General features: G+C 44.2%; 31 protein-coding genes across 31 annotated transcripts; 16 read left to right on the top strand and 15 right to left on the bottom strand.

Annotated features, from left to right (window-relative positions):
• Positions 1–1,793: 1,793 nt before the first annotated feature.
• On the bottom strand, positions 1,794–3,981 carry J4E88_010941 (uncharacterized protein; the record flags this gene model as incomplete). Its single annotated transcript, XM_049404531.1, has 3 exons — positions 1,794–3,581; positions 3,632–3,742; positions 3,976–3,981. 3 exons carry the CDS (start codon positions 3,979–3,981, stop codon positions 1,794–1,796), a joined length of 1,905 nt encoding a protein of 634 aa, XP_049249738.1.
• A 1,582-nt stretch (positions 3,982–5,563) lies between these two features.
• On the bottom strand, positions 5,564–7,442 carry J4E88_010940 (uncharacterized protein; the record flags this gene model as incomplete). The annotated part of the gene is made up of 4 exons (XM_049404530.1): positions 5,564–5,724; positions 5,780–5,917; positions 5,979–7,036; positions 7,090–7,442. The coding sequence occupies 4 exons, from the start codon at positions 7,440–7,442 to the stop codon at positions 5,564–5,566; spliced, it is 1,710 nt and encodes a 569-aa protein (XP_049249737.1).
• Positions 7,443–8,040: 598 nt separating this feature from the next.
• J4E88_010939 (uncharacterized protein) lies at positions 8,041–10,471 on the bottom strand (the record flags this gene model as incomplete). The annotated part of the gene is made up of 6 exons (XM_049404529.1): positions 8,041–8,241; positions 8,295–8,411; positions 8,466–8,684; positions 8,733–8,861; positions 8,914–10,359; positions 10,445–10,471. 6 exons carry the CDS (start codon positions 10,469–10,471, stop codon positions 8,041–8,043), a joined length of 2,139 nt encoding a protein of 712 aa, XP_049249736.1.
• A 237-nt stretch (positions 10,472–10,708) lies between these two features.
• J4E88_010938 (uncharacterized protein) lies at positions 10,709–13,912 on the bottom strand (the record flags this gene model as incomplete). Its single annotated transcript, XM_049404528.1, has 3 exons — positions 10,709–12,208; positions 12,256–13,237; positions 13,284–13,912. The coding sequence occupies 3 exons, from the start codon at positions 13,910–13,912 to the stop codon at positions 10,709–10,711; spliced, it is 3,111 nt and encodes a 1,036-aa protein (XP_049249735.1).
• A 1,128-nt stretch (positions 13,913–15,040) lies between these two features.
• On the top strand, positions 15,041–16,760 carry J4E88_010937 (uncharacterized protein; the record flags this gene model as incomplete). The annotated part of the gene is made up of 3 exons (XM_049404527.1): positions 15,041–15,155; positions 15,209–16,126; positions 16,177–16,760. The coding sequence occupies 3 exons, from the start codon at positions 15,041–15,043 to the stop codon at positions 16,758–16,760; spliced, it is 1,617 nt and encodes a 538-aa protein (XP_049249734.1).
• A 1,262-nt stretch (positions 16,761–18,022) lies between these two features.
• On the bottom strand, positions 18,023–18,799 carry J4E88_010936 (uncharacterized protein; the record flags this gene model as incomplete). Its single annotated transcript, XM_049404526.1, has 3 exons — positions 18,023–18,282; positions 18,342–18,410; positions 18,511–18,799. The coding sequence occupies 3 exons, from the start codon at positions 18,797–18,799 to the stop codon at positions 18,023–18,025; spliced, it is 618 nt and encodes a 205-aa protein (XP_049249733.1).
• Positions 18,800–19,266: 467 nt separating this feature from the next.
• J4E88_010935 (uncharacterized protein) lies at positions 19,267–20,076 on the bottom strand (the record flags this gene model as incomplete). The annotated part of the gene is made up of 1 exon (XM_049404525.1): positions 19,267–20,076. The coding sequence occupies one exon, from the start codon at positions 20,074–20,076 to the stop codon at positions 19,267–19,269; it is 810 nt and encodes a 269-aa protein (XP_049249732.1).
• A 2,182-nt stretch (positions 20,077–22,258) lies between these two features.
• On the top strand, positions 22,259–23,116 carry J4E88_010934 (uncharacterized protein; the record flags this gene model as incomplete). The annotated part of the gene is made up of 1 exon (XM_049404524.1): positions 22,259–23,116. The coding sequence occupies one exon, from the start codon at positions 22,259–22,261 to the stop codon at positions 23,114–23,116; it is 858 nt and encodes a 285-aa protein (XP_049249731.1).
• Positions 23,117–25,355: 2,239 nt separating this feature from the next.
• On the bottom strand, positions 25,356–27,045 carry J4E88_010933 (uncharacterized protein; the record flags this gene model as incomplete). The annotated part of the gene is made up of 3 exons (XM_049404523.1): positions 25,356–26,581; positions 26,636–26,747; positions 26,797–27,045. The coding sequence occupies 3 exons, from the start codon at positions 27,043–27,045 to the stop codon at positions 25,356–25,358; spliced, it is 1,587 nt and encodes a 528-aa protein (XP_049249730.1).
• Positions 27,046–28,543: 1,498 nt separating this feature from the next.
• Positions 28,544–29,152, bottom strand: J4E88_010932 (uncharacterized protein; the record flags this gene model as incomplete). The annotated part of the gene is made up of 1 exon (XM_049404522.1): positions 28,544–29,152. The coding sequence occupies one exon, from the start codon at positions 29,150–29,152 to the stop codon at positions 28,544–28,546; it is 609 nt and encodes a 202-aa protein (XP_049249729.1).
• A 749-nt stretch (positions 29,153–29,901) lies between these two features.
• J4E88_010931 (uncharacterized protein) lies at positions 29,902–34,901 on the top strand (the record flags this gene model as incomplete). Its single annotated transcript, XM_049404521.1, has 4 exons — positions 29,902–30,156; positions 30,207–32,719; positions 32,801–34,470; positions 34,537–34,901. The coding sequence occupies 4 exons, from the start codon at positions 29,902–29,904 to the stop codon at positions 34,899–34,901; spliced, it is 4,803 nt and encodes a 1,600-aa protein (XP_049249728.1).
• Positions 34,902–35,585: 684 nt separating this feature from the next.
• J4E88_010930 (uncharacterized protein) lies at positions 35,586–37,606 on the top strand (the record flags this gene model as incomplete). Its single annotated transcript, XM_049404520.1, has 4 exons — positions 35,586–35,834; positions 35,884–36,018; positions 36,069–36,988; positions 37,036–37,606. The coding sequence occupies 4 exons, from the start codon at positions 35,586–35,588 to the stop codon at positions 37,604–37,606; spliced, it is 1,875 nt and encodes a 624-aa protein (XP_049249727.1).
• Positions 37,607–38,277: 671 nt separating this feature from the next.
• On the top strand, positions 38,278–41,925 carry J4E88_010929 (uncharacterized protein; the record flags this gene model as incomplete). The annotated part of the gene is made up of 6 exons (XM_049404519.1): positions 38,278–38,613; positions 38,666–40,034; positions 40,086–40,470; positions 40,656–41,254; positions 41,305–41,743; positions 41,799–41,925. The coding sequence occupies 6 exons, from the start codon at positions 38,278–38,280 to the stop codon at positions 41,923–41,925; spliced, it is 3,255 nt and encodes a 1,084-aa protein (XP_049249726.1).
• A 649-nt stretch (positions 41,926–42,574) lies between these two features.
• Positions 42,575–44,263, top strand: J4E88_010928 (uncharacterized protein; the record flags this gene model as incomplete). Its single annotated transcript, XM_049404518.1, has 1 exon — positions 42,575–44,263. One exon carries the CDS (start codon positions 42,575–42,577, stop codon positions 44,261–44,263), a length of 1,689 nt encoding a protein of 562 aa, XP_049249725.1.
• Positions 44,264–44,617: 354 nt separating this feature from the next.
• Positions 44,618–45,202, bottom strand: J4E88_010927 (uncharacterized protein; the record flags this gene model as incomplete). The annotated part of the gene is made up of 3 exons (XM_049404517.1): positions 44,618–44,775; positions 44,835–45,036; positions 45,128–45,202. The coding sequence occupies 3 exons, from the start codon at positions 45,200–45,202 to the stop codon at positions 44,618–44,620; spliced, it is 435 nt and encodes a 144-aa protein (XP_049249724.1).
• Positions 45,203–45,857: 655 nt separating this feature from the next.
• Positions 45,858–47,342, bottom strand: J4E88_010926 (uncharacterized protein; the record flags this gene model as incomplete). Its single annotated transcript, XM_049404516.1, has 1 exon — positions 45,858–47,342. One exon carries the CDS (start codon positions 47,340–47,342, stop codon positions 45,858–45,860), a length of 1,485 nt encoding a protein of 494 aa, XP_049249723.1.
• A 336-nt stretch (positions 47,343–47,678) lies between these two features.
• Positions 47,679–52,154, top strand: J4E88_010925 (uncharacterized protein; the record flags this gene model as incomplete). The annotated part of the gene is made up of 8 exons (XM_049404515.1): positions 47,679–47,700; positions 47,751–47,795; positions 47,846–47,945; positions 47,996–49,014; positions 49,063–49,621; positions 50,902–51,067; positions 51,118–51,602; positions 51,665–52,154. 8 exons carry the CDS (start codon positions 47,679–47,681, stop codon positions 52,152–52,154), a joined length of 2,886 nt encoding a protein of 961 aa, XP_049249722.1.
• A 242-nt stretch (positions 52,155–52,396) lies between these two features.
• J4E88_010924 (uncharacterized protein) lies at positions 52,397–54,430 on the top strand (the record flags this gene model as incomplete). Its single annotated transcript, XM_049404514.1, is given in 4 exon segments — positions 52,397–52,478; positions 52,668–52,847; positions 52,897–53,190; positions 53,202–54,430. The coding sequence occupies 4 exon segments, from the start codon at positions 52,397–52,399 to the stop codon at positions 54,428–54,430; spliced, it is 1,785 nt and encodes a 594-aa protein (XP_049249721.1).
• A 1,056-nt stretch (positions 54,431–55,486) lies between these two features.
• Positions 55,487–55,898, bottom strand: J4E88_010923 (uncharacterized protein; the record flags this gene model as incomplete). Its single annotated transcript, XM_049404513.1, has 2 exons — positions 55,487–55,508; positions 55,555–55,898. The coding sequence occupies 2 exons, from the start codon at positions 55,896–55,898 to the stop codon at positions 55,487–55,489; spliced, it is 366 nt and encodes a 121-aa protein (XP_049249720.1).
• Positions 55,899–56,951: 1,053 nt separating this feature from the next.
• On the top strand, positions 56,952–58,106 carry J4E88_010922 (uncharacterized protein; the record flags this gene model as incomplete). The annotated part of the gene is made up of 1 exon (XM_049404512.1): positions 56,952–58,106. The coding sequence occupies one exon, from the start codon at positions 56,952–56,954 to the stop codon at positions 58,104–58,106; it is 1,155 nt and encodes a 384-aa protein (XP_049249719.1).
• A 159-nt stretch (positions 58,107–58,265) lies between these two features.
• Positions 58,266–60,076, bottom strand: J4E88_010921 (uncharacterized protein; the record flags this gene model as incomplete). Its single annotated transcript, XM_049404511.1, has 4 exons — positions 58,266–58,517; positions 58,578–58,682; positions 58,734–59,950; positions 60,004–60,076. The coding sequence occupies 4 exons, from the start codon at positions 60,074–60,076 to the stop codon at positions 58,266–58,268; spliced, it is 1,647 nt and encodes a 548-aa protein (XP_049249718.1).
• A 559-nt stretch (positions 60,077–60,635) lies between these two features.
• On the top strand, positions 60,636–62,571 carry J4E88_010920 (uncharacterized protein; the record flags this gene model as incomplete). The annotated part of the gene is made up of 7 exons (XM_049404510.1): positions 60,636–60,643; positions 60,672–60,927; positions 60,982–61,254; positions 61,311–61,452; positions 61,505–62,241; positions 62,301–62,391; positions 62,453–62,571. 7 exons carry the CDS (start codon positions 60,636–60,638, stop codon positions 62,569–62,571), a joined length of 1,626 nt encoding a protein of 541 aa, XP_049249717.1.
• A 420-nt stretch (positions 62,572–62,991) lies between these two features.
• J4E88_010919 (uncharacterized protein) lies at positions 62,992–63,984 on the bottom strand (the record flags this gene model as incomplete). Its single annotated transcript, XM_049404509.1, has 1 exon — positions 62,992–63,984. One exon carries the CDS (start codon positions 63,982–63,984, stop codon positions 62,992–62,994), a length of 993 nt encoding a protein of 330 aa, XP_049249716.1.
• A 509-nt stretch (positions 63,985–64,493) lies between these two features.
• Positions 64,494–65,361, bottom strand: J4E88_010918 (uncharacterized protein; the record flags this gene model as incomplete). The annotated part of the gene is made up of 3 exons (XM_049404508.1): positions 64,494–64,678; positions 64,727–65,108; positions 65,161–65,361. 3 exons carry the CDS (start codon positions 65,359–65,361, stop codon positions 64,494–64,496), a joined length of 768 nt encoding a protein of 255 aa, XP_049249715.1.
• Positions 65,362–65,918: 557 nt separating this feature from the next.
• On the top strand, positions 65,919–66,466 carry HH3V (histone H3-like centromeric protein hH3v; the record flags this gene model as incomplete). The annotated part of the gene is made up of 3 exons (XM_049404507.1): positions 65,919–66,012; positions 66,067–66,197; positions 66,251–66,466. The coding sequence occupies 3 exons, from the start codon at positions 65,919–65,921 to the stop codon at positions 66,464–66,466; spliced, it is 441 nt and encodes a 146-aa protein (XP_049249714.1).
• A 949-nt stretch (positions 66,467–67,415) lies between these two features.
• Positions 67,416–69,630, top strand: J4E88_010916 (uncharacterized protein; the record flags this gene model as incomplete). Its single annotated transcript, XM_049404506.1, has 5 exons — positions 67,416–67,556; positions 67,605–67,782; positions 67,831–67,941; positions 68,000–68,959; positions 69,020–69,630. The coding sequence occupies 5 exons, from the start codon at positions 67,416–67,418 to the stop codon at positions 69,628–69,630; spliced, it is 2,001 nt and encodes a 666-aa protein (XP_049249713.1).
• A 1,604-nt stretch (positions 69,631–71,234) lies between these two features.
• On the top strand, positions 71,235–72,967 carry J4E88_010915 (uncharacterized protein; the record flags this gene model as incomplete). The annotated part of the gene is made up of 3 exons (XM_049404505.1): positions 71,235–71,865; positions 71,913–72,341; positions 72,396–72,967. The coding sequence occupies 3 exons, from the start codon at positions 71,235–71,237 to the stop codon at positions 72,965–72,967; spliced, it is 1,632 nt and encodes a 543-aa protein (XP_049249712.1).
• Positions 72,968–73,400: 433 nt separating this feature from the next.
• On the top strand, positions 73,401–75,068 carry J4E88_010914 (uncharacterized protein; the record flags this gene model as incomplete). The annotated part of the gene is made up of 2 exons (XM_049404504.1): positions 73,401–74,269; positions 74,324–75,068. 2 exons carry the CDS (start codon positions 73,401–73,403, stop codon positions 75,066–75,068), a joined length of 1,614 nt encoding a protein of 537 aa, XP_049249711.1.
• An 853-nt stretch (positions 75,069–75,921) lies between these two features.
• On the top strand, positions 75,922–77,984 carry J4E88_010913 (uncharacterized protein; the record flags this gene model as incomplete). The annotated part of the gene is made up of 3 exons (XM_049404503.1): positions 75,922–76,991; positions 77,043–77,237; positions 77,294–77,984. The coding sequence occupies 3 exons, from the start codon at positions 75,922–75,924 to the stop codon at positions 77,982–77,984; spliced, it is 1,956 nt and encodes a 651-aa protein (XP_049249710.1).
• A 420-nt stretch (positions 77,985–78,404) lies between these two features.
• Positions 78,405–80,562, bottom strand: J4E88_010912 (uncharacterized protein; the record flags this gene model as incomplete). Its single annotated transcript, XM_049404502.1, has 4 exons — positions 78,405–78,457; positions 78,514–79,015; positions 79,078–79,954; positions 80,093–80,562. 4 exons carry the CDS (start codon positions 80,560–80,562, stop codon positions 78,405–78,407), a joined length of 1,902 nt encoding a protein of 633 aa, XP_049249709.1.
• A 1,489-nt stretch (positions 80,563–82,051) lies between these two features.
• Positions 82,052–87,466, top strand: J4E88_010911 (Type I Iterative PKS; the record flags this gene model as incomplete). The annotated part of the gene is made up of 2 exons (XM_049404501.1): positions 82,052–82,457; positions 82,584–87,466. The coding sequence occupies 2 exons, from the start codon at positions 82,052–82,054 to the stop codon at positions 87,464–87,466; spliced, it is 5,289 nt and encodes a 1,762-aa protein (XP_049249708.1).
• Between the last annotated feature and the right edge of the window lie 35,115 nt (positions 87,467–122,581).

Raw genomic sequence — 122,581 nt, 5'->3', positions numbered from 1 at the left:
CTATATATCTTTTTATACTAAATTAATTCTAAACTATTCTAGAAACAATTTACTTAGAAATAGCACCTAACTACCTACTAGAACTACTACTCTTAGAGAGAGTAGGTAAACGCTTAGAAGAAAAGTATAAGAAGAACTAGCAAGATTTGCACTTATTCTCTTTATTCTAGAAGAAGGTATAATCTAAATCTATTAGAAATAATTCTAAATTGTTCTAGAAATAATCTAAATAAAACTTACCTTAAATATAGTCTATGTCTAGGCTATTAATGTTATACGCCTAGTAGAGGAGCTTATCTTTAGGCTAATTATTATAGTAGTTTCTAACTATATTAGTTATAGTAGTAAAGTTAAGCTATAAAAGTTAGAAACAATTTAGAAACATTTAAGAAATAATTTACCTATTCTCTCTCTAAATTATTAACCTAGATAATATTCTAGAAAGAGTGTTTCTAGTTTTTCTACTCTTTCTTCTCTTTCTTATTATCTAGTGTAGTAGTAGAGTTCTTAAAATTGTTATAGTCTAAATTATTTACTAATTAATCTAACTTATAGTCTAAATTGTTTAACAAATAATCTAACTTAGACTTATTATTAGATTCTAGCTAGGCGGGAGCCTATACAGGCGCAGAGTTAGCAGAAGAGGTAAGAGAGTTAGTAGAGAAGTTAGCGATAGCGTTGTAAGTAGCTATAATCTAAACATAGAAACCTAGGTAGAATTAATTAAGAATTAATTAAGAAATAATTTAAATAAACTTACGTATCTTAGCTTAGATCTAGGCGTTAGTAGAATTTCTAACTTACTTAGCAAACGCTATTCTTAGCTAGTAAGCTTAGCGTAGATAGTTTCTAAGTATAGCGCAACTTATATATTTCTGCTAGAAGAAATATTAGAAATAATTAAGAAATAATCTAGAAATAATTTATACTCTATAAAGAATTCTACTTTAGATTCTAATATAGTAGTACAGCTAACTTATATAGATAATAAGTTTACTTTACGCGTTAGTAGAAAAAGGTAGGCACCTAAATAGGTATTAGTTAAGCTAGAGAAATTACTTATAAGTAGGCTAAATTTATTAGAATTATTTATAGATTAATCTAGAAATAGTTTATATATTTTCTTAGAGTATACTCTAGATTTAGTAGGCTATTATAGGTAGCGTAGTTTAGTAGAGAGGTTTAGTAGAGTTGTATTATTATTGTTTAGGTAGAATTATTTTTAGAATAATCTATAATTAATCTACTAAAGTGCTACTTTAGCGTGCGCATTAACTGCGTATAGATGCCTTAGCATGCTATGTCTTAGCGCGCTCTTAGTTAGATAGCCTGCGTTCTGGCTACATTGGCTTCACGTTTGCACGTGAAAAAGCAAACCTGAAACCATGTGCTTGGGAATGCTTGCAGATCGTGCGACATACACGGATGCATCACAGGAATTTAAGCTTTTTGTCTACTTTGTCACAATTCGAGATAAGCAGAAGTATCGGACGAAGAAAGATTAACATATCTTGCCTACCAATTGTGGTAGTCAGACGAGCTCAGCCTTCAATCTTTAGGTACATAGAATGGAATAATAATTAGTGTTAAGCCGATGCAGCGCACGTCCTAGCTAGGTATCATACAACAAACCTCGATCAACCCCTCCCACAATCTCAGCTCTCCAATGCCTCCAAGCCAGCTCTTCAATCATATCCAATAGCACACTCCCTCCAGATCAAAAGTATCAACAACGAAAAGGATCACCTCCTCGGGCTCCGCAAAAGGAAGAGGCGATACAATGCCAATCATGTCTACCGCCTGAAACTCGAACTTAGGCCGGCGAATGCGTCAGGAGAATGCCGTCCACTCATTAATCCAGAAAAGTCCACGCTCTCGTTGCTGACATGTCTCAGGCCGGGCGTTTGTGCGGCGGATAGTGGTTGTCCTTGTGGTGCGCCGGTCATGTTGCCAAATGGGTTCGCACGTCCAGGTACTTGTGCAGCGGGCGTTGAAGCTTGCACAGCTGTTGGTTGAGCTTGTTGCTGCGGCGCTTGTTGAGGAGCCTGATGAGGCTGGTTGTATAGCGAAAGGATCGAGGCGTTCTTGTCGAAGGGATTGGAGCTTTGCTGTTGGTATAGTGCCTGTTGATTCTGGAAACTCTGCTGCTGGGTCTGATAGTTTTGTTGTGGATCCTGGTTTTGGAAGCCCGATTGTTGGGTCTGCCACGGGTTCGCCGATTGGGGAGTTGAGACCTGGTTATACTGCGGCTGTTGCTGTTGTTGTAGCTGTTGCTGTGGCTGTTGCTGCTGCTGCTGCTGCTGCTGCTGTTGTTGTTGTTGTTGCATTTGCTGCGACCAAGGGTTCGGCATCTGCTGCTGCGGCGGAGCAGACATCGGCTGAGACATCTGTTGCTGTTGCATCGTTGGCTGCCCAAATGGATTTGAACTTGCCAGATTGGTCGGAGTAAACATCTGGCTTTTCGAAGATCTCAAGAACGGATTTCCTGGGCTTGAGGGATTGGACATGGACTGATACTGTGGCTGTGGCTGTTGCGGTGCGAAGAAGGCGCTGTATTGTTCGGGTATTTGCGGCATCGGTGGCGGAGTAAACGACTGGTTGTACGGGTTCGTTTGGGCGAAAGACGAGGGTGTTGAGTCAGCGTAGCCTCCAGTTCGGTTCGGGAATAAGGGTTGTTGAGGTTGCTGTTGCGATATCTGCATGCCTTGAAACGTCTGTTCGAGGCTTTGCTGCTGTTGATCCCATGGGTTTTGTTGATAGCCGAAGTTTTGCTGCTGCTGCTGTTGCTGGGGCACCTGTTGCTGGACGTATCCTTGAGGCGCCTGTTGCTGAGCATATCCCTGGGGCGCTTGTTGGAGGAATGGATTGTAGGACGTTTGCTGGGTCTGAAGAGGAGCGAGTTGGGTTTGCTGTTGAGGAGCCTGCGCGGGAGCGTCCAAGGCATCGAAAGGGTTCGTAGACGACGCGGTGGGGGGTGCGGTGCTGATTGTGTCGAACGAAATGCCATTGGACGCAGGCTGCGAAGCCGGTGTCGGTGTGCTTCCTCTCGATCGGCCGGGATCCTGCTCTCCAAGTCGAATCAGAGCCTCCACTGCCCGGTCCAGATTCCCATTCAGCCCCTTCAACACCGTGGCGTTGCGCTTGTCGTCTGGGAAGCCCATATCCCGAAGAGTTGTAAGCTTCGAATCCAAGCCATCGCCCGAAGTGTGTATGTTGGAGCCAAATACTCTGGAAGGCTTGTTGATGCGTGGCGGCGACTGGTCGTGTTGACTGAACCCTCCCAGACCTGGCGACAGCGGAGGAGTGAGATCCCGTGTGGTGGAGGCTTTTCGCAGTCCAAATCCAAAGCGGCCGGTGGGCTTCGGCGGTAATGGCGGTGGCCGGTCCTCAGAGCTCGTGCTGCCTGTGTTCTGTCGCGTGCCCGGTCGCGAAGCATCCAAGTATATTCTCTGCTCGTATTTTGCCCGTATATATCTCTCCATGGCGCTGTCTACTTCGTCGATGTCGATGGGTATGGAGGGCTTGACGTTGCGCGGGTTATACGTCTTGTTCGACTCGAGATTGCCAATGCGCTTCATGTTCTACACGGGTGTCAGCAATCCGGTATGAACCGCGGCTTAACAAGTCTTACGTCTACTTGCGCATTGTCCCACTTGTCCATACTCAAGGACTTGACCTTGGAGATGTGTGTTCCCAGTTTCCGGTGTAGGGCCGCGCATCGCATGCACAGGAAGATGCCCAGCTACAGCAGACGTCAGTTTGGGCTTACGGTCGAAGGAGGATCGGTTCGTAGAGGGGTGCGGTTTCGCTTCGTGGTATGGGTAGACTTACACTCCAGCTTGCCCATCCTGCATGACCTGGTTAGCATCTGAGAGCCCAACGGGATGCGCCTGCACTACGTACCTGGATTCCGCGCGCCACAGTCGGCGCATGTCCCGTTTCCAGGGACCGTCTTGATGAGATCCTGCAGCGCACGCTCATTACGCGCCTGCTGGCGTTTGTTCAGAGCCGACGCCATGTCGTCCAGTCTGGAAGGAGGAAGCGGTTCGGGCGGAGGTTGAAGATCGGGGAGCGGCAGAACGTGCACGAGAGCAATACGCGCGGGGAAAGGGGGCAGGACGGACGGCAAGAGGGCGCGTAGCTAAGATTACCAGAGAATGAACAAGTCCATCGCAAAGCAAAACATGAGCACAGAAAGGGGAGCTCGTAGGGCCCTTAGTTGACACGCGCGATGACGAGTAATGCATCCGTTCCACTTCACACATGGCATCCGCACAAGCTCCAGAACCCTGCGTTTTTGGTCTATATACGGCATCACGCCCCTGTCTGAGCTTGCTGCCCTCCGCCCAAAAGTACATCATCGACCTCCCAACCCGATGGGCGTGGAACAGCTTACGACAGCGCATGAACGACGTGCAGGCTTGGTGGCGCGACTCGTAGACGCTGCCGATCTGGTTTTGGTAAGGCCGAGGCCGCCGTCTTCGTTGCCGCAGATACGATCCAAGGCTGACAGACATTGCCGTCCTCAGCTCTCCGGTACTCTAGAGAAGGAATCTTCCCACCTAGTCAAAAGCACACGAGCATACGCAAAGCACACACAAAAGAGCACATTCAACACTCTCAGCACTGTTCATAGGAATGTATGGTCACGCAGGTGGCTTCAAGCAACATAGAAATCGTAGCAAAAAGCCTAAAAGTGCCAGGTATTGTTCTAGTGACGCAAATATGACAACTATAGAGATGAAGAGCTCAGTATAGCCGTTGATTAATCGTCCATTGTGATTTTGTGAATATGGAAGGAAAGCTGAGGCCGAGCTGCGACGAGCTTTTCAGGCGCGCGGGCAGCGCCAAGCGATGCTGACAAAGACGGAGGGTCCGAGCGGGCTAATTCTTCAACACGTAAAACCAAGCTCTGGCTCGTTCTTCTGCTCATCAACAACCTCGCGGTGCACAGCTTGCGGCACGTGCTCGACACCGAATGATTCAATGTTTTTCGTTCTGGGAGTCGTCGCTGCTGTGCGCGTTGTATGCTACTACCCCACTCTTGCCTGCTCCCTGGCTCGTCTTCATGGCCAGGAAGCAACTTTTCTCTCTGTGGGAGATTAATATTGGTTTTTAGCAGAGCCGTGTCTTCTCCACCCTACCCATATTCTTCTGTGGATGTGTAGGACTATAATTGGACATACATCTTTCTTCAGTTCATACTCTGTGCTGGTTGTTGTGACGATCCGAGCTTCGATGTGCAGTGGACGCTGTGCCTTGACGATTTCCTAAGGCAGCTCCCATTGATCGGGCTTCGAGCCTAAACACGCATTCGGCTGCTATGGTCTTGCCCTCGTCTATGTTTCGTTGTCGACCCCATCTCGCTGAATCAGCTGAATGATGAGCGCAATTCCAGGGCAACACCACGACGTGTCATAATGACACGTTGAATACTGGACCAAGCTGGCCAGCTGAGACGCCTGCACTCATGCATTTGGAGGCTTCTATCTTCAAGTCCAAGCAATAATGTACATATCCATTTCTGCGCTTCCTCCTTCGACATCCACACCAATACTGCGCCTCATAGATGCGCCTTTGATACCTCATCCCCTCGGAACCGTTTTGGCCAGATACCCTGCTTACCAGGCGACAGTATACCATTAGGATCGACAGCGTCTTTGATCGTCTCGACGAATCTTCGATACGCATGATCGTTGAAGTCGTACAATGACGCGACACGATCTGGGCAAGAAGTTAGCGGCTGACAGGTAATCTCGAGGCTGAAGATAAGACATACCCATGGTGTTGACATGGCTGCGATACTTGCTGTATCCCCTCTTCTTACCCGCCTCGAACAGGCCATCAAAGATGTTCTGCACCGCTTTCCGATGCGTCGCGTTTGTCTTGTCAAACGTGAACATGTTGACGAAGATGACTAGATAGAGGCACTAAAATCAGTATATGTCATCATCCACCGCTTAAGAGTCCGATCTTACCATGACGCTCATGCATAAAGAAGTCACAGAACAGATCAAAGTTATCTTTCTCGCAGATCTTCTTCGCCGTCCTGACCCAGTCCAGAATCTCTTTCCCTTTGGAAGGTATGATAGGGCTGTAGTCGTAGTGCGCACCAATGCCACCTCCGGACTTTGGCAGGCGGAACTTCACCATAGGAAGCGACCAGAGCGTCGGTATACCAACGAAGAACCCACCATCCATCTCAGGAACAGACGTAGGATCCAACGTCTCTCCATCCGGTGCAGAAAAGATCTTCCCAACCAACCGACCCTTCGGCGCTTTCTTCCCAATAATCTTCTTCAGCTCGTCGAAATGCGCTTGAATCACATCCTTCGCGCCATACAGGCCGAACTTGGCGTTCCAATAACCCAGATCAAACTGCTTCTGCAACTCCTTGATCCTCCAATCCGGTATCGAAGTATCGTGTGGCCAGAAGTCTTCTCTCGGGCCCATCATGCCCAGCCACTCCGTCACATTGGACACATAGACAGTGTTGGGAAGCAGCCCGTCGCGTCGCAACGGCCCGAAGATATCGACAATCGTCTCCACGTCTTCGAAATCCGGCATGTCGAATGAGCAGGACATGAAGGCTTGGGGTGCGGGTGTGAGCCAGATACCTAGTTTAGTCACGATACCGAGGTTGGACTGCAGGAACAGGCCTTCGATACTGGGTCCGAATGAGAACTTGGAGAGGTGTGCGGATGGCGAGTTGGACATGGCGAATTGGCCTGTGCGGACGAGCTCGCCGTTTGCCAGCATGGCTTCCACGCCAGCGATGTGTTGGTGGTGCGTCCCTGTGGGTGTGAAGCCTGTGCCGCGATCAATTGTGTTTCCGATGACTGAGCCCCATCCGAGAGAGGGCACGGAAGGCCAGACGTTGAGCTTGTTCTTGACGCAGTAGTCGTAGAGATCGGTGAATGTGACGCCTGGCTCGACGACGGCGTAGGCGTATTCGGAGTTTACTTCTATGATCTTGTCCATGCGGTGGAGATCGAGGGCTACGCAGCCGGTTACGCGAGGGGCTGGTCCGCCGTATCTGTTCGGTGGTTAGATGGCTTGTAGCTGGTTTGTACGTGGGAATGTACTGACCCGAGATTCTTTCCTCGTGAGAACGTCCATACTGGAATGCCAAAGTCGTTCGAAATCTTCAACACGTCTCGTAGTTCCTCGATGTTCTTTGGTCGTACGGCTGCACTCGGCATCTTTCGAGTTCCTTCCGCCTCGTGCAGCTCGTACGGATCGATGTACTCGGTCAATGCATCACCTGAATACACCTGCGCATCACCAACAGCACCCTTGTATTTCGCGATTGCCTTGTCAAATGCATCTCGATCAACACCAGGCGGCAGTACCGACTTCAGCGGAACAGTAATAGAGTCTTTAAAGAGGTTGAAATGTGTGGACTGATATTCCGGATCGATGTACATTGGTGAAGGCGTCATTGTGAAGGTGTTGGAAGTGTTTTGCGAGGAGGTGATCTAGATCCCTATCACATTTCTCTATTAATGTATCCTGCAGGAACAAGCCTTCTCGGCTGGGTGAAGACATGGGTGCCGATGCGCTAGTGGGCGTATGTGAAGGTGTCGTTCCCCACATTGCGGAGAACCTTGGAAGACCCCACATCTACCCTTCTCCAACGCTTTCGGGCCTTATCGTGCCGTCACTTCTCTGGACTAAATTTTGGCGTTTCTAAGACGAGTGCATCTACGACGTTTACAATGTAAGCAATTTGAGAGGTACCAGAGTGTTGATTTGCCGTGCGTGGTTGGTGTCACACGCACATAGGGCGATGAACGCTCGTAAGGTCTGGTCGCGCTAGCTTGAATGCTCAATTTGGCTGCGATTTCTTTGGATTACATTGTAGGGAAGGCCTTTGGGGTAATCTTTGAATAGTTTTGTCGCAAATTGAAGCGAACTTTGGGCTGGTTTCATGCATCACGTAGGTACGTAACTGACTATCAAGTCTTCAATCTGAGAGTAATGAATCAGTCGCAATGACACCATGCTAGGTGGCTACCTGAGCTCAATACAATACCGCAGCTACCAGCTCAGATTGGTCATCTGTTCCCATGTCTTGACAACCGATGAAGATTTCAGCTCCGGGAATTTCTCTTTGTGTGGGAAGATCACACGACGTAAAATGCGTTCAAGCAGAGACCGCCGTTTTGCAAACGGATATCTGCTAGTGTCGGTGAGACTCTCCAGCTGTAAGAAGTCGACATCGACAGCGCCTATGGATGCCTGGCAGATTGTTAGATGTTGGCTTGGCCGTGGCAGCCGATGGACTGACGTACCTCTGAGATCCCTCTTCGTTGGAGAGCCTGTAATACAGCCTCCCACAACTCGGATGCTTTCAATCGTGATAAGGCATCAAAGGTACCGAAGAGTAGGTTGACGGTAATAGGTAGAGACTATATCAATGATCAGTCGCGATATTTGAAAGAGTGCAATCTTTACGGGCTTACTGGAAGTACATGAGCAAAGACAAACGGCATGCCTTTCAGCTCCGGAAACGCGGATGGCTCTGCAATGACCCAGGGGACTAGGTTGCCTTCAATACCTTTCTTGATCCGCAGAAACCTTACAGGTTCTCCAGGCGCTGGGAAGGCACGCATTATGTGCTCACGCAGTTCGTCTTGCGTGCGAAACTGGCCTATACCACCGAAGCTGCTGACAGCAATGCGCTAGATGTTGTCAGCCGTAGATACCGTATGTATGATCAAGGCTATTACCTTGACAGAGACACGGCGTTCGAGCTGATTCATAATGGTAGATGTGATCTTTGCCCCGTCCTTGACGCATTCCTCAACGGTCAAGTTGTCTGATCCCCACAATAAGGCCAACACAGGCATACCAAAAGACTTGATAGATTAGCATGGAAGTTTGGAACCCATGTGAATTTAGTGGACCTACTCCATCGACATCTCCACGACTCGTAAGGCCTCTACTACTCTGTACCAAAGCTGTCTGTGGTGTGTGCGCAGGTGGGGGGATGTCGCGTCCCTTGGTCAGTGGGTGACGGAGTGCAGCTGTAGCCTCCGCGATATTCTCATCGTTTGGTTCATCTGATATCTCATCTGAGCTGTCAGTAGTTTCGTCCTTGACCACAGTTCTCTCATGAGACTTTTGAACCTTATCCGTGCGTGGTTTCGATGGACCTGGAACATCTAACAGCGTCTTCGTGATTTTCCTAGCCTGTCTCCGTGTATCAATAGGCGCCGGCGTTACGCGACTCAACTGCTGCTTATGACCAGAAGATTGTGACTCTTGTCGCTTTAACATATCGCGATCACCATCGAGTAGCTTTTGCAAACTCTCGACCCACTTCTCAAACTCCTCTTTGGGCATCCCATCGAGGAGCGACTGCATCTCACATCTGATCTCTTTCTTTGATGCACTGGATCCAAGCTTGCGTTGAGAAATCGGTAACGCGTGATACGCAAACAGGTCGCTCGTGCGTGGAAAGGCCTCGGCCACGCCTTCGTCCGCGAGCTCTGCCGTGTCAACATGCCATTGCCACGTAGAAGAGATCTTTCGGTCTTTGTTATTCGATGTGTGTTGCTTAGGCAGTGTCGCCGGTACGTTGTTATCCACTTCAACGTCTTCTAGGATGTCATCCGGTGTCTTCGAGCGCGCGCGTCGTGATTTCCTATCTCGCTTCTTGAGTTTCTTCACCTTTGGCGGTGGCGTAGGCTCTTTGTCAGAGATATCGCTGGTGCTGCTCCCTCCATCACTACTGCCCTCCTCTTCTTCTTCTGTTGCTGCTGCATCACCGGAGGCTAACCATTCTGTCGAGTGTTCAGATGCTTTTGCCTTCAGCTTGAGTAGGCTATCGGTGACATAACCCAAGATGTCCTCTCCAAGTTTATCTCCATGAGCTCTGGCGCTGGCAGACAACACAGTTCTCATAACCGAGTCGATTTTGGCAGCTGTGTCTAGATGCTCAGCAAGCATGGAGGCCATGCGCTGCTCCATCTCGGATTGGAAGATTTCTGACATCCGCTCGATGTTTCGTTCAGGTGCCTTCTCTTCGCGCATATGCTGCTCCAGTACCTGCGGTCCCAGTTGATCGAGGATACCCTCGGGGAAACAGATCCTTACCAGCCCTTGTACTGCGTTCTTGAACAGATCATTCCCCAGGTCGGTCGCGGACGAAATAACTTTCACACGGAACACCCAGTCGTCTCCAGTGGGTAGTGATACTGGCCGGCCCTGCTTCTGCGCCAGGTATGTGTCCTTGACGGATCCGGCGCGCGACGAGTGCGAATCATGTTCGTGGTGTTGGGTGCGATTCGAGGTACCGGATGAAGCCACGCGTGCGCGCTTTGAAGTGGTACCGCGGGCTGGAGACTGCGACTTCTGTCGAATGTTAGCTGGGTCGCGACTGAAGTGCAGCGGTGTCATCGTGACAGGCAAAAGCCGATGCAGTTGCGTTAACACTTACTCGTCGCTTCTTCGTTCCACTGGCCATGATACTAGCCTTGATGAGATTGCACGTCGAGTGGTGCTGAGATTGTGAGGTGGTGGACTGGGCGGAAAAATCTGGCAGTCGCGATAGGTGAAGGTGAGAGCAAGAGCGGAGTGCACGTGGAACGACGTCCGCAAGGTTACCGCGACCCACCACCATAAACGCGCGACATCGGAAAGTCGAACCCGGAATCTGGTGAGTGAACGGTCATAGCATTTACTGCATAACTACCGCACCTATCTACGGTGCCTGCAACACAACCTCAAACTCAAAAGGCTCACACAGCAAACTATACTCATCCAGCGTCCTCGGCCCACAGCTGCCACTACCCAGCCCATGATGTTCCGCATCCAACCTCAGCACAACCTCCTCCCTCTTCTTCCTCCTCAACTCATGCGGATGGTCCGCAGCCGCAACATCCTTCATCCTATAATGGCTAACCTGGAAATCAAACAACTTCCTTTGATCACCCTTCTTATCCGCGAACTGAGCGAGCAATCCCGCGCCGCTACCGTTAGTAACACTAACATAACGGATATCTGTGCGGTTCGCCGATTCTTGGGGTACTTCGTAGTCGACCCAGAGGGCGTCGATGCTGGAGGCTGTGTACTTGCCTACGGGCTGGGAGAGCTTGCTGTCGCGGTAGGTTTCGCCGAAGCCGCGGCCGAACCATTCGACGTGTTGGAATTGCGCGGGGAGTTCCAGGACGAGGCCGATGCGGGGGAAGGTGCGGGGTAGGTTCTCGCCCTTGGGTGTGCCGGTGACGTGGACGGATAGGGTGCCGTTGGCGCTGAATGTGTATGTGAGAACGCAGTCGATCGACCATGAAAGGACGGGAGGTGCGACGCGTTGGTGCACGGTGACCTTGAAAGTGTCCGAGCCTGATTGTGACCACTCGACTTTGCGGGTCAATGGCTTTGCGTGGTGGAGTTGCTTGTCCTTCCAGTCCCAGCCGTCTTGCGGGATGTCGTTGTCGGTAGGAGCGCGGAAGATGTCCATTTCAGGTGCTTTGGAGATGAGCTCAGTCGAGCCTTGCTTCCAGGAGGTGAGACTGCCGTGGAGCGTGTTGAACTCCCAGGTGGCTTGATCCGTCGTAATCTTGAGGGTGTTGCGGGATGGTGTCTCAACAGTGACTTGCTTGCCTGATGACTGAGGCTTCTTCAAGGACGACACCGGAGTCACAGGTACCTGTGCTGTTGCGATCTCGAATCCTGCCTTTAGGTATGGTGTAGTCTCCTTCAGCTGGAACGAGATACTAACCAAGACCTCCTCCTCGCGAGCTTCGATCGTTGGAAGTTGCACCTCGAAGGTTTGGCCAGGCAAGATACCAGAAGGAATTTGCAGATCTCCAGTAACCCCATCAGAGGATGAAGAGGAGACTGATGTGTATTTGCAGACCAAGTGATCGAGCGTAATGAAATCGTAACGGTTGATGAACGTGGCCTTTGAACCATTCACTTCTAGAAGCTGTACAGGCTCGATAGCCTTCTTGTACTCGATTAAACCAGCGTTGGGCGAATGATCGGAGTTGACAAGACCGTCCATGACGAAGGTGGAGTCGTGAACCTCTTCGCCGAAATCACCACCATAAGCGTAGAATTCTTCGCCGGTCTGCTTGTCCTTGGTGAGAAGACCGTGGTTCGCCCATTCCCAAGCGAAACCTCCCTGTAAAGTTGGGTACTTGTAGAAGGCATCGATGTACTCTTTGATGTTACCGGGGCCGTTGCCCATGGCGTGGATCTAATACGGTGAGTCATAGAACTAAGCATCAACATGGTGTAACTTACGTATTCACAAAGCACCAGTGGCTTCTTCTTTTCCTTGTCTTGACCAAACTTGATAATCTCATCAAGCGGGGGATACATCCTGGAGTACATATCCATAGTGTCTGCGTAAATGTCCGCTTCGTAGTGAATAGGCCGGCTGTCGTCGTACTTCTTGATGTGCTCGTACATGGCCACGAAGTTTCGTCCCATGAAGCCCTCGTTGCCAAGAGACCAAATGATGATCGATGGATGCATCTGGTCTCTCTTAACGAGTGCTTCCGCACGGTCCACATACGCCTTCGTCCAGTCTGGGTTGTCGGTCGTCCATTCCGCGGCCTTGTCCCTAGTTATAAGCTGACGCTCACGGAACGGCAAGTTGCGCTCCTCCTTCGAAAGCGCGGCATCGGCGATACTTTCGAACCCATGGCATTCCACATCTGCTTCATCAATGACCCAGAAACCCATCTCGTCTGCGAGATCATACAGTCGTGGGTCGTTGAGCTGATGGGATGTGCGGATGGCGTTGATGTTGTGACGCTTCATGAGAAGAAGATCTTCTTTCATGAACTCATACGGCACAGCACGACCAAGAGTGGGATGATGTTCATGGCGGTTGACGCCGCGGAAAACGACCCTCTTACCATTGACTTTGATCAAGCCATCTTTCATCTCGACTTGTCTGAAGCCAATGCGTTGGGCAATGACTTGATCGCCGGAAGAGACGACAAGATGGTAGAGGTTTGGCGACTCAGCAGTCCACTTGAGCGGGTCCTTGACCTGGATACTGAGTTCAGTCACACCATCACCCTTGATATCCGCCTCAGATGAGGCGACTTCCTGCTTCTTTGCATCCAGCAGCTTTACTGCAACCTTGCCAGAGCCAGTCGCACTGATCTTGACTTTGAGTTCGGCATCAGTGTAGGATGAATCCAGAAGCGTCTGGGCAAAGACGTTCTCGATTCGGGAAGCCTTGGGGAAGCCAACCAGGAAGACGTCACGGAATCTAGGATGATGAGTTTCAGTTCATCTCGACGACAGACCACACTCACATGCCACTCAGCCACCACTGGTCTTGGTCTTCGATGTACGTTCCGTCGCAATGCTGATACACCCTAACAGCCAGGGTGTTCTCAGCATTGAGATCGACGAACGAAGTAATATCAAACTCATCTGGGTTTCTGCTACCCTGAGAATAGCCAACTTCTTTACCATTTACCCAGACGTGGAAGGCGGCGTCAACACCTTCGAAACGGAGTCGAAGCTGACCGCCCTGGATATCTTTCGGGACCTTGAACTTACGAACGTAGGATCCAGTCTCGTTCTCGGTAAAAGGCACGTTGGGAGGATCAACCGGAATGTGATAGATTACGTTGGTATATTGCGGGCCTTTGCCGAAGCCCTGCAGCTGCCACATGCCTGGCACGGCAATGTCGCTCCATGATGATGTGTCGAATGTAGTGGATTCAAATCCTTCCGGAGCCTCAAAAGGCGAGTATGAATGCTGGAACTTCCACGTGCCGGAGAGGCTGTGGGTTGTAGACTTGTTCACATCGGAACTAAGCGCATCAGCCTCCGATGCGTAGTTGTGAAAGTATGCGCGCGCAGGCAGCGTGTTCTTGTGGAGGACATCGAGGTTGTTCCAGTCGGGAACGCTCGCTGGGTGTTGACCTGAAGACATGATGGATGAATTGAAAGTTGATGGTACTTCCACGAACCACTGCTCTACGTCCTCTATCTTTGATACAGTTGTCGACACCCCACAGTAAGGCGGCCGTACTGCGGTAGGCAGCGCGACTTGGACTGATCAGGGAAGCCGTCCGCCCACATGTCGTAGATGCCAAGAGGGCGTTCCATCTGCTTCTCAGGTGGCAGGACTAAGGAACGTGTCGGCAATAAACGGCGCATGTTGCATGTAGGAGCTGGGGAGGGCTCGCATCGGGGGGTTGATGGGGCGACGTCCGGGCGCAAGCGCGAGCGGGGGTTCTTCGCTTGAAACTCCGACTCCGTTGAAAGGAACCTTGGAAATCTTTGGACAGGCGCTTTACAGCTTGTGATGATTTCCGAACGCGTTTCTATAACACATAGAGGCACCTCAGGAGTATTAACTTTCTTACGACTGTATTCGCAGAGGTAGGTGTCTGGTTTCTCTTTCCAAGGGGTCTGATCAACGGGGCGGCTGCCCAACTCGGCTGGCTTTACTCCAGGAATCCATCCCCGCACTCCGCTGCCCAGCCCAGCTACACCACATTAACCCTCGCCTGGTTCATCGCGACTCAATGCCAACCCGACCGGCTCAATTCTTGATTCATCTCCTTCGTAAAGACTTCGCGCGTGGCGCTCCAGAGCTGGTACAATTTGGGAGGTCCGTCCGCTAACCGGCCTGCTTCTGGACCTGGGCCCGCCCCTGCAGAAGGCCCTATTACTTGGCCTTGGTACCATCGTGGTATAGCGAGCTTGGAAGTTGAAAATTTCCCAGTAATCCCGCTAATATTCCGCCCCTAATGCGGTGCTATTGCCGTACAACAAGCATACTTGGCCAACCGGGTGGCGCCTGAGCGCAACAGTTTGCATGCAGAGCAGAAACCATGCATCGGGTCAGGAAGGTAGAGCATTTGCCTCGGTGCCATGGGGTAAGATTACCTGCAGGCGCTACTTATTTTGCGGAGAAGCCTGTATAGTATAAAGAGACCCAGTATTCCGGAAAGCTTGCGCATCGTTGCAAATCGGCCATCAAGTGGAGAGCTTTCCCGTTTTTCTGCTCCACACCTCCAGATCTTCTCCAGTCCTTGCCAGCGACACATTCAAGATGGCGGAGAAGAGTGAAGACATGGGCGCTGTGACGCACCAGCTGAGTGCAGTTGACGACGACATGAACAAGCATGCGAACGTCAAGGAGGCCAACGTAGCTTCAGTAGCTCTTAGTAAGTCAATATCATATCTGAGACAACGGGAAGAATGCGCTGACAGCATACAGCCGCTGCTATCGAGGCAGAGAAGCCGAAGCTATGGTCTCGAGGCATGATTCAGCTGTACATGATCATGGGCGTTGGCTACCTAGTCTCTACGCTCAACGGCTTCGACAGCTCCCTCATGGGATCCATCAACGCGATGAAAGCCTACCAGAACACCTTCGGGTTGACTGGCGAGGGATCCAGCACTGGCATCATCTTCATTATCTACAACCTTGGTCAAATCGCCGCCTTTCCATTCTGTGGATTCCTTGCTGATGGCTACGGTCGCCGCATCTGCATCGCCGTCGGCTGCGCGCTCGTCCTCGTCGGAACCGCCGTTCAAGCTACGGCCCACGAAATGGGCCATTTCATTGCCGGTCGCTTCATCCTCGGATTCGGCGCATCGATCGCCTCTGCTGCTGGTCCCGCCTACACCGTCGAGCTCGCGCATCCTGCCTACCGTGGAACCATGGCTGGTATGTACAACAACTTCTGGTGGGTCGGCAACATTCTGGCTGGATGGACCACGTACGGCACCAATCTGCACATGGGCAACTCTTCATGGGCTTGGAGAATCCCTACTATCGTTCAGTGCATTCTGCCTACTATCGTCATGGGCTTGATCATGTTCTTCCCAGAAACGCCGCGTTGGCTACTAGCCCATGACCGCAGAGAGGAGGCCATCGCCATCATGGCCAAGTATCACGGAAACGGCAACCCCAACTCTCCCATCGTCCAGCTCCAGCTACACGAGATCACCGAGGACTTTGCTGTCACTCGCAACGACAACCCGTGGTGGGACTTCCGTGAGCTAGGCAACACCAAGGCTGCACGCTACCGTCTGGCCATGGTCATCGCCATGGCTTTCTTCGGTCAATGGAGCGGTAACAACGTCGTCAGCTACTTCATGCCCGCCATGGTCAAAAACGCTGGAATCACTGGTAAGTTCTGAATGTACAGATACGTCTGAGACATGCGCTAACTTCGCAAGATCCCAACAAGCAACTTCTCATCAACGCCATCAACCCAATCTTCAGCATGTTAGCCGCCATCTACGGCGCCACCCTCCTCGACAGGCTCGGCCGACGAAAGATGCTCATGGGCGGTCTCTGGGGCGGCCTCTTCGCCTACGTCCTCCTCACAGCCTTCACCGCGACCGCCACGCCCGACAACAACCTCGCCTACGGCACCATCGTCTCCATCTACCTCTTCGGCATCTTCTTCGCCTGGGGCTGGACCCCGCTCCAAACCCTTTACGCCGTCGAATGTCTCGAAAACCGTACTCGCGCCAAGGGCTCCGGCCTCAACTTCCTCTTCCTCAACGTCGCCATGGTCGTCAACACCTACGGTATCTCCGTCGGCATCGAGAAGATTGGCTGGAAGTTGTATCTCGTGTATATTGTGTGGATTTGCATTGAGATTGCGCTTATCTTCTTCTTCTTTGTTGAGACGGCTGGCAAGACGCTTGAGGAGCTCAAGGAGATCTTTGAGGCGCCTAACCCGCGCAATGCTAGTTTGAAGAGGGCGAAAGTGGAGATTGATGAGTCGGGGCATATTCATAATGTGCATGAGTAGGGCTGTGTTATGATTGAACGGAGCTTGAGTTGAATGTAATGACCTTTTACGACTTGGGTCTCATCGCAAGAATCCAGTCGTCTGATTCGTATCCATCTTTCAATTTGATGAAAAGCGCGTGATTTTGCTTATCTCTCGATAATCGCCACCAGTATAGATGCTCGTGGCAAAGGTAAGAGTAAAGGTACTTTCTACTTACGTAGCAAGCTCTACAAGACGCTTTCTAAATGTTTACGAAGATCTGAAACAGTCATGTCGTACACAACAGCATCAATACCCTTCATCAAGAACGCCTACTCTCAGATTGCGTCTATCTTCCGCCACATTACCTAGGTACTCCACCATTTCATCTACTCAGCCCTCCCATCACCACCAATGAATCCCACTTCCCACACCTTCCTATTTGGTCTCCACACTGCCTGCACCATGCTTGCCACATCTCATACAACGCATCTTACCTGCTCAATCCGGGTATCTAAAACCTCCTCATGCAAAACCCCTTTGCTTATTCCATCCCCAAAGGACGCACTAGACCCCCAACCTATCTGACCTTATCTCTTTGCAAGAAAGAGGGTCCGCAACAGCAGGCCCTCACGTGACATCTATCTGCATGCACCCATTACTTTTTGTGACACCATTTCTTCTTCTTCATTGCGCCTCCCTCCACACCCATGACACCCATGACACCTCCCCTCCCCGCGGAGCAAAACCCCAAAACCACAATACCGGCCAGTATCGGCCTAACAAACAGGGTAATCTCCAGATAAATAGGACCAACGTACTATCTGCCAGCCACACTGAACGATTTTTGTTTTGCACATTTGCTTTTCCTCATGAGGTGCGGTGAAGCGTTGCCACGCATTTGGTAACAAGGACGATAGTCGATCCGCATTGTCTAAGTAAGCGAGAGTGACAGGAAACGCTCGCGTAGAAGGAGGGTAGGACCGAAAGAAACGGGCACGTTAGTATTCAGCGTGCGGTTGGGGAACCATAGTTTGCGGTACGAACGCTAAGTTCTGGGATACGAACATGTGATACTTGGCGGAGATGTGAGAGGGTTACGACAGTGGCGTATGGCTTGCATATTCCCTCTCCTCAAGCAGGCGCAAAACAAAAACAGAAAACAAGATCACGTCCGAAAGCGTGCGACATGGGAAAATGTTGTTTGATGCATCGGCTTTTTTGGAATGTCTCGTTCCTTAGCTTCATGCTTTCTCCGCACTTTCATCTCAAGCCACCATGCAGGTCTCTTTCAGCTTCTTCTATCCAATCTCCATTTCGTCTACCGCGGCTGCAGCTCGCTCTTTTCTGATGGCATCTTTCTTTGCTCTGCGTGCGGCTGCTCTTGACATGCCCTTGCCACTGCCGATCTTGCGGTATGCGTCCAGGGACATGCCTATGCGCTCCGCGGCTGCCATTTGGGCTTGTAGTGTCTTGTCTTCCGACATGTCCATCTTGGGGTTAGCTACTTTTCTTTCTTTGCGTGCTTGCATCCTGGCGAGATTCTGGCGGGTGCGTTTGTCTAGACAGGGTTTAGTATGACGGTGAAGTGGACGTTTGAGGGTCCTTTGAGGGACTCACTCATCTTCTTGCCCATAGGGTCGGAATCAATGGCCATAGTTTGGTCGCCGTTGGCTTGCTGGACCGGGCCTGCATCATGTTAGACTCGCTCACCCCGGTCGCACGTGCCAAAAGCAAGTGCGCGTAGGATCAATAGACGTTAGATCGTCATGTCCAACACGTGACATACCACTCTGCAGGTCGGCTTGGGGCGTCGAGAAGGCGTCGCCCAAGACGTCGACTAACTCATCAGCCAATGCGCCCATCTTGCGTCGGTCCTTTTGCTTTTTCTTCTTCGACTTGGTCGCAGGCGCCTGGCCGTTTGCTCGCCTCGGGGAAGCGCTTCGCTGGCTCGTCTGTGATTGGTCGCTGTCGCTTGCATCTGAAAATTGTTCCTCGTCGCCCAACCTGAATCCTGTGTTTGCGACAACGGGCGCGTTCGCAGCGGCAGCGTCTGCTTCGGGCAAGGTGGGCGCCATGTTGCTTTGTGGACTGCCGAATTGAGGATAATGCAGATGCAAAGGTTGGCTGCACATCAGAAAAGGTAAGAGCAAGGGATCGGCAGAAGGTTTATCCGGCGCATGTGATTTGTCCGTCGGTGTGTATTATCGAGTACCAATGCTGTGTCGCTCCATGCGCTCTATCATCTACCTCATCGTCCGCCTTTTGAGGAGTAAACTGTAAACTGCTATGCACAATGCCGCCCAGAACGCAATGGGAAAGAATGTAATGACGCGCAGGATTGACGGCCTAAAGTGTGAGGGAATATGGCCCCGCAGCGGGGATGAGAAGAGGAAGGTACAGTTAAGGAAATTCGTGAGTCGTGAATGCATGTCCAAGCACCCGTTCCGGCGGCCGACCAGGCCAGTCCTTTGCGCCCAACTCCAATGCCAAGCCCTGTCTAGCTCTTGATACCAACTCCAGTCCAAGCAAATGTGATGCGACGCTACTCGTCATCGTCAACAAAGAAACCCCAGAAGAGCACTTCCTCGTTCTCCCGGCCCCGCAGACAGCCGCCGTAGACGTCTGCGCACATCTCGATGGGCACCTCGAGCTTGATGCAGCCGTTGCCGAGGAAGGTGAAGAGCAGCCACGAGTCGTATTCGGGGAAGGTGCCGTCGTCGTCGTACTTCCGGCTGCGTATGCCGCGGTTCTGTAACGAGGGCGTGGTGGGCAGGCGGAACGTGTGGTAGGGCAGCGTCTCCTCCGAGTCGGCGACGAAGAAGGCGTCGTTGAGAGCGAGTTCGACGGTGACGTGGGGCGGCGAGGGGGTCTCGGGCAGGCTCAGCGTGTCTTTGTGGAAGCGCAGGGTGCCGAAGCGCAGCTCCGTGGGCTGGCCGAGGAGGTCGAAGAGCTCGGTGGAGTAGAGGCGGAAGTAGCCATTGTGCAGGCTGCCCAGGTCGCTCTCGTCGTCGGCAGCGCGGCCGCTGAGCGAGAGGCTCTGCAGCTGGTCCTCGACGCGCTTGCCCTCGAGTTCGGCGGCGTCGAGCGACCGGCGGATGTACTTGGGGGTGTACTGGTTGCTGAGGTCCGAGATGGCCAGCCGGCAGGCCTCGCGGCGGATCTCGTCGCGCCGGGCGGTGCTCTTGGGCGTGGTCACGTCGTCGGCGGCGGGGTCCTCGAGCGAGCGCAGCAGCCCCGTCTCGAAGCCCTGGACGAGCTCCTCGAACTCGCGCATCACCCGGGCGAGGGGAGACGAGGCGAGCTGGGCGGGTTTGGCGTCGCGGGCGACTGCAGTGCTCTCCAGTACGGCCATTGGAGGCGTGCGCGGCCAGGACGTGGCTGCGGCGCAGGGTGGTGCGTGTTGGTAGGCGGCAGTTGCTGGACGCGGTGGACGCGGCGGACGAGACTCCTGGGGGCGGAGAGGGGTGTGCAGCTCCGGCTGGCACAGCAGTCGAGGCAATTGCGGTCGGCCGTGTCGTCGTGGGCGTCGGGGAATCGGCCGTTAGTCGTGAGGGAAAGGCGCAAAACAACAACAACAGGACAGTGTCGCAGCAGACGGGCTAGTGCATCAGGAGACAAAGAAGGTCGGGACCTCGAGGGAGGGACCGAAGTTTTGCTCGCGGCTCCAAAGCCGCCAAGAGTGCTGGGTAGATGCTTCCCTCTTCCAGCCCACCGGCTAGCGCGACTGCATCCAATAGGTCAGGCCTGGCCCTCCACGGCGATGCGCTGCGAAGGGGCTTCAGCGTGCGACGGCCCAAGACCAACGCAACCCAGCGGTTAACCGTCGCCTATGCCCCATGGCGAGCGCTAACTCTTGCTTCTGCTCAACAGTCGCTGTGCGCGCGCCGCTTGTAGCAGACTGACCCAGCCCAGTCGCTCACTCGACTTGATGCAACCTGCGAACCGTCAGGTTGGTACCCAATCAGACCAAACTGACCCGGACCTGTTATAAAGACTGGGGCGGCACTGAACGGCCCGAACATTCGAGACAACCGCCAGCGCTCACCAGCATGACCGCCCGCCTCATACAGAGAAAAGACTAGACAGATCGTGCAGCCTACTCTGGATTCCATTAAGGTAAGAACATGCAACGTATCGATCGAACGTCAAAGTAGGCTCTGGGGTAGTCAATTCTCTCATAGCATGCTAGATTGCAGTGAGCCTAGCCTACGACCAGCATAACACGACTACTGTAGGCTTGGCTTCGGCATGCCGATCTCTCACCCCACGCGGCTTCCCTGCCGCTGCCCTCACTCTTACTGTTGATTGTTGATGGTTCCTCATCCGGCCTGGCGCGCCTGCCACAGTCGCATCGCCACTTCCTCGACCACTCCTCGCCCACTCCTCGCCCTCTTCCCAGCCCAGCCCTCTTCGTCAGCAATCTATCCTCTGACCATCTCGTATTGATGACTGGTCATGGGCGCTCGTCGGCCTGCTTTCCTCGCGCGAACCATCACCATGTCTGCTCTCCTCACACCCCGTAATTGCACCAGGGAGCCCAGTCCACGCTCTCGGCTTTACACACGCCTGTCGGCACTTTGTACCTGCCTCGACGTCTTATGCGACCTCAGATGATGTACATGTGCAACCACGCTGCGACCTGGAACCCCCGCAATTCGCCATTTGCCGTCACTACGTCACTGCTGACCGTTCCCAGCGAACCCATACAGACATAGAGCGTAGTCATAGCGGTGAGACATTTGCCTACATCCCGCGCCTGATTACTCCTCCTCGACATACACCTGCTCACCTGCCTGCACATCAATGCTCCATCCTTCGCGGAGCATCGACGCCGATCCAACATCGCCGCTTACCGTCAGATGGGGGCTCCAGACCGAGAAATCAGCCCACCTCCCTGGCTCCAGTCGTTCCTCCCCGCCTCTCCGGGCCTGCCTCGGCTTCTTACGTGATACTCCGGCCTACCAGGGTGCATGCCTAGACCGATGTGTCCGACGATACCAGGCAGGGCTGTCCGTGAGAAGTGCCTGAGGCTGCAGTGAGGCATGCACTCTGGCCTTGTTCAAATCATGAAGTCGATCTTCGTTCCATAGATAACTGTCATGGAGGGCAGGTGAAGTGCTACACCGCTTGCGATGTCTTATTCTGTTTTACCAGGAGAACAGTACGTCTCATATGCTGGTGTTGATGTCAAGATTCTCCTTTCGCACATCGTTCGTTGATCCAATATGGTAAATCGAAGACACTGCCGATCTGGTTGTTGTTTCGCAGAACATGTTGAGCCCTTCGTCACTTCCACACTGCTCGCGACTCCAAGCGGTGAGGGAGGAGTGGAGGAACTTGAGTAAACCAGCGAGCAGGAACCAAGGTGAAGCAAGCCTACCCATCTTCCAACACCATCATCCTTCGTTCTACACACCAACATCACCCACTCAAGCTATCGTTAACGAGCCCCTCTTTATCAAAATCTTAATATGAATTCAGTCTACGGTTTTATCAGGTATACATCTCGCTCACCTGTTCGTCAAACCGCCAGTATGCCTTCAGCCAACGGTTCCGTTGCGCCCACACCGCGTTCACCTCCAATCGTCTCGTCCCCAAGCTTCGCCGACGCGTCAAATTCCTCATCCAGTTATAAAGGCAAAGGAAAGGCCCCCATGACCAACGACACCAGCAATGGCGCCAGCAACGGCAACGGTATTTGCAACAGCAAGATCTACACTGCAAGCCACGGCAACAGCAATGACAACACCAACGGCAGCGGCAACGACAGTAGCAACGCCAACAGCAAAGCCAACAGTAACGGCAACAGCAATGACAACAGCAATGACAACAGCAACGACTACACTCCAAGCTACGGTATCGGAAACCTGACGGAATACCTCATCGATGTCAAGACGCTCACCAAGCTCTGCGACCTCGGCGTATCAGAAGCCGCCCAGCTCGGAGCCCTTCTCACCGAGCGCTACAAATCCCTGAACGAAAAGCAAAACCGCCGCATGGCAGCCGCCACAAAGATCATTGACGAAGTCGAGACCATGAAAGAAGGGCACAAAGTTTTCGACAACAACGTCGTCAACCACTACGACCGCTTCGTCAAAGAACTGGAGGCAGCTGAGACCGCCATGTACGACGGAATGAAGGTAGCCATGTATACAGATGCCGCGAAGAGCGCAAAGCTGGCCCGAGAGAACTCCGAGTTTGCCAGGAATTTGCACAAAAAGATCGAGGTGTTGAATGGTGAGTACAAGGCCAAGAGAGATGAGATCGTGGCTGCGCGGGATGAGATGATTGATATCTTGTATGGTGCTGTTATGCGGTGCATCTTGGTGGGCTCTGGTGCTGTTGAGGGTGAGAATGATAAGGACAAGTTGTTGAATTTATTCAAGCGCTGAAGACACTGGGTTGGGCTGAGTAGTGTTGTTGCGAGGCTTATCTGGTATGGTAGTTTGAATGTACACTGCCAATTGTTTCGCTCTGGATCGTCTCAACATTTTCGCTTCACTAATTAAGGCAGCCTTGCACGACCGCCAGGCTTCGCTAAGCCAATCAGGCCAACCTTGCTGCCTAAGCCACCGTTACACTGCCCCTCGGATAAGCTCCGCCACAATTTAGCGAAAGTAAAACTCGCCATAACCCTCGATTCTACGCACATCCTGGAATCTAACTGCACTTCAATTCCATTCTAGGCCTCAATAAACAACAGTCCGGACAATCGTTACCTAGGGATTTGATTCGCGTGTATGCTTGACCTCGCGATAAAAGATACGACTGCAGGCTCTCATTGCGATATGCATCATACCCAGTAGCTTCGGTTACCTCCCAATGAGCGTCTATAGATCCCCCGGTGTAAGGATTCCTTGTCTGCAGGCGTAAAGGGTTAAAAATGCTAACATCAGAAGCTTTATGTGGACCGCGAAGAAAGCACGGAGCCGTTGGACATGGGGCCGACAAAAATGTATCGATATGAACCTCTGGACACATCAACCCAGCAGATTCGCCTCATAAAGCTACGTCCGGATCAAGACGGTCCGATAGCATGCGATATACAAGTCTTCGAATTGAGTAGCGCGCCACAGTTCTCCGCTCTCTCGTACACGTGGGGTCCGCCGACACCACAGTTCGAAATCCTGGTCAATGAGAAACCTCTCAGCATCAGAGAAAATTTATTTCGGTTCTTCCAATCCTATATGGTGGCTGCAGAGGAAGGTGGGATATGGAAGCCGTGTAGAGACAATTACCTGTGGATAGACCAGATTTGCATCGATCAGTCCAGCATACAGGAGCGAAACCACCAGGTCGGAATGATGGCATCCATTTACTCGGGATGTTTCGACGCCATCATCTGGCTCGGAACTATTCGCAAGTGTCCGCATGCGCCGTGCATAATTAAAACATTGAGACCAACGGATATCGAGAACCCACCGGAAAGTGTTTCGCAGGCTGTAGCATCCATCACGGGGGATTATTATTTCACTCGCCTTTGGATTGTACAGGAGATCATCCTGTCAAAGAGGAAGAGAATACTGTTCAGCCACCTCTCAAGCTATTGGTCCGACGATTGCTTTCTTTTCGAGGGCAGCCAACGCCCGGCCGGTACTGTCTGGCTAGGATGGGCCGAACTGGCCTACATAGTCGGCAAGTTCCCGTATCGTTTCTCTTCGACATCCGCAAGGTATCTGATAAAGTACCACCTTCGAGATATTCGGATGAGTCTTATCCGTGCTGTTCGCTTGTTCAGCCAAAGTCATTGTCAGAATCCTCGCGACAAAGTGTACGGGTTGCTTGGGCTCGTGAAAGAAGAACAGCGAATCGCGATTGACTATAGGAAAGACCTGCGGGACGTCTTCCTGGATACGATGATTGTATTCTATAGAGAATTGTCTCAGGAATGGGCTCATTCCTTTGAAGAGTATCATGAGACATTGTCAGACTTGAGCAGGAGCTGGAATATGAGACAAGCAAGCTTGGTAGCGTTCTTATACGAATGCTGGGTCAAACCGACTCATGATTGGCATCGGAATCATGGCAGCAAACGACCTGATCCTGACGTCTACCCCCAGATTCAAGCGATGGGCTTTTACGACAGATATCAAAACATCAGATTCAAGAGGAAAGAAATCATGTCTTACAGCGAAAGCGCAAATAGGAATTTGGGAGACATTGAGCCGAATGAATGGAGACCAGCAAATCACTGCTGGTGGTATGAAATAGACGGCACCACGTACGAGGTGTATGGCTTAATGAGCAGAAAACTTCCTTACCATGCGTTCATGGAGTCCGGATATTATGGCAGGAAAGTGAGGAGGTCACTCAGAGGGTGGAAAGGTTTGATCCGCCCGCCCGCTTGGCATGTCACCCGTCGCTGGGTGGTTTGAAGCGGGTGTAACTCACTGCGTATAGATATATGCCATCAACCAGAACTAGAAAAGAACGAACTGTTCTGCAATCTGCTCGAATATAAGACCATGTAAATGACCTAAAGTTGATATAGGCTGTTGGGCGTTTAGTTGTGCAACAGCGCCGGGATCGGATCGACATACTGGAACTATATGTAAACACGACTGATACAGCTGTGATCAATTTCGCGAGGGAACTAGCTTCCCAGTGATAGTGAAGATACACCCCATAGACTCAGACATTGTTGCCTGTCGCAACACCCCAGAAGTACGCCGCCCACGATCCGACGACCAAGAACAACAGCGCAACAAATAACGACAAGCTGATCTTCCTGTTTCTTTCACCGGCCGAGCCGCATTCAAACTCCTTCCTCCGCACATTGATGACCTCACCCTTCCTAATGCGCTGGCTCCTAGTCCACTGGAGATGACCGAGATCGCTCGTCCAGAAGCAGCCCACAAACATACTCGCGGCGACAACGACCGAGCAAGCGGAAAGTACAACATACACGATAACGACGTTATCGTAAGAATTGTCGTCGCGGTCCTGGATGACGCCGGTGATGATACGGATGATAATCGACATGGCGTTATTAACGGCGATCTTGACAGCATAGCCAGAGCCGAAGACTTCTTGGTACCACATGGAAGTGCGAATCGAGTCGATGATGACGGTCGGTCCAAACATGGATGCGACACCGTAGATACCGAATGAAGCTGCCGTGCCAGCGTATGTCGGGCCCCACGTGGCTAGGCACATGGACAGGAGCATACCCAGCCCACAAACTAGCATCAGCGTGATGCGGTTGCCTAGGATGTCGACGAAGATGCCGATTATGGGAACGAGGAAGAAGCCTAGGTACTGCGCCAGCGAGGAGTACCAGCCGGCCTTGACAGCATCCATGTCGAAGCGCTGCTCAGCGAACTCGGTCGCGTTCTGGGCGAAGACGGAGGCGGTACTAGTCTGGAACAGCGAGAAAGCGACGATACTCCAGAACGTCCAAGGAAGTCGCAAAACCTTTCCAAACTCGAACTTCTTGTTGTTCTCCGTGAGCTGTTCTCCAGTGGCAGGGTCAGCTGTACCGGTATACTTCTTGCCGCACCAGCGCGTGAAGAACCAGTACAGGAGAGTGGTGACATTGGTGAAAAGGTTCATGAAGACAGCAACCCAGTAGACCCAGCTGAAGTCTCCGGTGTTCTTCGCAATGACGTTCGCCGTAGCCTTGCCGACAAAAGATCCAATCTTGCCAATGCCGAGTTCGAAGCCTAGGGTTGATGCGAAGCCATTGGATGGTGCGAACCAGGAGCTGAAGACTTTGTACTGCGCGACTTGCGTGGCTATGTCGCCGAGTGCCTGGACAATGGATCCGAAGATCATGAATTTGTATGAGCGAACGGTGGTTGCGGCTGCGATGAAGATGGCACCGATGCTGTAGATGGCGTTACCCCAGAGCATGGCACCTGCGAGAGTCTTCTGTCAGCGTCGAAATAATCCAAGGAATGAGAGAGACAGACTGGCACCACCAATCCTATCAGTGACAAGACCGCTTACAAGGATCAAAGCGGTCTTCATGAAGTCCTCGCTGGCTTCGAGAACAGAGTACTGCGCGTTGTTGATATGTAATTCCTTCTCAATGTCAGTTAAGTACCCATAGCAGCAATCATGTAATCCATACCTTCTTGACCGTACTCTTCATCGCACCAGTAACACCACTACTCCAATGCGACCCAAATCCCGTTGCCGTAACCAACAGAATAGCAATAAGCTTCATCTTCAGCGGAATCGCCTCGCTCTTATCGCTGCCATCCCGCCCCTCAGACGACGCATCACTGCAAGCAACCACCTCTCCAACCTTCTTCTCAGACTCAGCCGGCCTCTGGCCCTCATTGTCGACCGACCTCACAGAATCGGGTTGTGTAGCCATCGCCCTTCCTTATCGCAGATGAAAGATGATCTGATAAAATAAGAGATGTGCCAGCGTTAAGACGGCGCCTACGATCCCATTTTAGTACTGCCGAACGGGAAAGGAAAATCTCGACATGGCTCCGCTTCAGGGCGAAGACGGGGCCTCTTTGCGGGCCTTTTTGGCTTGGTAGCATCGAGTTGTAGGTTGGGTCCACTGTGTGAGACTGTGCGTCTTCGTATACGCCGATGGGCTGATACCACCGGGAGATTACCGTGATGGGTGCGATAGCGTGTGCTGTTGGGTGTTGTGTGATCACCTTGCTGTGGTGTTGATGTGTTCACTAAGAACGGTCTTGGCTGCTATTTGAACTACAAGAGCTTTGCCTACGAGCCTTCTTAGTTGTTCTTGTCTGAACTTCCCAGGAGTCGCGGTCGTAGTTCTGTATTCGGGAAGTTCGACGCCCACCGGCTCACCACGCCAATCCCAAGAAGGGAAAGTGCAGAACAGAAATTTATCAGATCATCTTATCAGCCCGAAGATTAGATCCAGCCCCCGAAGAACTAAACGCTACCAAATCATCGTGGGTCACCGGGAGAACGCTTATCATTCTACCTGAAGTCCGCACTGCATCTAGATAGCTGTTCCTACCTAAAGTCCCAAACATGTCCGAGCACAAACAACCTCAAACCCCACGCGCGGCAGCAGCGCAGGAGCCTGGGAACAATCCGGCGTCGCCCTCACTCACATCCAACCACCAAAACAGCATACCCTACGTCCGTTGTGGTGAAATGCCCCCTGATCCCTCTTGAGAAGTTGCTGGCCCTGTGCGACCAGGTAGATTTGCGTTCTACAACGGCCCGTTTGACTCCTGCGGACAAGCAAGTCTGTACTGTAGGTGTGCAGAAGTGCTATGTAGGGTATGTGTATTTGGTGCATGGAATGAGTGAGGTGTCTCTGATCTAGGCTTGTGACGGTGAGGAGAAGCGTGGGATGAGGCTTTTCTGCTGTGTCTGAGCCGGTGAGAGGGGACTGTCCTGATTGCGCGCTCTTGACGTGGTTGAGCGTCGTTCATGGCGAGGCGCAATGTTGTGCAGTCGCTCTCTGGTGATGGTAGTCGGAAGGTGTGAGCGCGACTCATTGTGGGATCACTTTACGAAAAGCTTGGCAGGCGTACCATGGAACGTGACAACTTCGATGGGCTCGGTACACTAGATATCATGCGCACGAAAGAGACAGGCTGATTATTGGAAATTCATTCGAATGGATTCGCTATGAATGCCTCAAAGCCTCATAGGCTCAAGTGTGGTATACGCCTTCCAGCGCCAAACGCCTTGCCAATGCCCATCCTCCCACTGCTCATGCTCGTATCATAGAGACCTACTAGCAATGCCACTAGCACAATGCCATCGTATACCTCTGCCCCAGCTTGCGCCTCCGTCTAGTCCAAATCCTACAAGTGACGAGGCGGAAGTCCTCCATAAGTCATGTGCTCAAACGGATTGCTGGCGAGAACAACCTAAACCTCGCCTCTCAGCTTCCTCTCGATCTCGTCCCTCAGGTTGACGAGATCCTGCTCTGTTGCCTCGAACTCCAATCCTTGCTTGACCCACTGCTCTGCCTCGTCCAGTCTGCCCATCTCGAGCAGACACTTGCCCCGCCTCCACCAGCCCTTGGCGTTGCCCACCTTCTTCATCTCCACACTGGCTTCCGCATCTACTGCGCCCTCCGCCCAGTTCTTGAGTGCCATGTTTGCCTGCGCGCGGTTGCTGAGCAGTCCAGAGACCTCTTCCCTCACGAGACCTGAAGGCTCCCATGCGGGACGTGCGAGCGCCATGTCGATTGCGAGGGTGTAGAGCTTGCCCGCCTCTTCAGGCTTTCCTTTCCTGAACTCGGCGTTGCCCGATTCGCGCAGCTTGTTGATCTGGGCGGAGCGCTTGGGGTTGACGGGGACAGGTGGCGGCGGTGTGCCTGTAGGAGTTTCGACGTGCAGGAGGTTTCTGTGGAGGTTGTTCAGAGCGTCGAGCTCGGTCTGGAGGGCGTTGCTGGTGCTTTGGGATGCGGTGATGGTGCTGGTTTGCGGGTCCATCTCGAGAGGAAGGAGCGTGAACGTGTCTGGTGACTCCATGATTGATGTGTGTTTGATGTATGTTGGGGTGGGACGTTTATGGGGCCGTAGCGATATGTGCGTGGGTAGAGGACAGGTTGGCGCAAGTCGTGGTTTGGTGGAGGGCATGAGGACAGTTGGATAACTCCCCGGCGGCGTTATCGATAAGCCGAATCGCGCGCTAACACGTGTCTTGTCGCTTTCATCCAACTTCACTCTCTCATCACGTCCGACTGCCACCCATCACTCGCATCTTCATTATTCTGAGACCTTATCGATATGCTGCGCAAAGCCATGAAGCCACGACGTCAGCGTAAGGCTGCGTGGCTACACGAGTACAATGCACCGCATTCTTCTTCTTTCAACATCATGAATACGTGGGCCTTGTCTGTCTTACTGATGCTACAAACTTGACAATCCAACTAGGACCGCTTCTGTCGCATATGCATGGATCAACTCAATCTGTCCATGCGTCTCGTTTACACCTTTGCTTTCACACCGGCCGTGCCTGTACCTCACGGTCTGCTACCATACTCCAAGACAACTCACCAGGATTCCATGTCTATCGATCCGTTTGTGTATTCGAGACATGACTTTGAACAAACACCGTCTATTTCATAGCCATTGTCTTTCATCTTTCAGTGGCTTGCTACAAGCGCACATGAGCATACTAACTTATTATAACTAATCCACGTCTGGCCTACCAATTTCCTTCCTTCACCTCACACAGGCTCAAGATCAGCAATCTCGACTACCTGCGTACGCGTAGCATGGCAAGATACACGGTCAACGTCGCAGCTGGAGGGCGTAGAGCGAGCTTACTCGTTGTACTTTCCCCATCTCAGCTCTGCTCAGCCTTACACGACAGCGTTACCTCGCGCCTGCCAGCTCTGGGTCTCTCCGACGCGAACGGAGCTCAGATGACTCTGCACCTGAACACAGAAGATGGACCGATGCTGGATGTCGAGGATCTCTTATCTGATGTCCTACCTAACGCCGAAGAGACTGTCTACGCAGTCGTCGAGGTAAGTCCCCAGAAAATGTATCCGTAAGGCTGTCACTGACTGTAAATAAGGTGCACGAGAAGCAGCCCAGTTCGACACTTCCGTTACGACTAGCTACGTCCGACAGAACAGCAAACACTCTACGCGTTCGCGTCATCACTCCGGAGTTGGCCCAGCCCAATACTGAAGCTATACTCCCAATATCGACGCACGTGCCGATCACCTGCACTCTGCAGCAACTGAAAGGCCTCGTTCAAGAACACTTGGGTTTCCCTACTGAGGATGGCGACTGCCCTGAGCTAGAGTGCAACTGTAGCCTGGCTCGACAAATCGACGACAATGCCATTCTCAACGTCAACGGATCTGGGGACCACGACGCTCTCCATACGGTCATTCTCGTCCACTCAAACAACATTGTGACCGCCATCCCTGTCGGTGACATCACCCTTAATGCCATCCAGCAAGCAACGAAGGAACACATGGAGCATACGCAGAACCGAAGTCTGGCCAACAAGTATGTGAACGTCGTCAACGGCATTGAGGATACTAGCATCCGGACCTCGAGAGACAGGAAATTCCTCAAAGCTCCGGTCATGGCCATCTGCTCGAAGCAATGCCATTCCCATCGTCAAGGTCGAGAGGAAGATTCCGAAGATTCCAAAGATGACGAAGACCCTGCAGCCCATCGAGATCTAGTCGTCGACGTACACACATCAGAGTGTCCAATCGAGATCACCGCACATAACGCCAATATCACGATTGAGGCGGCCGGATTAGAAGATTGCGCCGTCAATGGTGTACTCAACATCTACGCCGTACAACGATGGACGATGGGCCGCAATGAGCGCGTCGATCAAGGCAAAGCTGGCATCTTCAAGGAGTCGGAAGCATGGAAGCATCATGTTGGCCAGACTGACCGTGGAATAGCCAGCATGCTGTCTACATTGCGCGTGTTCACTGAGCTCACCGCAAATGGAAGCATGGAGGACGATCGACGAGACGCCGTGCTTCATATGGTCCATCTCCTGACACAATTCCCCCCCGCTATCCGAGCTGCACATATCCTAATGCGCGGCGAGACTCCTGGACTTCCGGAACGTGCTGCGCTGGCACAATGTCTTTACGAGATCTTGAAGAATGTTGTCCCGCTGCAAACCATCCGCTCCGATCCAAAGCGGTTTTTTGAAGGATCTCGTCTGCTATTCGGTCTGATATTGGAGAAAGCCAAACAAATGAAAATCACTACTGAGGACGCCGGGCTACCGTATATTGGCATGAAGGTTTACGACCTACGAAACTTGACCACGATGCAGCCCGTACTGTCACAGCCGGTGCAGACAACATCCGGTCTTGTCGATGCGGGGTTCCACGAGGCTTTTGTCGAGCAAGGACTTCTGTGTTGGACGGATGGCGACAGCTCGAAGCGAACCTCGACAGTCGACCAAACCTGGGACCGCATTGCTAAAGTCTCTGGTGGTATCAAGACCCAAGTCTTGGTGTTCAATTCCGACGTCGTCAGGTCTAGCTCTCGCTATGCGGACGATGGTGACATCAACAAGATCATTTCGCCTGCGGAGTACGTTGATCTCACATATCTGGCCAATCTCTGCAGCCGAAACCAACTGAGCGTCACACCGCCCGCCAATCTAGCCTCTGCCTCTGCTCCTGTCTTGACTCTAGACAGAAATGGCCTTCTTGCGGTATACGTGGGTCGTGCCGGTTGTGCTGAGGCAGGGAGAGACATTCTCCTGTTTCGACCAGGTTGTGCCGAAGAAGAAGAAGCCGTGGACGTTTCGATCATTACTCAGTTGCTAGAACCGATTCTCATCCAACGGAAGGCTGACGGGACCATGATCTTCGAGGCATATGGCGATAATCATCGCATGATGACGGCACCGGACGAAGTGACTATGATCTGCGTCGACTTGAGCGCAAGCATGAAAGACCGCTGTGGTTTCGACGACGTGCAAACAAGCGAGGATGCCGACATCGTGATCCGGCGAGCGACACCGATCACAGTAGCCGCTTCTCAAATGCCACCAGTGGAGAACGATGCTTTCGAGTTACCCGACGTCGATGCACTGAAAGAGTACATGAAGTCTCACGAATCGTACACGGACTTTCTGGCCATCATTGCCACGGGTAAGGATGACTACCACCGCCGTCAAAACGCTGAGAAGGTGCTCGAGATCCTCAAGCAATTGGACGATCAGCAATTAGAAACGAAACGGACACAACTGGAAACTTTCAGGCAGCAAGCCAGTCAATGGTATTATCGAACCGAATTCGAAATCACCGATCGCGAGATTAACGTTCTCAACAATCGCTCCCTACGCTTGCAAAAGTATAAGAGCCTGCTTTGTGCATGGCTGATTGTCTGCCTTGGTAATGCGTCAGCGTCAGACCCCTTGATGTGGAGGCCGGGCGGAGTCATACCGAAGCTGTACAAGTCTCTTCCTCCAACAGACAGCCCCACATTTGAAGTGCCGCGCGACTTTTCCTGTCCTATCAGCAACGACGTGATGCAAGACCCTGTGACTACCGTGGATGGGTTCACATACGAGAGGAAAGAGATCGAAAGATGGTAAGTGAACATGACGACTTCGGTCGCGATGTGCTCTCCAAAAGTGCATCCGAATGACTACTAACTTGGACTTTTTGACAGGCTTCGGACCAACGAACGATCGCCGTGCACGAATTTGATCCTTCCTAGCAATGACCTACGACCCAACGTGCAGAAAAAAGAGCAAATCGATGCATATCTAAACGGTAAAGACATCTTCGAAAAATATGCACAATCGAGAAACAGAACAAGAGCCTCTTCGCGCACCACCCGCATCGCCTTCAGATCACCAATTGAGACGCGCTCAATGGATGTCCCCCACAACCTGAAGGCGGTAGACCTATGGGAACTTGCCTTCCGTTTGACCAAAGGCCGCTACACGAGCTATGAGCTACAACATCGAAATGCTCGAGTTCAAGCTACCCAAGAACCTATTACGGACATGATCAACACAGCTCATGAGGTGTTCATCACGCCTCTAGAACCGACGGTATCAAACAAGAGCAGCGATATCCAAGAGCTGTGTCTCGTCAAGGTCTACCATCACAGCGACTATAAGAACAGCGTGGTGTCTTACTGGTTACCCAAACAGACAACAAACTCTATAGCATCCACGGTGTTCAAATACTATCGTCAGAGATTCATGAACCGCTCATCATGCCCTGTGGGGCCGCCTTTCTTCTTCTGGACGAACTTACAGAACACTGGAGACGGTCACCACACTGGTAGCACAGAGGATCACTGGGAGCCGATATCACAGTTCTTCAACAACGACAGCTGTACCGGTAGATTGGAGGAAGAGGAAATGATAGACGACTTCCTCAATGACGATAATTCAGACGATACTGGTCATGAAGACACAGCACGGGGTAATCACCCTTTGGTTTTCAAGATAGGTCTGGGACGGCAGCCAGGCAACCGTAAATACAGGTACCGCAACACACTGAGCCGCTTGGACGTTTTGAAACAGATGTTCGATGCATACGTGAATCGTCTGCTCGCATACAACTTCCGGACACATCTCGGTTTGGTTACTTTCAGCACCAAATCCTCTGTTACACAGAAGATCACCCACGCCGTTGAAAACTTCCGTCACAAACTCAACAACACAGCAGCTGCGGGCGATACGGCCATTTGGGACAGCATTGCTCTCGCACAGGATCAGCTGCAGGAGTACGCCAAGCAATACTCAAATGCGAAGCTGAGAATCATATGCATCTCCGACGGGGAGGACAACCGATCCACAAACAAGGCTCATAGCCTACCGACACGACTACTGCGCGATGGCATCGTAGTCGACTCTTTCTGCTTGGGTGCCGGTGTCAACAATGCCGATCTCAAGAGAATTTCGTTCCTGACTGGCGGATACGTCTTCCAACCAAAGACTCTGGAAGAAGCAATGGCGATCTGTGAGATGGAACCCGTACTTTCCTTGTCAGAGCGCCCAGATAGATCACACAAAGGTTCTATCTTCCGTCGCGCTTATCTCGCAGCCCCCGATATTTCCAACTTCCGTGTCGCTGACCTCATGGGTAAGGTTGAGCAAGTCAGCCGTGACGAGTTTCCGGATCGCAAGCAGCATCCACAGCTCGTAGAGTCGTTCGTGGAGCTGGGCCTTTTTAACCGAAGTTCGTCCATTAGTCGCACCGACAGCAATGTGCGTCTCAGCAGGATACATAACGAGATTCGTAACTCAGGCGCCAAGCCGCATCCGCACTACGATGTCTTCATCTGCGAATCGAACATGGGGCTCTGGAAAATTGTCATGCAAGGTAGGTCAACCTTTTCTCTTCTCCCAAGAGAATTCCGATAATCCTCATGTGTACTGACTTGCATAGGTCCACCCGATAGTACTTACTCTGGTGGTACTTTCCTCCTTTACCTGGAGATGGGCGGCAAATACCCGATGTCACCACCCGAAGCACGCTTCATTACGCCCATCTACCATCCAAACATCAACCGTCATGGACGCATCTGCCATTCGATTCTAGACCGCAACTGGACACTGGATACTTCTACCAAAGACGTGATCGATACCATCTACTCACTTCTGCTCGTGCCGGAGTTCAGCGACCCCATCAACACTGTCGTCACTCTCAACTATCACTGGGACGAGGTGCAGTTCAAGGAGGAGGCGCAGCGCCACATCGAGAAGCACGCAAACAAGAGCAGGGCAACTTGGCGTAGCGAAATCGTCGGCTAGGCTAGAAGGTGAGGAGACGTTCGCGGGATGGCAGAGGATATGTATGGGGACGGAGAAGGAAAAATTGTCGAGCGCATGTAGCAACTGAGATTTGTTGCAGTGTAGCTATGAAATCAAGAACGACATAGTTCGTCGTTCACCTCCAAGTTGTCAAGATGTTGATGACTGTGTTCGTGTCACGTTGACGTCGCTGAATGAGCAGCCAGCCCCCAGCCTACATTATGCTTCCAACATTGCATTTACCGACTCACCGTTCAAGCTTGCATGTTTTTTATCGCATGGACACGAAGGCTGACACTCTAGCAATACAATCTCATTGCTTTATTGGGTATGCAGCACGATATGCAGCGTTATAACCGTGCGAATCAGCATTGATCTTCTCGATCAGCCACTGTCGCTAGGACAGCGGAAGCTAGGGAATATATGCACCATATGTTACGCGAATGAATCTTTGTGCACAACCTTGTTCGAAAGAGGAAGCAGACTCTTCCTAGGCCTTCATCGACCCGGGTAAGCTGATCGTCTTGCATTGATTGCGCTGTGTGCCTGCATATCCGGCGATATTGGCAGGTCAACAACCATCGGTCAACGTGAATAGGAAGAGAGCTGATACTTGAGCTCGGCTTCAGCCATCGTTACAGGCTGTATACCTTTTGGCTCAATTCCACTTTCGCATCGTCCATCATGGCTCCCCTTCGCTCAATCATTGCAGCTGTAACTCTCTGTGCGACAGCGGTGGCCGCAACGTCAATCGACAACAAGACCTATGAGTACATCGTCATAGGCTCTGGACCCGGTGGCGGACCGCTTGCATCCAATCTCGCTAGAGCCGGTCACTCCGTGTTACTTCTTGAAGCCGGGGATGACCAGACGGAGAACCTCAATGTTTCGAACTGGGTGAACTTCAATCTAGCTGGCAACGATCCCGCTACAGTAAGTCGAGAGGACATGGTGACAAAAAGATAACTAAGAGTTTGCATAGCGCTGGGACTTCTTCGTGAAACATTCCGATGACGAAGCTAGGGAAGCGAGGTATCTGCATCGAACGTGGCGTAAGCCTGATGGAGGGTTCTACGTAGGTATCGAGCCACCTAAGAACTCTGAAGCTCTTGGAATTGTGAGCATAGGCCCATTCAAGAGACCACACAGACACTGACTATGATCCAGTACTATCCGCGCGCAGGCACTTTGGGTGGCTGTGCGATGCACAATGGCTGCTTGACCATGAACCCCAACGATGCAGACTGGGATGAAATCGCGCAAATGACCGGAGACGACTCATGGTCGCATGCAAACATGAGAAAGTATCTCATCAAGCTCGAGAAGGTGCACTACAACAGCACATACGAGCATGGTCACGACGGCTGGCTCGACATGACCATGCTAGACCCAGGCTACACTACCAGTGCGGATGCCAGACAGCTCAGTGAACTCGCTGCAGAGGCCGCTGGCTACCCGTCCTCTTCCGCTTCGGCTTTGCTGCAGCGCGATATGAATGGCGCGCAGCCAGGTCGAGACCAGCTCGTAGGGCCTTTCGGTGGTGTCAGCCACATCAACCCCAATGGACGCCGGTCGTCTCCGGGGTACTACGCCAGGGATACTGCAGCTTCTGGCAAATATCCGCTGACTATCTCGCTGGAAACACTTGCAACAAAGATCATCTTCGAGAAGGCCTCTCCGGGGCCACCCAGAGCGATCGGTATCGACTTCTTGCAGGGCAAGAGCTTGTACAGTGCTGATCCCCGTTCCAAGGCCAATGACGAGGGCTTCGCTGGGAAAGTCTTCGCATCTAAAGAGGTCATCATTTCTGGTGGCGCATTCAACTCACCGCAACTGCTTATGCTTTCTGGGATTGGCCCGCTCGATCAACTTACGAAGTTCAACATCTCGCCCGTAGTAGAGCTACCGGGTGTGGGTAGGCAGATGGCCGACAACTATGAGGCTGGTATCTTGTCACTCGGTAAGCGTGCCGTTACTGGTATGTCGGAGATCTTCCCCAACTTCTGGAAGACGTCCACTTCGCAACTCGGCATTCGCGACATCTACATGTGGTGTGGTTCTTTCGCGTTTGAAGGCTTCTGGCCAGGGTAAGCATCCACGTCCTCCTCTGAGGATGCACTAACGAATCCGATAGCTTTCCCAATCGACCCCCGTACTTCAACGAGACCTATGGCCCGTCACAATACGAATGCGCAATGGTCCACATGAATCCGCGTTCGCAAGCCGGCACAGTCGAACTCCAATCCGCTAATCCGCGCGACATGCCGGCCATCAATCTGAACTTCTTCAAAGACGGAGCAGACGAGGATCTCCAAGCCATCTACGAAGGTGTTGAGTGGGTACGTTCCTGGCTGTCAAAAGTGGACCCGTCTGCACCTGATTCGCTAGCACCTTTCGAAGAACTCCACCCTTGCGAAGGTACCATTGGGAAGCAAAACTGTACGGTTGAGAGCCAGAAGACGTATATCAAGGAGCAGGCGTACAGCCATCACGCTAGTAGCAGTTGTAGGATTGGTGCCGATGGAGATGAGTACGCGGTACTGGATAGTAAGTTTAGAGTGAGGGGAACGAAGGGCCTGCGAGTCGTAGATGCAAGCGCCTTTCCGAAGGTGCCTGGGGGGTTTCCTATATTGCCTACTATGATGATTAGCGAGAAGGCTACCGAGGATATACTCGCTGAGTTGTATGGTCGCGTACATACTTAACTCGGCTGCGCATTCAAAACAATGAGTAAATTGTTCGCAGACGAGCTCGAATTTACGTGCTTTGCTTTGGGGCTGCTCGTCAGTAGAAGGTCTGCGGCCAGCATAAACAACAATGTTCAGTCTGCTCAACCGCGACCCCATGTAGTGCTCAAGTTTGGAGATCGCGATCTCGGAGTTCGCAGCCCGCACGGTCGGACCTTCTTGTCCGACGTTTGACGAGACCGCCGTACCTGCCCATCCAGCGTCCTGTCGCGTGGACCTACTGCATCGGGATTTTGCGACGACACTCACAGTTTCGATGGATAGACGATGGAAGAATGGTGCAGCGTCCAGAGACGGTAGCTGTCATACACGCGGTGCATCGTGCCCAGAGGACAAGGTGCGTGGAGAAGTGGGGCAGGCTAACCAAGGAAGGCGCGACAGTCCCGCGGCCTCTTCTTATCGTGTTGATAACAACGTTCAAGACTGAGTTGACAGATGGGAATGATACAATGCGTTAATGACTTGACCGATTCGCCAATAGGCCGTGATTCGATTCGAAGGAAGATATCTGAGATCGCGCTGCGATGCCGTTAGACCGTTGATCTGCCTCCAGTATATAAGACCCCGCTGGACCCTGACAGCTTGGAGTGATCAACCTTATCCGACCACCCTCACAACCTATTCATACTATGGCGCTCGACCGATTGAAGCAAGCAGCCTCGCATATTACGGGAATTGGAGAGCCTCCACACCCATTTGATCCTTTGAGCGAATCAGAGATTGAACGCGCAGTCGCTATCATCCGAAAAGAGCACAGCGATGTGTTTTTCAACGCCATCACCTTGTTGGAGCCGCGTAAAGCGGAGATGATGAGCTGGCTGAAAGATCCCGAGCATACACCAAGACCACATCGAGTTGCTGATGTAGTCTGCATTGGCCGAGGCAGCAAAGTGTATGATGGACACGCAGATTTGACCGAAGGCAAGATCATCAGCTGGGCGCTGACTGATGATGTGCAGCCACTTGTACGTTAGAGAGTGTGTGAGTGCGGTTTACCTCCTGCTGACTTGGATCTAGATTACAATGGAAGACCTGCAGATCGTGGAGACAATTGTGCGGAAAGATCCCAAAGTCATCGAACAATGCGGCCTGATCGGCATTCCACCAGAGGACATGCACAAAGTGTACTGCGATCCCTGGACGATTGGTTATGACGAGCGTTTTGGCACCAAAGTTCGTCTTCAGCAAGCGCTCATGTACTATCGCCCACACCCCGACGACTGTCAATACACGTACCCATTGGATTTCTGCCCAATTTACAACTCCGATACTCAAGAGATCATTCACATCGACGTCCCACCGGTTCGGCGACCGCTCAATCAGGCCCCACCAAACAACTATCACGCGGCTGCGATTGAGGCTGAGGGTGGGTTCAAGACAGATCTGAAGCCCATCAACATCACACAGCCAGAAGGCGTCTCATTCAAGTTGGACGGACGATACATCAGCTGGGCGAACTGGAAGTTCCACATTGGCTTCAACTACCGCGAGGGCTTGGTTTTGTCCAACATCACGTTCGACGACAAGGGCACCGTTCGCGATACCTTCTGGCGCCTATCGCTCGCAGAGATGGTTGTACCTTACGGCAACCCAGAACACCCACATCAGCGTAAGCACGCTTTCGATCTGGGAGAATACGGCGGTGGCTACATGACCAACTCACTTAGCCTGGGCTGTGACTGCAAGGGCGCAATCCACTACATGGACGCTGCTTTTGTCAACCGAGCGGGCCAGGCTACAACGATCAAGAATGCTATCTGCATTCACGAGGAAGATGCTGGTATCCTGTTTAAGCACACGGATTTCCGCGATGACAGTGTTACTGTTACTCGTGCTCGCAAACTTATCATCTCGCAAATCTTCACAGCTGCAAACTACGAGTACTGCGTATACTGGATCTTCCATCTTGACGGAACCATCCAGCTGGAGATCAAATTAACCGGTATCTTGAACACCTACGCGATGCTTCCCGGCGAGGATTTGAAGGGCTGGGGCACTGAGGTATACCCTGGAGTGAACGCGCACAACCATCAGCATCTCTTCTGTATGCGCATTGATCCCAATATTGATGGACCGGAGAACACCGTTTTCATGGTCGATGCGATGCGTGGAGAAGGCGAAGTTGGTAGCGCAGAGAACAAATACGGCAACGCTTTCTACGCGAAGAAAACGAAGCTCAGCACCCCTGAGCAGGCGGCAACGGACTACAATGGCGGAACGAGCAGAACATGGGAGATGGCCAATACGAACAAGCTCAACCCATACAGCAAGAAGCCAGCTTCCTACAAGCTGGTCAGCAGGGAAGTGCCCGATCTACTACCCAAGCCTGGAAGTTTGGTATGGAAGCGCGCCGGTTTCGCGAGACATGCGGTACATGTCACAAAATGTGAGTTTCACCAGAGAATTACGTACGAAGCCCTTGACTGACCTACAATAGACGACGACACACAACTCCACCCAGCAGGCCGTCACGTCCCCCAGACATCTGGCGAGCCATCCCAAGGCATACCCGCCTGGATCGAAGCCAACCCCAACGAGAACCTCGACAACACCGATGTGGTACTGTGGCACACATTCGGAGTCACGCATTTCCCATCACCGGAAGACTTTCCGATTATGCCCGCTGAGCCCATGACGCTGTTATTGCGACCACGCAACTTCTTCACACGTAATCCTTGTATGGATATTCCGCCTAGCTATTGCAGTGTTCCGAGTGGTGTTAAGCAGGGAAGTACGCTTGTGGATAAGTTGAGTCGAATGGCGTTTGGTGAGGAGAAGAAACCTGAGAGCGCTGCGTCGGCGACTTGTTGCTCGGATCAGAAGTTTGGTGCGGGCGTGTAGGCTGAATACGCCATGTATGTTTAGTGTGTCCACAATATATCTGTTTCTTGGTGGAGCGATGATCACAGCTGCCTTAGTGAACCGTGAGATGTTGCATTGCTCACAGTGACGGCCACGTGCGGTGACGTAGTCCCACGCGAGCTGTTCGCGGGTAGTAGCTCCGCAGGTGGGCCCAAGCTTCCACCGAGTCCGCATCCGACATCTTCTCCCCTCCACGATCATCGGTGCAGATTCCAGTAACGCACAGCAGCCGCGATGATATAGCACCGATATCGCAACGTTCCCAGCACCATCTTCATCCCACCGAGCCTGAGGATGTTCCTGCCGATTTGGACGGCCCACCATCCGAACCCGCAATGCCCCGCGCATTCCCACCCGTAGAGCAAAATGATAAAACCAAACGAGCAAACGTGCCTCGGAGCGCCTTATCAGCCTCTCTGGTTGAGAGTGTAGCCGGGTTCAGCGCTGGCGTTGTCTCTTGTCTCGCTGCTCACCCACTCGACTTGCTGAAGAACCGCCTTCAACTCAATACCACAAGTCGATCGCGACCTGGCGACTCTTATCGGATCCTACGAAACGTGATTCGAGATGAAGGAGGCGTACGCGCACTATACAGGGGACTATGGCCGAACCTTCTCGGCAACAGTCTGGGCTGGGGTCTATACTTCCTTTTCTATGGAAACCTGAAAGAATTGTTTCAGAGTAGGAGGCAGAAGGGCGAGCATCTGGGAAGTGCCGAGTTCTTTTCTGCGAGCATCATCGCTGGTATGTTTAGAGACACGGAACTCCTATGGTCATCGTTAACCATTTGCTAGGTCTCCTCACCGGTGCTTGCACGAATCCTATCTGGGTAGTGAAAACGCGCATGCTCGAGCGCGGCGCAAACCACCCTGCCGCATACAAATCCATGAAAATTGGCCTCCAACACGTATACGAAACTCGAGGACTTAAGGGGCTTTGGGCAGGCTTCCTGCCTTCGTCGCTGGGTGTGCTGCACGGCGCCGTACAGTTCAGCATATACGAGAATATGAAGAAGAGACGGGGGACGCATATCGGCGGGCAAGACAAGCTGAGCAATTGGGAATATGTGTATATGAGCGGTGGAAGCAAGCTGCTTGCTGGAGCAATCACGTACCCGTACCAACCTATACGCGCGCGGTTGCAGCAATACAACGCTGCACAGCAGTACAACGGTCTGCTAGATGTGCTCAGGAAGACGTATCAGAACGAAGGATTCTTGGCGTTTTACAAAGGGTAAGCAAGCACCTACGCTCTGGGATCTGATGGATAGCAAGGCTAACCTTCACAGTGTCATCCCGAACACACTCCGCGTTATCCCGACCACTGTTGTTACGTTCCTGGTATACGAGAACACGAAACTATATCTGCCGAAGATGTTTGCGGATGACGAGCAACTAAGTCACGACGAAGACTAGACACGAGAATATAAGCACCCAACTACTATACCGACGCGCGCTTTACTACACGATAGTTACCGATATGAAGACAGACGTAGACGAATCAATATCACGCTGTTGACGACTTCCATACGAGATATATGAAGAAGTACCTCGACATACTCCCAAGTGAAGGCAGCCATTGGTCAGACGAATAAATTGCGGCCGATGAAATATCAGTCGTCCGTGCTTCTCCGTTGCGGGAAAGCGAGCTCAGCGTTTCGACTAGTGCTGCTCGGTGCTCAGACTATACTGATATCGGGCAGCTGGTGATTAACATTGCGCAGGAATAGGGTTGCGCCATGATAGCAGTCCCTACTATCAGGTGCCACTCACCTGCAACCTCTGGAGTGAATACGTGTGTTTTCACCACACTGCCCAGTCCACATGGCTTGGTATGAGCGGTTCAATCAGTCTCTTTTAGACTGCATACGATGAACCAATTTTACACGTCAATCACTGCCATTGGAAAAGCTTACCTTAAGGTAGTGAATCTCAAATCACTTAACATCGAGTAATGAGTTGCCGGTGCTTCACCGCGAGCGTCGTAACCATAACTCAACCAGTACGCAGCCGCAACCAGTCTACAGTGTTTCCGTATCGAAGCCCTTCGCAACCACCACTAGCGATGGCCTCATCAGACAAGCTTCAGCGCAAGCCTTCCCTACTCAGGATGGGCAGGAAGTCTCGGCCGGACCGTCTTACACCTTCTGCTAATACTCGGCCTTCGACTCCTACATTATCCGAATCTCCTAGCTCTCAACCCGAGCGTCGTCAGAATGGCTTGCGAAGATTCTTCGGCAGATCTCGCGAGCCAGAAGCACGGAATCGAGTGCTCACGCCACCATCGTCATCTCCAGTACCAGCAGCGTCTCCACTCATTATCTCGAGGTTCGCCAAAGCATTTGTAGACGCCCTAAACGTTACGCAGCTCTCCAATTTCCTCATCTGGATATTATACTACGAGGTCGTTGAGCTACCGGAAACCCCAGAGGCTTGGTATGCACCAATCGACAATATGGACATGCGTGGGTGGGTTGCGCTGGGAGAGTTCCTGGCAAAGACACAAGAGGCGGGTGATGGATATGGCTTCGATCTGATCGTGTTGGACTCCATCTGTGATCGAATTCGATTATCGCGCCCGATAGTCCACACGTTGTTGATTCGCTTCGCCAATCCAGAGAAGATGAAACACAGTATTCTCGCTGCAGCAGGAAGCATATCACCCAAGCATGATGCTACGACGATGGAAGCTCTCGAGGCCGCGCAGTCGAAGTTGGAAGACTTGCACAAGTTGGCCAACCATCTGAAGCCACAAAGAGGGACACAGTACGAATCGTGGCAGACGATCATTCAAGAACGTCTGAATGCGTTTCTGGACATGGTAGTCGGCCCCCGCATTGCTCATCTGCGTACAGGCAAGCCGCTTACGACTGTTGCAACATCAGAGCAACTCCCGAAAGAAGTTACAGAAGGCATCAGGATGAACTATCTCTACGAAGCCATGCAACAGGAGCGCCATGTACCATTGGAGCGTTATGGTATTCGTCAAGGTCACAACAAACACGAACACCAGACTCTGCAATCGTCTTCATCTCCAGTGAACGACAACGAGGTCGAGCGATCGCGTAATCATGCGATTGCGCTCATGGCCGAGAATCGAGAACTGCGTTCTGATATCGCAGTCCTGCTGCAGGACAAGGAGAGACTGATCAAAGCAAACGAGAAGCTAGCACAGAAGGCTTCTAAACTCGGTCGCCTACAACCTGCAGGCTATATCCGTTCGCCGCCCTACGATGACTGTCCTGAAGAAATATCAGGCAAGGAGAAGGTTGACGGCGAACAACCAATGGCTACTCAAGCTCCACTGCGCCCAACCCGCCCCCGTTCCGTTTCCACCGGCGACATCGAAGCCCTCGCTGCAGCCCTCGAACAGGGACTCAACATCAGCACGCATCATCGCCAAAGCTCCGAGATCCTAGCTCAAAAATACGACGATGTGTTTTCCAGCTTGCATTCTTCGCCCTTACCAACCCTCCGGCTCTCGGCTCTCCCAGCACCGTTGACGCCTTCGCCTTCATCAGTAAACGGCAGTGCGACGCGGCCGATGACTCTGGGTGATGCGCCGAGGAGTGGTAGGCGTAGTGGTATGATATTCGATGGAGATAAAATGGGTCATTTGGCTGGAGGTGGGACACCAACGGCGGAGGATAGTGATGGGGATGGGGATGAGGATGAGGATGGGAAGAGGAGTGGTGGGTATGTTCCTGTTACGCCGACGCCGCAGGGGAGGAAGAGGTTTGATTTGTTGGAGTAGGGGTGAGATGTGGAGAGGATATGGGGGATGTGAGTGCGGAAGTGTGTGGATTCACCTGGATTTGGAGGGTGTACAGTATGTATTCAGAAAGAATGCGAAGACTTGGACACTTAGAGGTACACATTGTAGTCATTGCATTGAGTATACTTGCGTAGCGTAGAAGCTAACGCGCGCCCGATGAATTCGATTCAACTTTTCTGACTGCTAGTCTCAGCGCGTACGCGTCGACAGCGAAGCACAGGGCATGCAGACGCGCATATCTGTTCAGATCTTTAGAGAAGCCCACAGAGCGTCCAAAGCGTCGGATCCAGATGTGCTCAATGACCAGCAGAAGCCCTGAAGATACCAAGTCCTCTAGACCTCCTCCTCAATCTCGTCAATGACCTCTTCACCAGCCTCTAGTTCCTCCTCAACAAGACCCTGAATACCCTCCTCGTCCTCAAAGACTGGCTCAGGCTTGATCTTGGGAGCAGCCGGAGCTTTCTTCTTGGTAACGCGACCGGTCTTGACAGCTGTACGTTTAGTCAGTACGTCCATCTTATCTTATCACTCAGTGGCGCAAAACACTTACCACCCTTAACCGGACTAGCACTACCACCCCCCTTCTTCGCGCGCGTCTTGACCGGGCTCTTCGCAGCACCAGCACCGTCACCACCACCAGCAGCCTCGTCCTTGAGCGCAGTAGCCGCTTTCTTGAACTTGCGCATCCGGTTCTCAAGCGCGTCGTAGGTCATTTCGCCGCCGTAGAGAGTGGCGATTTCGCGGATGTTTACCTGGTGGGAGGGGGTGGTTAGTATGGGTGGTTGAGAGGGGTTGTAGTGGAGGATTTGTAGTGTAGGGATTGTAGTGGAGGGATGGACGTACTTTGTTATCGAAGCTTGCGAGTGTTGCGATGAACAGGCGCTCGAGTACCTCTGGGTTGGTCCAGGTGATCGGCATTGTGGTGATGAGACTGGTAGGTGTTAGTACAGCTAGGATTTTGGGATACTGCAGGCGCCGGAGATGATCATGGTAGCAATCACGTCCAGCGATGGTGGGAGGGAAACGCAAAGGGCGAGGCCGTGAGCGGCTGTCTCGAGCTGTCGCGACCACTCTCCAAGGCGCGAGCCCGCTCACTTGGGGAAATGTTGGGCAGCTGGAGAACTTACTTGTTGGAGATGGTTGGTGAAGCTAGTGTGTTAGATCGGAGTCTCGATGACAGACGTTGATGTTGTCACTGTTGTTAGGGTGGAAGAGTGTGTGAGAGCAGAGTCCAGGTGGCAGAAGGTTCAAGATATATGGCGGGAAAAGTGAAGGTGACGGTAAGATACGGAAGGGCGCAGTCTTGCCCGCTACTCTTCTCCGCCTTCACACCGCTCGCGTATCTCCCACGTGCGTGACGTGGTGAAGGCACGCAAATTTGTCGAGATACGACAGGACCGATGCGGAAGGCAGGCTATGGGACTACAGATCAAAGTGACGAGGGGAATGTCATGGGTATATTGGCACGGTACCGTGCTCGAGCAGATAGACTGCATATCCAGTTATTTCATATGTCGCGAGACGGTGACCAATTCTGTCTGGTCGAACGCAAAATCTGGGTATCGAAACTACATCAAGCCTTGACCTTAGTTGCCTTTGCATCCTCGCGCGCTTTTTTGTCCTTTTTCCCTTCGGCTTTATGCCGCTTCGCCTCCTCTCTCGGGTCAATAACCAACAACTCTTCTTCGTTTTTCCGCTTCCACTCCAAGTCTTTCCCTAACCTGTCTTTTGCAAAACTGAGCGAATGCGACATCCACCCTGCGTCGTCATCAGACTCCTCCTCATCCTGCTTGTCCCAGGCTTTACAAGACTGGCATCCTACTATGAAGTGTAAATCACATGCACCTTCTTCTTCTTCGTCGGCTCCGTTCGCGTCTCCATTACCTGGGTTGCTGGGTGTTTCTTCTGGTAATGTTGGAGTGGCCATTTTGGGGGCGGCAGTGGAGTCTGCTGAGTCCAGCTTTGATTTGAACCGGTTGAGAATGTCCAGCGCTGACTGTTCGTCTTTTGCATTGCCGCCTGCTCCGCGTTTCCGTCCCCGTGTTGTAGTTGACGGTACCATTGACTCCAGTAGCGACTTCTTCTTGGCTGGCCCTGTATCTTGGGCAGCTGTGTTCCGCTTCATCGATGCCTTGAGGTCGGCAATCTGCTGGTTGACGCGGTCTAACTTCGATCGCTTCTCGGACTCGGGCGATAGTTCTCGTGGTGGGGTGCGCGCTTTGGGTTTGGGTGGTGATTTGGGAGCGGCTTTTTGGGCGGCTTTGGGCGAGGGAGATCGCGGCGGTGACTTTCGCGACGGTTTGCGTATGGGTATCTCTCTCGTCTCCTCGGGTGCTTTGGATGCAGGCTTCTCCTCTCCTGCGCTGACCAGCTTGGTGTTGAACTTGGGCTTCTTCGCGACCGGCGCTGCATCAGCCTCGGCTTCATCCCCAAAGCTGAGCACGTTCTTGCCAGCCTTCCTCTTCGCCTTCTTGGGCTTCTTGGTCTCGGACTCATTCGTCGTAGCCACCTGCACCCTCTTGACCATGTCCTCGAACGGGTTTATGATGATCTCGGCGCCCGTGACCTTGGTGGGGTACATGGGCTGGTCGTCGCTGCCGTCGCGTATCTCAGCCTCGGCCATCTTCATCAGGTTGTAGATGGTGTCGCCCGCGACCCGGCCGAACATGGTGTTCTTGCCCTGCAGCTCTGGGGTGGCTGCGAGGGTGAAGAAGAACTGGCTGCCATTGTCGTCCTTCTTGCCCGTGTTGGCCATGCCCAGCAGCCCCCGTCGCGTGTACTTCAGCCGGCTGTGGAACTCGTCGGCAAAGGGCTCGCCATCGTAGCTGCTCTCTCCGCCCTGCCCCGTGCCCGTGGGGTCGCCGCCCTGCAGGATGAAGCCCTTGACCAGGCGGTGGAAGACGGTGTTGTCGTAGTAGCCGTCGAGACACAGCTGCAGGAAGTTGCGCGACGTGATGGGCGTCTGCTTGGCGAAGAGCTCGATCTCGAGATCGCCCGTGGTCGTATGCAGGACGACTTTGGCCGTCGGGTTCGGCTCGAGGTTGTACGTCGTGGCCATGTCGGCGACGGAGTTCCGCTATCGAGGTGCGTTATCAGGGCGTTATCGCCGTGGTTGCGCCCGTGGAGGATTCGCGAAGTCGCGTCCCAACTCCATCGCGAATTTGTTGGCCAGTGAGCGCTGAGCTGCCCTGCACGGGCCTCGGCAAACGTGCCCCGACGTCATCTTGGCTTCTCACCCACCATGCACCACAGCCTGCATACTCTCACTTAACTTTCCGCCGCCCGACACAGGACCGATGCCTTACATATAATACCGCTGTTCTCAACTCTCACCGCTTCTGGTTCCCTTCTTGTCTCCCGGGTTTGGACTCAAGTCCACTTGACAGTTGGCACCATGCTGCCCTACATCAACGCACGTACGTGTTAGCTAACTGAGCCACTACGACCAGTACTAACCCTGGTGAAGCTTTTGAATATGTGGCTGGTGCGCTTGGGAATTCGGCTGATGAGCGTAAGATCTCGCATGGCACATGTGGCTGATGTTGTGCTGACTCCACCCAGTCAAGCTCATTTTCTCCTTCTACCTGTCGTATCCTCTAGCTGCCGTGTTGAAAAGGATCCCCGACAAGGACCCATGGAAGAAGAATGTCTTCGTCATTACGTGAGGCTCGTCAGATCTTCTTTCGGATGAATTGATGTTAATGGCTCCAGCGTCTCCATGTTCTACCTTGTTGGCCTTTTTGACTTGTGGACCGGCCTGCGGACCATCTTCATCAGTGCTGGCGGGGCCTACCTCATCTCTTCGAAAATTCATTCGCCGTACATGCCATGGATCGGATTCGTATTTCTTATGGGCCACATGTCGGTGAATCACATCTACCGACAAGCCGTGAATGACCCATCCGTCTTTGACATCACCGGAGCTCAGATGGTCCTCGTCATGAAGCTGACTGCTTTCTGCTGGAATGTCCAGGATGGTCGTCTTCCGGACGCTGAGCTTTCCGAGCAACAGCGCGCCCACGCTATCCGGACAATGCCCAGCATGATCGACTACGTCGGCTATGTCTTTTTCTTTCCTGCCCTTATGGCTGGTCCAGCCTTTGACTACGCCGATTACAGCCAGTACATCACTACCACCATGTTCACCCTCCCACCAGGCACCGATCCATCCAAGGCACCACCAACGCGCAAGAAGCGGAAGATTCCTCGCAGCGGTATGCCTGCCGTAACCAAAGGAGTCTACGGAACTCTCTGGCTGGTCGCGTTCATCAAATTCTCCAGCTGGTACTACCCTGAATTCTACCTCGGGGACGAGTACATGCAATACAACTTTTTCCGCAGGATCTGGCAGCTCTACATGCTTGGTCTTACCACGCGTATGAAGTACTACGCAGTTTGGAGTCTATCTGAGGGATCGTGTATCCTCTCCGGAATCGGCTACAACGGTCTTGACCCCAAGACTGGTCGAGCTAAATGGGACCGTCTCACCAACATCAAGCCACTCGAGATTGAGGCCGCGCAGAATGCTCGTGCTTACCTTGGTTTCTGGAACATCAACACCAACACTTGGCTGAAGAACTACATGTATCTTCGTGTGACACCAAAGGGACAGAAACCTGGCTTCAGGGCTACGCTTGCCACATTTGTGACTAGCGCATTCTGGCATGGATTCTACCCTGGCTATTACATGGCCTTCATTCTGGCAGCTCTTGTACAAACTGCTGCGAAGAGTAGGTCTCTGATGATGCGCTATCTGCTTTCATGCTGACATTCACCAGATGGCCGCCGATTGATCCGTCCGCTGTTCATGACGCCAGACGGGAAATCACCTCTACCTTCGAAGCGATACTACGACCTCTTCTGCGTCGTCCTTACACAGACTGTGTTTGCGTTCGTAGTCGCTCCCTTCATCCTTCTTGGCTTTTCGGATACGATCAAGATCTGGGCACGGGTTTACTTCTACACTCTCATCGGTGTGGCCGGATCATTTGCTGTCTTTTCGCGGTCGTTCCCCATCCGCAAGCAGCTCGTTCAACTTCAGACGGCTCGTGCGCCCCCAGCGGCAGCCACCACATACGATGATCCTGCCATTGAGAAGGCAGCACGGGAGGAGATTCGACGAGAAAGGCTAGCGAGGACCAACTCGTCAGACAGTGTTAAGAGTCACGCCAAGATGCCTCTCCTGGGTATTGCGGATGACCCCGAGGCGGAGATTGACGAGATCGTGGCCGAAGTCAAGGCTGAGATCGAGCAAAGGAAGAGGAGGGGCAGCGTGATGCAAGGGTTTGATCTCAAGCAAGCCGTGCAGGACAAGCTGAAGCAGTTCAACAAAAAGGGGTAGAGTATGATACACTGGCGGCGATGCTCCAGTAGCAGTCGCGGGTACATCTTTGTGGTATAGGGATGGGAAACAGGCCGGCTTGGGGATCAGCCGTCCAATATAGCCTGAATACATACTCAGTAGCAAGAGTCGTTGCGGACTTGATTCCGAACCTTCCCGCCTTTCACCGGATTTATCACAGGCCTTTGTGCACGTTCGTCGCTCCAGCCCAACGTCAAATCTTCGGGCAAATCATCCCGCCCAGTTCAATCGTTCAGCCCAGCGCGAGCTATCGGCGACCACACATATTCTTCGCTCGTGTCTGAGCTAGCGGGTGTCTTGCGTGCTAAATGTGGCGCAAACTCTATTGCCATGTGGTAGCTCGGTAACGCCGGCCTTTTGACACCGACGCCGCGTCACTCCAGCGCTGCCCACAAAGTTTGCGGCATCTTCTAGCTTCGGGCGTCAAGAGGCTTCTGTCACCGAAAGTTACTTTGAACTCCCGAAATCCCATGGAGAATATGATCATCGCATAGTCGCGTGGTCGCACAAGTGCATGCGATTTCGGATGGCGACGCTAATGGCCTAGAACTCGAGATCCAGTGGCTGCATGATCGGACCGACGAATCGTATAATCGATCGCACATCCCGCGGGTCTGAGACTTCCTAGACGCACATCTGCACGGAGCGCCTGTCGCCTCATGTAGACGACTCAACTCCTTCCTTCAGGTCGCAACGCTCCCATGCCGCGTGGTTCATTTCCGGGGCCCAGGTACCTGGAGGGTCCATCCCAGTTCAGCCCGCTAGACGATCGTGTTCTCTCAGGCTTCTCCGTCGCTACATGAACGCTTGGCTGGAATTTGTTGCCGGACGTGCATCTAACGGCGCCGCTTCCTTCTACAGGCTTAACGCTCGAGCAATGCACTTATACCCATTACTAGACATATTGCAGCATCTGTGGTGTTTTCGCCATACTAGCCTGATGCGACTCCACTTCCCGACGACATGCTTCTAGTGTACCGATTCCAAACACGCCATGTCGCGTGTCGAGTAGTCGATCTAGCATCCCATCACTACCACTCTTCGTTTCCGCCCCAGTGTACGGCGAATACCGAGATGATGGACTACAGGCATTGGGTATGATCGGGAACGTGGGCGATGTGCCGGAACTGATCCTTCTTCATGGTTCCCATCCCCACAGCCTTTCTTTGCCTTTTTTCGCTACGATCCTCGCATGCACGCTCAGTACGCATGACTGCATATTCTCTCGGGCTTATACGAATTGGTGGTCCTCCAGACTGATCCGCACCGAGATGGGTGTGCCGGATAATGGCCCTGTAATTGCTGGAGTAACGTGGATGTTGACGATATTGAGTGGTGGGTTTTTGGCTTTGAGATTCTATGCGAAGTTATCGAGGAAGCAAGGGCTTTGGTGGGATGATCATATCCTGACTGTCTCATGGGTAAGTCTTCGTCTTTCCGTTCGTGTGATGTCGCTAATGGGAATGAACAGGTCCTCCTTCTCGCGCAGGCTATCATCACCCAAGTTGGACAACAAATGGGATTTGGAAAACGACTGGAAGATGTCGACCCCAAATACCTCATGACCATCGCGGTCGGAATGTCCGTCGCCGCATCGATATCCTGCTTCGCCTCTACTCTCTCGAAGATATCCTTCGGCGTCACTCTCCTCCGCCTCACGTCTGGTTACCTACGCGGGTTCGTATGGTTCTGCATCGTGACCCTCTTCCTCATAATGCTGCCAAGTGCGCTGGCTACATGGGTCCAGTGCCAGCCGATGGCAAAAGCTTGGAACAAAGACCTCCCTGGAACATGCTGGGACTCTAGCCACTCAATCGACTACGGTATTTTCAACGCTGCGTGGTGTGCTGCGGCAGACTTTGCGCTAGCACTCCTTCCATGGTATCTGATATGGGGATTACAACTGAAGCTCCGCGAGAAGATCGGAGTGGGCATCGCCATGAGCATGGGTGTATTGTAAGTAATCTTTCGCTGAACTTCCCAATGTTGCATCAGTGCTAATACGACTTCCCCTCCAGATCCGGTGTCTGCGCCATCGTAAAAGGCGTCTACGTAATCCAACTCGGCCAAAAAGACTTCTCCTACAACGGCAAAGAACTCACCATCTGGACCGGCGTTGAAACCGCAACCGCCATCATCGCCGCTTCCATCCCCGTCCTCCGCGTTTTCTTCAAAGAAACAATTTCTTCGTACTCGCGCTCGCATACCAAAACCAACCAAAGCGTCCCCTTGTCCCGATTGAACCAAAGTCAACACTCTACCACGACGACGACCGTACATGCGATGGGCAAAGGCAAGGAAGGGCGGTGGACGGTGATTGAGGACCAAGGAGATGATTGGAGCCAAAGGGGCATCTTGGAGGATGAAGAGATGGGACGGAGTCGACGGGGGACGGTGTATGAGGAGGATCAGATTTTGACGACGAATACGGTTACGGTTACGATTGAGAGTGATGCGCGGTCGTTGTCTGATCAGAAGGCGAGGTCGTTTTTGGGGATAGCGCACTAATACGTCTTGTAATGAAATATGTCACATCGACCTTTTGGGAAGTGGATGACTCACGGAACGCATGTGCCAGGTCTGCACTGATCGGATTTAAGTCTACAGTACGCAGGTCTACTAAATTCCGTGTGCGGTTGCTGTATTCGGTTGTTTGGGTGGGGCTTGTTCTTGAGTACGGTAGGCAGGACTGCGAAGGTCAAGACGAAGCTTCCCGCAGACAAGCTCAGCCTCCGAAGATCTTGGGCGCCATGTTCGCTCAAATGCTGTTTCCTAATATCTCGCAAAGCTTGGACGAGAAGGGTCTAGCGTCGTTTGCTCTCACCTCAACAGGTGAGTGGGGCTTCCAGCGTTGATGTCGAGCACCTTTAGGTAGCAAGTGCAACCATCGGAAAGCCACGCACCTTCACTCTAACACCCTTCGCACGACCGGCGCTTCTAACTCTACACACCTACAATGTGGCGCTCACACCACAGTCTGTTGTCATCGCGCCGAGACAACACATACCATACTCACTGCAGCCTATGCTCGCAGTCCTGGAGACACATTACAGCTCCAGCCTAAACGGCAATGCACGCGAGGAGCAAACACTGAAGCTGCACATCGCCGACTCACCCAAAGCAAGCAGGGTTTAGAGGAAGCTGCAGACCGACGAGGAGATGCTGACCGCATTGTGGCGGAGGCTCTGTTGGCCTCACGCAGTACGCACAACCTCCACTCACATTGCAAGCCTTTGCTAACCACTCACAGAATCGGCTATCCAGTACAAGGAACGCCTCAAGACAAACGGCAGTGACTTACTTGGCTCTAAGGGCAAAGTGACTGATCTGACGGTTGCGAACGATATCCTCCAAGCCCGGCTGCGTCAAACCGATATAGACAGAACAAGAACGATTCGAGAGCTTGCAGACGAACGGAGGTATAGCGACCTTTCCGCTCTGCACACGCAGATTCTGACAACCGCATTCAGTCACATGGGAGAAGTCAAGACAGCCAGGATCTGGCTTGACATTTTTACTGTTACCGACAAAAGACTAGTCACAAGTTTTTACTAGTACCGACAAAAGACTTGTCACTTGGAATGTACCTGTACTTACAAGGGATGGTGCAAGAGGCGCTGGTAGAGGGAGTGGAGTTGTCCATCCGTGCGCTCATCTGCCAACAGCGGGTTCGAGCTGCCCTCGAGAAAAAGCTCGCCTGCCTCGAGCGCCTCATACCATTCATGGATGTCATCACCGCCAAGTCCGATGACTCTCCCGCCACTACTAGTCAGGCTCCTCCTGCAAAGAAACAGAAGCCAACTGTGCCTGGAGAAACTGCTAGTGTGATTACCCCACCATCCAGATACCAGGAACCAGCATGGTTGTGGACGCCTCAACCATACCCGTACCAGCCGTCTGTAGATTCACCTGAGGACGAACCGACAACCCCACTACAGCAATCTCCAGCCAGGCTACCAAAGCGACCACAGTCACTGCCGACTACTTCTTCCGCACCCAGTCTTGGGGGTCCAGTTCCACCGCAGCTACCGCATTCACCGCAGCTACCGCATTCACCGCAGCTACCGCAGCTACCGCGGATGACCTTGCCTGCACCTGATATTGAGGGCTCAATTCCGGCTTTGGTACCACCCACAAGAAACGAGATCACCTTCAAAGTACCGGTGCAAACACTTCTCGATCACTTCGATCGACTCACAGAAGAAATGGGCGCAACGCCTGAGCTGCTAAGAGCAGACAGGGCCCGATTCACAGACCCGGCAGGACTCCCCTGGGCGTTCTTTTCCATCTTCGTTCCAAGATTAGCTTCCAGCAACGACCACCGCGGCACGTACTGCTACTCTACAGCGGTATGGCCGTACCTGAAGCGCAACCACATCACGTTCGAAAACCAAGTTGTCAGCCAATTCTATTTTCAGCAGGCGCAGCAGGCATTCGACGAGGAGGAAACCGAGTCGCAGGAAGTATCGGCAGATGACAGAGACGACAAGCATCGAAAGACCTGGGTGAAGCAAGTCCACGCCGCGATGGAACTCGTCAAGGAGCAGGACGCTGATGACCACACGCGAAAAGAGCTTTATTTCAGGCTGATGAATGCGACCGAGCTGTACCTGAAGGTCCACGAGAACGAGGTTCGCTTCAAATTTGCCCTTAGGGATGACGATGTCCTCAAAGAGATGTTGAAGGACACTCCCAATGTGCTTGCTTTGAGGGTTGTCGACGAGGGCGTCGAGGCAGTGGCCCACTGGTGGAATTTATCTAGCACCACCTTCTTTCACGACTGACGAACTCGGATGAGCGTATGCATGATATCACGCGGCCTACAACTCACTTGCATGACACACACGCAGAATGTTGGGGTTAGGGAGACGCAGCGAGGAAGAGCTAGACAGCAGCCTGCGCTCTGAGCGGCAGACGATCGAAAACCTCAGGCATGAGATCAGTCAAGTGCGGTAACACGTTCAGCAGCTGGAAGGTGTCAGCGATGCCGTCATGCAGCAGTGCCGCGAGAATGTGAACACGTTCCAACGGGCAATGCAGGATAAACGCGACATACCGTTTGGCTCGGGACGACGATGGTCGTACTCAATGGAGTGGGAACTTGGACAGATGCCGCGGTGAAGTGCCTTGTGTCATACCCTGGAGAGGACGGCGATGCTTTCTGCATGCGGCGAATCGCGATTGTGTACGTGGATTAAGATATTGTCCCTTGAGAATGCTGGCAATGATTATGTCTAGAATGGGCCTAATTGCGCGATGTGAAGTTGGACCACGCTTGCAACATGCAAGTTGCATACATTGTGATATCTTAGTTGAGTTTGTGTCACCCACTTCGTCCCATGGTATCGCAGTGACGCGGAACAGAAAAGTCACTCACGACGTCCGGAATCCACAACACACCCATTCAGTCAGGCCCGGCTGGACGCAAAGTGTAGCGCTAACATAACCAGGTACCTGGATTCCAGCTTGCTGTCGCCCATTGCAACCTCCGCGTGCCCTGTGTATCGAGTAGTTCAGTAGTCATTGCGCTGGCACTCGCAATTGTTGTCTCTTCTGAAATGCTGTTGTAATCAACGTCACCATGGCGGCTGTTGGGATCATCGCTCCGCGGAATGTGTAGGACCACTGGTAGATCCGTCTCGCCCAGCTGTCGTGGCTCAAGGGCCGGCTTGTTTGGCATCACCAGCCGAGGGCGAGGGGGCCGGGATGCCGTGCCTTCCCCCGACGCCTCGGCTGGCTGCTAGAAGGTTGTGTCGTCGTCGGCTTGCTCGTCCATGACGCCGGGCGCCAGGTCTTCATCTAGTGTGCACATCCAGTCTTCGGGCAAAGGCAGATGCTGCTCAGCGTTCGATCATGAGGCCGCTGTTTACGGTAAGCAGCTGTGTTGTTGTATAACTGCACGACATACTCTTCGTACTCGCCAAATTGTCTTGGACCACCCGCACCCTGCTCGCACACAGCTTCCTCCGGAGACAGAGGCGGAGCGTCGATCATTGCTGTCTCGCTAGTCGTTCTGTCAGGCGCAGAGGCGACTTCATCTGCTGTGCCGCTGCAGTCGTTGAAGTGGAGCGACGATGTGCAAGGGTGCAGGCCATCATCTGCTGTAGACCGACGCGGAGGCGGTGCAAAGCTATCGGGCATCATGTATTCGCTAGCAGGTGATCTGAGCCTTTCTTTCATCGCCATGTTTGCCTTGACTAGTGCAGGCATAACGTTCTCAAGGTATGCGACACCCCGATTGGTGAGGTCCATGGCGGTGTCGAATTTGGTCCGGGTCTGTTCGGTCCTCCGCGAACTCAACGGGAGCTCAAACTCAGTCGGCGTGTTCAGCAGAGTCACCCATTCTGCCAGGGAACCGATGTCGATAGGTACTTCGGTTGGCTTCAGAGTTGCCGGGGCTCGTGCAGTGAAGCTAGTGTATGCAGTCTGAAGCCTTGTCTCCAACGCCGCTGCAGACGGTTTTGGTTTCTTCTGTTGTACCTTCTGTTGCGGGGTATTGATGAGAGATAAGAGAGGAAGAATGAGAATGAGGAATGAGATCAGAGATGAGATGAGGATGAGTGATGGTGGATGAGTGATGAGGGATGGTGGATGAGCAGAACGTCGATATTGGCCTCGCAAACCTTGGAAGTTTTACCCAGTCGCGATGTTGATGACTGTCGTGCTTTCCCTCCATGGCAGCCGCGTCATAGAGACGCGTGCTTTCCGTGAACGCCCATGAAGCTCCAGTCTGCGGGGCGTTCCTTCCATGAAGCTCTCACTAACTTACCGAGACTCGACACGCGGCGAAGACGAGCAACATAAACACTTGCATCATGATCGTATCATCAACTCACAAATGTATATCCCAGTGTATACAACAAGATCCCAGGTCGATGTCTTTCTCGGTTGATCGAAGCCAGCGACGCGGGGATTGCCGGACGGCACGTGTTTCGTTACTCAGCACCCGCCGGTGTTTCAGCTACCTTGCCTGCTCTCCAGACACCACCCTTCACTGAGCATGTATCCACTGCGACCCACCGGAGAGCGTCCGCGATGGCCAGACCGCCAGCAAGACGAGCATGCGACAGGTGCCATGCCGTGAAAGAGAGATGCAGGCGCGTCCCCGGCCAGGATGCCTGCGAGCGATGCCAACGCCTCCGCAACTCATGCCAGACCCTACGACCAGTTGGCACTGCTGGCCGCAAACCTCGGTATCAGCGCACCGAGGGTACGACACGCAGCCCGCTACAGACGGCTCGGAGCGACAGCCTTTCTGTTGCTTCTTCGTCACCCAGATGCCCAGCCTCGGCCGCGAGCCCAGCGATGCCGGATTGGGACATAGTCGCGCTGCCCAGGGCTCCATCCCCGTTCGCGGATCTGAGTGAGCGGGAGATGCACCTCGTCAAGGGCGTATCCCAAGGCCAAACGCGCATCGACCAGTTCCTCATCGCGCCAAGCTTCCGCATCTGCCACCACAAAGCCTTCGCGCGTCAGCTCCACAACGCAACGTCGTGGGTACAAGATTCGTTGATAGCCACCGCGGCCCTCCTAGCTTGCGAGTACGAGCCTGGCCCAAACCATGAGGACCGAGTCATTGGCCACAGGCGGGCTGCCTCTGCCGTTTCCACTTTACGGTCTGTTAAAGCCGTCGACCCTGGAGACGTTCAGACCGTGTTGATGCTTGCAGTGAGCGCCATCACGTTTGCCCTGCACATATCCGGGAGCTCATTAGAGATCTGTCGACACACTCTCGACATCATCAAGCCCATATACGAATCGACAGTGGAGCTCAGTCCGGACTGTCAGGCCTTCGTCATCTGCCTCATTCAGGCGGAGACCGAAGAGTGCATCATACGGGGCGAGGCTCCAACCCTGCGGCTCGAAGTCCAAGAGACCGATGACATGGTTGATCGATATATGGGAATTGCCTGGCCTATGCTACCGTATCTTTACGATGTTTGCAAGATCACCGACTCGCTACGCCAGAATCCGAACCTTGATCTATCTGAGATTACGCAAGCTCTGAACGACATCGAAGTCGCCGTCGAGGCCTGGACGCCAATCCTGCCCGTTGAGCAAATCAGCCGTTTTTTGCAGGAAGAGGTGGCTAGCATCATGTCTCAAGCCAAACTATATCGCTGGTCGGTGCTGCTTATCGTACATCGACTGCGACATCCATATGGCACGTCGTCAGCGAGAGGCACTGTCATTTCAAATGCTATCTTCGAAGAGCTGCGGATGATACTCCAAATCACCAAGCGCTCGGTGCCAGGCGCCATTATCCCATATGTATTTGCTTGCTTCGAGCTGGTCGATTCTGCTCAGCGCGAAATGGCGCTCGACAAGATCGACGTCGTCATCGAGTTTTCGAAAGAATTGCGAACAAAGGTCAAGAAGCAACTCATGGCATTTTGGGTCATCAAAGATAGCACGGCTCAAATACATTGGAGCGAGATCGTTTCGTGGCTTCCACAATGAAGCTCTCGACTATGGAGAGCACACAGCCCAAAAGACAATGCCTTGGTGGAAAGCATCTGGGTGGGATGAAGATACCATAAGAAGTTGTTTGTGCAGGGACACTCCAACCGCTCTGCTTTTCCCAGGAACAGCGTAGCGATGCGATACCCATCATGAACACTACTCAAGTGTTCTATGGGCTGGCTGTCGCATTGCCATGCGCTTGTATTTCGTCGCCGTCGCAACCCTGATCTTCTTGCCCCACAATAGCAAGGGGATGGGGATTAGCAAGATCGCAAAGCATACAGCCGCCGTGATGATGGAGACGTTCTGTATACCCATATTGTTCGTCCACGGCGTGAGTGCGAAGAGGATGACCACGGCGAATAGGTTCCGGACAAAGACGATGCCTATCATAGCATCTCCGAGGATCTGAAGGTTGTCATGTCAGTGGGAACTCCGCTTCGAATAGACTGGGAGCTGTCGACTCACCTCTTGATAGCAATCTGTCACGTATGATAGCGCGACACCACTAGCTAGGACAAATGTGAAACCGAACAGCCCGAATCCTACGGCCAATATCATCCAGTGCAGACCCTGAAGAAGCTATTAGTGAACCATCATTACAGCCAGGTGTTACCAACATACCCTGGCTAAGGCTAGCCCAAACATCAGGATACCGCCCGGGAGCAGGATTGCTGAGATAAGAGTGATCCACAGGCGCATCTCTGGTTCGTAAATGCCTCCATTCCGCCTGGCGAAGTACATGATCGATCTGTCGTTCAGGAAACCACCCGCGAAGAATCCAAAGAACGTGCCAACGAACGGAGCAATGTTCATGAGTCCAACGCCAGAAGCTCCAAAGTTGTATGGTGGTTGCAACAGGTAGACGGCCTGTAATGAGCTCATCAATGCCATGCACGCCAGCAGGGTACCATAAGTGAGTGCAGCAAAGGCCACGGCAGGGAAAGTGAACAAGACAACGATTGGCTGGTAGAAGTGGTGGCCGATGCGTTGATTGGAAGGGGTGACGATGGCCATGCGCTGACGATAAGTCTTTCGTGGTAAGGAGGTGTCAATTCGGGATTGTATGCGCTCCATGGCGGTGTGCTTTGCGTCGCCTTTGCCGTCTGTGGCCTTTTGCAGCCCTGAGTCGGGACGGCCGTCCTCGAGTCCATCCGAGCCAGAAGTGCCAGCCGTATGTGGCACACTCTGACCATTGAGGAAAGGGACGTACTTGGACTCTTCGAAAAAGAACATGACGAGGACGAAGTTTAGACCGAGGAAGATTGTGCACCACCACCAGATCCATCTCCAGCCCTGCGACTCCACAACGAAGCCGGCGGCTACCGGGCCGAGGGAGGCACCCACGGACGTGAAGACGAGGTACCATGCGTTCATCGTTCCATGTTGATGGACGAAGAACAAATCGGCAATGGTGATCTGGATGACGGCCTCGCTGATAGCACCGCCCAGTCCAGCAAGGAAGTTGCTGCCCAAATAGTCACCATAGTTCGCCATCTGGGTCTGCCACAACACTCCACTCAACTGGAGCGCAGAGCTGAGCAGGTACAGAGGTCGTCGTCCGTACTTGTGTACGAACGGCATGAAGAGCATGCAGCCGACTGCAAGCCCAGCACAGCTCATAGCGCCTCCATTGTTCAGCTGATCGTTGCTGAAGCCCAGTTCAGGCGCAATTTGACCCCATGATGTCGTGCCGCTCTGGAGCTGTACAAATGTCCAAAGGACGAAGAAGCCGGTCAAGCCGAAGTTGATGGTCTTGCGCAATTTGCTCCAGTTCAAGGGGTCATCTGGTTCGGTGCTAGGCACTGGGTGGAGGATGACGTCCGTTGCGGGCCCGGTCACTACAGCGGGACAGTCAGTGTGCGGTCTTTACAGCGGCAAATGCGAGTCTTACAATCCTCTAGTCGTAGCGTTCCCGGAGCCCAAAAGGTGCCATCATCCGGTCTGGAGCCATTGCTGTCGGCCATCGCTCTCAGGAGGGTACGAAACAAAAATAATCGCGTTGAAGAGGTTGTCTATCACAGGCATGGAGCTTGTCGCGTGGATATCTTCCCCACTGTTATCCAGAGCTTTCGTGCGTATATATACCACAGCAACCGCTGAGGCAGTGTCAGCTGTGTTCTGTACGTTATCTGCGCATCCCTATCTCGAACCCCGGATTGCGTGTTTCCGCAGGCGAACGGGGCGAATTGGGCGAATTGCGAATTAAATAACCCACCGGCTTGGCGCTGGCGGCTGTGGGGTAGTGTCGCGCTAACGTCTGCCGCTCAGACACGAAACGAAATGTTGCTCCGACACGGCCAGATATCAACACTTTGCCTCGCGATCATGCGGACGAGATCTGGACCCCGCATTATTCAGCCACGGATAGATACTACGGCATCTGAGTATTCCAATGATATACATATCTTAGCATCTCCGGATGCTGGCCATTACCAATATAACGCGTCCGACCCGTATCTCTCCAACTCGAATCTTTCCGAGACTTAGCAATTCCCTTCGTTCATCGAATATGGCTTCCACTTCATGGGAGAGTAAGGTTGCTGCAAAGCAGCAGTCCAGTCGCGAGAAGATACCAAAAGAATGGCTTCTTCCAGCATCAGTCACGGACTTGCTCCAGATGCCGCTTTCAGAACATCCAAATCGCTTGATGAAGATGGGCATTGCACGAAAGTCGGGACTGTTGAGCGAGAGGGAACTGGAGATTACCGAGAAGTATACCGTTGAAGCGCTGTTGAGGCAGCTGAAGGATGGTACTCTATCGTCACTGGAGGTTACCATAGCGTTCTCGAAGAGAGCAGCCATGGCACAGCAGTTGGTACGTCAATTCTTCCTTCAGAATAGAGTACAAGCCACTAACGTAGTGTTATAGCTGTCTTGTCTCACAGAGACATACTTTGCTGAAGCACAAGAGCGAGCACGCTTCCTCGACAGCGAAAGAGCTAGCGGTCGTATCGTAGGCCCTCTGCACGGTCTACCCATCAGTCTCAAAGATGCTTTTCAAGTCGCTGGATCAGCGGCCACGATTGGATTCGTTTCGTTTCTGGACCATGCGGCGTCGAAGGAAAACTCACCGCTCGTGGATATCCTGCTCGAGCTAGGCGCAGTCGTATATGTCAAGACCAATATCCCTCAGACCATGATGGTAAGTTAATCATCCCGTCTTAACATCAAGAAGGCTCATGGACTAATGTAACGTAGACGGCCGACTCACAGAACAACATCTTCGGGCGTACTTTGAACCCTCACAACACTGCCCTCACTGCGGGAGGGTCGAGCGGAGGCGAAGGTGCCCTTGTTGGATTTCGAGGATCTCCACTCGGTGTTGGAACAGACATTGCAGGTCAGTACATGTCGTCGAAGTTGTAGTGATCAGACTTGCTGATCTACACTAGGATCAATCCGCATACCCGCCCTCTGCTGTGGCACCTACGGCTTCAAGCCCTCTACAGCGCGCATTCCAGATGGCGGACAAATATCGCCCGTATCCGCTGGCAACAACTTCTTCAACCCGTCCGCTGGTCCCCTCGCAAACGACATACAAGCTCTAGGCATTCTGTGTCGGTCACTCCTATCAGTGAGACCGGCCTTGTACGACGCCTCTGCTCTCGACGTTCCTTGGAGAGACCTAGAAGCACCGCCGAGCGCGCCGAAGCTAAGACTGGGTCTTTTGGCCGAGGACTCCGCCTTCCCCTTGCATCCGCCGGTTAAAAGAGCGCTAGCACAAGCTGTCAGCGCGCTCGAAGCAAAGGGCCACGAGGTGGTTCCCATCGCGCCGGCGCGCGCTCAGGTCGCCAATGCGCTAGCCCTCGCGTTTGCCTTCTTTATGCTCGACGACACTCCCCCGACGCATGTAGCCGCTAGTGGTGAGCCTGTTGTTCCTTCGGTTATTCAGTCCATGGAGGTTTTCCATTCTTTCAAGTCTGACTTCTTGGACGACTGCAAGGGCTTGGAGGGCATCAAGAAATTAGCTGCGCTCAATGTCAAGCGGGATGTTATCCAAGACGAGTGGAGGAAGATTTGGAGAGAGCAGAAATTGGACGGAGTAATCGGTCCGGCTGCACAGCACACTGCGGTCGCGCACGATACATACGGGTTACCGCCGTATACGCTACTGTTGAACGTATTGGATGTAAGTCATGCTTACCCATCTCGAAGTGGCTGTAGAGAGCATTGCTAACGTCAAGCCAGTATCCCGCATGCGTACTTCCCTTTGGTAAAGCCTCGAGCGCTCTGGATGCTGAGCCCTTTGTCATGGGCCCTGGCCAAGTAGGCCCGAGTTGTAAGTCGCCGTCTTGACTCTTTGTACGGGTTTGAGACGCAAGCTAATGTATTCAATGCAGATAATCCCAAGCTCGTGGATGGTGCACCGACTGCCATCCAGGTCTTCACGAACAAGATGCGCGATGAAGAATGCCTGCAGGTGTCTGCTATCATCGATGAGTGCTTGAAAGCTGTGTAAATGTCCTTTTTTTTGTACTTATATGAGCATACTTCGATATCGCACATTCTACCACTTGCAACTTCGGCGTCGCACTGCAGCGTCTTGTATTCTGCGAGATGTCTTCAACACTGCTGTATTTGACTGTCTGCAATGTCAACCGCTCGCTCCTGAAACATGATCAATGCGGTGGTAATCACCATGTCAACCAAGAAAAAAACTGAACAGGCCTACAGCCTACATCAAAATGGAAGCACACAAGATAGGTGACCTGGCGGCGATGTAGGCTCTAGACCTGTTCAGTTTTATTTTTGTATGAGCTTTCACTGTCTAACCGATTTATCTCGTACTCATCATCTCATCATCTCGTCTCGTCGTCCACTCTTCATAGTCTACATCCTTCCACTATACAAGTCCATCCAAATCGTCTACCATTTCCCTCTAGTGTGCATGATCCTCGCCGCAACCGCAGTCAGGCCCAAATTCGCGTCGGGCCTGTCTCGCTTCCTCCTGCCATGGCTGTAGGGTGACCGCCCGCTTCGTCTCCCGTTCCCACTTTCCATGACCCTTCTTCTCGTTGAGTTCGACGAGAGCATCCAGCCACGCGGCAAGTCTGTACCCCGCCTTTGCGAGTTGCTTCGTAACGACAGGAATAGCAGTGTCCCAGTAGGCTCCTGACAGCTCTTGCGCGAACACTGCATCAGGGCCGTTGGGAATGACAGTGGAGCACACGAACTTGTTGGCGTCACGCGCCCAAGTCATGGAGCTGCTGACGGCATCCTTCGCCTTCAGTCCCTTGAGCCACGTCTTGCTCTCCTTCTTGAACTTGCCATGCTTCACTTCCGCGGTGAGGTTGTTGGCTAGGGCCAATGCATTGGCTTGTGAGAAGTTGCCGTAGGCCTTTTGCGGGATTGCTGTATCCCAGATGGAATGCAGGTTCGTCCGCGCGCCATTGAAGGTGACGTTGATGAGGTTACCACCTACGGCGATATTCTCCACGTGGAGTGGCTGGTGAACATCGCCGACGAAGTGGATGACCCATTTCAGGGCTCTTTGCTGTTCGACGATGCCAACCGACTTCTGGAAGGCGCGGCTGGAGTAGTTGGCGATGGCGGAAACGATGCAACCCTCCTCAGGACAGTCACGCTCGTAGTCGATGTTGCAGCTCTCAGGCGGGTTGTCGAGCGCATCGATGTAGTGGAGAACAGAACTGAACTTCCCTTCCGGTTCAGAGCGGAAGCTATCAGCCCAGGTAGCCACATTGGCGAGATATGCGGATGAGGTGTCGTTCAGGAGGGTCTGCGCAAACTTGGCCGTCTTGTGGGAGACGAGGTTCTGTGCCATGTATGCCACTGCGGTGTGACCGAGGGAGCCCCAAGCGGAAGCATAGGGTACTGCCGCAAGGAGAGGTAGAAGCGACTTCGGTGGTGCCATCTTAGACGTTGAGGTTATCGGGATGGTCGAAGTGAAGCAGGAAAGAGGCTTGCTGTCATGCTCACGCAGAGGACATGCGATGTTATAAGCAGCTGGGAACGGCAACGACGTCGACCAATAGTTCTGACGGTATCGGCCATGGCCGTTTCGTCGCCACGATGCTTGATCGAGACCCTGTAGAGCGTGAGCGATGAGATGCAGGTCCATGGGGATGCTAGCCCAGAAAGGAAGGTGCTACGCCACGATAGGCAGGAGCTGGGTAGCCGACCTCAACTTAAGCCTCTGTCAGAGAGCACGTTGTCCGTCTTGATTGGACAACCACGAAAACACAGCCGGAGATGAACATCTGAAGATCCCGTGGGCAGGGTAGCACGTTGTACGGGTGGGTGTCTAATGTATGTACCTACAAAACCAATGCAGCTAACAATGCTCCGAAGACAGCTAGGGTATCTCAAATCCGTGAGTCTTCGCCAAACGCCAGATGTAAATGCACGTTGTCACGATTGCGTCTATCGCTCCGCCTCTGCGGCACCGTCCTCGCCGCCTGCGTCCATATTGGTTGGCGCCTCGTCTTCGGCAGTCTCTTCTGTGGGAGCAGGCGGCCCTTCGATCAGGCGGAGCCACCACGCGGGAGGATCGAGAGGGCTGTGGTTGTTGTGCAGCGGCGGGTAGATGTCGTTGAAATAGTACCAGACTGGAGTGTGTTAGTAGTTGTCAACAAGAGCTGGGAGCGCAGACGTACTATGGCCGACAACGATGCCGCACATCTCATCCTTGGGCACCGTCCCATGCATGATGAGCGAAAAGGCCAAGAGCACCCAGGGCAGGTAGGGCGCCTTGAAGACCAGCAGGCCAAGGAAACTGAGCATGGTGTCCGGGTTCTTCCTGCTCCAGATGTAGATGAGGGTGCTGGACAGAGCCGAGCCGAGAAAGGCCATGGAGAACATGGGCGCGATGCAGAGGAGCAGCGTCGAAGCGAATGTGAGGAGCCATGCGAAGTGTGCCGTAGAGCGGCCGGACGATTCCTCGAGCAGGCGCGCGTATCGCTGGAGGAAGAAGATGTGGTAGAGGAGGTCGAGGCTGAGTGGGCCGAAGTAGAAGAAGGTGGTGAGCAGTCGCCAGTACTATGCAGGTCAGTAAGGGCTGGAATAGACACATTGGTAGTAGTGGTAGTACCTGGCTCTTGAAGAAGACGGTGCGCACGCTGTAGAAGAGCTGGAAGGGCGAGATGATATGGCACTGCACCAGCACACTGGCACTCAGCGCCGCCGTCATCCACCAGCGCGTGCACACGGGCATTTCGTAGAACCACTGCTCGAGCGGAAAGCCTCCGGCCCCTCCCATCATGCCGTCCCCGCCTTGCAGAACATTCGCCATGGTGGGTTGAGCGCTCTAGGGATAACACAGGATGAAGAATGAGGGAAAGAGGCAAGTTGCAGCGCCTGCACTCAGATACCTAAGTAAGCAGCGAAAGGCCAAGTGTCGCTCAGCAAACGCAGCCGCTTTCCGAGCGTGTGAACGATGGGGCCCATGTGGCTACGTAACTTGTCCGATGGCCCGCCAAGGCGCTAGGACTAACAGCACGCGATCGCACCTTCCGCACGCCGGGAGTCGGGGTCCAAGCTCCTGCCCTGGGTGAATGCGAGCCAGCCACAGCACCAGCCCCTCGTCTCAGTCGCGTCGGCAGACGGTCAAGATCGCGAAGGACGATGCGCCCGTGCTCCATTCACTACTGCGACCCTCGTACGCCATTTCATCGATATTCCCAACGACGACGTGCCGACCGTTCGTCTTGTTGATCTTGACGCGCTTGAGTTTCGCGACTTTTCGCGCTGTGCACGCGCCGTGATCCCTCCCCGTCGCCAATCCCACGCTCCAATTGATCCACCTGGACCCCGAAACATCGCGCGATATCCTTACACACCAAAACCAACATGTCTCCCAAATCTCCCACTAGAAAGAACAAGGCGCGACCGTCGCGAGGTGGACGGGCGAGTGTCGGAGGCAGGAAGGAGTCGGGCAAGAGACGTACGTCGTGCGCCAAATAGTCAAGTCCGCGCATCCCAGCTGACCATCGCGCAGTTGGACAGGCAGGACCCGCCCCCGATCGCGCAAAGAAGCGCTACAAGCCCGGCACCGTCGCTCTCCGTGAGATCAAGCGCTACCAGAAGTCAACCGACCTGCTCCTCCTGAAGCTCCCATTCCAGCGCCTCGTAAGGAATCTTCACCAAGACACTCTTGCGACAGCCAGCTAACTTGCCTCCAGGTCCGCGAGATCGCGCAAACAGTCACAACCGAAGACGGTCCCAACAGATGGCAGAGTCAAGCCATCGTGGCCCTCCAAGAAGCCACCGAAGCCTTCCTCGTCAACCTCTTCCACGACGCCAACCTCTGCGCCATCCACGCCAAGCGCGTTACCATACAGCAAAAGGACATCCAACTCGCGCGTCGTCTGCGAGCAGCTTGGGGTGCGCCGGTTTAAGTTGACATGGTTGTTTTGGCAGATACCCAATCTTCACTTCTGTTAGTACCGAGTTTGGAGGAAATAGGGCGTATCGTTGCGATCTGGAATTTGTGCGCATACCAGAGAGACTGCTTTTGGGAAACAATTGCGATTGGCGTTGCGTGGCGCGGAGGTTACTCGCATGAGGCCCGTCTTCAGGATTGTTATTGATTATTGTTCGTATATTTGCAGCATACCGACTACCGAGCTACAACCGTATCCCCTGTATATCAGTATTTTGGATGATCAAATGGAACAGAAATTCCACGTCTCCCGTTTCTTGACTTCGACCTGAATGGCGTGAATCATCTGGGCAACGACTCCAATCAGACGCTGACTACCGGTATAGTTAGTGGCATTGGTAGTCGTCCGCCGTTTCTTGCTTGAGTTGCTTGTACGTCGACGAGGGCTTGGCTATCATCGTCTTCGCCGCGTGCGAAAGGCTCGACAAGCTGGGGGAGCGCGGAACGCCGCCGAGGAAAGCTCCCCCGCCATTTCCGGAACGTTGGCTTCTTATCGCCGGCAACCCTCATCACCTTCCACATACGCATCGCAGCAAAGATCCAACTCTCCTCCGCAACCGGTAGCCGATCAACTAAGACATTACCGAACAAACAAGTGACGCAAAGCCTCCTTGGCAGCCTTGGCCATGCATTGTCCCCGCCCGTATCACGTCGCTAGAATGCCATTCGACGTCATGAACTGGGTGCCTCAGGTCGGTGCCGCTGCGGCGATACATGCGCTATAGCTCAACCAGGAAGCTCAATGTCTGACATGCAGGCACTTGCAGGCTTGTACATGGTTGCCAGGCAGACGAGTCAAGGTACCCCAATGTCAAGAACTACGTATAAAGTTGGCACTTGTGGTACTTCCATAGCCTCTGCCCGCAGCAGATTGAAGAGCTCGATCTCCTCCTACCGCAGCGATCATGGTTGCATTCAGGCTGTCGCTTCTTGGAGCAGCTGGGCTTCTGAGTGGGGTTATCAATGCCCAGTTTCCTCCGACACCAGAGGGCGTGACCGTTCTTGAATCGCAACTTGATGAGGGAGTCACGATCTCATACAAGGAGGTAGGCCATCCTCCTCACAGTGCTTGATCCATATACTAATGACCCCAGACCGACCTCTGTGAAACCACAGAAGGAGTCCGAAGCTTCTCCGGCTATGTTCACCTCCCAGCTGGAGCACTTGCCGATCTCGGTGTCGAGAACCAAACCTACGAGATCAACACCTACTTTTGGTTCTTTGAATCGAGGAAAGATCCTGCCAATGCCCCTCTCTCCATCTGGATGAACGGTAAACAGCTTGGAAAGAACGCATTGCGACGTTGACTGACACTATCAGGTGGACCCGGCTCCAGTTCCTTTGTCGGACTTTTGCGTGAGAACGGACCATGCTTCATTGGTGCCGATTCCAATAGTACCTACCTGAACGAATGGTCGTGGAACAACGAGGGTGAGCAAGTCTATAGTGCAGCATTTGGTCTTCTGAGTATCACGGCTAATGGAATCAGTCAACATGCTTTATCTCGACCAGCCCGTTCAGGTTGGCATGAGCTATGACAGCCTGGTCAACATCACCACTAATCTAGACACCGGCGATCTTGAGGTTGTAGACTTCGGCAACGGCCCTGTTCCTCCCCAAAACAACAGCTTCTATGTCGGCACCTACCCTAGCGAAAACTCCAACCTCACCACACGTGGTACTGAGAACTCTGCACGAGCGCTCTGGAACTTCGCCCAAGTCTGGTTCCAAGAATTTCCTGAGCACAAGCCAAATGATGACAGAATCTCTATTGCGACAGAATCTTACGGAGGTCGTTATGGACCAGCGTTTGCAGCTTACTTCCAGGAGCAGAACGAGAAGATCGAGAACGGGACGTGGAGCGAGGCCGGACAGACACATCTCTTACACCTCGACACTCTACTTATCATTAATGGCTGCATTGATCGTTACGTCCAATGGCCGGCTTACCCAAGGATGCAGTACAACAACACGTACGGTATCAAGGCTGTGAACGAGTCGCGCTATGAGGAAGTGCTCGACAACCTATACAAGGAGGGAGGCTGTCTTGATCAAATTGAAGAATGTCGCAACATCAGCCTTATATACGATCCTACTAACCAAGGCTACAACGAGACCGTCAACGAAGTATGTGAGGCGGCAGAGACATTCTGTTCCGAAACGATCCGTGATCCTTACTTCGACACCGACCTCAACTACTACGACATCTCCGCCCCCGGTGCAGCTGCTTTCCCACCACCATGGTATCAAGGCTGGCTGAATCAGCCACATGTACAGCAGGGACTTGGTGTACCTCTCAACTGGACTCAGTCGAACTCGGCCGTGTCGCGGGCATTCCGAGGTATTGGCGACTATCCACGTCCAGGTTGGAAGGAGGATCTAGCGTATCTTCTCGAAGAGGGTATCAAGGTCACACTGGTGTATGGTGACCGAGACTATGCCTGCAATTGTCAGTATTGCCCCAAGAAGGCTGCGTTTGTGACATGAACTGACACTTTGCAACGTTTAGGGTACGGTGGTGAACTGCTCTCCCTTGCCATTCCATACGACAATGCCACTTCGTTCGCGGATGCCGGATATGCGCCTGTTGTCGTGAACGACACGTATATCGGTGGTCAAGTGCGTCAATACGGAAACTTGTCTTTCACCCGAGTGTACGAAGCTGGCCACGAGGTACCAGCCTACCAACCGGAAACCGCGTACAAGATCTTTACACGCGCTCTATTCAACCGCGACATCAGCACCGGCAACATCTCTACGACCGAGACCCCCGACTACGCCAGCGAAGGACCAAGTGACGTGTACAACATCACCAATGAGCCGATTGTCGACGAAGGCACGCAATGTTACGTTCTTGATCCCGGTCAATGCACATCGGAGCAGTGGGAGTCGGTCATGAACGGAACGGCCTTGGTGCGAAACTGGATCGTTGTCGACGCCAACACTAGCTACCTGTTCCCAGATCTAGCTGGTAACGGCACATCGAGCAACGGAAGTACACCTTCTGGCACGGGTTTGCCAATGCCCACTTACACCGCGGCTGCATCCGGTGGTCTCTCCGCGAGCGTTTTGGGCAGTGCGATGATTGCTGCGGCTGTAGGAAGTGTGGTGATGCTATAATCAATTGCAAAATAGTCGTGTCAGTACGAGAATCGCAATTATGCTTACACGATAACTATGGTATTGTAGTGATTGTATGTGCTCCAGGCAAGAACTACATAGATACCGACACATTCCAGATTATCATGGTGTGCACTGGTTGCGCGTGACGTCATGACTTCTACACGCGAACCCGTACTTTTGTCTCGCAGATACGCACATTCTCAACAACCTCGACGCGTCGTGGGCCCTCCAAGTAAACCTTACCTCGTAACAATGTCTCGTCCCACATACTCCGCGTTCCAGAGACATCTCCTCTTCTTCTCAACGCCCACATCTCCACCCCGGCTTACCTTCATATCTGCCCTCCGCGCAGGCGTATCAATCGGCCTCGACTTCCCCGTCGCAGTCCTGCTGAGCCTATCCCTCCGGCTCATGTACGCGCCCTTCCCCTTCCTCTGGTCCCCCATCGTCGTCGACAAGATCCCCGCGTCAGCCCACCGCACACAATTGAGCTCCATCAATCTACCCAAGAACAAGGCCGACTATACCTGCACCGAGCTGCTATCTCTTCTTAACAACAGCGTCGAGGAGAATAAAGGCAAGGGCTGGCTGAGGCACAAGATTGATCAGGGGCATGTGGTGGGGTTTTGGACAATGGCGGCGAGTGCAAGGACGCATACTGTTAGGAGGGATGATGTCGAGCGGTTTCAGCAGGGGGAGTGGGAGGGGCCTGTTGTTAGGAGGAGGAGGGGGAGGGAGGATGTGTTGCCGCTTTGGAGGGGTGGGCCGATATGGGTTGGGGGGCATAGTTGGGCTGTTTGGAAGGTTCTTGGAGTTAGGGTTTATGAGGATAAGGGACGGTAGATAGTCGCATAATCGTGCGTAAACATCGTACGCGAGCGCATTTGGGAAGAATGGATAGAGTGCGCCTTTGACTCATACAACGGCCTGGTCCTGGATCGGACTGGTCGTTGAGATTGTGCTTTTACGCCTGCGGATGAATGTTTTAGCGGCCTTTGCACAAGTTACAAACGGTCGCCTTCCGCAGTCTTGTTACACATGCTTAGTTTATAGCTTATTTAGCATCACAAGTGCTCATAAATCCACCGCCGAATCTAGATCTTCGGCTGCGAATGCAGATCCGCTTTTTCCCGAAGAAAAATGTCTTTGCGCGTTATCAGATCCTGACTTTGACCGCGGTTGAAGCTCGGCCGACCCGCTTTTCTTTGCCTGACAGACGCAATTCCGCGCTCACGTAAAGAACGTTGAAGATTGCTCAGAAAAATGTCAGGAGCGATGGACGGCAAATTAGGACGCGCATCGCGCTGTGGTCACCTTTGCACACATACTTCTACACGTTCTTCGAATCGCGATAGTCATTTTCACACAGACATCGCCTGCCTCAGCCTCGAGACCCGTCGTTGAGAATCGACGAGCACTGTCGTCATCGCGGTACCATCTCGGAACTCACAGCCAAAACGACATAGGCGCAGAAATTGAAGTCCATTCAGCACAAGTTTACATTCACGATCTTTCGCGATAACACGAGCGTTTCACGATAGTCTCGAGAAGACACATTCCAGCAGGCGCTTTCCTCGGTCACGCCGTCGAACCATCTCGAAATGGAGGAACCAAGAGGCTTTTTAGAGCCCACAGGCGAGAAGCTCTCGTCTAACTCCGACCAGGACTTTGACGACAGCGACTCCCACGAAGACATGGACCGCCGCGACTCTCGCCACTCTGCGCAAGCTTCCAAGCAGCAGGACCTGGAACTCGCAAAAACGAAGTCAATCGCAGAGACCATGTCTCCACTCCGCGAAGCTTTCTTTGTTGGCTTGCTCTGCTCTGCTCAATTTGTTACGCAAGCAGGTCTGCTCGGCACTCTCAATATCTTGCACATCATCGGATCCGATCTTGGCATCACCGACCCCGGCGTTCTGTCCTGGCTAATAGCGGGTTATTCGTTGACAGTTGGTACCTTCATCCTGTTATCTGGACGTTGCGGAGATCTCTTTGGATACAAGAATATGTTGATCGTCGGCTATATCTGGTTTGGCGTCTGGATGATAGTAGCCGGATGCAGCGTTTATATTGAAGGAAATGGTGGTCAGGTGCTATTTATCTTCTCGCGCGTACTGGGTGGTATAGGACCGGCGATATTACTCCCCAATGCGCTTGGCCTACTAGGCGCGACGTACAACGAGGGAAAGAGAAAGGATATGGTGTTCTCGCTGTTTGGAGCATGCGCACCCGGTATGTTTCTCTCAGTCCTCTCATAACCATCGTCTAACGTTCTATAGGTGGTGGTATAGCTGGCGGCGCGTTCGCTGGTCTCTGGGCGCTCTTGTGGTGGCCATGGGCATTCTGGACGTTCGGTATTGCGCTGTTCTGCCTTGCCATTTTGTCGATCTTCATCCTCCCCTCAGTACCGCTCGATCCGGAAGTTCGCAATCTCTCGCACAGGGAACGAGTTCGTGAGCTTGACCTACTCGGCGCAAGTGTGGGCATTACCGCCATGATCCTGTTCAACTTCGCCTGGAACCAAGCGCCTGGTTTTGGATGGGGACACCCCTACATCTACGTCCTGCTAATAGTCGGCCTTCTTCTCTTTCCGCTTTTCTTTTGGATCGAGATTAAAGTCGCTAAGAAACCCCTCATCCCATTTGATGCTCTCAGCACGGATGTCTCGTTCGTGTTGACTTGCATAGCATGTGGCTGGGCTGCTTTCGGTAAGTTGCTTTCTGAATACCTTTGTTTGAGCGGACGACTAATGTCAGTTGCAGGTATTTGGGTTTATTACTTCATCCAGATGCTCCAGCAGCTGCGTGGCGAGTCCCCACTTCTCACAATGGCTCATCTCTGTCCTGTCGTGATCTCCGGCTTCATCGCTGCGGTCACTACTGGCCGTGTCATCTCGCGCATCGGCCCAGGATGGGTCATGCTTATCAGCATGCTAGCGTTTTTGACAGGCAACATTCTCGTCGCTACACTCCCAATCAACCAGATCTACTGGGCGCAAACCTTTGTTACCACGCTCATCATCCCATGGGGTATGGACATGAGCTTTCCTGCCGGCACGCTGATCATGAGTAATGCTGTCGCTAGGAAGCACCAAGGCATGGCAGCGAGTTTGGTCAACACGATCGTGAACTACAGTATCAGCATTGGAGTTGGCATCGCAGGAACAGTGGAGGTGCACGTCAACAATGGCGGAAGAACGGCGGAGGATGAACTGCACGGTTATCGCGGCGCCATGTACGTTAGCGTCGGACTGAGTGGCATGGGTGTGGTGACGAGCTTGCTGTTCCTGCTCAAGATGTGGTTGAGAGAGAAGAGGGCGCAGGTGAAAGTCTGAGTTTCGAGTCGTATGTAGTGTTCAATTTAGATGAAGCGTTGTTAACTTTCTTTAGCGTGCAGTTCCGCAGCTTTGTGCGTGTGCCTGCCATCTCTAAGTGATTACGTCATCGTGTCGCACCATCCCGCGATCGCAATTTCACCAGGGCTTGTGCATCGCGGTCACCCATCTGGCACGTCAGCGCCGCATTTCAGCATCAAGTTACGACAGTGCTTTGATCAATGACATTTACCCGACTCGCGCCGTCCTGAGGAATCCAGGGAATTCAACGTCGAGTGGCGGATGATACGCACCGGATGATACCGTCAGGGTCTTTGGTACAGTCAACCGAGAGCGAGCTTATTCGCGAAATCGAAAACCGCGCAATCCACTACAGAGTAAGCAGAGCATCAACATCCCTTAGTCTGCTATGCTACCGCCCAATACTCTAAGCATGAGGTCCATTATGACGCCTCACGATGACCCGCCTATCTACCAGCTGCCGGAAGAGTTACTGCTGCACGTCGCCTCTTATCTTCCCGACGCAGCTGCACCCACGACCCTCATGGACCTGAGTCTCACGTCCCGCAGATTTCGCTCTGTCGCCCAAGATGCCCTTTACACCACAGTAAACCTGTCCATGCCATGTGGGACTCACCCCAAGGTGAACTCCCTTCTGCAGCTGCTGCGTACTCTCCTGGACCGCGCAGACCTTGCGACAAAAGTCAGAACCCTACGCGTTGGGACAATTCGCAAAAATGTCGCGAAGCTTTGCGAGGTGCAGGACTTCGACCTCGCGTCTTTATGCGTGCGAAGCTTGGCAAAGCTGGAACAGATGGGGTATCCTGCGTCGCATCCTTGGCATCGGACCATTCGAAACTCGATAGAGTCGGGATTTGCTGGACTGCTGCTCGTACTGCTTCCCAACCTCACACACCTTGACGTCTGGGTCAAAGATCATGCTCGCGGTCCACCTTCAGGCGAGTGCATCTCCGGGCTTTTCGGGGGAATGTTCGCCCCTGCTAGCATTATTCACGGTTGGAGCACGCTTCGACATTTGACTACGAGCGACACACACTTGCTGAAGTCCGGCATTCACTATGAGAATCTTAAAAGCCTCGATCTAAAAACGATTACCATTGGTACCATCCTGCGTCTCAACGGTCCTGGGTGTCTACAGGGCGCCGAGAACCTTGATGATCTAGCCTTGAGTGTCTCGATACAATTTGCAGATCGTCCCCTCGTTGAGAAGGCGGAAATCCAACTCAGTGACCTTTTCGAAGCTCTCGACTGCAGCCGGCTACGAAGTCTCAAAATGCAGCTGTGAGTTTGTTAGTGTATCATATACGTTGCCACTGCTAATATTCGCCCGCGCAGTATCAACGACAGCTATCATCTCACAGACGACCGAGATACCCAGCTTGATGCTAGCTATTTCATAGATCAACTTGATAGCATGCGAGACAGTCTAGAAAGGCTTGCCATCACGCATGAAATTACTGATGACGACTCCGATTTAGAATGGCTGCTGGAATTGTTGACGAACCAAAAGAGATCGTTTAAACACTTCACCAACCTCAAGCATCTCACCATTCCACAGTTGTTCTTTTTCAACACGGAGACGGATCGTTGGCTGGAACACTGCTGCCAGCCGAGAGATTTGCCACCAAAGCTCGAGACGTTGGAAATCCTGTACCCTCAATCAGATATAGAAGACTGGGCACAGGTAGAGCGCTTCCAGCCCCCAGGATATCAAGACGATCCGGCTTTAGGCTTTCAAGCCAAGCTGCCCTCGGCTTTGTGGAAGATCACATTGACGTGTCGCGACGAAGTTGGCTCATCTGCATCGTCCTTCACGAAGGACGTAGAGCCGATCTGGGTGGTGCTGTCGTTTGATCTCCTAATTGAGACGTATGTCTTCTGTCAGACCCAAGGAAACTGGTACAATTTGAAAGACTTGCGCTACGAGCAATTAGACATGAACGAGGAGGAGACCGACAGCGATATGTCAGCGATGTTATTAGCGCATTCTGGACCTCAGGTAGAATCGACCGACAGCGAACTGGAAACGACTGATAGTGGAGACTACGACGAAGAATCGGACGAAGAGTCGGACGAATAGAGACTACAAGCGAAGCCTTCTCGACCAACAGAAATGGACGCAGAGAGACTACATGCAAAGCTTCCTCGATGAATTCTCAATGGACCAGACGGACTGGACGGCTACAGCCTCAGTATTTGAGCCGGCGAGGCGAGGGTACGCCATGCCCGACTAGCGCACGGGCGCAGTGGTCCAGATGTTCATTGGAGGCGTTCATGCATGTTCCCGGTCAGCGATTCGAGCCGAATCCCGCCCCACCATCAACGCTTAGCCAAGATGGTCCTGCATGCAGCAAATATTGGGCATTGCGCCTGCTTCTTCCCATGGCAGTAACAATTCGCGATATCATCATCCACATGATCAATACGATGTCCGAGTACCCGGTGACATCCTGTGGCGTTCCTTTCCAGGCTTCTGAGCACGCATCTAGTATGCAGCCTAATATATCATGCAGCCAACACGGACTACCGGTCTTGAGCGGGCAAATCCGAGCCCATCACTGAGGTAGCCTCTTGAGATGTAGGTCAATGAATGGTACTATCTACGCGGAGATCAGTCTGTGGGCGCGATGCGTCAAGTCCGTCAGCCTCGTAAATTGGCGATATCTTCCACATGTCTATTCTTGGGCGTATGCGGAGCTGGACTTCCGCATCAACCTTGGACAGTGCTATTGTAAGCTAAGCTAGACGGGCATCATGGCGTTTGCGAGTGTGAGATGAATGATTATGGTCGAGAGGCGATGGGAACAGAGGTCAGCGTCGTGTAAGCTGACATGCCGCCAGAACCTTATCAAAGAACTATAAGTTCGAAGCTTTCCTTGCATTGAGACTCATATCAGCAACAAAGTCGCTGCCTCCACTTCTCAATCCTCGACATGAGCTTCAGGTCCAGTCTATCAGCGATTTATATCGCCGTACTCATTCTAGCGGGTTCAGTCGACTCTGCCTCTGTCACTATCAGCCGTTCAGGATGGACCGCAACGTCGGACAGTTTCCAAGCTGGTAATGAGCCTTCTAAAGCGCTCGATGGAAATGCGACATCGTTCTGGCACTCAAAATATGATCCCGCGCCGGCCGACACTCTACCAAACTGGATCATCGTGGACATGAAAGCATCCTATAACATCAACGCCGTCAGTCTGCAGCCACGCCCAAGCGACAACGCCAATGGCAGGATCGGAGGACACAGGATCGAGATTAGTACCGACAACTCGAGCTGGAAGGTCGTCGCTGTCGGCACATACAACAACGATGCGACGACCAAGAGGACTTCCTTCGTCGCGAAACCGGCACGATATGTTAGGATCACAGCTACTTCAGAAGCTCAAAGCGCCGTCAACCAATGGACCACCATCGCTGAGATCAACGTCTTCCAGGATACAGCATACGCTCCGCCAGCGGCAGGCAAAGGCTTATGGGAGAAGACTGTGGATTTCCCGCTTGTACCAGCAGCTGTCTCATTGCTCCCGAACGGAAAAGTGCTGATGTGGTCGGCCTTCGCGAAGGACAACTTCGGCGGATCCAGAGGCTTCACCCAAACAGGCATTTATGATCCTGCTACTGGCGAGTCGAGCCAGCTTCAGGTCTCCAATACACAGCACGACATGTTCTGCCCAGGTATCTCCCTGGATTTCAACGGCCGTGTTATTGTTTCGGGGGGCAGCGACGCTGCAAAGACCAGCATCTATGACCCTTCTGGTGACGCCTGGACCCCAGGAAGCGACATGAGGATTGCTCGGGGGTACCAATCTACCGCTACTTGCTCCGACGGGCGCATCTTCAATATCGGCGGATCATGGAGCGGCAACAGGGGTGGCAAGAACGGAGAGATCTATAGCGTTACTGCAAATACTTGGGCTCTGTTACAGAATGCGCTCGTCAGCCCTATGCTTACAGCTGATACTGCGGGCGTCTATCGTTCTGATAACCATGCTTGGCTGTTTGGGTAAGTCCAGCGCCCAATCATCATCTCTGACTTGTTGCTGACCCAATACAGATGGAAGAACCAGACGGTCTTCCAAGCTGGTCCTTCGATCGCCATGAACTGGTACGATACTGTCGGATCTGGAAGTACCACCGGTGCTGGTAACCGCTTGGATGACGGGGATGCCATGTGTGGCAATGCAGTAATGTTCGACGCCACAGCCGGAAAGATACTCACTGCAGGAGGTGCTGCAAACTACGAAAACAGGTATGAACCGCCTTTCGCATCACTCACGCAACAACGCTGACTTCGTTGTCTTTTAGTGACGGGCGCACAAGTGCCTATGTCGTCACGATAGGTGCACCAAAGACAAACCCAACCGTCGCCAAAACCCAGTCTATGACCTATCCGCGTGGTTTCGCGAATGGTGTCGCGCTTCCTGACGGAACAGTCTTCGTTGCTGGTGGACAATCGCGTCTGCACCCGTTCAACGACGACACGGCGCAGCTGACTCCGGAGCTGTGGGACCCCACTACTGGAAGATGGACACAGCTGAACCCCATGCAAATTCCCAGGACATATCACTCCGTAGCAATCCTCATGCCGGATGCGACCGTCTTCGTCGGCGGTGGCGGCTTGTGCGGTTCTTGCGGTGCCAACAATCACTTCGACGCCGAGATCTTTGTACCGCCCTACCTTCTGAACGCTGACGGGACAAGACGCGCACGTCCTGTCATAAGCACTGTAGCCTCTACTGCCAGACTGGGCGCTAACTTAGGCATCACCACGACTGCGGCTGTTACCAAGTTCTCGCTGGTGCGGTTTGGCACCGCCACTCATACCGTCAACACCGATCAAAGAAGGATCGCATTAACGATGTCGGGTAGCGGTACGAGCTATACGGTGGCTATCCCGGGCGACCCAGGAGTCGCGTTGCCTGGATACTGGCTTTTGTTCGCGATCGACGCCAACGACACGCCTAGTGTGGGCAAGACGATCAAGCTTGCCTTGTAGAGATGCATTGAGAAGGGCAAGGACCTATATGCCGATTTCTTCCGTCTTGCTTCTTTCTTTTGCTACGTGGACCACTTCTTGCTTGTGGGGTCCGACGTCCTCTGGCCGAGTACATGAGTACATTACGAGTTTGCGGCGAGAACGTCTGATATGCTTCTGGGTTTCACTTTTCGGTATTTTGGTTCCATTCATGCACTCTTCATTGTGGGTTAAGCTGTCGCACGGTTGACTCATGGATTGCTTCGCTACATTAAATATACACATCAAGAAAGGGAACAGAAAGTAACAACACGCGCTCTCAAAGTCGACATCCTACCCGAGGCTCCAACCTCAGGTTATTTTCCAACGCGTGGTAAAAGGTCTTCGACCTATTTTTTTTCCGCTTCATTTCACGACAAATCTTTCACTGTCGCATGGCTCTTATCGCCGATTGGCCTCCACAATGCCAGCGGCAATCTTCTCCGCGAGCGCATCTACGCGAATGTTAGCAGACGTCCACACAACACTTGAGCTCGCATGGGAAACTTACAAATCGTACTGGTGGGGTGACCCGGCGGCAGGATAGGCAATGCACTCGCATCTACAACCCTCAAGCCCTGAACGCCATAAACCTTAGCCTCGGTGTCCACGACCGCCATGTTATCATCCTTCTTTCCCATCTTACACGTGCAAGACGCATGCCAGATGGTCATCAAACTGTCTCTCACTACAGCCAAGATCTCCTCGTCGCTGTCCTTCTCCTTGCCTGGCCAGTATTCGTCACCAATCACAACTTGCTGCATGGTTTCCGAGTTCCAGATCTGGCGCATGCGACGGTAGAGCGCGACGGCGAGTTCTTGGTCCGCAGGAGAGGTGAGCCAGTTGGGGTTGATCAGAGGCGAGCTGCTCATGGATGCCGATTGCAGGGTAACGTTGCCGCGGGACGTGGGTGCTACGATGCCTCCGAGGATTGTGGCGTACTGCTTGCCATCTAGGGGTTGTTGGAGGACAGGGAGAGAGAAGTCGCCGATGTAGCCGTTTCCGCTGATAAGCTGTTCAAAGTTTGTGATTAGCGTCTATCCTGCATTGTCATCATCAAAATATAGGGACGTACCTCAGCTTCTGGCCAGTCATCGGTGAATTGGTTCAAGGCATCGACGGTGGACTGAGAGAAGTTTTGGCGGAACTCTTGGGGCAGCTTTTCCCAGCCGAGGAACTCGACTACGTTGGAAGAAAGTACGCCCTCGCCTTTGAGGGTGTAGTCGGCCAGAGCATCGGCAAGTGCGACGGGGTTGTGGAGAGTGTTGTCCAGCGTGTTGAAGCTGACTTCGTAAGCTGGTCCGAACATAATGTGATCCCACATGTTCTGGCCTACGCCAGGGCGATCGGCAACCACGTCGATGTTGAACTTCTCCAAAGTCTCCTTTGGACCTACACCCGATACCATGAGCAACTGGGGGCTGTGGAAGGCACCTGCAGAAACGATGACCTCCTTGGAAGCATGGATGTCGTAGGTAATGGCCGTGGACTGAACCCTTACGCCGGTCGCGGTCTTGTTGCCATCAAAGAGGATCTTCTGGGCCTGGGTGTTTGCGTACACAGCGAGCTTGTCGTTGTCGAGCGCTGTTTTGATGTATTCGTCCGATGCACTGCGCGTCTGCTCCTTCGCGTCGATGAAGGTTTGTGTGTAGTGTGTTCCCATCAGTTTGCCACTGTCGAATTCGCTGGTCCTCTTCAGGCCGACTGCGTGGAGAGCCTTCTCCATCCAGGTCGAGAATGGAGAGACATAGTTGGAGTAACCGATCTGGATAGGTCCGCCTGGGGTCTCGAAGGCGCTCTCATCGTACTGCGTAGTCACATTATCGCCACGTATGACGTCGTTCGGCTTGGTGAAAGTGACAGCCTTCTTGAAGTAGGGTTCAAAGTTGGCAAACGTGTAACTCTCGTCGCCAACAGCATCGGCCCAGGTTTGGTATGAGCCCTCAGTACCTCTGAAAAGGGATCAGTACACCGCAATCGGATGCAGAGACGACTCTTCTTACCTGTGGTGGATTAGGAAGTTGAGCGCAGAACTGCATGAAACATCGCGTTAGTACTGTGATGGGTGTTGTGTTATGGATCGTTCTTACGAGCCACCCAAGCATTTTCCCTGCGCATAGTGCACGCGTCTATTATCTGCGCCCGCTTGAGGCTCAGTAGTCAAGACCCAATCAACGATAGGATCGGAGTCCAGAGGATTGGCACCGATTCCCACGATGCCACCGGCAGGTGTGGAGCCTAAAACAGGCTTTCCAATTTGGTAGTAAAGCCCAGCCTCAATGATGGCGACCGAGTAGCCTGCTTCAGCGAGGCGTACACCGATTGCATTGCCAGCGGTGCCACCGCCCACGACGACGTAGTCGTACGTCTTCTCCACGCCAATAGCGCCTTCGATGGAACCAAGTAAACCTTGCACTAGCCCTTTGCCGCTCAGTATCGAACCTAATGAGTCCAGAAAAGGGTTCACGAGTGAGTCCAGTATCGGCGCGGCATGGGTATGTGGAAGGCCGAGCGAGGCAGTCAGAAGTACGCTAAGAAGCGAGTGCTTTTGAAGATGCATGGTAATAATGAATGACAGAAAACAAAGTTAACGAATGTGTTGCGCAAAGGAACGTGGCAGAATGAATCGTTACCAGGCATGACCTGGGGGGTCTAAGAAAGTCTATCGCATCGTTTAGGGGCGTGCGTACCATTCGGCCTTGTCGCGGAACTATTCGCTCGGATCGCATCGCCAGGCAGAATAGATCCCTGACGTGGCCGAAGACATCCCTCACCGGGCCGAATGTGTACCTAGGGATGCCTCATTGTGGCTACCGGCAACCTGATCATCGTCCGAATCGGCAAGCCCCTTGCTTGTATGGAATTGCGATTAGCGATGCTTGACCCAAAGTGAACGACGTCATGGAGACATCTGAGATTGCGCGCGAAGATCCGAATGACTTGTTGGAAGAATACCGAGGCGCAAGCTCGGGATGCCGCGAAGTAGAGAGGGCAAACGCAATTCGTAGGATTTGTCTGCCAAACTGTGTCAGGCCAAAGACTTCAATCTCCGATTGATCGCGCACTAGTACAGGCAGGTAACTCCACGATCCTGATTCCCCGCGACAATCCCGCATGCCGACACCCGCAATTCCCTTCTTAGAGATCCCGGGGGCCAGGAGTGGTTTCTCTGCAGTGTTATTCGATCGTTGGATTGTGGGGAGATTTGGAGTGCGGCGTACAGCCAAGAAAGCAGGCATCTGGATCCTTCGCGCCTTCGATGCTGCGACACTTCTACTTCGATTGCATTTCCAAGAAGAGAAACGCCGCTGAAGACATTCAATACCTGCGGATTATGCTCCCCACGTTACCCATATAGAAAGTTTCTGACTGAGCCAAGAGCTGGGTCTATCGAGATCCCTTATCTGCCTGTTTCGGTTTCTGACGAATAAACTCGAAATAGGTATAGTATACTTCTATCCGGTGCTGTGATTATGGAAGAGAGCTCCTCGTGAAATGACCCGGAAAAGTTTAAATACTGAAACTCTCGTTGTCGGGAGAATCTCCCGGGGCCCGTCCCAAATACCCCGGATAACTTTCAAAGCCGAAATGCCCGCTGTCTGGGAAGTCCGCGAGCGACTATTGTAGTCAATATGTATTATCATCATCCAGTTTTAAGTTGGACTTCGAAAAAGATACCCATATGATCTACTGGGAGCACGCAACGCCATCAATTCGTCAACATTCAAGATCGCATGACACACCAGTACCCTACTTGAATCATTCAACTCTTTTGGGAATCTCTATTGAATCTGAAAGTGAGGGTTTAAACCGGTTGTTTGACAAGTCTGCTATCCTTCGTCGGTAACTCTTATCGGACATGAGGACTAACGCCACGATGGAAACTCCCGACTCAGATCAATACTCATCTAGTTCCTTTAGCCCAGTGCCGGTGCATAGCTCAGTAACAGAAGCAGAGCTTGGAGAACTTGTAGGTGTCAAAACTTACAAATGAAGAATCGCAAGTTGACAGATCTAAGGGAGAATGTAACGACGTAGCCGTCATTGGCATGGCCTGCCGTGTGGCCGGTGGAAACCACAGCCCGGAACAGCTATGGGAATCTATCCTGGCGAAGCGAGACGCTTCGTCCGAGATCCCAGCTATGCGATGGGAGCCCTACCGCCACCGTGACGTCCGCAACATCAAAGCGCTCGATGAAGCGACGTCGCGTGGATACTATCTGGACGCCCTGGAGGACTTCGACCCCAGCTTCTTTGGAATTTCGCCTAAAGAGGCTGAGCAGATGGACCCGCAGCAGCGAATCTCTCTCGAAGTAGCGTGGGAGGCGCTGGAATCTGCAGGCATAGATCCCAAGAAGCTCTCCGGAACTGACACTGCCGTGTTTATGGGAGTAAACTCTGATGACTACGGAAAGTTGCTTTTAGAAGATCTTCCCAACATCGAGCCTTGGTTAGGTAAGATCATTTACGACTATTAGTCTACTGACGCTTTGTGCGATCTGCATGTTCCCGTTCTAACCCCCCGGACAGGTATCGGGACCGCATATTGCGGTATACCGAATCGGATATCCTACCACCTAGACCTCATGGGCCCGAGCACGGCGGTTGATGCGGCATGCGCAAGTTCACTAGTTGCGATTCACCATGGACGCCAGGCAATCCTGTTGGGCGAGTCGAAAATGGCTATTACTGGTGGCGTAAATGCAATTTGTGGGCCTGGGTTGACGCGGGTGTTAGATAAAGCTGGTGCTATATCGCCCGATGGCTCGTGTCTGTCGTTCGATGACAATGCACATGGTTATGGAAGGGGGGAAGGTGCCGCAATCGTAGTGTTGAAGCGCTTTCGGGATGCGATAAGAGATGGAGATAACGTCATTGCTACCCTCAAGGGTTCTGCAGTCGCTCAGGACGGCAAGACGAACGGTATTATGGCCCCGAACGCGAAAGCACAGGAACTTGTTGCCCGACAAGCCCTTAAACGAGCAAACGTCAACCCTGCGACTGTAGAGTACGTTGAGGCTCATGCGACATCGACGCCTTTGGGGGATCCGACCGAGGTCAGCGCAATATCGGCGGTTTACGGTGTATCCAGATCGAAGCCGGTGAACGTAGGATCAGTGAAGCCAAATGTCGGCCACCTCGAAGCAGGTGCTGGAGCAATAGGGTTCATCAAGGCTGTTCTGGCCCTGAACAAGGCGCAATTTCCGCCGCAGGCCAACCTCACCAAGCTCAACTCTAAGGTCGACTGGAAGAATTCGGGTACAGAAGTAGTGCAAGAGGTTTCCGACTGGCTGGACGTGGAGGCGCATCCACGTCGGGCGGCTATATGTTCATATGGATATGGGGGCACCGTTGCTCACGCTATCATCGAGCAGTCTTCGTTTCGCCTTGCTACGATGAACCAACAGAACAGCGGATGCGCTCACGCCCCAGTCACGCTTGCGATCTCGGCCCCACAACGAAAACGACTTGCTGGACAGGCGGAATCGCTGGCGAGGTGGTTGATGGGTCCAGGGAAGAGAGAAGATTTGAGGTCAATTGCAAACACCCTTGCTCTCCGCCGCGCTCATCATGAGTACCGAGCAGCATTTGCTGTTACCAGTGTAGAGCAGGCAGCGGAAATGCTCAAAGTATTTGCCGAAGGTGGTAACAACGGCGAGTGGAGTTCTCAGGGGAACGCGCTCGCGACGAACACAAAGAAAGATGTCGTTTGGGTTTTCTCAGGTCATGGCGCACAGTGGAACGAAATGGCGAGGCAGCTGGTTGCCAATCCCGTCTTCCACGGCGCTGTTGAGCCCTTAGACCGCATCGTGCAAGCAGAGGCTGGGTTCTCCCCTATCGAGGTGTTCCGAAAGAGTGGCAGCGACTTCGACGAGTCCGATCGGGTGCAAATTTTGACATATGTCTTCCAAATCGGACTTGCTGCTTTGCTTAAGTCAGAAGGAGTCAATCCTGGTGCTATCATTGGGCATTCCGTGGGTGAGATTGCCGCCTCGGTGACAGCAGGCTGCCTTACCCCAGAAGAAGGTACCTTGATCGTCACTAGAAGAGCTGGGCAGTACGCCAAAGTCAAAGGTCTTGGAGCTATGTTCCTTGTACATCTGCCCTTTGATCAAGTCAAGGGGGAGCTATACGATGAGCAAGATGTTGTTGCAGCAATCCATTCGTCGCCCTCAGCTTGCCTCATCAGCGGAAGGGTCAAAGCCGTCGAGATGTATGTTGAGAAACTCCAAAAACGAGGCATCGAGGCGATTAGGGTGGCCACCGACATTGCATTCCATTGTGCAGGAGTGCTGAGTCCGCTGGCGCAACCAGTGAGGGAGATGTTAGCGACAGATATACAGCCTCGGCCAGCAACGGTTCCTCTCTACTCGACATCCGACCCTGACCCACGCTCGAACAGCCTAAGAGACGCCGAATATTGGGTCCACAACATGATCAGCCCTGTTTTACTCACATCCGCCGTGAAGGCATCCATTTCAGACGGATTCCGACTGTTCCTCGAGGTGTCCAGTCATCCAATCGTGTCCCATTCAATCAACGAAACCATCCTAGATGATGGAATTGAAGACGAAGAGTTCGCAGTTATTCCAACCGTTCGCCGCCGCAAGTCTCCGGAGATGTGTGTGGCGCAAGCTATCGGCACGTTGTACACAAAGGCCGCGACCATTGACTTCGACAGGTCTCTTGGCCGTCGATGGGCACCGGGAGTGCCTGGAACGCATTGGGTGCACAAGCCGATCTGGAGAAAGGTGCATAGTGGCAGCTCGCTGGGCTTGGACAGCCTCACGCATGACGTTGACAAGCACACTCTGCTGGGCCAGTTAACCCCCGTTTCCGGCACTGCAACCAAAACGACTTTGTACACCACCAGGTTGGGTAATGACACCAAGCCATTCCCAGGTAATCATCCACTCCACGGGACTGAGATAGTACCCGCTGCCGTGCTGATCAACACTTTCTATCACGCCACAGGGGCTTCCACTTTGTCCAACATTGACCTGCGCGTCCCAATAGTCATCAGCGATGTACGAGACGTCCAGGTAGTCTTGGTGGATGACAGTATCAAGATAACGTCAACTCTGCATCAAAGCAGTGCCTCCAAAGACCAGTCTTGGGTTACCCATACTGTCGGTCGTTGGAGCGCATCTCAATTGGATACCAGCGTGATGCCTTACATCGATATTGAAGCTGTCAAGCGGCGAATTGGTACTGTCCTGCCCTCTGACTTCTCCATCGACTACTTGGACAAGGTCGGGGTTTCAGCCATGGGATTCCCTTGGGCTGTCACAGAGCACTTTGGCGACCTCAAGGAAATGCTTGCTCGCGTCGATGTTGCGCCAGATGTCGCGGACGGCGCCAAGCTGCCCTGGCATGGCTCTTCATGGGCCCCTCTTCTCGACGCTGCAACATCTGTGGGGTCTACCATCTTCTTTGATAACCCAAAATTGCGGATGCCAGCACAGATTGAGACGGTCCAGTTCTTCACAGAGTACGGGGTGTCGCCGCCCAAGACCTGCTATCTCTACGTCGAGGCGGCTGGCGAACGTCGAGCTCCCGCAGTTCATGTCAACGTATGTAACGAAGAGGGTAGAGTGTTGGTGAGGTTTAAGTCGATGCGCTTCTCCGAAATCGAGGGCACCCCGGGCGTCAGCGGCAGTGTCGAGAGCCTCGTCCACACCGTCGCTTGGGTGCCCGCACCATTCTCGCGCAAGGCAGCTTCTTGGGAAAGCTTCATCCTAGTATCAGAGAACCCAGCTACGCTTGACTGGCGCTGGAAACAGCTGCAAAAAGAGCGTAAAGCCAGAAACGTGACAACCACCCGCGTGAAGTCGGCAGCAGAAGTGGTCGCTAAAGCACTGGTCCCCAATACGGCAATCATATACTGTCCAGGCCCCGTATCGGTTACAATCGACGTGCCATCCAAAGCCGAGACGTTCCTCTCGGAGCTACTGCTCTTGACCAAGCATGCCGTTGGCAGCATGTCCACATCCGGAAGCGGAAGCAGTAGCGGAAGCAAAGTCTTCGCCATTACCACAGGAGTGTCAACTGCCGAAACACCCACGGCATTGTCTCATGCTCCGCTCCACGGGCTCGCCCGTATCATTGCATCTGAGCACCCTGACCAATGGGGAGCATTAATAGATGTCGAGGATCTTAGCGACGATGAGACCTTTCCTATGCTCGCAATGACGTACGTCCATGATCAAGACGTTGTTTGTATGGAAGACGGTCTCCCTCGAGTTGCTCGTCTGCAACCGCTGCCACGTGAGAGATTGTATGATACCTCCGCCTCTCGATCTTATTCTTCCTCTCCACCTCCCTCTTTGATGCCTAAGCCAGCAGGAACATATCTAGTGACGGGCGGACTGGGTTCGCTCGGGCTCGAGGTGGCGGGCTGGCTCGTGGATAAGGGGGCGCGGCGATTGGTGCTGGTATCTCGACGAAGACTGCCTGCGAGGTGTGATTGGGACAAGCTCGAGTCATCTTCATCCAGCGGCCTCAAGGCTGCTGTCGACAAGATTCTGGAACTCGAGGCTTGCGGAGCAACGGTATACACACTCGCGGTCGACATTGGTGCAGCAGACGCAGCGGCAGTGCTGCAGACCAAATTAGACAGGCTACAACTACCACCGGTGCTGGGTATAGTCCACGCGGCGGGCACGCTCGAAGACCAGCTCGTCCTGAATGCCTCGCCCGAAGCCTTCTCGCGCGTGCTACAGCCCAAGGTTGCTGGGGCGCTGGCATTGCACACCACTTTTCCACCGCGAACGCTCGACTGGCTTGTCCTCTTTAGTTCGTGCGGCCAGCTCTTCGGCTTCCCAGGCCAAGGCAGTTATGCCAGCGGGAATGCCTTCCTTGACTCCTTGGCCACGTATAGGCGCGCGCTTGGAGACAACACCGTAGCCTTCCAGTGGACTAGTTGGCGTGGCCTGGGCATGGCAGCGAGTGCCGAGTCTATCAACGCTGAGTTGCAAAGCAAGGGCATTACCGACATCACGCCCGAGGAGGCATTCCGCGCTTGGGAGCATCTTGGTAAGTACGACCTAGCTCATGGTGCTGTGCTGCGGACTCTACCCTTTCCTGAAGGTGAGCCGTTGCCCGCGGACATTTTGGACGACATCGCAATAAGAACAAAGACGCTCTCACCCGGTACTGTAGAGGGAGACATCGATGCCGACACCGCAGCTGGAGGCGCGATGCCTACAAACGGCCTTGATCTGAGGATATGGTTGGAACAGAAGATCAGAGATGTCGTCGCTGGGGTACTGATGTTGGAGAGTGCTGAGGAGGTGGACCCGCGCGCCGCCATAGCGGATCTGGGCGTCGATAGCGTCATAACAGCGACGCTGCGTCATCGATTACAGAGCGCCTTGAAAGTGAAGGTGCCCCCCACTCTGTTCTGGAGTTATCCAACTGTTTGCCATCTTGCTAGCTGGTTTGCAGAGAAGGTAAGGACGTAGAGAAAACACATCTATATCGCGCTACGCTAGGTACACAAGATAGCTAGAGATAACATTAGAGGTAGAGACACGCTTTCTAGTAAACTAATATATATAAAGAATAAAAAAAGCTAGTTTAAAAAGAATAAGTATCTAATTCTTATAATAAGAATATATATATCTAGATAGTACCTTCTACCTAATTTTGCAGACTCTATTTAGTAGAAAAATATTAAAAAACGCCTAGCTTCTAGGTTATTTTAGAATATCTAGAAGATTTTAAGGTTTTAAAATATTTAGTATATATTACTATTATAGTATATTAGATCTAATTTTAAAAACTTTATTTTATAAAAAGATATTAAAAATAGCTTAGCTTTCTAAGTTATTTTAGAACTACTAGAAGATTTTAAAATTTTAATATATTTAATATATATTACTAGTAGTACTAATACCTCTATATAGACTTAGACTATATACTTATTTATATAACTTTTAGAAGCTTAGATAGTAATTAAGAACTACTAATAGCTTTAGAATAGATATTTTCTAATAACTATAATATAATAAATATTCTCTTATAGACTAGATTTTAATAGAACTTATAGTAGTTTATTATAGCTACTATTTAACAAATAGTATCTTACTATATAAGATAAGCTATAAATACTATTTTTTTATTATTTTAGCTTTTATTTCTTTTATAAAGTATTTTAGCTAAAGTATTTTTTAATTAAAGTATAGTATTCTTAAAAGCTAGAGAAAGCTATAAACGTAATATTAATCTTACTTTATATATCTAGTTGTAAATATAAATAGTATAAGAAATTAAAAATAGTCTAGTAAGATTTTAAATAAAATACTTTTTCTATTACTTTAAAGGTAGACTATATCTACTAATAAGCTTTTTAAAAGTAAAACTAGAAAAAAATAATAATAAAAGATTATACGCTAGATATATATATAATAAAAATAATTAAAATAAAAGTAAAAGAAATAAGTATAATAAAAATAGGTATAGTAGAAATATTAATAGACTTAGCGTATAGCTCTAAAGTACTAGTAAAGTAGCTCTTTAAAGCGCTTATAATAGCTTATAGTATAGTATAAATAAAGTAGTTTATACTAGCTTTTATAATAGCTTCTAAAATAATAATCTTAGAAGAACTTTTAAAGTAGTATATTTAATAGAAATATAATATATATAGTAATAATAAAAAGACTTAATTAAGCTTTAGTAAGTAAGATAATATAACTAGTAATAAGATTAGCTTTAGATAGACTTACTAATACTAGAAAAATATAAAGAAAAGAGTAAGAATATAGTTAAGAGCTTATTAAATTAGTATAGCTTTTAGTATTAGACTTAAGCTACTATTTATATTTTAAATAAGTTTTAAGATTTTTAATTTTACTATAAGCTATAAAATAGAAATAAAAATAGAGAATAAAAAGTATATATATAGAAGTATAATTTTATAAGCTAAGATTTTAGTATTTTATTACTTTATAATTTATAGCTTAGTTAGTTATAAGCTATTAAGAATATATAATTATATTATAATACTCTCTACTATAGTATAAGTAGATATTAGTATTTATAAAATAGTTACTTTACTACTCTAAGTTTAAAAAGCTTTAACTACTATACTAAAGCTAGTAGTACTTAAAACTTATACTTAAGTTTATCTAACGTCTATACCTTTATATATAAAATTTTAAGTTTTTTAGAAATACGTCTTTTTATATACTAGTAATAGACCTTACTCTCTTTAAACTAGCTTACTATAGAATTATTAGTTAACTAATAAAGATATATTTAGAATAGTAATATAATAGAAGTTATTATTAAAATTAGAGTTAAGTATTATATATTCTAGTTATAATTAAGAAAAAGATAAAGTTAAAGCTTTACGTAATAATAGCTACTATTTTTATTATAGTGTATAAGCTTTACTTATAATTATTAATAAAAAGCTATAAAAACTTAAATTCTAGTAAAGTAAAGTAAATTAACTATAGTAGAGTAATAAAAAAAAAAAATCTTAGAAAAGGTTTTAGTTTTAAACGCTAGATATATTAAAAACTAAATTAGCTAGAAATAATAATTTTAGTATTTTAGAAAGCTAAGAACTTTCTTTCTAAGTTAACTTTTTTTAATTCTTATTTAGCTAATAAATATAAAAAAAGAGTAATCTTTAGTATAGAGTAAGAAAAACACTTAGTTTAACTAAGCTATAACTTTATAACTAGCGTATAAAAAGTTTTAAAAAAAATTATATATTAGTAAATTATATATTTCTCTATAAAGTAAAATTTTTATTAATAGTAAACTATTAAATAAAAGTAAGTAATATAATTAGCTTTCTAGAATAAGATAATTATAAAGTTTAGTATTTTATTAAGTTAGTATATAATACTAATATACTACTATAGTAGATTAATATAAAACTAACATTAGGTTATAAGAAAAAGTAAAGCTAATAAATATTAAAACTTTAGATAGCGTTACTTATAGTAGTAACCTAATATAATATATTATATTAACTTTCTATATATACTATAAAGTATAATATCTATAATATAGAATAGAAGTAAAAAAGTTAAAATATTAGTAAATATATAATACGTAGCGTAAGATATATAGCTAAAAGAACTTAATATAGTAGACTCTAAGGCCTTAAACTTAAAAGTTTAAAGCTATACTTAGTATTAGCTTAATATAAAGTAGCTTTAACTTTATATAAAGTTATTTTAGATATTATTAATAAAAGTAGTATCTTACTAATAGTATTCTTTTTTAAATAATTTTAAAAATAAAATAAGAAAAAAGTTTACTAAAAAAAATACTTAAATTATATAATTTTTTTTTAGTTTAACTCTATATACTTTTTATTTTTTTTATAATTTCTTTTTTTAGATTCTTTTTATATTAAGAGAACTTTAAAACTTTAAGAAATAAGTTTATACTTTATCTTTATAATAATACTCTACTAGTATTAATAATACTATACTAAAAAACTCTTCTAAGTCTTAAAAGTCTACTAGTGTAGAGTTTTATTAGTAGTACGCTTACTTATTTAAGTAATTATAATATACCTTACGCTATACGTGTATTATTTTACTTCTATTTAGAGTCTTTTAACTTCTATCTAGAGTTTTAGATACTATATAGTAATTTAATATAATATAATATATTAGATTACTACTATAAGTAAAGTTATCTAAAACTTTATTATTTATTAGTTTTACTTATAGTAGTAACTTAAAAAATATATTTTATTAATCTTCTATAGTAGTATATTAGCGTAATACTCTTATCTACTAAAATACTAAACTTTATAATTTAGTTACCTTAATCTAACTAAATATATTACCTACTTTTAGCTTATATCTAGAAATAGTAAAGACTTTACTTTATAGAGAATTAAAAATAAAGAAAATATTTCTACTACTCTTTTTAAGCTTAAACTAGACTAGCTTACTAAAACTTTAAGAAGAGCTACTAAAGTAGTTAATAAAGATCTTAAGTATAGTTTAAAAAGAAAATTTTAATATATTTTTATAAAGAATAATCTAGAATTAATTACTAGATTTCTTTAATACCTATTAAGAGTATAGAAATACTCTATATCTACTACTTAGAAAATTTAACTTAAAAAAAAAGAAAAGATTTTATATAGAAAAAAGAAAATATATAAAGAAAACTATTAAAAGCTATAATATATAAATTTTAAAAAAGTTCTGTTTTTAGATAAGTCTTCTATATAGCGTAGATCTAGTACTAGATAAAAGTATATTAAAAAGAGAAGAAATAAAAGACCTAAACTTAAATAAGTTTCTATACTTAATATAAGTAAGTTAAAAAAGAATTCTAATAAGCTTAGTTATTCTCTAAAAAATCTAATATATTTCTACTTTTTTGAATTATTTTTAGCTAGCTTACTAACTAATCTATAGCTTATAATATTACTTTTTCTAAATAGAGAGCTATCTAGATAAGTAGAAGAGCTAAGATATATATAACTAAGACTTTATAAAACTCTAAAAGCTTTATATATATAAAATATATCTACTAGTACTTTATTACTATAGTTATATATATATTACGCGCTTATAGCGCTTTATTACTTACTTATTATAGTAAAGTATTAATATAGAGTAGAGTAATAATATATAGTTAGTAACTCTATATAGTAATTTTATTATAGGTATATTTTTTAAATACTTTATACTTACTATCTATAACTATAGAAATATTACTTACTTATAGTTATAAATACGCGCGTAGATAGGTATATAGTTAACTTAGAAAGTAAAAATAATATTTAAAGTCTTAGCTAATTACTTTCTTTAGTTACTAATAATAATAATAATAAAAGTAGCTTAGATAGTAGTAATATTATAATAAGTCTACTATACTTTATGTAGTACTTATATAGCCTATAGTAGTAAAAGTAATAATATAATAATCTAGCTATACCTTATATAGTACTTACGTAGGTATTATAGTCTAGTATATCTTTACTATTACTTATCTTATTCTACTAGCTTTTAGTATTATACGCGTACGTGTATACTTTATCTAGATTACTTTTATTCTTTATATTATTTATATATTATCTATTATATTAATTATTATATTAAGTATTATATTACTTATTAATATATATTATAAGCTATTATAAGCTATTACTATAGCTCTTAAGTTAACTAAATAATACTAGTAACTTATAAAGTTCTATAATACTAGCTATAATTACTTTTAAGTTACTAGTAGAGCTTACTACTACTAATCTCTTTATAAAGTAGTAATAAACTTTTAAAGTCTACTTATTTATATTTTAAGTTTAGTATTTATATTATATTAAAAGGTATTCTTTTACTACTTTATAAACTTTAGTTTTCTTTTTTTTTAGTTTCTAAAATAGTTATACTAAGTATAAAAGTGCTCTTTACGCTAGTAATCTCTTACTTTAGATATATTACTTAACTACTAAAGAAAAAAAAGAATACTAAATTTTATAGTAGTAATTATTATAGTTATACTATTTTATTAAAAAACTTTTATAAAAAGCTTATATATTCTAAAATAGCGTTTAGCTCTTTTCTTATACTTTACTTTAGTATTATAAAATAGTATAACTTATTTAGTTTAGTATATAGCTCTCTTTTATATATTTAGTAAAAAGTATAAAATATTAGTCTTAGAGACTAGTATAATATTAGCTAGTGCTATACTATATACGTTAAGAGAGTTAGATATCTTTAGATATTAGTATTAATTAAGAAGGTTTTTTTTTTAAAAAGGTCTTACTATTTAATAAGCGCTAGCGTATATAAAAGAGTTAAAAAAAAATTAGAGAAATAGAATTATATATATAAAAAGATATTTTATATACTATTTTACTACTATACTTTTTATAGTAGCTTTAGAAGGCTTAAATCTAGCTAGTATTATACACTATAGTTATAAGCTATAGCTACTAGATATATTTTTTATTACTATAATTATCTATATAGAGCTAACTTACCTATTTTAAGAGCTATAGAAGCGTTTAGTATACTATTTTAATACTACTGTATAGGTATTAGAGGGTATAAAGATGTATTACTATAAGAACATAAGGTAGTTAGCATAGGTAAGAAAGTATATAGACATTAGTTTAGTAGAAAAGAGTTCTATTATAGAGAGATTCTATTATCTAAAGTATTATATAAGAGTCTAATACTAAAAAGTATAAGTAAAAGATAAGATAGTAGATAATTCTATAATTCTAAAGAGCTCTTATTAAAAGACGTTCTCTCTCTAAGTAATCTTTAGGTTGTTAAAGATTTAATTTATATAAGAATACCTTGTATACTAGCATAAACTTTCTCTTTCTAGTAGTATAGTTCTATTATACTATTTAAAACGTATTACTTGCTTATAGTATAAAGAAAAGATAAAGAAAAAATATAAGAAAGAAAGTAAGAAGTAAAATAAATAATTAAGTAGAGATGTTAGTAATACACTACTATAGTGTAGGTAGTTAGTAGATTTTAGGTAAAACAAGAAGCTTACCTAAAATCTAAGTACTACTAATATTACTAGTACGTCTAGTTTACTTTACGTTTTATCTACTATAATATAGCTTAGACAGGCTAGCAGAAGAACCTAATAGAGCTAGTGTTAGTATCTTAAACTAAGAAGAAAGCAGTAGAACTAGTAGTAGCAATATTATTAGAGAGCGTAAGATGCTAGAGAGTAATAATAGACTAGATGCTAGACTACTAGCGCAAGCCTAAGAAGTCTTAAATAAAGAGAAAGAAGTAGGTATAGTATTAAGGTTAGTAGCGTTGTAGAAGTAGTAATAAATATCTAGTTCTATATTAATCTTGTTAATAAGACATCTAATAGTATCTTCTATACTATAGTTATAATTCTAAATATACTACTATCTCTTGCAAGAAGAAGGTATACTCTTATTAGTAAAGAAGAAAACGTCTAGATATTTGCTATTAGCGCTTTTAGCGAAGGCAGCCTTCTTAAGCTTCTTAACTACTAGCTATAGTATCTTAATCTCTCTAATAACGTACTTACGCTCTTTCTAGATATACTCTAGAATACTATCTTTGTTCTTACTAAGAAGTTTATAGATCTTCTTATGTATAAGAGAGTTATTCTAGAAGACTTACGCAAGAATAGCCTTCTAGATCTAGAAGAAGAAGTTAATATATATATCTACTAGAAATATCTACTTAATACTACTATACTTATTATAATGTCTAGATAGTGTTATAGAAAGAGCTATAAGATTATAATAAGCCTTTAAGATCTTATTATATATTTCTATAGCTAGAATCTCTATAACGCTCTAGCGTACTATAATATACTATAGAAGAATTATTTAATAGATCTTAGTTACTAGTTCTATAAAGCTATAGAGCGTTATAGAGTAGATAATACAGACGTCTTCTTTCTTATAAATAGACTTCTTCTACTTTACGCCTAGCGCTGTTGCTTATACTTCTAGCATCTAATTAATATTATTATACTATTCTTTAATAAGGCTAGTAGAATTCTTCTTAGTAGTCTTGCGCTATTATAAGTATAGCTCTATATATTAGTAGAAGCTCTCTAAGACCTCTATATAGTTCTAAGAGTTCTTATTATTAATTAAAACTAATTCTTAAATTATATCTATACCTTAATCTTAAGCGTAGGTAAATAATAGATTAAGATTAATATAGCGGAAAAACGTCTTATTGCCTAGTATAGTGTACTTAGCGTAGTAAGAGTAGAAAACTATAGTATATTCTTCGCGAAGTACTAAGTAAAGTATCTAGTAATAAAGATTAGTATAGATAGCTTATTAAATAAGAGAATAGTACATAATATAAAGCTAGCTAAGGTTCTTATTACTATTAATATATTAGAGGTAGTAATAATATATTTTAAAAGATTCTTTAATAATCTTCTTAAGTTTCTTATTATTAAAGAATAGCTATTTAAAGTTCTCTGTGGTAATATTACTCTTCTACTTAAAGTCTTCTACTAGCTTGCCTTAACTTATCTTTTTACTAACTACTTTCTAGAAAGAAATTAGGTATAGATTATAGGCTATCTAAGAATAAAAGCAATAGCTAAGAAGGTTAGAGTCTTATTTACTAAGCTTATGTTGCTTAACAAAGAGAATAGATATAACTAGGTAGGTTTAGAGTTTATGCTACTTATCTTAGAAAAGATATAAGAGAAGAAGAATATTATTTATAGCTTTTGCATTTATAGCTTACTTAAAGAGATCTATATAGGTAGCTATTACTTATATATAAGTCTAATAGATATAAGTACTGTTAATTAATAAGCTGTTAGAGTAGTAGCTAATATAGACTTCTTAATACTACGCTTAGATAACTTTAATACGTTTATAGTTATTAAGTTTAGTGTGCTTAGAGTAGCTATTAAGAATTAGTTAAAGAAAATTAGAAGTTCTATCTAGATATTTATAGTTCTTAGCTATAGTTAAAGCCTTAAGCTTATCTAAATTCTAGTCTTTGTCTTCTAAATTATCTTTATTAAGCGTAGTGTCTATCTTCTTAGACAAAGATTAGTAAGCTAGAGTAGATTTTAGAGCACTAGCGCTAGGCAGTAGTAGTAGTAGTAGAAGGCTAGTTTGTATACTATAAAGCCTTAATTTCTATAACTTAGCTACTGCTACTCTCTTCTTAACTACCTTAAGACTAGCCTAGCGCTTTTAGTGTACTTACTCTTTTAGGTTTATAGAAGAAGTAACTAATCTAGCTCTACCTAGTTGTCTTACTCTAATCTTCTTTAGCTCTACTTTAATACAATTACTACCTTTATTAATTACTCTTAACTTATATAGAGACGATCTAAGTTCTATTATAATAGAGATAGCTAATTAATAGGTAGAGTAAAGCTTTATCTAGTATCTAGCTATAGTGTTAGTAATTATTGCGTTATTACTACTATAAAGAGTATACACAATCTAGTAGTTCTTATTAGAATACCTATTAGCTATATATAGAAAGATATATTGCTAAAACTTATATTAACTATTATAAGTGCTGTCTTTCTTGTACTTATAAGTAAAAGAAACTATAATATTTCTAGTAGTAAGGCTAAGCATACTTAGCGTTATACTATACTTCTTATAGTTCTTTTTTAATACTTTAACAGAATGCTTTAAAAGAGATAGTGTTTTAGAAAGTAGGTTCTTCTTAGTAAACTAAATAGTTATCTTAATAAAATCTCTTAAGGTAGCCTAGTCTTGCGTAATAATATTAGTCTTAGTGCTTTTACGTAGAGTATAGACATAAATAGCTACTACTTAGACTAAGAAAAGAGCTGCGTTACTAATATCTAGACGCCTAAGATAGAACTATATATTAGATATAGTCTAGTAGTTATATAGAACTTTGCTTAAAAAGTAAAAGACGCAGCTTATAAGACTAGGCTCTAATACGTTAACACTTTTAGTAGTAGTAGTTAGCTCTATAATACGCTTATTCTTAGCATTCTTAGCTTAGCTTAAGACTTAATACTAGCTATTAAATGCTTTAATACTACTATACTTGTCTATAAGCTCTAGTAGCGCCTTAACTATGTTAGATACTTTAAGAATAAGGTTAGTAATCTAGTTAAATAGAAAGGTTGCGTTAGTTATAAATATATTAAGAATAACTTTTTATTACTTAGAAGACTACTATTTAAGACTAGTAATAAACTCTATTACCTTACTATTAATATTTAGATTCTAGAGATTCTAGTTCTAAGCTAAGGTAAGAACTTAGTTCTTAGCTTTAGTGTATAGAGCCTAGATAATTACAAGAGTATTTTCTTTTAGACGTAAACTAGATAGAGTAGTAGAGAAAGAGCTAGCGTTACTTCTAGAGGCTTAACTATAGATGCCTAGAGTAGTAAAATTCTTAGTTAGACTAGGTGTATAGAGCTTAAAAAGTAGACCTTTCTAAAGAGAAGTTTTTTATAAAGAAGAGCCTTAGCTATAAGAGAAAGTTAACTTTCTAGTATCTATAGCTTTGCTCTTGCTCTTATCTTTATTGCTAGCTATCTTCTACTAAGCCTCTAGCAGCGCAGGTGTCTTTCTTTAGTAATCTAAGACTAGCTCTTACAAAGAAACTCTTACTAGACTAGCTTAGAGTATAGAACTAATAGTACTAAGCTTATATATATATATATATAGTTACGCTTGTACGCTTATTTATAGAATTAGTTATAAGTATAGTAGGCTAAGCGCGCGCTCTTGTATATAGAGTTAATAGTAACTAGAAGTTATAGAGAAGGTTTAGGTAGCCTATAGACTTATTATACTTCTCTGTATTAGGTGTAGTAGTTATAGTTATAGTTATAGTTATTAAGGTAGAAAATAAGAAAGGTTAAGTTAATAAAGAGAGAAAGAAGATATAGTCTACTTCTAAGAGGCAACTGTAGTGTGTAGAGGCAAGAAGAAAAGATTAAGAAGGTTAGAGAAAGAAAGAAGAAGTAATAGCTAAGAAGAGGTATATATATATATATAATTAGAAGACCTCTATCTATTATAGTATTATAATATTATAATATTAATAAGTAAAGTTAGAAGGCAAAATTATAGTAAAGGTAAGGTAATTAATTACGCAATTAGCTATTATACTTAGCGGTGTTCTTGCGCGTATAATAGTATTAGTAAATAGATAGCGTTATATTATTATAGTAGTAACAACTAGATTTTAGATAAAATTCTAATCTACCTAAAATCTATATATTAGAACTATTATAGCCTATAATTATTAGAATTATAGCTAAAAGACTATAATAACTATATAAATATAGTTTAAAGAGAGTTTAAAGCTAGATAGAATAGTTAAAAAGATAATACTTATTATAATTAGTACTAGTATTTCTAACATTAAAGTTATAAGAGAGCTATAATGCTTATAGCTCTCTCTCTTATTACTTCTAAGAGCGTGTAGAGGTAATAGAGAATTAGTTACTAAAGATAAAGTAGTTATAGTTATTATAGTAGTTTCTAGGTAGTTGCGTATAGGTTATAGCTAGTTATTACACGCAGAATTATAGCTACTACAACCTCTAGGCGTTCTAAGTGTGTTAAGATAGTAGCTAGATAGATACGTTCTTATCTACCTAGTAGTAGTTACTTTCTAGAGACCTAACTATAGGCAGGCTAATATAACTAGAAATTACTATTCTAAGCTCTAATTTAAGTAGCTTAAGAAGCTTAGAATAGTAAATTAACTAAGTCTAGATAGTTATTACTAGGTAGAGGCAACGCCTTAGTAGTTGTATAACTCTATAGTCTAGTAGACTAGTAGCAGAGAATCTAATATAAGATAGAATATAGCAAAGTAGTAAGAGTAGCAGCAGCTATCTTCTCTACTTTATCTTAAGGTTTATAGTACTTATACTCTACTAAGAGTATCTAAATATATACTACCTAGCGCTTATAAGAAGAGGTATTACTATATATAGTAAACTCTTTGTCTATATTATTTAGTATTAATATTATAGTAGAGAAGTTAGAGGTAGTAAAGAGTACTTAGAGTAGCGTTTACCTTAAGCTTTAGTAGTAGCTTCTAGCTAAACGCTACTATAAGCGCTGCGCTATCTTTATTACTACTTATTTTATAGTCTATAATGCGTTTATCTAGTATAGTTTAAGACTATAGAGAAGTTAGACGCTTCTTTTACTAGTAGTAGTAAGAGTCTATAGAAGCTAGAAAGAGAGTGTAATAAGTAGAGACTTGTTATTACTATTAAGGTGCAAGTATAGTAGAAAAGAAGCTAGAATAAATTAAGGTTAAAAGTAAGAAAGGCGCTATCTCTCTAGTTTTAGTAGAACTTGCAGAATACTTCTCTACAAGACTAATATAGTCTATACATATTTATAATGTTAAGATTCTTTATAGTGTAGTTAATGTAATAGAAGAGAAAGAAATAAAAAGAGACTAAAGAAGTGTGCTTTAAATACTTAGTAATAGTAGACTATATATTATTAAAGAGGCTTTTAGATAAGAGAGCCTATAGTAGACTCTCTCTTCTCTTTCTTAAGTAAAGGCTATTCTATAGCCTAAGCTTTTTCTCTATTTAACGCTAATAATATATTAGAATTAGAGAAAGAAACAAAGTCTAGTCTAAATGCTCTCTATTCTTCTTCTGTAAAGCGCTTAGTAATAACTATACTTAGCTAACTAATTAGCTTTAGAAGAATACTTAGCTAGCTAATAAGTCTTAGAGTATTACTTGCCTTCTCTTTCTTAAGTTATAGTTAGAAAGAGGTGTTCTAGCTATCTTCCTTATTATTATTAATAGGGCTAGCTAGCACGTCTGCAGAGACGTTAGTATTCTTCTAGTTATCTAGGTTATAGAGCTTTATCTAGCTATAATATTGCTTAGTAATATCTTCTAGTATTTATTAGCAAAAGAGCTTTAGCCTCTTGCCTAGAATAGTGTGTAGAAGTAGCGTTCTATTAAGATTCTTAATCTAGTAAGTGCCTTACTCTAGCTATAGTTATTAAATGCAATAGAGACCTATCTACCTAGCGTTAAGCTTCTTATCTCTAGATATATTAATCTTCTGTATAGAGTTCTATAGAAGAACTAGGTTACTAAGTTAAAGCTCTTTGCAGCGTATCTTCTTAGTGTTATTCTAATAATTCTTCTTAGCTTAACGTAGTTAATTAGTATAGGCAATAGTATTCTTAGTAAACTAGTTCTAGAGGTCTAGTTATATAGCGCGTATTGCTAGAAGTTGTATATAATTCTTTACTTCTTAGAATAGAAGAGTCTACTATGTTAGAAGCTCTAATTCTAATAGAAGAACTAGGTTTTAACTAGTAATTAACTAGTATAGTAAATAGCCTATCTAAGACTAAGTAGAAATATAGTTAGTAAGAAGAATAGTAGGTAAATTATTTACCTATAGGCCTAAAAGCTTAGCAAGAGCATTAATAATAGGCTTATATCTACTCTTAATCTTACCTATAGTCTATAGGTTATGTAAGAATAACTAGATACGCTTAATTTTGTAGTTAGCTATAAGATACTTTACTATCTTAGCGAAGTCTAGTCTACTATTAACTAAGAGCTTGCGTATTATACTTTATTAATAGATAATATTCTTATAAATAAACTTAGCGATAGTGCTAGACTTATTATTAGAAAGCGCTCTAGCCTCTAGCTATCTGCTTAAGTATTCTCTAGTAATAATAAAATACTTCTTACCTTAGCAATAAAGCATATAAACTATATTAATTATAACTAACTTCTAAATTACAAAGCTATACGTATTAGTTAATATATTAACTCTTCTCTTAGAGAAGCAAAGCTAGCATTTAGAATAATGCTAAATTCTTTCTTAAACGTCTTTATATATATTAGGCTACTAGTAATGTTAGAAGAGTATAGAGTATATAGTATTAGTTCTACAATAGCTAATAGTCTTATATATTAACTATATAGTTTATAAGTAGATATTAGCGTTATTAATAACGTAGCGTATAGTAACGTTTCTTAAGATCTTATAGAAGAGTGCGTAATTACGTATAAAGAAGTTTAAAGCTCTCTTCTTTTATACGTAAAGCTCTTTTAGTATTATACTCTTAGAAACCTTAAGGTTAATAAGAAACTAGGCAATCTACTTAGATTGCTTAGTATACTTATACTTAAGTACCTAGGCTACTCTAATAGGTAGTAGCTCTTCTTCTATACTTCTAATTATATAGTTAATAAACTTCTTAAGATTATTCTTAGGCTCTTCTAGTAGAACCTAATTATTAGGTTTAGAGTAGCAAGAGAGAGCGTCTATAACAACATTCTTCTTTCTAGAGATGTAGATAATATTAAAGTCTTAAAGAAGAATAGTAGAGATCTACTAATTTATAACTAATTCTAGGTTATTAGTAGAAAAGTAATTAAGCTAGATAATAAGTGTTACTATATTAGTTTTAATAGTAAAGTGTATACTATATAGGTATATACAAAACTTCTTTAAAGCTTATAGCACTACTTTGTATTCTAACTTAGTAGAATACTAAAGACGTTCTCTTACTAACTAAAGTATACTTTTAAATTAAATAGAGTAGCGTTTACTATTAGCTTATAGCTGTTTAAGATAAGCTCTCTCTCTATTCTAACTAGTATTAGTTATAAGAAAGACTTTGTACTTTAATATATCTAAGTAGTTAAGGCTTACTAGCGCTAGCGCTAAGTATATAGCGTGTTTAAGTGTGTATATTACTTAATTCTAATTTAGACTCTACTTATACTTTATATCTCTATAAAGAAGATAGAAGAGAGGCTTAGTAATAGTAGTAAATTCTTTTACCTAGATATAGTAATAGACACATAGCCTAAAGAATAAGCAAACATTATATACATTGTAGTAAGGTAGCTAGTCTAAAAGCTTCTAGACCTTCTTACTATTAGAATAGCGTTCTTTAGAGCTAATTTTATAACTAATAACTTCTAGACGTTCTATAAGAAAGTAATACTTCTTACTAGAGACTATCTCTTCTGCGCGCTTAACGTCTGCAAGAACATAGTTAAGTTAGAGAATATATTTATAGACGTAGCAATAAACACTAGATATAGCTATCTTACTACTATAGTCTATCTTAGAACCTCTATAAGTAATATTATTAATAAACACTATAGTGTTTAGCTAATAGTTCTTAAGAATTTTTATTATAACGCGCTAGAATACTATAACTAAGTTAGTTGCCTTTATAACTATAGTATATAAACAAAGAAGACTAACTAGTGTCTAGAAGGCTATTATATTCTAGCTTGCAGTATAAAGAGTAATCTAATTATAACTAGAATAGAGATCTATAAGAGAGTTAATAAGGTATCTAGCAAAGCGTTTAAAGAACTTATCTACTATTAGTAGAAGGTTTATATTGCGTATACTAATAGCATTAATCTTTTACGTATTAGAGATCTATTAAGCTTCTCTATTCTTCTTAGAGACTAGGTGCTATAAGTTGTAATACTAACTATTACAGCGTTTCTAGGTACCTCTATTAAGATAAGTATTAGCTATGTCTACTATAACCTACTTAAGCTTCTTAGAAATAGCAAAGCCTTGCGCTTGCTAAGCTTTATATTTAACTATATAGATCTTATAGAGTAGGTATATATTAGAGTATATTCTACTAGATTTAGTAAATTTCTATAATAAAGCTACTTCTCTATTATAGAGTATCTAGATAAAGAGATTTCTCTCTTCTTATGTAACTTATAATCTAATATAAAGGTTAGCTAGTCTCTTAGGTATAAGGCAAGTTTCTTATAGAAATATAGCGTATTGTAGTTTAAATATATTATTGTATAGTTCTAGGTCTAGTTTATAAATAGACAGGCGAAGTTATTAACGCTAAATAGCTTATTTCTTCTAGTCTTTCTATCTAAACTCTATTAGCTTATCTACTTAAGAAATGTTAATAGGTTAAATCTTCTTATCTATAGTCTTATATAAGGTAGTAATCTCTAGTTACTAATAAGCTCTACGCGCGTAATTAAGTATCTTCTTATAGTTAATCTTATATATAATAGTGTACTTAGTAAGCTTCTATTTATACTAAATAATTAGCTTAGTATTCTTATTAACCTAAAGTGCCTCTACGCTATTATTAAAGAGAGAGCGTATCTATCTTCTCTATATTTATTAGATACTTACTAAAAATAATATATTATATTACCTAAAACTGTACATTAAATTATACTACGCTTCTTAGTATAGATACTAAACTATAAAAGAATCTTAAGGCAGCCTTAAAGTAGAGTTAGTTATAGTACTAACTTATACGTGTTCTGTAGCGTTATTATTCTTATTCTCTTACTTATAATTTATAGTAGAGAATAGGTATATAGGCTTAGAGTCTAAGGTAATAAAGAAAACTAACTTAGTTCTATTCTTAGACTAAATATAATATTATACTCTACTAAATACGTTATATTATATTCTAATATATAACGCTATATACTATAGTTCTCTAAGTATAGCTAAGCGTATAAGGTTTGCGATAATATAGAAGGTAGTGTAAATAACTATAGTACTAATGCGTATAGAGACGTTAAACATAGTACTAATAAATAGTTTATAGCTACTATTAGTAGAAGTAATACTCTATAGTAGGTTACTAAGCTTCTATATTTAGTGCTTATATAGTATCTTTAACGCGCGTACTGCGCTAAGATAAAGAATATTTATCTACGCACCTATATTAATAAGGTATTTAATAGAATTACTATAAATATAAACCTAGGCCTCTAGTAGGTCTATCTAGACAAACGCGCGTCTAGCGCGTTGCTATACTCTGCGTACAGCCTTAGTAGGTATATAGTTAAGAGTATTACTTTATAAGTTACTACAACTAGTAACTTTATATTAAGTTTATATATTTAAGTAGTATATATTAATAGTGTTATAAAAGGTATTAGTGTTGTATTAACCTAACTATATAGTTAGTAGAGATTACAATAGGTATTTGTAGAAAGCGTAATAGTAGAGTATAGATACGCAGAAGAGCGTATAGATTTTAGGTAAAAATAGAGTCTACTTAAAATCTATAGCGTAGCTAGCCTTAAAGCTATTTACTGCTCTAACACTATCTATACTAATACTATTCTTCTTTAGAAGATTGCGTAATTAATTAGTAATATTATTCTAACTAATTAGGTTAGAAACTATTACTTCTTATACTTTCTAACTTAGAAGCGCTGTTATAATGCAATTAGGTTATTCTTTAATAAGCTTCTTAAGTTCTAGGTTAGAAAGAGCGTCTAAGAACTTAACTACTTTCTTCTTATAGCTTTATAATAAATGTTTAGAATTAGCTAATATACTATTATTAATATAGATATTAGTAGGTAGACGCATAACTATAAATAGTGTGTTAGAAGCTTATAGAAGAAATAGCTATTCTAACTAACTATTCTCTAGTATTATAGTAGTGTCTAACGCCTGTAAGTTAGAAACCTATCTAATTATATCTCTCTTAGGTAATAGCTAAGAGCTCTACAACTACTTAGAGAGTCTACCTCTCTTCTTAATATAGCTATTACAAACTTAATTAGAGTTATTAAGAATACTCTTATTTAGGTATCTAATAGTATTACCTTTAGCGCTGTAAAGAAACGCAGTGTTCTTACTACTAATAATAATGCTGTTAGAATTAATGTTATTAAGTAGCTAGGCCTTCTTAGAGTACTTAACACTTTTCTAAAACTAGATAAACTACTATTAAGTATTCTTATAATTAATGTAATAGTCTAAGTAGGTAATTATATTAGCTATATTTAATTGCTTAAGAATATGCTTAGAGTAAGAGTCTCTCTTAAACTTCTTAGAAAGAACACTATACGTAGGCTGTTTTATTATATTATTAGTAATATTAAAATACTTCTTAATCTTAGACCTAAGCTATTTAAGCTTATAGGTTAATAGAGAAGTACTAGAGATTTAGTTAAGGTAATTATAGAGTAGGCTAAAATAGTACGTTTCTTACTTGCGCTTACTATTCTAATAGTAACTAATCTAATCTAGGTTATAGAGGTTATTATAGAGTTTATAATTAGTAATCTTATAACTCTTCTTATTATATATGTAGTAAGTGTTAGTGTACTTAGCTTTTCTATACTAAATAGTTTCTCTCTTAGAAGCTGTGTTTCTAGGTACTTTAGTAATAAAAGAACTATTATTTCTCTTAATAGAGGGCTCTTTCTTAGTTGCATAGCCTATAAAGTATAGAGTATTATAGAGGTTCTTAAAAATTAGAGTAACTAATAAGTAGACTATAAAGAAATAAACTATATCTGCGTTAAGCCTTAGTCTATTTAGTAATATTATAAGTTGTTCTACCTTAGAATCTACGTTAAAAAGAAGTAGAGATTCTTACTTCTTCTATTACTTCTTAAGATTAGTAATAACACTCTTTACCTTTTCTAGGTTAAAGATAGCGCGTTTATTAGTAAGTATAATACGTTTTATCTTAGTATCTATGCTGCTGTATTTCTAGGTATATATATTATTAATAGCGTTGTTCTTTCTATAGTGTTTCTTAAGGAAGGTATAGATCTTATCTATATAGTACTTAGTCTAATTATTACCTTTAGAAGCGTTAAGTATTATAAAAGTAACTATCTACTTATTATACTTTAGAAGTCTATAGTAGAAGAGAAAGCTAAGTTTCTTCTATAGAACTTACTTATTAGTAACGCAGGCTTCTACTGTTGCGTAGAAGTAAGTATAATACTTAGTAAGACTAGGTAGATTATTTACACACTTATAGATAAAAGCTTATAAGTATAAGCGCTTGCCTATTTTAATAGTAGTATTCTTATCTACCTAGTATTTCTTTATATTTGCTTTAAGCTTAGCCTAGTTCTTTTTCTTATAACTAGTAAAGAGCTTAATAATATAAGTAATAGAGCAATCTTTATCGCTAATGTAATCTAGAAGAACAGAGACTTTTATCTTATTAGAGAGGCCTCTATTATTAGCTTATTAGTTATAGTCTTTAAGAAACTTAGTAACATTATTACTAGTAAAGACTAGAGCAGCGTGTCTAGAGCAAACTATAGAGACTACACTATTAGTTACTATTACAAACAATAATGTACTCTCTACTTTAGAGATAGTTCTAGAAGTTAGTGTCTTTAGTATTAAAGTAGTTAAAGAAGTAGTAGATAAATACTTAGAAGAGAGGATTGCTAGATCTCTTAACGCTTTACGCTTCTTCTATTTCTTTAGTAGTTATTATAGTTCTAAATAACTTATAAAGAAGCTAATACTTTTTTACTTAATAGCTTAAATACTAAATAGATATTATACTATAGAGATTGTGTAATTAAAAGATAAGTTCTAAATGCCTAATAGTGTTTAATACTCTCTACCTAATAGTAGAAGATACTTTCTAAATACCTTTATAGTTAGTATAGCTTAGCGTTTTACTTACTATAATACTTTATTAGGTTATTAGTTCTATTAAACTATAGTTCTACACTAGTATGCGTTCTAAATATACTATTATAGTGTTATATTAACCTAGCTAGCCTAGCATTTTATTATACTTCTAATGTTACTATTCTAGGTATTAGTTAAATTACTATTTTCTAGTGTTTCTAAGTAGTTGCCTTATCTGCGCGATTATCTTATCTAATGTTGCTTAGTAGTAAGAACGTAGTTAGCCTAAATATAACTACTATTATAGTTCTAGCTAACCTAAAGAAAAGAGCTAAGTCTATACTTATTACATTTGTTATAGTTGTTATTGCTGTGTACGTTGTATTAACGTATGCTAACTACTTCTTATACTATATAGTAGAATATATTTCTATAAGCTTTACTATTTATATAGGTATTAGAGGGTATAAAGATATATTACTATAAGAACGTAAGGTAGTTAGCACAGGTAAGAAAGTATATAGACGTTAGTTTAGTAGAAAAGAGTTCTATTATAGAGAGATTCTATTATCTAAAGTATTGTATAAGAGTCTAATACTAAAAAGCATAAGTAAAAGATAAGATAGTAAATAATTCTATAATTCTAAAGAGCTCTTGTTAAAAGATATTCTCTCTCTAGGTAATTCTTAAGTTATTAAAGATCTAATTTATATAAGGACACCTCGTGCACTAGTACACTACTAGCTTAGAGAATCTAGCTATAAGCTTAATAATATAAAAAAAATAGAATATATATAAATACTACTTTGTTATTAATTAAAGAGATAAAGTAAAGTCTTAATTATAGCTATTATAACTAAAGTAATATAGAATAGAAATATACTCTAACTAGTAAAGACTAATAGACTCTAAATAAAAATAAGATATTTAAAAGATATTTTAACTTTTATTATTTAACTTTTATTTAGAAAAGAAATAAAGCTTTCTTTTATTTTAACTTTAAATAACTATAACTTAGTTTTTTACTATAATATTTAAAAGTATTTCTTATTACTTTAGAAATTAGACTTGTGTTTAAATATAGATATTATGTAGTTAAGTAATATAGTATATAATTATAATATAGATAAATTATCTAAATATCTTATTTTATAGTATATAGTAGTATATATTTTTTTTAAAGTTTTAGAAATTAAAACTAAGCTTTAAAGTTTAATACTCTTAAAAGTTATATAGAAATATAAAAGTAAGAAGCTAGAATTTTACTTAAATTTTATTAAGAAGAGAAGAATATAAGTATTATATTTTATATTTATTTTAGAAAGTATTTAAAAGTTATATATATATCTTATTACTCTTTAAAAGCTTTGTATAAAAGTAAAAAGTAAAAGAAGCTATAATTTTAGAAAAATAGTAATAAACGTCTAAGAACTTAAAGTATTTAAGACTATTTCTAAAATAAAGCTATAAAGTAGTAAAATATAGTAGTACCTTTAAATCTAATATATAATAGATATTCTAAGTAAGTAGAAAAGTTTTATAAAGAAGTTTCTAAAGAAGATTTCTATACGTATATATATACTAGACTCTTACTTATAGTAAAAAAGTAAAAAAGTCTCTATTTAGCTTTTTTATTTTTCTTATTCTTTTTATTTTTTATATTTTTTATATTTTCTAAATTTACCTTACTATTAATTATTTAAAATACTAGTCTATAATAATAATAATAATAATAAAAATATTAATATATTAGACTACTTTCTAATATACCTTCTAATCTACTCTTTCTTTAAGGTAGTACTTATATTAGTTATCTTAAAATAGAAGTTAAGAAAAATATATTTTACTACTTATATTAAAAATATTAAAGGTTATAAGTAGATTTTAAAAAAGGTTAAGCTTTACTTTCTTTACTTAGAAGTTTACTTTAATATTTATAAAAAGCTTAAGCGCTATATTAAGAGAAATATTCTTAGTATAAAAGTTTTTTTTTAGTAGTTTTTTAAAAAGCTTAAGAAGTAGTAGTAGCTCTTCTAAGTATATAAAGTACTTTAAGATATAGTACTAATATTAGCTAGCTCTTAACTATACTAAATAATATAATTAGCTATTACTTATATAGACTAACTTTATAAAATATATATTATCTATTTTTTAATACTATAACTAAATACTATTAGTACTACTTTAGATAGCTAAGCTACTTAAAGTTTTTTTATAAGCTTATAGTTAATACTTATTATAAATCTATAACTAAGCTAGTAATTAACATAAAGTAAATAACTTACTTAATAAAGTAGTACTACTAGCCTTATTAATAAGCTTATAACAAAATATATAATAGAACTAATAGACTTTAGAAGTATTTATAGTTAGATTAACGTATTAGAGTATATAGAGAAGTATAGATATCTTTAAGATTATTCTAGAGTATCTAAACTAGCGTATTTAGACTAGTGTATTAGAGTAGAGAAAATAAAGCTTTTTTATAGAACTATAAACTTATTACTACTACTACTAATTTTAGAATTTTTTTAAGTATTTAGGTAGCTATAACTATAATAGAAGTAGTAGTAGTACTTACTTTTAAGAAAAACTATATATAATATAGTAGTACTACTACAAGATATTAATTATAAATTATTAGTAGTAATAAATAAGTTAATATAAATTATAAGTCTTTTTTATAAATATATAAAAATAAAAAGTATAAGTAAGTAGTAGAAAGCGTTTAGGTTTATTAAACTAAGTTTTAATAGCTTAAAAGTTTATTTATTTCTTATTTATAATCTAGTATAATATTATAAAATATAATGTAGTAGACTCTATCTCTAAGATCTAGAGAGAAAAATATTTCTTATATTAAAAAAGATAACATTTTCTTCTATCTAAAGTAAAAATCTTAGTAGAATAATACTAAGATCTTTTAAACTCTAGCTATTTTTAGTTAATTTAGAAAAGATAAATTTATCTTTTTAAGTATTTTATATAAAGTCTAAATCTAAAGTTTAAGAAAAATATCTAAAGTTTATTAAAGAATAAGCTAGTAATAAAACTTACTAGCCTTTTAGGCGTAGAAGCTAGTAAGTAGGTAGTAAGTTTATTTTCTACTACTATTCTAAATAGATAATAAATAATACTATGAAAATTAATAAATAACTAAATTTAAAGTATACTTAAGTCTTATAAGATAATAAAAAGAGCTAAAAGTTAGTATAATAAGTACTTATTACTAGATCTAGCTAGCTTATAATAAAAAAGCTTTTAAGATAAGTTTTAAATCTAACTACTATAAAGATAAATATAAAGCTTTCTAAATTAAATAAGTAATTAATCTAAGTATAGTAGAGTAATATAAAAAAAGAAGATATAAAAATAGTTATGTTTTTTAAAGCTATCTATCTAGATAAGTAGAGTAGGTAGACTAGAAGCTTTTTAATATTAGAAAAGGCAAGATATTTAACTAATTTATTTTATCTTAGTATACTACCTTACTAAGCCTCTAGACTAAAGATTACTAGCTTTAAAACTAGCTTTTAAAAGTTATTTTTTAAATTAGAGTATATCTTTTTATATAGCGTAAGAAAGTATAGTTTTTTAATCTTAGTAGATTCTATATAGTTATTATAGTTATATACTAAGAAATCTAAGTAGTACTATTATTAGAAATTTTTTTATTTAAATTCTAGATTTTAACTTTAAAGCTTTATAACTTACTTACACTTATTTAAAAAAGATAACTTTAAGAATAAAAGTTTTATAGTTTTAGCTTAAAATTAAGATTCTCTTCTAAAAATAGTTATAATCTATTTTTAGTAACTTTTTAAATTTTAATAAAGTTAAGATAGCTATTAAAAGCTTATAATAAGAGTTAAAGTAAAGCTTACTAATAAAAGAAGTTTATATAAGTATATACTACTAGTTTATAGAAAAGAAATTCTAGAAATAGAAATCTACTATTTTAAGAATTTTAGACTTTAAAGTAGTTTAAATTAGCTAAATCTAAATATATAAAGCTAAAATAAAAATCTAGACTTTATAGAATAAAAGTATTAATATAAGTAAGATATTATATAAGAAAAACAAAGTTTAATTTTTAGTATTTTTTTAAATTCTTTTATAACTTTTTACCTTAATTTTCTAGACTTCTTAGAAAATTACTAAAGATAGAATTAAATATAAAAATTTATTTAAAAAAAGAAACTTAGTAGTTTTAAGCTTAGTAAGAACAATGTAACTAGTTAAAGTAAAGTCTTTTTAGTACTTTTTTTTTTTAACGCTAGTTAAATAGCGCTAGAAGCTTACTAAGTATAAATACTAGTAAGCTAGCCTAAAAAAGACGTTTTTCTCTTTCTTAAATACTAAAAATCTTAGTTCTAGCTAGTCTACTTATCTTAATATCTAGCTTTAAAAAAGATAACTTTTTTAATATCTCTTTTTTTATATTACTCTACTATATATCATTAAGTATATAAATATTAGCTAAATTAATACTATAAATAAAAGGTTTTAGACTAAAAAGAGTAGAGCTTTTTAGTATACTTAAATACTTTATACGCTACACTAGTTTAAGAAATAGTAGAAAGTGTAATTCTAGTAGCTACAAATAGAATAAAAAGCGTAATAATAGTAAGTATTCTAATTAATCTAAGTTATATTTAGAATTATAGTAGCTAAAAAGCTAAATAAAGAGAAAAAGCTAAAAGAGTAGCTATTTATAAAATGCCTAGTATAATAAAGTAGTAGTAAAGAAGTGTATAGTATATTTATAAGAACTTTAATTAAAAAGAACTATTCTTTATAAGATATTTTCTAATAATATTTAAAAGTATTATATAAGTGTAAATAAGTTAAAATAAGATAATACCTTCTTCTATTCTAGAACTAGTTATAACTAGTAAGTACTCTATAGTATATCTATATATAGTAGCTAATTATATATAAATCTAGAAAGGTACCTAATATAAACTATAAATAAAATAGACTTAAAGTTTTAAAGAGTAGAAATAGTTACGTATAGAAAAGTAGCTATAATTATTAAAAATAATAAAAAGATATTTAGCGCGTTAAAGCTAAAGTTATAGTAATAGCTTAGTCTATTTAAATAGTTCTTTAAAAATATAAAAAAGTAAGTAGATATATAGTAAGTATATAGTAGATATATAGTAGATATATATATATATATATCTACTATAGCTTTATTAGCATAGTTTTAGGTATACAAAAGTAGTAGTATTTACTTATTACTTAGTACTTAGCACTTAGTATTTATTTATTATCTATTATATTATTATAATATAAGTATAACTATTTAAATACTAATAATAATAATAATAACTTATCTCTTTTTCTTTCTTTCTAATACGCTCTACTAGCTACTTTACATATACTCTACTAGTTAATTTACCTATCTAAGCTTAATCTCTATATATAACTCTTAATTTTTACTAGTAATATATTTTTCTATTTTATTAATTTTAGCTATCTATTATTAAAGAGGCGCGCTTTAGTTAGTTAATATAATTTATATATAAGATAGCTTATAGAGAAAACTATATTATTCTAAAAAGAGTAAAAAGATAGCTAAACTACCTATACTATATACTAGCGTAACTATTATTAGCTATATACTTAAGAAAGTATTTCTTTTAGATTAGAAAGAGCTTACTATAAGTATTAACTTTTATACGTATAGTATATAAGTTCCTTTTTTTAATCTAAAGATCTACTAGTTTTATATACTCTTAATTACTAAAAACTAAAATACTAGCTTACTTCTTAATAGTAAATAGTATATATAGTAGCTTATTACTAGTAATATAGCCTAGAATTAACTTAAAAGACTTATTTATAGTACTAAGATAGTAAATAGAAAGTATAAGCTTAATATAAAGCTTAAAGTTAAAAAAAAGCTTACTTAGCTAAGTACATAGTATATATATATTATTCTAGATAAAGTTTTTAAAGAAAGTTAAGAGAAGTATCTTCTAGTATTAATTATAGTAGTTATTTATACTTATTCTCTTAGTTTAGTAAAGAATTTATATTATAGATAGTTATAATAAGTATTATAGATTATATAGAATTATAGTAGATCTAGAAAGTAGTATAAAATATATAAATACTTTCTTTTATAAATACTTATTTACTTAGTAAGCTATTATATACTATTACTCTATATAATAGGTTTAGCTATAATAGTATATTATTATAACTCTAAGTCTCTAGACTTCTAGACTCTCTCTTTTTTAACTCTAACTTTTACTAGTATAAAACTAATTATACTATTATCTATAGTATTACTTTAACTTAATAATAATTACGTAATAGTTTATTATATAATTACTATTACTTAATACTCTAGAGGTCTTTTAAGATAATTATATATTAACTATATAAGATAGCTACTTAGAACTATTTAGAACTTAGTAGAATAAGCTATAAGACTTTTCTTAATCTTTTTATCTATTATAAGCTTACTTAAGCTTATAAAGTTATGTATTAAGAATATTATTAATTTCTAGCTCTTTTAGGCTAGCTTAAAAGTTTAAATTACTACTATTACTTAATATAAGAAACTAATCTTTTTTACTATATATTTATAAATTAAAGAGATATAGTAAAGTACTAATTATAGCTATAAATATATAGAGTTAAATTAGAATAGTAGTATACTTATAAGAGTAAAAGCTTAGAACTCTAGAAAAAAGAAAATATATATATAATATATATATAAATATAAACGTGTATATAGCTATATAAAGTAGACTAGTAAAAGAAAGATAAGCTAAGAGGTACTAAGAATATATTTATAAAGTAGTAAAAAGATCTACTAAAAATATTAATTATTTAAGTTAGCTAGTAAAAAATAGATAATACTAAACTAAAATTTATAACAGCGCTAAAAGTATAAAATAATCTAGAGAAGTATATTCTTTTTACTTATCTAGTACTTATAAAGTATATTATCTAATATATAAGTTAAGTATTATATTAGTATAGATATTTATATATAAATAGTAAAGTAGTAAATAGTAATAAAAATAGTATTAGAATATTTCTAGTAATAGTATTTTTATAAAAGTAGCTAAATATAAAGCTATATCTAGTATATTAGTATATAGGTATAATCTAATATAATATGTATAGTATAGAGTAATTACGCACTATATAGAACGTAAGATAGTATATAAAATAGATATATAGTAAGTAAGTATAAGTTTATTTTAAAGATACTAGGTAGATAGCTACTTAAAATAGTAGGCGCCTAAAATACTATATAGTCTTAGCAGACTTAAAAGCTCTAAAGCTATATTAAGTAGGCGTATATAGGTAAGTTAATCTAACTTAAACTAGAGAGCTTAGATTAAGAGCTCTACGCTAGTTTACGCTTACTAAGTAAGGCTCTAAAGATATTTAGTTAAAAAGGTAGTTTGTAGCTTTTTTTAAATACTAAAACTATTAGTTCTAGTAAGTCTACTTATTAATATATATAGCTTAAAAAAGTAGAACTTTTTTTATATAACTTTTTTTTTATTTATCTACTATAATTAGTAAACTTAGAATTATATCTTATAAAGCGAAAAAGTATAGTAATAATAACTTAATTAATAGAAAGCTAAAATAGTAACTAGTTTAAATAAGAGGTTACTTATACTTTATATCTATTTTAGAAACTTTATTCTATATTAAGATACTATAGAGTTTTTAGCTTATTATCTTAGAACTATAATATAATTATAAAGTTTTATTAAATTTAGTATATATTTCCACTAGTACTAAAACTTCTAAGTAAAACTATATATTAATTTATTAATTTTCTAAGTTTATAAAGTAGTAAAGAATTATATAATATTATAGTAATAGAAAGATTTAAATAATCTTTAAAGAATTTACTATTAAACTAGCTAATAACTATAATAAAATAATAGTTATATCTTAAAAGAAGTAATAGTAGTCTTTTATATATACTATTTAATAAGTAGTAATTTACTATATAAAGTTAGCTTTTAATACTATATTTCTACTATTTAATCTTTTATTACTCTTTTAAAGAATCTACTTATAGATTTCTTTTAATTAAGTAGAATATTCTATAAAGCTAAAAAAAAGTAGTATTATTTTACTTTTTGTATTATATACTTAGTTATTAAGAGTAATAGTATAAGTAATCTAAAATATTATCTTAGTAAAATTGTTAATAAAATAGTATTTTTATCTTTTATTTCTAGAAGTAAAAGACTTTAACTATTTAAAAGTTTATATACTTTACTAATAAGATTTTTAAAAGTAAAGCTAAAAAAGAAGTTAAGAAAACGTTATATACTAAATATATAAATAGTAAAGAAAATAAGAATACAAGTAATTTAAATAGAAGTAATAGAGATACTAATAAGTTAAGTTTAAAGCTTAGTTTTTAATTTCTAGAATTTTTAAAAGAATATATACTTCTATCTACTATAAATTAGAATATTAGTATAATATACCTATATTATTAATATATATTATATTACTTAACTAGAATATATCTATATTTCTATACTAGAATATTTAATAAAGAAGTTTATAAGTCTAGTGTATAGCTCTATAGTACTAGTAAAGTAGGTTCTTAAAGTACTTATAATAGCTTCTAGTAAAGTATAAATAAAGTTGTTTATACTAGTCTCTATAATAGCTTTTTATATTATAATCTTAAGAAAACTTATAAAAATAGTAGTAGTAATAAAGTTAAGAAAAAAGTACTTAATTAATATTAAAAAGGATTAATAAAGCTTTTATAAGTAGTAATATATTATAACTAGTAATATTTTTTAGCTTTAGATAAATATATTAATACTAAAAGAACTTATTAAAAATTAGATATATAGTTAAAAGCTTATTCTATATACTAGTACAGCTTTTAGATTAAGATTTAAGCTATATTCTACTTTAATAAAGTTTTGTATATCTAATCTACTATTAGCTATAAAATAGAAAAGAGTATAAAACGAAAAATAGAGTTTAAGAATAGAAAGTATATATATAGTAGAAGTATAATTTTACTTACTTAGTAATTTAGTATTTTATTACTTTAAAAGTTATAGCTTTATTACTTATAAGCTATAAAGAATATATAATATTAATTCTATTCTCTTTACTTTAACTAAAATATAGTATTAATATAATAGTAACTATACTAGCTTAGATCTTAAAAGCTTATACTATAAGATAACTAGCTTACTAATAGAGAAAGTACCTATATAGAGTATTCTTTATATATTACTTTAGATAAATCTTATAGTAAGTAAAGTATTTTTAGAATTAGAAGAATTGTATATATACTTTTTTTTTTAAAGTTTTAAGCTTTACTTATTAGAGTATATTACTATTCTATTATAATTTTAAATTTTAAGTTATAATAAGTACTTTACTTTATACTTATAGACTATAAGAGAGTAATTAAAAAATCTATTTTTTTAGTATATAGTAGATAATGTAATTTAAACTTAAACTCTTAGAACCTTATATTTCTAATACTAGAGCTTTTACATCTTAAATACTAATTAGAGCTTTACTAGAGTTTTACTTACTAGAGTTTTACTAACTAAAGCTAAACGCTAACTTAGTAATTAGAGCTAGATGTACTAGTACGCGCTACTTTAAAATAGTATCTTTAGCTATTAAGAAACTATATATATTTTATTAGCTATATAAAGAAATACTTATATAGAACTTAGATATAATCTTATATATATTACGTCTATCTAGTAATAATATAATATATTATATTTATATTAGTTAACTTAAATAGTACTTTAAATAACTATAAGAAAACTATAAAAGTAAAAAGCTTTCTAAGCTAATACTACGTTATATTACTATAGATATATCTATAGTTATAAAAAGCGTAGTTAAAGAGCTATTTATATATTATAATTAAAGTTCTACTATCTTTCTTTCTTTTCTTATATATAGTAGTAATATTTAACTTAAGTAGAAACTTACTATATTAAAATAGCTACTATAAATACGTATATCTAATATAAAGAAACTAAAAAGTATATAACTTATACTAGTACTTTTATAAATACTATTACTTAGTTTAGACTTTAACTAAATTAAAGAAGTTTACTATTGTCTAAATCTTTAGAATACTTTTTAGACAAATCTAGGTTAATTTAACTTAATATATTATTCTATAGTATATATTATTCTATAGTATATATTATTATAAAATATTTAGTTTACTAAGCTTTTAAAATACTTTATAAATATAACTAAAAGTAGTTCTCTTTAAAAAAAGCTAAAAAACTTATATAGTATAAAGTAGCGCCTAGCTAATAGTTACTATTTAGAGCTTTAGTAGTAGTAGTAGCTTATTAGGTCTACTATAGCTAAGTTAAGTAGTACTCTATTTATAGACTTTCTAAGCTTCTATACTTAAGTAATAGCTATTATTTTATAGATATATAGAATCTTTTATAAACTTCTTTTTTTAAAATACTTTTATTAGATTAAATAAGCTAACTAATATAGGCGCGCGTATACACGCGCGCGCTTATAATAGATAAATTTTATAATTTTAAGTAAAGAATAATAATAGAGAATTAAAGAAATAGATATAGTAAGTATTAATATAGAAGAGTATTTTAGTATAGCGTTTAGTAAGAAAGAGAAAGAGATAAGATATTATTAATATTATTATTATTAGTATTAACGTAGTTATACCTATATTATTATAATATAATTAAATTATAAACTTAAATACTAAGTACTAAGTACTAAGTGCTAAGTAATAAGTAAATACTACTACTTCTATACACTAAAAACTATAGTAACAAAGCTATAGTAGATATATATACTATACTAATAACTTTATATAGTATTTATTTCTATTAAGGTAATAAATTTATAAATAGTAGACTAAGAGAATATACTTAGTAAATATATATAATTATCTTAATTTAAATGTTATTATCTAAGTAGTATATCTTTTATTACTCTTCTCTTTAAAGAATATATACTAATAGATACTAGTTAATAAGTATATCTATAGAACAAGTCTAAATTTTAGTTATAAAATATAGAAAAAGATAGAAAGAATAATTATAGTAGCTATAAATAAGATAAAAAGTATATAAGTAGATATTATAAGTTAAGTAGCTAAAATATAGTAGAGATAAAAATTTATTAATATTATATAAGAGATTGTAGTAGCTAAAAGGCTAAGAAAAAAACCTAATTTAATCTATAGTTTAAAGAGTATAGTAGAAAGAAGTATACTTTAAAGAAACTTTATATAGTAAAAGATAATATATTATTTAAAATTATACTATAATTATATCTTGTTTAAAGTTCTAAGTTAGATAAAAAAGTACTAATACTTTTAAAAGGTTTTGCTAAGAAGCTAGATAAGAATAGAAGTATACTAGTACTATAGTTATATTTAATACTTATTAAGTATAAAGAATTTTAAATATAGTAACTATAATAAGAAGAATAAGTATATAAGAAGTTTATACTATAATAGTAAGCTTACGAATTAATCTAGAGCTTATAAAGTAATTAAAAAAACTTAATTTAAAATATTTATGTATAATAAATAAATATCTATATATATATAAATATATAAATAGAATAGAGATAAGTAAGTACTAATAGTTTATAAAGATTACTAATTCTTTTATAGATATAAAGCTTTTAAAAATTAATAATTTAGTATAGTATATACTAAGTAAACCTTTTCTATTAAGTAAAAGTAAAGATTAGTTAAGAAAGAAATTATATATAGTTAGAATGTTAAAGTAAAAGCTATATAAACTTAATATAGTTTAGTATTATACTTAAGTATTTTATCTTTTACTATCTATATAGTAGAGTATATTAGTAAGGTATTATTCTAGTTATATATTATAGTAGTTATGTATTAAGTAGTAGAAGAATATTTATATTAGTACTAAGGTAATTATATATAATAGCAAAAGTAATAGTATTACTACACTACTTATAATTATAGTTATATAAAAGTAGCTATAGTAAAAAGCTATATAAAGTATATTAATATTAATATAATACTATATTATATAATATAAGATAACGTAAGATACTATAATATAATATAATCTAATAAAGTATAATATATACAAGTAATTCTATTCTTTAGATTATAAAAATAAGTATAGAAAATAAACATTTAGTAAAAAAGTATAAATATAAGTGTACTATAGAACTACTAGCTAAAAAGCTATTAAAGCTAGTAGACGTCTAAAGCGCTATAGAGTTTAAGTAGACGTAAGAGCTATATTAAGTAGGTATACAAAAGTATACTATTCTAATTTAGACTAGAGTATTTGCTCTAAAAGCTTTTGTATACTATTATACTAATCTCTATTAGACTATTAATATTAGAGTAGAAGATTTAATAAAAAATAAGAAAATATATAAAGCTTAAAACCTTCTTTCTACAATAATAAAATATAAAAGTATTTAATATTTTGTCTTTATCTACTCTAAAACTTATAATATAGCTATTATATAACTTTAAAAGTAAGTATACTTATCTTCTGTAAGTAAGGTAAAAAGCGATATTTCTAAAAAGATTTAAAGTTTATACTACTTTTATACTTTTAAAAGAAAAGTTACTATCTTCTTTTAATAGTGTAAAGTACTAAAGTAGTAATACTCTATTTTAAATATTCTATAATCTTATAAGCTAGCTAAGCTTTTAGACTACTAGAATATAGTAAAGTTAGTTACTAAAGAAAGTATAACAAATTTAATTTCTAGATTTTTTAACATTAATTTTATATTAATCTTTTCTAGTAAATAGTTAAGTGCTTTTTTTCTACTAATAGTAAATTACTAGATAGCTATAAATACTAAAAACTACCTAAGGTAATGCTTACGAGTTTTAATTAATACTTTAATTTTAAATCTTTTTTCTTAACTCTATAGAAATTTAGTATATTATTAGGCTTAGAATATAATAATAGTCTAAGTTAGGTAATTCTAAAATTAGATTAAGAGTAAATAAGTAAACTTAATTTAATACTTCTATATAGTACTTATAGTTTATCTATAGTTAATCTATATTTTTTTATACACTAACCTAGCTTTTCTTTTAAAAAAACTTTAATATTTTAATACTTTATAATAATCTATATAATACTCTACTCTTATTACTTATTATTTTTAATATATAAAAAGCTTAAGTACTATATTTACTAGAAGAAATATAGGTATATTATATAGATATTTATCGCACTATAAGTCTACTAAGTACTCTATTACTTTGTTAAATGTGCTAGTGTAGAAATATAGATATAACGCGGTTAAGTAACATAGTATATAATTATAATATAGGTTATTTTCTAGATATCTTATTTTATAGTATATAGTAGTATATATTTCTATAAAAGTTCTAGAAATTAAAATTAAGCTATAAAGTTTAACGCTCTTAAATCTTATATAAAAGTATAAAAGTAAGAAGCTAGAATATAGCCTAGATTCTATAAAGAATAAAAGTATATAAGTATTATATTTTATATACCTCTAGAAAGGTATTTAGAAGTTATATATATATCTTATTACTTTTTAAAAGCTTTATATAAAAGTAAAGAGTAGAGAGAGCTATAATATAGAGAAATAGTAATAAATATTTAAGAACTTAAAGTATTTTAAGCTATTTCTAAAATAAAACTATAAAGTAGAAATAAGGCTATAAAGTAGTAAAGTAGTAAGAAGTAGTAGTTTTTAACTCTAAATCTTATATATAATAACTTTAAATTTATTACGTAATAGCTATTCTAATAAAGAGTCTTATATATATAATTATACTAGACTCTTTAGTAGGTAAAAAAGTAAAAACCTCTACTCTTTTATTTTTATCTCTTCTTTTATCTTTCTTATTTTTATTCTCTATATCTTCTATACTTTTTAAATCTTTCTTTATATTTATTTTTCTAACTATAAATACTATAATATATTAGATAACTTTATAACTCTTTATATCTTTAAGAAATATAAGTACTATATACTACTTATAGTACTAGCTATAGTAGCTTATAAATATAAAAGTAGTAAGTTTAACTTTATAGAGTATATCTTAGTAGACTAGTAGTATAAGATAATTATAGATAAGACTACTATATATATTAGGCTAGTTTATAAATTTAATATTCTTAATACTATATAACGCTATGTATCTAATACTATATTTAGAATCTATATAGCTATCTTAAAATTTATTACTATAATAGTAAGTAGTAGTTCTCTAGAGTATATAGACTTTACTAGTTTATAGTATTTCTATTAGCTAGACTTTATTAAGACTTTACGCTATATTCTACTCTTTTTAGTTTAAACTAACTTTATAAAGAATATTATATAATTAAATAAATATAAGGCCTAGATACTATAAGTTTTTACTATAGTAGAAGATCTTCTTAATATAAAGAAACTTTAAATTACCTTTATAGCTATATCTATAGCTTTTATATAGGCTAGTAATTAATAATAATAATAATAATAATAATAACTATAAACCTATAATAAGGCTAATAATATAAGTAAGATAGATAATTTAGATAATAGAGTAATACTAATAGCTTATAAATAAGCTTATAGTAAAATACATAACTAGCCTAATAGACTATAAGTATATTTAAGATCTTTCTAGAGTATTTAGCTAGCGTATTAGACTATAGAAAATATATAGCTCTTTTATAGCACTATAAATATATTACTACTAATTCTAGAATTTTCTTAAGCTTTTAAGTAATTATAACTATAATAGAAGTAGTAGTAATAGCGCTTACTTTTAAGAAAGACTATATATAATATAGTAGTAACTAATACTTCTAGGTATTATCTATATAATATTAGTAATTATAAATAAGTTAATATAAAATTATAAGTCTATATTATAAATATATAAGAACAAAATGTATAAGTAGATAAGTAGTAAGAAGTGTTTAAGTTTAAGCTTAGTTTTAATAGCTTAAAAGTTTATTTATTTATTTTTTATAATATAGTATAATATTATAAGATATAACATAGTAGGCTCTGTCTCTAAGACCTAGAGAGAACTAAATACTCTATAGTAGAGAAAATATACTAGTATTTAGACTAATTTTTAAGCTTAAAGATTCTATATCTAATTATTATTTCTTAGAAAGAGTAAATAAATAACCTAGTTTTATTTATAAAATTAGTACTTCTACAAAGATATATATTTAGATTTAGAGTATAAACTATAATTTATATTACTAATATTAGTAAACTAGTCTTATTTTCTCTTTAATTTTAATAAGTTTATTATTCTTTATTATACCTTCTTTATAAGATAAAAAGAAATTCTATATTCTTAAATAAGAAATAAAAGTAGTAAGAAATAATTAAGAATAAGTCTTATAAAACAAGCTTTTCTAAGGTTTAGAAATAGAACTTAAAGTGTATATAAAAATAACCTCTAGTAGATAAAATTCTAAGAAAGCTAGAGCACTTTTATATTAAAGCTACTAGTAGTAGTCTAGAAAGCTTAGTTTTATTAAGTAACGCTATAAATACTAGAAATTAATTAGATACTTATTAGTATCTAAAAAGATTTAGTACCTTTAATAAATAGATTACTTAGTATAAAGTAATAAACTAATACTCTAGAAGTAGTATTAAGTATACTTACTATAATCTTTACTTCTAGGTTAGATATAGAACTTAAGCTTACCTTAATATTAAAACTATAGGTCTAGTTTAAATTTTAAATTAAAAGAATAGTTTTATTAAAAGTAATACTCTAGCTAAATGTCTTTTTAAGTTATTACTATTAGTAGTATAGAGAAATATTTTGTATTTATATATAAAAATAACTTTTATAAAATAAACTTAGAAGCTTTATATCTATTTTTGTATATATAATTAAAAGTAATTTTTTAGAATTATTTTTTATTAGAAGTAAGTTAAGTTTTAGTAGAACTTAGTTAAAAAAGATTTTTAGAAGAAGAGAAAATCTTCTATAGATATAGTTATTAGAAAAAAACAAAAATAAAGTTTAAACTAACTTTATATATAGATTGTCTAATTGTCTTTCTTAAGCTACTATTTTTTATACTAAAGTTTACTTATATAAATAAATTTTCTATAATTTATAGTAGTATTACTCTATAACCTAATCTTATCTTAGATCTAGAGTTTAATAAAGAATTAGAATTATCTAGACTTTTATTAATTTAGTTTTCTATCTAAAAGTATAATAATATTACACTTTACTTAAACTATTTTCTTAACTACTACTTTTTCTACTAAAAGTACTACTTAGGTACTAAAGAATTTTCTTTACTAAGACTATTATTTAGAATTAAGTTATATTTTAAATATATTCTAATATTATAATATAGCTTTATAGCTTTCTAGCTACTCTATTATGTAAAGAATAGAAAGGTAACAATAACTATTCTCTAATAATAGAATATAGCTTTGTTAGAACAAAGTAGTTAAATACTATAATAAATAGTATAACTAATAAAGATTGCAATAAAGTAATTGTAGAATAAATAATAAGTAATAAATAATAATATTATTACTAGGTAAAGAATAACTATAGAGAATTACTATTTTTTTTTATAGAAAATAGCTACTAAAATAATTACGTAAATATCTGCCTATTTCTGCCTAAAGATAAGAATTTATAATTAAATCTACTTAATTTTTATTAATTTCTAGATTTATAATCTAA

This window comes from Alternaria novae-zelandiae (genome assembly GCF_023758075.1).
Source record: "Alternaria novae-zelandiae strain BMP 2774 chromosome Unknown scaffold_44, whole genome shotgun sequence".
NCBI classification, from domain to species: Eukaryota; Fungi; Ascomycota; class Dothideomycetes; order Pleosporales; family Pleosporaceae; genus Alternaria; species Alternaria novae-zelandiae.
The sequence above is the reverse complement of the archived record's forward strand: the minus strand, read 5'-3'. Positions and strand labels throughout refer to the sequence as shown.